This window comes from Colletotrichum abscissum, assembly GCF_030869225.1.
Source record: "Colletotrichum abscissum strain IMI 504890 chromosome Unknown Scaffold_78.1, whole genome shotgun sequence".
Classification (NCBI taxonomy): Eukaryota; Fungi; Ascomycota; class Sordariomycetes; order Glomerellales; family Glomerellaceae; genus Colletotrichum; species Colletotrichum abscissum.
In genome coordinates this window covers 1-112,863 of record NW_026850523.1, presented here as the reverse complement: position 1 = coordinate 112,863, position 112,863 = coordinate 1, and the positions used below count along the sequence as shown (strand labels likewise).

Below are 112,863 nucleotides of genomic sequence, written 5' to 3'. Positions count from 1 at the left end.
CCCCCCTATCCCGACCCCCTATCCAGTGTTTTCTTGAAGTTTTTTTTTTGGGTGGTGAGATATTTCGTATACTGACTTGTGATGTTCTTAGGTGGCGGTATCGTATTCGACTCTGACGAGTAAGTGATTGTCAGATCCATTACCCCAGGAAGCTGTAGACTGACCCGACGCTTAGATACGACGAGTGGTTGGAGACGATGAACAAGCTCGGCGCGAATATGCAATGCATAACAACGGCAGAGGAGCTTTATTACGACCAGCAGCAACAAGCGGCAGGCAAGTCGTAAGCAAGGTAGATGTAGAAAGCATGAAAAAAAAGTACCCCCTATTTGAGCCATGTTTTAGAAGAAGGGAAAAAGATACCGATACCTTTTGAAGCATTCGACCACTCTCTCCATACCTCCCTTTGGAGCCGTGAGATCCTTCTTGGATTGGTACTCCTAGACACGGGATTTAGAAACTGGTGGCGGAATACGCAAGGTGGAATATGCAACGGACCACCCGACCAAGGCACCGGTGATTCAGCGCTTGCCTTCCTTGCCTCTATATCCACTCGAGGTCGCTCTTTCGTCAACCAAGCCCAATCGATCCCCATGGTCGAGCGGTATAACGCCCTGGTCCGTTAGTAACGAACTTGGTATGAAATCTCGAGAAGTCTGTACACCCCAGTGCAGATGGAGGGTTTCGTAAGGTGGTCTAGTTCGAGTCTCGGACTAGGCACCTGAGCTTTTGTCTTTTTGACCTGTTTTTTTGGTTTTTTTCTTCCTGCTGACGACCCCCTCGTTGTTTACTACGGTCGTCGTCATTCTATGATTAAAGTGTAGATAAGAAGGGTCGGCTGGGCAGGGGTTTTGGAGCATAATACATATCTCAACACTTGCGCTCCTGCCTATTCTACTTTGAGTACACATGCGGGACGAATTAGCGGTTATTCATGGCAGTGTAGGTCATAAAGTTCCAGTCATTAAAATCTTGATATTGTATTATACGATGTCGCAGATCCGCATATCTAATGCTTGAATCGCCGGGCACCCACCCGTTGTGCTTCCACACAAAAACTCCAGAAAAGACTGTCATGGAACCCATGGTATAAGTGTAAGTGTACCTCTCAACGTAAATGCCTCCCGCCAATGAATCCATCCATTAAACCTGACTCAAAACAAATGATACGAGGGTATAAAAACCGACCCAACACCAACCCCAATCGTCGCCAACGAAGCCCACAACACCGCCCCCGCGACGACGCCGTCCTGCAGGATCCGGAGGTGCTTGTTCCGGCTCGCCCGGCTGCGCTCAAACACGCGCCGCCAAAGCCACCGGCGCTCGTACGCGGCAACCCACTCTTCACCCTTGAAGGACAGATGATTCTCCGCGCCGAGCGTCGAGAGCGCGGGTTTGCGGAGGGGGTCGACGGCGCCCGCGACGCTCTCGCTCGTCGCGGCGCGGCGGTGGGGGACCCTTTCCTTCTTGTTCTTGTACACGCCTGCACCGTTGCCCCGGCCGGCTTCCAGGTCCGGGACCTCCCACGGCCGAACGTGGCGTCTGCGCGCGAGGTGGAGGGGTAGCGAGACGCCGTCGAGGGCCGCGACGAGGATCGCGAGGCCGAAGAAGAGTAGAGGTGTGGAGAGGAGGCGGTAGTACCGCGAAAATGAGGACAGGATGAGCGTGGCGTCGAGGCCGAGGCCTAGGGTGAGCAGCACGAGTCCGAGGAGGCGGAGGAGGTGCGTTGCGGCGCGGTTCGCGTTGGCCATGCTGTGGCGGATGAAGTCCGGGTGGAGTTTGCCGCGCAGGAGGGCCTCTGCTTTTTCAAAGGCCGGGAGGAGGGCCGAGGGGTGCGTTGTCGAGGATGTTGCTTTGAGGACGGCGGTGCGGTCGTCTTTTGTGAGGTTCAGGCGGCGCGGGGCGTCGGCGTGGATATAGTGTTTTGTTATGGCGTTGATGTCTGCGCGGAAGGGTTGTGATGATGCTGGTGCTGCAGGGAGAGATGTTAGTGAGTTTGAGTTTGGGTTTGGGTTTGTATAAGCGATGAGAACGAGATTCGGTGATATCTGACGGGACTAGCATGTCATGAAGCATTCGACTTTGGTGGTCTTACCTTGCGGAACTGTCCCCTCTTCCACCTCTTCCTTTTCACCGTCTCTGAGACCAGTTGCTCTAGGGTGAGAGAAGTTTGTTGCCGAAGACGTGTTCCGCGTATGGTTCCCTCCCGCTTTTGCTTGGGCGTAGCTGCTGTCCTCGTCGAGCATCTCGAGAATGTTGCTCACTTTACTCGAGTTTTTGGCCCTCCTCTCCTTGGCAGTGAGCTTCCTGCCGCGGTCCGGATCCCAACGCGGCGCAAGAGCACGCTGCTCGGGCGCCAGAGTCGTCCATGAGTGGACGTAGCCGCAGTACCATAGGAAGAATTGCAGCGGTTCCGCGTCCTGCTCGACGTAGACGAGATAGTCCACAAAGTCGTTTAGTGAGCACGGCTGAAGACATCCGACTGTTAGTCAGAGTCATTCTTGAATTCCAGTCGTCCCCTTGGAATACACATGCGCTGGCAGGCAGATATCACTCACCGATTCCGTGTTATTCCTGATCACTTCTTCAAAGGCAAGTTGGGGTGGAATCCACTTGTCGGTCCGCTTTGCTCGGCGGCGGTAGCGCCGGCAGTCCTCGTCCATCACCGGCGGGCGCCATGGCCGCTCCGGACCGGGAGTCTGATAGAATCTGAGCGACATGTCTTTCCACCCTTTTACGCCGCTTGACTGTGTTGCTCACGGTCTTACAACTCGTGCGTATGAATGGAACATGTAGACGTGAGAAATACGAGGTGGATGAGCCACAGGCCCAAGACTCGAGAAAGAAAGAAAACTTGGAGCTACGAAATAGAGTCTCTGTCCAGTCTGACACTCAGACCTCTTGAGGATCCGATATGGGGGTGTGTGGGTGAGTGTGTGCTACGGAAGGGCGGGTGGGCTGGCCACACCTATGTATAATACGAAGGGAAACGAGGAAACCAGGGGATCCAACAGAACAAAACACTAGCTTCGAGATGTTGCGTTTGGTGCGTGCCGTGCGCAAGGCCTGCAGCGGGACGAAGGAGAGGCAGACCGCCTGTTCCTGCATGCCGCATCCGCAGCCCAGCCGCGCTCTGCCTCAGCTTCGTCCGACACGGGAAGAGAACTTGGCCCGGCCCCCCCAGATAATGACATGGAATATAGAGAAACAGCGTGCCTGTGTGTATGTGTGGCAGAGGGGTCTAAATACCGACCCACCGATGCAACAGAACCACGCGGTGTAGATATCTTGCGCAAGTAATGGAGGAGGGGAGGGGGTGCCCGGGTTGAACTTGTCTGCGGCCTGGCATGCTCCCCAGCCGGGAAGTGCTACAGGTGGACAGGCTTGGGTTTCCTCGCGGTCATGTTCCCGCATCACGGCTTATGATGTCTTGTTCGCGGCTTGTACGCTACGAGTACGGCTGGCAGTCGTAACACGAGCTGCAGGAACTGAGAGAAGCTAACGGGGAGACAAGCATCAGGTCCGGCGGATGCCGGCAAGGGCGGGGCATGCCTCTGTCCTGCTTGCTTTCGCTTCTCCCTCATGATCCTCCTCGCGTATCGGGGCTCTAGGGACTCGGGAAGGGGGTCATGTGTCCGCAAGACTTGACATGGGGAGGAGACGGGACGGTGAAGAAAGAGGGCAGGAGGTCGCGAGCGCAATCCAGGCCCAGCCCCGGGAGGTTCGCATGCCGGGAAACGGGCACGAGTGAGACGTGATATAGACAAATATAGGGTACGATTCCCACTTGGAGGGAACGAATGATACAACAACCAAATCAGCGGAGGAGTGTAAAAACAAGAGTTGCAAAATGAACGGTCAGCCAGCGTACTCTGACTCGATCTGAGGTAAACTTGTTGCTATGCTGGAGCGTTCGATTCGTCCCCTCGTGTAAGCTCAGTTCGAGCAACGAAACGAACCAACCTGAATAGGCATAGAAAGGAACGACGGTATTGGCAGCCCTCCCTCCCGCACTGTCACTTGCAGTGGCATGTCCTGCGTTTACTGCGTCAGCTTGGGATGTCCCTGGTCAGAGACCCATGACAGCGGTTCCACGGATTGTCGTGGGGTGTGTTGTATCCAACTTGGCACCTGCATCTGCCCATCTGCTTTTTGGCTGACGTTGGTTGACCTTGGTCAATCTAACTCTTACTACCGGTGAGGGTTGACCTGTTACCTGTGTATTCATACTAAGAGGGCTGGGGCCGGCACAACCCGACGAGGATACGATAGTGCCGTCGAGAAAGTGAGGCCAGAGCGTCGCGGTCCCTTGTCAAAAAGAGCCGGAGCCCACATGACATGAAGGGGGCTGCTGGCCTTGTTTCAAGGGAACGTGCGGGAAAGGTGATGAGGTTGATTCACTAGCACGAAGGAGCCGTGGGCGGGAGACGGGGAGATGGAGTTGGTTTGGAGTCGGGAACAAAATAACGGACGCAGGCAAGGGCAAAAACCATACGCCGATTGGCTCCACGGCGTGGCATCAAGCTATGTTTCAGAAAGTTCATCCTGTCCCGTCTCCCCTTCACCCCACTCCCCGGGGGCGTGAGACGAGAGTCAGATGCCTGTTCAGAGCCTCACAGGTGAGAGCTCCGGTCCAAGACTCCGTCGTCTCCATGGCAGAGCCGGGCACTTGCCGAGAAGAAGCCTGGGCCTGTCTGGTCAATCATTGGATGAGCCGCGGGTCTTTTGCTGGCCGATCCCAGGTCGATTAGTGTTGCGGCTGATGCTGTTATCACAACAGCTGGACGAGCACGGCATATTACTGTCTACAGTATTGTAAGTATGCTCGGCAGACGGCTTGCCTGGTTTCTGCAGATTTATGCTATGATTACTGCGCAAAAGGATTTTTTGGAGGCTACGCACCTTGCGAGTCCAACGCATGGTAGATGGCATCCGTAGGATTGATCGACCGACTGACATGCGCAAAATGCTTTAGAGTTAGAAAAAAAGGTTCTGTTCTATCAGGCCACCACCATACTACGGAGACTGAGGTCACATTATACCCTCCTCCGACGATATATATACGATAGGTATCGCTTACATATCGCCGTCCCTCTTTTTGACCTGGTCCGTCTCGAAAGAGAGTCCCGCATCCTTTCTGATAACCCCATAGATTGCAGACGCATCGATTTCTCGACCAATTCCTTCGGCGTACTCTACGGCTTCCTCTAACTGCTGCAAGACGAGTGACAGCAATCTCGGCTGAGGACCGCTCTTCAAGGCTTGTCTTCCGGCTGCCAGTCCATTGACAGCCGGTGACCACGGTCGCTCGCCTCGAGGAGGCATGTAAGCCCCAGAGGTCAGTCGATTGGATACCATCAATCCGAACGGGCCAATCTGCTCCTCGATCAACGCTTCCGCGGTTTCGACCCCCAATCCAGCTTTCTCAACCAGAGTATGAGCTACACCGACCACCTCAACCATACCTATCGACAGAGAGTTCCTAGATATTCAGTTCCCATCAGGACTTTTATTCTTTCAAGGTAGATGTTCATGTCTGGGTTTTCTTACGCTGCAGCCTTCAAATAGCTCGCTTGACGAACGTCTTCGCCCGTGGGAATGATACTCTTCCCCATGACACCGGTAACATAAGGTCTCACAACATCAATGGAAGTCTCCTTGCCAGCCATTATCCACAACAGCTGTGCACTAGCAGCAAGGGGACTGGCACCGACAACAGGAGAGGCGATATAGTCTGCTCCTCTCTCTTGCAGTCTAGATTTAGCCGTCGCCGAAAAGGAAGGTTGAATCGTCGAGGTATCCACTATGATCTTGCTATCAAGATGATCAACCTCGAGAATCGTGTCAAGCACGGATGCCACTGCTGAATCGTCCGCCAAAGACATGAACACAATGTCCGAGTCAGACACTAAATCGATGATGTTTGATGGCGTTCCACCAAGTTCCTTCAGAGGTGCCCCACGAGACTCGGTACGATTGTAAAAGCGAAGATTTGGCTCTTGCTTCTTGGATAGATACTTTTGCAAGTTGGAGGCCATATTAAGGCCCATGGAACCCAGACCTGATGAGAATTAACAGCTGCAGTTGGAGATGACGTATATGGGCGAAGAGGATATACATGCCTATCCATCCCAGCTTAGGGATGTAGGAAAGCTGCGAGGAGGATTGTAAAGTATGCATGTCGTGTGTAATCAACGAAGCTCTTGCGAATTATGTGAGAGGCGGAAAAGAGGTGCCAATTACCCATTTACATACTTACCTTAGCATCAATGCACTAGGTGAGGTGATGAGCACCAATTCCCGACCTCTCTGAAGGTTTACCGACAACGGCGTCGGAGATTATGCCAGACTTCCGGCGGTAGCTGTAATTTGAATCTAGGCCCGATGGAATCGGGGTAAAGAGGACTTTATCATTGCGGTCACAAAATGAGGGAAGTTTGAGGCTCTTGCGGTACTCAGACCTTTGCTTGCTCTTCTATAAATGCTACATAGAGTTGACCGCGAGCTTGGGATTTAGCGTGAGCCTCATGCAATCAAACTGCCATCACCACCAAGAAGTCATGACCACTCTCACCAAACATAGTGAAATCTCCTTCCACGAACAAGCACATACGACCATACCCATCGGAAAATTCGGGATCCCGTCCGCTCTCCCATAGACAAGCCGATGAGGGCCAGACTAGTAGTTGAGTCGGTGACGATCAGCGAATCCCTGGTGTTGTATGTTTTTTTTTTTCCCCCTTCTCATATTCTCTTTGACCACCAGCAAAGGAAGACAGATAGGTAAAGAAGACACTTCGTACATGAGTAAGTTACGTGGGTTGCAGTCGCAGAGCCGGTGATCAGATCGCCCAACACGCGTGGCCTGTCTGTGTCCAAGCGGGCACGGAGGGGGGAGGGGTGGTAAGGAAAATCATGAGATAAAAAGGAAAGAAGAATTTAAAAAAAGAGTCGCCGATCCGTTTTCCCTTGTGCTCGGACATTGAGCAACGTCCCATAACCCTCGGATCCACGGCTGTCTAGCTGTGCTTCGTATGGATACCTTTGGTAGTCAGAGAAACTCGATAACTCTTACATCCAATTGCCTTTTTAGGCAAGAGTTTGTAAAAAAAAAAATTTGTCTAATCTTTTCCTCTCTCCAAAACCCACAGCCACAATCTCATCATTGCACACCGTCCCGACGAGGGGATGAGGGGGGCGCACAAGCTTCAGTCAAGGACAAGTCAACAAGTCAGTCCAAAAACCATGTGCCTTTCTTGTTCGTCGTGGACCTCTTGGTTCCCCCGGTCTGCCGAAATGGTGCCCCAAAACAGGACGAAAAACCGGGTCGCCTCATCTTCCAAACTCTCCCGTTCCAGCAACATGTCAAGTAAGGTACACACACACGGATTTTACTTGCTTTCCATCTCTTGTCAGGTTTTGGCAGAAACCTCTGGTCCCGACCAAGGCTTCCACCGACCGAACGACCGACAACGATCCCCAGTGTTCCCAAACGTGAAACGTCCCGGCCATCCCATACTCAGCCTGTAATACGATACCGAACCTCACATATCGCTAATAACGTTACGTCCAAGTCTCAATAGCAGAAAGTATCTATACCTCAACACAGCTACAGACTAATCAAGCCCGTGATCAGAGTCTGGTCCAAAAGAAAGAAAGAAAGAAAGAAAGAAAGAAAGAAAAAAAGAAAGAAAAAAAAGAGCCTCGTCCCTGACTGCCGCCGTCTTTGGTGTGAGTGCTCAAAATCTTTCTTTCGGGCCTCACTTCCATCACACCCTGCTCAACTGAGATGAGCAACTGCGCAGTCAAAACCACCCAGCCTATGTATTCGTGTATTTCGATCAAGCCAAGGGCAACGATCGGCCACAGTCTCGCCTAGGACAAGTCAGCATGAAAATAGTTTGACAGGCTCCCTCTCTTCCCCAAGTCTACACCCACCAACCAACCTGTCAACTTCTCTTAACACCAAGCACTAAGCCCAAGATGACACCTCCCATCTTGGATCATCGCAGAACAACAGAGATTCAGACCCATCGACACGTACACGTATACACACGCCTTCAACTATACCGCCAGTATAATCGGATAAGACTGCTCGTCGTGCCCGTCCATAACGAAACCCCTCCTCGATCTACAAGATGGAGTCCGTGCCACAAGATATAAGTGAATGTGACAGCCCGTCTGACGTGAGGCCACCCACCAAACGGAAATGCGAACCAGTAAATCACCAAACCATCATCGATCCTACCTGCCCTCTTTCCCAGATCGAAGATTGCGACTGGCTCCAGAGATCCAGGATCTCAGCCACACTTTGTCCCCCTGGTCTCTCCTGTTTGTTGTCCTGCCGTGATGTTCAAACATCGACGGACGCTCAAACCAGGCATGTCCAAATTGGGTAAGTAGCTCCCCGGTCTATAATTCCTCCTATCGAGCCTCTGCAGCCTATCCCAATCCCTATAGCATCAGCTTCTCAAACACGTGAAGTGAGAAGCTGTCGCCGAGTACGCCACGCGGCTGCCTGGAACGGAAGAAGAAATGAAGCAGCATTGTCGTTGCTGTAAGTCTATTCCATGAAGCCACGCTATTGTGCTATGCATTTTCACGCAAGCGCTTGAAAGCCGTGCTCGGCAGCATGAAATACTTCAATGCCATGATGGAAGAGCGAGCTTCCGAGAAGTTGCTCAGTAAGCCTAACAAAAAGAACCGAGTTATTCAGGTCATCCCGCGTCATCAAGGACCTCTAGTATCCAGCCACCGTTCCCTCCGCGTCGCTCCCCGGCGGTAGTGCTCCTCGCGGTGCTCTAAGGTATACTATGTTGTTTAAGGAGTTCGTCCTCCCAGCGAAGCAGAACTGGGTCAATTTGTCGCGCGGGGGAGCTGGTCTCATCGATCGTAAATCGCCCGACGTCGGCCATGCTGTATTTTCCACTTTCTAGATCTGGCGTACATCTTATGTCCAATCTAGACAGACTCGTAGAGTATTTCCAGAAGGACGAGACTTGTGCCGGCAATAGCAAGCAACATGTTTTGCAGAGTCGCGTGATCGGATCCAGCCATGCTAGTACGTGCATCCATGGCCATCGAGCTTCTCATGAAAGGCCTTCCAGATATTGTGGCTCGATGTGTGTACTTGGACGCAAGACAAACATTAGCACAAGTCCTCTCTACTATTATAACCAAGAATGACAATGAAACCCATACCTTTGGTCGGTAATCACCATCAACCGTAGGATCTGGCGAAGAACCTTGTACAGAATGATCAAAGAGTGCTTGGTACCCTGTCTGGGTTCGTATGTAGTCCGCTATGAAGACAGTGCCAATGATCGTCCAGATTGCGATCACGAGATAGACGAAATTCCTGAAAGTGAACCATCTCGGCAAGTGGACGGCACGGCCGTGTGATTTGGCCGCTTTATGACGATGGTCGGGTTCGTGATGCGTCATTTCTCTGGGAGCGTGCCTGTGAGTAGTCTCGGGAGGAGGGTTGCCATACTGAAAGAAGAAGCAGGGCATGGTGCCGATACCGATGCTGCTGGTTGAAAGTTGGAGTCCGTTGATTTCTTGGGGAATGTTGTTTGTTGAAGGATGTTGATGATTGGGATATGGCGTACTTCGTTAGCTCAAACGGCCCAGATGATTGTGCAATGCCGAGTGGAAGATGCGAAGATTTCCATGACGGAGGTCATTTTCAGAGAGGCTTCCTCAGTCTGAATTTTGAGACCACCAGACTCTCCTTCCTCTTGAGAATGAAAGCTTTATGGTAGTCGCAGGGGCGACAGATTGCAAATTGATTTCCCGCAGCAGATGGTATAGCAGCAGCTCGTCAAGGCAGTTGCAATGGATGTGAGTCCGCCGACACCAGAACGTCAACATGTGTGGAAGGAAACAAGCGTTTACATCGAAAATTGGTGTCTATTGTATTCGGAGAGGCTCTTGCCATCATCGTAACTCAAGGTGTCCTAGGAGGGCCTCTCCATGTTGTTCTCTGACAGGGTATATTAATTAATCCATCTCCATCGTCATCTTCTCCAAGGAAACGACTTTCGAGGAACCCTTGGTGACCACTCCCCCTCCTGGAAGATCACCCTTTTTACTCAGCAAATATGGAACAAAGTTGACCAAACCCTTTGCAAGTCTAGAAACGAGTCTCCGTACGCTCGTCCTCTTGCCACCAACGCCTTGAAAAATGCCCTGCTTCAATACGAAGCTTCCGTGTATTCGCAAAAGGGGTATAATCCATAATCCAATCCGTCGTAATAGTGAATGCACAAAATGTACAGAAGAATAAAAATTTTCGTGACCAATTACATCCACACAGTGAAGAAGATCATGACACCAACCAATCCAACAGCCATACCGGCGATTTGCTTGGTGCCAGATCCCGAAGGTCTCTCGGGTGCCGAGGACTCAGCGGATTGCGTGGGCGCTGCGGAAGCGCTGGTGCTTGAGCCCGAAGTCACTGATCCTGTCGGGCTCGAAGAAAAGCTGCCCTTAAACGTCTCTCCGAGAGTAGGCAGACGGACGTTCCCGTCCACCAACCAACCCCCCGTGGCTTTAGGACAATCGCGGGTAGAGACGCTTGTCGGATTGTAGTTGGATTTTGCGACTCCTGAAGGAGTGATGGTGGCCCATTTGGCTTGCAGATTCTGGAACTCTGGGGCTCTGGGGGTTGGAGTGCCCTTGCGGGTAAAGCCATCGTACACGTCGTCAGCGGTGATGGTCTTCGATACTTCGGGTCCGTATGACACAATGCCATATCGGTTCTCCTCGTAAATCCATTCGTAAACCATGGCTCCACTCCAGTCATTAACCATGGGCTGGCTGAAGATGGCGTTCTGGTCGTCCCATGTACGCGGGCCTTGACCTGTGATGCATCCCGTTTCCGTGAAGAAGATGGGCACAGGAAACTTCTCGGCCATGGCTTGCAGGTTTGTGTATCCCGAGGTCTCGTACGTGTTTGGGTCGCACCACTCGTACGAGTTGAGTCCAAAAAAGTCAATGTTGTCCTCTGGCTTTCCGCCACAGGTCAGGTAGTCCTGGAGCATGGGCCGCAACTCAGCGATGTCTGCCGCGGAGTAGCCGACGGGAATCTTGCGATAACCCTTCTTGTCGCGATAGGCCTTCATGTCTCGTGCGGCAGCCTTCATGAAAGGGGCGACCTGGGACTGAGTGGGAAGTGCAATGATCTCATTACCAATGAAGAAGCCGAGAACGTTGTCGTATTTCGCAAAGTTGTCCATTACTTTGGCGTATGCGTTGAACTGCGTCTCGTTCCAGTAGGGAGTATTCTGTACCTCTTGTAAGCCAAAGCACGCGAGCTGGAGATAGGACAGAACAGGGGGGCACCAACAGGAAGAATGTACGAGTCAAAAGTGTCCAAGTCGATGAGGGTGTATATGCCGGCCTTGTCAAAGGCAGACATGCACCCGTCATGATTTGCACTGGAATCGACGTGGTAAACGCGGATTGCGTTGGTACCCAGCGTCTTCATGAGGTTGGCGTCGCGGGTGCATTGATCAGTATCAACCAGTGGGTCATCTGGACGAGCTTTTGTGTTAGACAGCGGACTTTGTAAGTGTGCATTCAGACAGACTGGGCTAACCTGGTGTCAGTTGGTATGCGATGCCTGTGATTGCGTCAGTCCCAAGGATTCTAGTCAGAAATGCAGTAGATGATTGGCGTACCTTTCATGAACCATTGCTTGCCGCTCTCGTCGAAGAATTTACTGCCTACAATCTCGATTGGTGCAAGGGCTGCGGCAGTGCCAAGCAATAATGCCGAGACGAGCTTGGAGGCTCGCATGATGAAGGAGTAATCGCAAGAAAATCCTTCTGATAAGCTTCAACTAGCAAATACAGCAATGGGTGAGGATGCGACGAATGGTGAGAATGCTGATGCCTTAGTGCTGCGGTTCCCAAGAAAGCCAAGAAGAAGAAAGAAATACGACCAAGAGTCTGTTGATGATGTTGAGGATCGAGAGTTGTTGGCTGTGGCTCGTGTCGACGAAAGATTTCGAACTAATGGCGAGGGACACCTCAGTAGGGCGAATGCTGAACTGAGCAGGTGTTCTTGCCAGGCGGAGAAAGTAACGACTGTTGGCCGTGGTTGCCTCTTTTTTGCAGGTCTTCACAAGTTGTCGTGCTCCTTCCTTCGATCTGGTCGAGTACTCGTCCTGCACCAACCGCAACCAATTCCTTCTCTCGCGATTACAACGTTGTACAAGGCGACACTCTCACTCCGCAAACAACGTCCGTTCTTGGCGAAAACGACAGAAAGATCCAAACAGGGCAGCAACCGTGTTGAAGGCCGTCAGACGAGGTGGAAGGAAAGAGACTTTGCCTGGCGTCGAATATCGTGGATAAGCAACAGCCTCACCTCAAGATGACGGGAACGCCTTGCTTGGGGGATGGGGAGGGAAGCTATCGATTTTATTGTCCCAGCTTTGCTACTGCAGCTCAACACGGCAGACACTCCGAACAACAAGGCCCTGCAGACTGCAGTTTTTTCCCTCTCTTTTCTTTACCCCTGCTGGCGTTCTTACAAGTAACAACGTTCCTCTCTTGCTCTTTTTGGAATCCCATCCCACCTCTCCACACACGTGGAGTACCAAACGGATGAGAAAACTGCCTAGGACGAGAAGCTTGGAGCTCGCTCTGGTGCTAGCAAGGAGCCACGGAGCCCGGTCTAGGGTGGGAAACGACGGCGGCAGGGGTGCGTTAGGTGCGCAACGAGGGAAAAAAAAAACGAACCAGGAGTTCAAGCTTGAAGCAACAAGGCCGACTGCATGGGTCTGGATCAATGGAGGTGCGCCATGTTGTGCCATTGGCGGCGGGCCAGGGGTGAAGACGGCCTATCTTGATTGTCGCCCGGCCCAAGAGTGGTCCAGAGGCTCCAGAGTCACAAAAGTCTTGACTCTGACTGGCCTCAACACCCTGGCCTTTCTCACTCGACACACAACCGACTCGACATGGACTGCCTGCTGCAGAGAGACCGGCGGCGTTGGTCGGCCTCATTGGGGGCAACGCGGGTGGGTGATGCAAGACGCAACACCAGAGGAGGAGTCACCCAGTAAGCAGGCTGAGTTTACAAGACGCCGACGCGTCTTTTCTTGGTCTTGGTTGACAGCTATGACATCTCTCCTCCAGGGCTGATGATTCTCATCGGAATCCTTCGATCCCTCCCGCTCTCCGCCTCCAGAGTCCACAACAATTACAGATACACAAGCATATCCCCTCACTCAATCGATCAGGGAAATAACCTCACAAGGTCGGCACGGAGTTGCGGGTACTACTCCTAGACTCTCTGCCCTTGTTTCAATCTCCAGACTACAGACAATGAAGACACAAAAGCAAACTTGGCCGTCGTTTCTTTCTTTTGCCCCCACGGCTACAAACAACATGGCGCCATCCACCCGAAGCCACGCCGTCTTTGACGCCTGCCCAACCAGACCAGCTTCTTTGCTGTCCCAATCCGATAAAATAGCCCGCCACTTTTCGTCGCCTCTCACTAGCCTCGCGTAGCCACACGTCCACTCGGACACGAGTCGGGCACCCGGGAAACGGACCGAGCTATTCTGGCTGATGGGTGGCTGCTAATACTAGGCTGTCAGCCAGAGATTTAGTGCTCCGGCAGAACGCAGCCAACGACGAACGAGGACGGCGACAGCGAGGCATTCAACTCGCCACAATGCCTGGCCTCGCCTCTGCCATTCTCAAGTTGGATGCCTCTTCCCAATTGCGACGACCTGTGCCAGGGATTAAGCTGGTCCTTGCCCATCGAGCTTTCGACGTAACGGCGAAGACTCCGTCCTCTCCCCCAGCTCACCATGGCTAGCCTCGACGCGATTTACTTGCTTAATATCCTCTGCTTCTTCACCGGCTCGCCTAGACCACCTTGCGGGGATGCCTCTCCAGATTAGCGATGGTCATCCAACAGGGTGCGGCTGGAAATTGGCTCTTGTCCCGTCTTCATTTCCTGTTCGTGGTGTATTCAACAGCCCCCAAAGTCGAGGGCGGCTACACGGCAGGAAAAGGTGGTCTAGTAATAATGGCTTCCGGATAATGAGTATGACGCAACACTCTGATCGCAGCGTCTCATTGAAAATCCCTCTTGGCCCTGCAGTCAGGCAATCGTTGACACGAACCAGGGTAAGCTTAACCCCCGGTCCCGTTCACTGCCTGTGGACCTTATCCGGCGAGGGTTGCAACGGCCACTGCAAAAAAAGATGTGAAAACTCGGGCTTCCGTTTCGTTCGAGGAACACCTTGACTCCCTCCGACCGCGAGCCCACTGATCTGAAGAGCAGGGAATCAGGGAGAGAGTTCGCAGCAAACAGAGAGCGAATTGATGTCACCTGTGGACCCAGGTGTCAGCTTCGTTGCATTGCGGCACCTTGACATCCTGGGAGAATCCGTCGTTGGATCCCTCCGAGGAGCCTCTTGGCCGCATCTTCTCTGCCATTGCCCGTCGCAAGTGGTGCGTCGTAGCATTGAAGAAGGTGGCATGCCGCAGAGAGTTGATGCAATGGGCTGTCAGCTGCATCAAGTGTAAACGTTTGCATTCACTTGCGGCGCACCCCGCCGCGTGTTGCTCATCCAACAGGAGCAATGACAGCACGACGAAATAAAGCAATGCGAAGCCCATAGGAGCTTTCTTGTTTGTATCGCGGCGATAAAATGGTTTTGTCGATGCAGGAATCTGCCATGGCGACGAGGCTCCAGCAACTGACCGTCTCAGTGAGACATGCATTTGATACCACTGTCGATAATCTCACCATGGCCTTTCCATCTCGTTTGGCAAGTTGTCAGAACATTTATTTGCAAGCAGCACAAAAGCTCCCTTCTGGCCGGCACCCTGCATGGGCTGAAACATGAAAGGAAACCCCCTCGTCGCTCCATCAACAAGCTCGACCTGAGTTTCCCCCGCCTGCCTCCGCGGTATCCGTGAAAGTTATTGGCAGCTCAAGTACCCATACGGAGTTTCCGTACAGATTGACGAAGGCGGGGTGTTGCTGCTCGACACTTGAGAGCCATCAGCATCTGATGGGCAGACAACGAGGCCAGCGGGGAATGGTAAGGGTCTAAGGCGCAAACCAGTTGCCAAGAAAACGCCGCGCGCCCATCAAAAAAACGACGGGCGATCTGCTCTCTCGGTCTGGGCGAAGATAAGGGCAGTAACACCTCACTTCCAGAATAAGGCTAGGTTAGCCTCTCAGAATCCCATCCCATCGCTCGGCACTCGAATCGCTTGGCTTTTGTCCTCGCACCTCGTCCAGACAGACGACAAGAGAAGCCAATGGTGCGGGGAGCTAAGCCACCGTAGTCGGCCAGTTCTACACCGACGAGTCCAATTTTGAGACGGCTTCGGCGCGTTGACCCGAAGACGTCGCGGCCACGCTTTTCCCCGGCCACCTTTCAAGGTGAAGCCAAATGCAGCCAACAAGCACACTATGCGAAGCAAAAACCTCGGGTGTGTCTCTCTCGCCGTGTCGCTCGCCTAAATGCAACATGGAAGCCTGCGCATTCGGCATGTTCCAGAGAGGTACGGAGTAGATCCTCAACCCACCTCCACCTCCGGTCCCCGCATGCCATGCCATGCCCACCAACAAGCGACGAATCCCAGCTGCAACTCTGAGGTTGCAACTTGCGAGTCTGCCTACCCACCTAGGTAGTCGAGCATCGAACGGCCCCTCCCCTGGTTCAGCGGCAACGCGAAACGGGGGTTGACGTCTGCTTCCCGCAAAGCCACCAAGTGGTCGCAGCAGAGTTATTTGGGGTGGTTCCCGGCTGTGGCCTTGAACTTTTTTTTCTTCGTTCGTCTTGAGTAGGTCGCCAGGGAGAAGATGTGACGCCTGTGCAACGTGGTTCTGGTTCGTAGTTGACGGAAAAGCACTGGTCGTTATCCCTTCTCTGTCGCTGTCGGCCCTTGCCGTAAGGTCTCTTATTTTCATGTATTGGACCTCGGAAGGGCACTTTAGAACAGTTCTAGAGACATTGAATAAGGTAAGGGCAGATGTCTAAAGTGTACCGATCTTTGGTTTCTCCTAGTCCGCAGGGAGGGCGGGTACAGATTCATCGCAGACTTGGCGATTGTGCATCAACCGCCCGTACTGTATGGTGTAGGTCCGTCGAGGTTCTCAGTCATGACACGGTGTGAACTTTACCTGGCGCTTTCTCTTTTCAGATCGTACATCGAGTACAGATGTGACAGACATTGAGATGAGCCCAGTTGCAGAGGGAGGCTACTGATCAGCTCGTGTGACTATGAACCTTGAACAACCAGCATTGAACGGTCTGCTTTTGCGATGGAATTTGTCGATGACTGTCCTAGGCGTTCTTACATAGATACCAACGACGACATATCCCCTTTTACCTCAATTCTAGAAGGCAATGAACCTGCTTATTGGGTGTTCCGTCACCTTTTCTCGCTTCGACGCTGTCCGAAATATGCGCTGCTCCGTCAACTCGACCTACAAGCGTTCCCTCATGGATTCTTTATGGAAAGTTGAAGATTCCTGAACATCCGCCGCCTCAAGAACCTCACGATGGAGGGATTCCTTCAGCAGCCTTGCGGTGTCTTCATTATTTTCATCCTCTCTATGAGACTCCGCGGCAACGATTGACCAAGGAGAACAGTAGAGCTCTCTGAACAAGCCAGGAGTCGTAGGCATGCTCCTCCTGTACCACTAAAGACTCATTGGGTAGCAATGAATTGTGAACTGAGGAGACCAGAGCAACCGCCTGCCCCAGCAGGTCAGATTTGGACAAGTCTCACCTCAAACGGGCTAGTTTCGGAGAAGACTCTTTGAGCTAACCGCTCATTCTCTCTACCTTTCGTGCAACTCCGCTATTTTGACATTGAAGAAGATGGTAAAGTAAGATGTTACCACTTTCTCGAGGGCCCTTACGTTGTTCGCATGAGTATCCATCAACGGCAGTGGGCCGGAATTTCCAAAGAAGTTTATAGCATGATCTAGATGATGAGGTAGCTAGACGGGGCTAAGAGTATGTCCTCCACGGAGCAACCTTCACCGATTTTCTCTTGTAGATCATCATACTGTCTATCGGGGCGAATGTCTACTTTTCGTTCATCAACAAGCAATGCTTGCCAGAGAACCACTCAAAGGGGTCTGTCGAGGATGTTGACGTCGTCGAAGACCCGCCATCGTACGTCCGAAAACAACGTTGGGCAGAACCAAGCCAAGAAGGGTTCACTTGCTATAACTGTCGAATGCTTCGCCGCGTGAGAGACTGGAATTTGAAGAGAAAATCTTCTCACGGCTTCATATAGCAAGCTGAGCTCATGATCGGGAACTGAAACCCTCTCATGGGTGTATTACTTACGCTGTCGTGAGGAGCAACAGACGGTTCACTTCTTGATACATCAACAGATATAACAGCCGCATGATGAGATCTTTGTGAATTTTGATATCGGAAGATGACGAGCCCCACGCTGGCGTGAAACAGATTGGTTCAAGTAGTCACCATGTTTCGATCTTGCCGGTCGTGTCGAAGACGGAGTTCGGGGTCGAATACAGACATGTCGTCTTTGGGTAGGCGGACTTAGTTGGGTCTCTAGCAGCATTCCCTTCCCATGCCGTCCGTTCTAAGAATCCCCTCTTACGATTGTAACGAATAGTCATTTGATCTGGCAGGCGGGATTGTATTCGGTCCTCCTGGAAAGGTTATAGAACGCGTATCTCACAAGTGTAACTAGATACCCGAGAAGTACAAGTCCACAAGAGACTGGACTAACAACAGGAATTTGCTGTATGTAAAGACCTGTAAAGACTCTTCGGTAATATAAAAACTCCATATTCAAGGAACCTGGCGTTATTCTCATGCGATAGATGGACGACCTTCTAAGTTATATACAAGCCACTGTGTGTCAACCTTGAACGACTGGAGCATGAATAAGTTCATTCTGCACCTCTCAGCCACTATAATTAACCATTAGAGTGACTGGTCCGGGAGAACAGATCGACTTCCGAGCACCTAGAACATCAGAATCACCACCCGCATGTGCACGACCATGATAGAGCCGGACTTGAGGCAAACGCGTTTCCCTTCTTCTCCAGACAGTTGTGCTGAACTTGTCGCAATTTAGCGCTGCTACCTAAAGTCTATGTAAGAACATGGAGATCCTCCTAAATCTAGTGGCACTCGAGGCCAAAACGGACTTGCCTAGCATTTCCAAACTTCTCTCATGACATCGAATCCCTTCAGCCAACCGTGAGAGATGGTCACCATACGGGACGCTACTCTTCGTTGAACAGAAAACAGGGCAGGAAGAATCAGCTCAGATAGACTCAATGCAGGTAGGTACATGATTTCATTGCCGTCAAGAAACAATTGCATCAAGCGCGCTTCCCCCTTCCCCGTGATTCATCTCTCTCGGCAGCTCGCCGCAGCTATGTAAATCGGGACCATTGAGTTCCCTAGCCAGTCTCCACCAAGAAGTAAATGTATCCCCAACGTCTACCCAAATCTCGCAAGCAGCGCGAGTGGTCAAGAGCTCTCGGCCTAGTTCATCCCGGAGAACTTGTCAACGACACCAGGCTTCAACTTGTATCAAAAACTCGGAAACGACCTTTCTGTGGAGGTTAACACAAAATCAACACGACCAGACAAGCTTCGAAGCAAACAACAGAAAGAAGGAGGCACAAACGTAAACATGTTCATACAAACCGAGTCACGCACAAGATATCCGTAGGTCGACCTGTGAACCCAAACTCGGCGAGCAGCACACGAGCATCATTCCCAAGCTCATGAACAACTCCAAACCTCAATACCAGGTTCAGGAGAAACCATGTGGCATTCCACCCGAACACAACCGAATCCTAATCTGTACGAATAACTAGGCACCTGGCCGTCCCATAAAGAACCGGTCGTCGTGTCATTTCAACCGTCAAAAAGCATTCACTCAATGTCCCCCGCATGTGTTTGTCTTTTGAGTTTCCCTCTTTCAAAACGCGGGGTTCATCCGCCTCGCAGGGATGAGCTGCGTCAGCAGCAGGAGCAGGAGCAGGAGCAGCAGTGCACCTCGTGGTACCCGGAATACCTTGGACAGAGCAGCTTGGAAATTCCCATCAACCCATTGCGTAGATTTCTCGTCCTTCAGGTGGTCCACAGACGAATCAACAAGCGTGCCAGACTGCTACCTACATGAGCCACCTCATTGCAATTTGCTGTTAAAGCCAGTACCGTACCTTGTAGTGTTGCAGCAGCAGCTCGTGCGGCACGCCGCCGCCGCCATCGCCCCCAACACCCCCAAAAGGAACAAGGTGGGAGAAAGCCTCACTTCAAAACCTAGTACCTTACCACGCCTGCGCGCTTACCTACCTTACTCCTCGCGCTCCTCCTCACAGCCCGTGAGACCCCCCCTGCTGGAAAAAAAGCCTCTTTGGAATTCCGTTTGTCATGTAAACTGCCCATTCGACGAATTCACGGCCATCACGTAACCAGTGGCACGAATAATGCCATTTCTCGCCCATTCAATCAGCGGAATTTACCCTATTGATGGGCAAAGCTATTGCTAGCAAGCTCCTTACGTACAAAAAGGGACCACTTCGTCCCCTCCCTCGCTCGCGGTCGTCTCCCATCCCCGCGCTATTCATTCTTTTCTCCATCTTTTGCCCCCGCCCTCCCTATAGCACCTTGGCTCTCGCTGTTCATGGCTCGGCTCGGAACCCGCACAGTCGAAAGAAACCATTGGACCATTCGACAATTACAAAGATGTACGGGTATATGATTTCAATATCGAATCTTCATTCCTATTTCGGCTTCTCTTTTTTTCGACTATGATTGGGCTTGCTTTGTATGCAGACCCATTTGCGATGGGCAATTGCGGCAGAGGTATCGCTGAGCAACAAAGACGAGAGTAAAAAAAAATCACCATCAAAACATCTCGTGTCATGACCATTCGAGCGCGCATTCCCCGCACTTCTCTATCTCATATTGAGATTCTGATGCAAAACCCCAGGCGGTATGGTGTGTGGTATCGATATCGGGACCGCGCCAACACAATGGGGAAAAAAAGTTTGAATATCGCTCATGAGCTGTTGTACCTCGCCCACACATTCGGGCTTCGCGTCGAGGCGCCGTGTCTCAATACACCGGAGCTTGGTCGCTACGTCCGCCCTGGACACCGGGGCTCGAGTCCCACGGCCCGGGCGATCGTACCGGCGGTACCCGGATGTTCCGAATAGCAGTGAACCCGGGCCCGAGGTCTCGGTCTTGATCGCTGCTTGCCGCACTACTCATCCCGCTGTTATTCGACATACCGCCGCTGCTGTTCGTTCTCGAATGGGATAACCCTCTCGGACTGATGCTTCCAATGCTCTCACTGCCACGTCGCGGCAGTTGCGGTATTGAGTTCTGTCGGATAGGCTGCGGCATGAGTTCGGCATTGGGGCTGATGGGCTGTATGCGCAAGTGCGACATGCCAAAGTCCCAGCCGCCGTATTGATGAACACAGTGAGGCTCCTTAATGTCGCAGTATTTGGTCAACAACTGGTACACTTGTGTTTGCACCTCGGCAGCTGAGGGTCGGTCCATCGGATTCGCCGACAGCATACGGGCAACAATGTGCATTAACGGTACGATGCCTCGGAACACGAGGCCTCCATCGGATTCGGAGACCTTCTTTGACGCCTCCTTTGCTAGTGTCGACATCCAGGACTCGACCTGTCCGAGGTTCTTGTGAAATGACGAATCCAACACAGCACCACCACGACCGGGGGTCTTGTGCTTGGCAGCACGGTGTGCGGCAAAACTTTTTGTTGTCTTTTTGACGAGGAAGCTCATCAGGTCCAAGATGACACAGCCAAGCGAGAAGATGTCGGCGGCTTGCGGGTTCAGATGTGGGTTGGGCGTGTTCAGCATCGCATTTGGGCTACCCGGGTTATCACTCCTTGGGATGGAGAAGTTGGTGTGCGTCTCCGGAGACGTCGATATAGCCATCGTCGCCATACGACCCAAAGGACTCGTTGGACCGCCTGTCGGGCGAAACCATTGTTCCGGGGCTGCGTAGTCGTATGACTCCCGGTCAAACGAATTCTTGTCCGTGTAACCGGCTAAAACCTCGGCGTTTAGTCTCGTGAAATCCGAGTAAAAGATGTGGAGCTGACTGGTGAAGAGTATAGATGAAGGTTTGATGTTCCCGTGGCATAGCCTTCTACTATGAAGGTAGGCGAGGGTGTCAGCGAGACAAAGGATCCAGTTCATAATCGTCCGTCTCCGCTCCTTCTTTGACAGATTCTTAAAGGTGGATGGCGTATTGCCAAAGAAAGACTTCAGGTTGGAATCGGTAGCAGGTGTGAAGAGGACGTATGCCGCTCCGACCTGCGTGTATGAAGCGTAATACGATACCAAGTGGTCATTCTGGATCCCCCTGATGCTATTGATGATCTCGACGAACTCGCCTTTGGAGAGCTGGCCGAACCCGTTCCCCAGTGGGATGCGGCGTCGGTAAAAGACTGTACCGGGACAGTTGGGGAGGACGACCTTGTCTACTGAGGTATTCCCCGCCGGTCTGCGCTCGATGATCTCGAGAGGAACAATTTCGTACTCGTTAAAGACGACGTGGTCGCCTCGTTGGAAGGGCTTCAGCAGATAGGTGAACTGGCGAGAAAAAAACTTGCGCTCAATCTTGTCGTCCCTTTGAGCCGTCAACCTAAGCCGCTCGACATGCTCGGAAGATATGGGCAGGTCATGGTCGTCCCATGAGTCGTCGACGATACCGAAGATCTGATCTGGGATCTTGAGGTCGACGAGAATCAAGAAGATGCGCTTGGCCTTGTTGTTGATCCAGTCCCAATACGTCTCATCCGTCAAACCATCACCAAAAGCTAGTGGCTGGCTTAGGCGCTCAATCTCCTCTGGTAAGAGGTACTGACAGACGAACTGTCTCGTGACAGTAGCGTCAATCTTTGATGCATCCCACCACTGACCCATGGTGCCCGTTGTCCAAAAATCCAGAGGTTGGTCTCGTGAGGGCTGTTCAGCCTTGCGGAGACGTCGGGTCAGCCGCGTATAGCTGGCTCACGGGCTCGATGTTCCACTTGGAGGGTTTTTTTGGCGTGTCCTGGGTTGCTTCGCGCAGTTGCTGGCCCCCTGAAATGCGGTGACGTGCCTGCCGTCTAGGACGCTGGCGATACAGGCTGCATTACCGCGTGCCTCAAAGCCCGTTTCTGGGGGGGGAGAAGCAGCCGGAGGTCGGGATGTGGGAGCTGAAAGCTGAGAGCTGAGAGCTGCGAGCTGCAAAAATAGGTCCAGCAAAAAGAGATTATTGGGAGTGTGTGAGGTTTATGTTTGAGACGAAGCAGATCAGATTGGTACTGGACGGGAACGGAATTATTTTCATGGGGTCAGAGGAAGTGTCGGGTTGGTGGTCAGTTCCATGTCGAGTCCGTCCGTCCACGTCTGCTTCCATGTTTGGGCACCCTCAGTTAAAGAGAGAAGGCAGCTTACCCTTACCTTTGGCTTTCGCGGCAGCCCTTGTACCGCGTCTCGCAAAGCCGTAAGCAGAGGTACTTTGGTCCCCGTTCTCAATGGGCAAATGGGGCCCCAACACTCGTCTACAATTGCCCAGTATCAGCAAGTCCACACACCCAGGATGGGGCGTTTTTGGCTTTTGCCTTTGGGGACGCAGCGGGCGGCATAGCGGGGGCAAGGTTGGCAACACACTAGTAACAGAAGGCGAAGAAGGCCCCGGCGTACGGCTTGCGGGCGCAAGCGCGGTTGCATGAGCCATCAGTCTCATTCTCGCGTGCCCTCGCCCCGTCTGCGTCTTCCAGTTGGAGAAGGGGGGGAACGAGGTCTACGGGACGGCTTGTACCTGTACCTGTACCTGTACTTGTACGAAGCACCCGAACCCTGTCCCCTACTCATAAGCCTGCCGCTGCCGTGGCCATTGTAGACGGTGATGGTACATTCGAGGTGCCCGTCGAGGTGCCCGGTGAGATATCTCCCCTGGCCCTGACTCTCCTAAAGTTGCGTTTACTTTGCCGGCACTCTCGTGATGGGGAACTCTGAGCTTGTGGCTCGCATGACGTGGTAAGCTCATTGGCCGGCCTGGCGGCGAGATAAGAAAACCTTCGAGTCCGAGAGTGATGGTTGTCCCATATGATACGGATCAGTAGCCATCTCTTCTGTATTAGTTAGTTAACCTTGGCCCGTCGTCTATTCGGTAAAAAGCGCCAAATTCGCTCTGGCAGCCTGACAGGCACGCTTTTCAAGTTCGCTGGCGGGATGCCGCACGCACCCGGGGTGCATGGCATCGTACATTGCAAGTCAGCACTTGCTGGACGGGGGCTTGCCTTTTCTTGCTGTTACACTGCTTCGTCCACAGCGCATCGTGGCCGATCCCCCATGCCGTGCGGGTGAACAATGAAGGCATTCTTGGCGTGCGTTGGCGTCGACTGAATGTAGAATGCACGCGACATCAACGATGCTCGTCGCATCAGGTCATCGCGCAGCCAGCTCGCTCCCTGACTCTCGCACCTCGCACCTCGCAGGCTCGCATATCGTAGGCTCGTACTCAAGACCCTGAGGGGGACCCCTCTATCAGGGGTTACTGGCCAACGTCATGGCTCGCAGCGTACAGCGTGGGCGAAGGTGGGGTATCCCCAAGGACGTACTGCAGTTGGTAGGGGTCGACGAGAAAGACCCCCACTCTGAGAGCATATCTTTTTTCCAACGTTGAGCTTCAGACGTGTTCGTGGCTTGGATGCGGTCGCTGCGTCCGCCTTGAAAGATGGGCAGTATCATACATCGTTGCGCGACAAGAAGCGAGGATGGCAGAAATTCGATAGGGCGTACGGTATGCTCCGTACGTGACCTGATCTCACCTGTCTTGGAGGGGAAATATGCTCGCAGACTCCGTGAACAGGCTTCGGGGAGCCAACAGACAAATAGGAGCACTGCACTGCGCAGACGAGCGGGCGTTTTCAAAGTCTGGCCGCCGGGAGGGCGGCGGTACAACCGGTGGGCACCGGCAGGCTGGCTCATTGCCAGGCAAGAAGCAGGCCGCGAGCCAGGATTTCCCAACTGATTCCTTCAACCCACACACTCTCCTGCGCGAGCCCCCGGTTCAATTGGGCTCCCCGGCACCAACAGGAGGTTCCATCGATCGGCGACTGTCGAATAATAATGGACGGGTTGGGACACAGAGATCAATGGTTAGTGTCGAGGGAGGCACGGGAGGGTCGTAGTGTGCCGTTTTGGGTATGCTTTTTTGGGCATTTTGGTCGTAGAAGCTCGAGAGCACCAGGCGCTTGGATACTCGCTGTCTTGGCTAAACCCTGCATCGTGCCATGCCATGTCTGATCACAGCAGATTCCGGGGCAGCACACGAGCTGTTGAAGGAGTCGTTCTGCGGTGTTGTTATCGAGAAAGTGCCCGTATATCCGCAAGGTAGTGTACGGATATTCTGCTGCACCAGGAGGGACGTTGCGGGCAACAAGGCAGGCGAAGTGCAGATTCTCTATTGGAGTATCAGCATGAGCATGAGCATGAGCATGCCCCCGGCCTCTGCTCATCACGATTCACCCGGCGGTACCATGTTCGTTTGATAACCATCGAGTGTCTCTAGGCTTGCTTGATTGGATGCTGAAGCGGGAGAGATGACATGACTGGTGTCCAAGTTGCGGTCGGTAGCGAAGGATTGTGATGCAGAAGTGAATTGCCAGGATGAGAGTCGGAGTGCCAGGCTCTTGACGTCCGCCGGCCGGTGTCAGTGGAGAGAGTGGAGGTCGGCTCGCGAGACGGGAAGAGGAATGGAAGGAAGGGTGGGAGCGGCGGGGGGAGGTCCAGACGGAAGCTGCTGCTGCTGCTGCTGCTGCTGCTCTTGCTGCAAGGTCACAATGGAAGGTGCGAGCTGGAATGCAGTGGTGGGGTGGGACTTGCTCCGCGTGCGTTCCTCAACTGAGCGGGAGGGGGACGAAAGTACCGGTACTTCGCTTACCTCCAGCGAGCCATACTGGCTTAGGGCATCTTGGACCTTATGTAAAGGAAGCCGGAATTGCTGGATATCTCCTCCAGAAGACAAGAGCACTCACTCATATCGCGACAGCGGCCTGACATGGATGAGACTGAGCCGAGTTGGCGCTTGACAGTTATTGGTAATCACGATCGCCAGATCTGTCCCAGGCTCTCGGAGTGGCCCTGGGCCCGCTTTTGAGCCCTCTCAACTTCTCCTCTCACTCGATATAAGAGATGTTTAACTCAGGAAACGGAATTGGACAACAGCCTGGAATACCAAGATCGACGCACTCATTGCCCTCCCACACTCACTTCACTTACTACGACCCTTTCACTGGCGACTGGAGACTACATGTATGCTCTTCCACATGCTCGTCGACGCTCACCCTAGTGGCGATCCCCCGGATTACTCGACATTTGCCGTATGTCTACGCTTGCTTTACAGGCTGTCATTTCTCTCTTCACGATGATTGAATCAGTCCACGAACTCTTGCTCGTGTTCACCTTTCATTGCCCAGCAAACCGTTGCCTTGGCGGGACGCACAAAAGCACTCTCTGTGTACCTTAAAAATAGGTTACCGGCGTTCCTACGAATAGATTGTGTCCACTCAAGGATCCGGGCGAGACTCTTTCGCGCCCGCAGAGCTAGGCCCGCAAACGTCTCTCCCTGCACCATCCTCATCTGACATCTGACAAACTAATGAGTTGCAACGAGTATCCGTACATGTAGCCCGAGAGTTTAATGTACCCTGCGGTGACTGCCTGTGGCCGACCCAAGCTTCCTTATTACCTCGCATGCTGCAAGGTGCCCATTTGTTGCACTAGCAGTCCAGCAATCAGCCTCGGAGTCTGTTGCTCTCAAGGCCAAGGGCTAGGCCGGGCCTGAAAGTTTTACCGGGGCTCAGTGTCGATACAGCCATGCCTCGCAAACTCAACACAGATTCCAAAGGGACTAGGATCTAATAAGAAGAGAGCATATCTTCTTGACATTTCGGCGAGATGCTTCATTCATGTACGAGCAACTCAGAGGTGCGCCGTGCTACCTCTGGCCAAGCAAAGACTTGGTCGCTCGCTTGGCGGGGCTCCAACGAAAGCCACCAAAAAAAAAGTCGACTCTCTCGATCACACCTCTATTGGCCCGCCGCAAGTCTTGGAAAACGAAAGAAACGGGCGCTGGTGATGGTGAGTGTGTCACCGGCAAGCCATTCGGTCCATACCACAAAGGTCGCAAAACCCACTCGACATGACGTGCCTTATCGCGCTACACAATCGATTAGATGTTTATATTATGAGATTGAGTGAGAAATACTCTATCATGGACCAAAGACGGTTGTCGAGATCTGTGAAGCTCAAAGCTACTTCCGAAGCCAAGGTCTCACGATCAAGGACTCAATGTACAACACCCTCGTGTACTCGAGCCCACTATCTATTGGCTGCGGTGGGTACTTATCCAGCAATAGCAACAGCAACTCTTCGGTCACCCGAAATGGCCAAGCGTGCAGAAGAAGTCCGGAGAACCGTGTTGATCTGAAGTTGAAACTTCGGATCACACCTCAATGATTAATGATTGCAAAGCAGCATACTCCGTACTAAGGTTGACATTGCGACGGAGTTACGGAGGTTTGCTCGGCTTCCTTGAAGCGAACACCTGAACATTTGAAGCGGCGCGTAAAGGATTGAGATACCTATCCATCTACCTAAGAGCCAAAGGTGACCTCCACTTGATTTTGCGCCATCTGAGTACATCAAAGGTACGTAAAGCACGTTTCCGAAAGACCTTACTTGCCTACATCTCGACTCGTCCCAGGTTGCGGATGTGTCTGCCGAGCAAAGGGCATGGCGACAAACCAACGTTGAAACTTTGCAATTCTGTGTTTAATCCAAAATCTAGAGTTATGGGCCCTGGTCTGGTCATGAGTCCTGTCCAAGGTCCCTTTCGCAGTCCCAGCTCCGCCGTCCTACACCAGCTTCATTTTCTGAATTGAAATTGTCGCAATTTCCCCTTTACAGAACCTGGTGTCTATAACAACCCCCACACAAAGCCACAGCACTCCAAGAGACTCACTCGGTTGTCCCAAAGATGACGACGTCTGAGCGGCTCCTCATTCCGCTGCGCAAATGATCAGTGCTTCGCGGTGGAGGGCGGTGAACAGCTGCCGAGTTTCGGATTCGCGGAGTGTTGAAGCTGACTGGTTCGGGCGATAGATGCGGCCCTCCCCGCCTGGCCCGTGAGATAAGATGATACTTTGTCTCGGTGCCCGCATCACATACACCACCAAAGTATCCCCGAAACAGTTGGCGGGTGCATGGGGCCCGAGTGACAAAGTGCCCCGCAAAGCCCCAAGCTTCCGGACCCAGGGAGGACTTGAGGCTACGACATCTCAACTCTAAACACGTAACGTGGCTGGCATCCCGCTGTTAGGGAATCTCGGAGCATCGCCATCACCTACCCTCTTACGCCTCCCATCCTCCATTCGCCCCCGACCGACGGTGCCGAGACGCACTCCGCAGCATGGCCTCTTGAAAGGCATTTTCAGATTCTCCTTTGCATTCTCTTCGACACTTTGCGACAGGTTTAATGATAAAATAAAGACCCGACAGACAGGACACGCACGCACACCCCCAAACACTAACCTCTTTGGCGTGGATCTACCGCCAAAATGCCCGACTCAATCGATGCTCCGCTGATGGCCGGCCGACAGGACCGAGACGACGAGCTTGACTACCGGGACGCGGAAGAGGAGGCCGACGTGCTACCAGCGTCCATGAAGCATGCACGCCAATCGGGCCCGAGTCTTTTCGTATGGCTTCTCACATTTGCTGCCGGCATCAGTGGATTGCTCTTTGGATGTGAGTCTCGGCCCCCCCCCCCCCCCCCCCCCCCCCCCCCCCCCCCCCCCCACCCCCCCCACACGCCACCACCAAAACCCACACATCGCGATCCAACACGAAGCCAATACAAAAACACCACCCCCCCCACCCACACACCCACCCCCCCCACAACCTCCCCTCCCAACACCCCCACCCACCCGTCAACCCCCCCCCCCCCCCCCAATTCTACCGTTCATGAGACAAGAAGAATAGGCAAATGCTAAACCCCTTTGCGCAGATGACACGGGCGTAATATCAGCAACGCTCGTCAAGATCGACACCTCCCTATCGAACCGAGTCCTAACGACATTCGACAAGTCCATCATCACTTCCAGCACCGCCCTCTTCGCCCTCCTCGTCTCCCCCTTTTCCTCCATCGTCGCCGACGCGCTGGGCCGCAAGCGCGTCATCTTCGTCGCCGACATCCTCTTCATCCTCGGCGCCCTGATGCAGGCCTGGGCCGGCACCGTCACCTCCATGGTCATTGGGCGATCCATCGTCGGCCTGGCTGTCGGCGCCGCCAGCTTCGTCGTGCCCCTGTACATCGCCGAGCTGGCGCCCGCTAGCCACCGCGGCCGGCTCGTGACGATGAACGTCCTTTTCATCACGCTGGGTCAGGTAGTCGCCTACATCATCGGCTGGGCGTTCGCCGAGTACGGTGACCAGTCGACGGGGTGGCGCTGGATGGTCGGTCTCGGGGCGCTCCCCGCGGCGCTGCAGTGCTCGATCCTCGCCCTCATGCCCGAGTCCCCGCGCTGGCTCGTCATGGTGGGCCAGTCGCTCAAGGCCAAGAAGGTCGTCGAGAGGGTGCTGGGAAACACGGTCGGCGGCATGAGGAACGCCGAGGCGGTCATCAAGGAGATTGAGATTGAGATCAGGGAGGAGAGGGAGGTCATGAGGCGTGAGGGTTCGCCGCGCATGGAGTGGTGGGGAGGCTGGCAGGAGCTGTTCTCCGTTGGGAGAAACAAGCGCGCGCTGGTCATCACCTGCCTGCTCCAGGGCCTCCAGCAACTGTGCGGTTTCAACTCGCTCATGTATTTCTCGGCGACCATTTTCAAGATGGTCGGGTTCGGCACGCCCACCCTCACCGCCATGAGCGTCGCCGTCACAAACTTCATCTTCACGGTCGCGGCGCTGTGCCTCATCGACCGCATCGGCCGACGCAAGATTCTGCTCTACTCCCTGCCGTTTATGATTGCGGGCCTAATGCTCTCGGCATACGGCTTCTCCTTTGTCGACCTGCGGCCCGAAACGGCGGCAGCCTCGGAGGGCGGTACCGGCGAGGGAGCGGGCACGGACAGGGGCGCGGCGGTGCTGATCCTCGTCAGCATCATGGGCTACGTCGCGGCGTACGCGCTGGGTCTGGGTAACGTCCCCTGGATGCAGAGCGAGCTGTTCCCGCTCGCGGTACGGTCGATCGGCAGCGGCGTCTCGACGGCGACCAACTGGGGCGCCAATTTCGTCGTCGGCCTGACGTTCCTCCCACTCATGGACGCTCTGAGCCCGTCGTGGACATTCGTGCTCTACGCGCTTGTGTGTCTGGTTGGGTACGGGCTCATCTGGCGCATCTACCCCGAGACGTCGGGGTTGAGTCTCGAGGAGGCGACGAATCTGCTAGAGAACGGATGGGGCGTCCGACGATAGCCTCGAATTGCCGGCGACCCTCTGGCATGCCGTATGGTGCCCATGGTGTGCAATTGTGCATATGGGGATCCTTGATTTTTTCTACCTAAAGGGGTGGGATATCCCCTGGTATTTTACATATCTTAGATGACAATAGCGAATCAAAACAGCCAATTACACTATAATGATCTTTGCTGCACGGATACTAATTAGATCGGTATGGCTAGGAGGAAAATTCAGATGTACTCCGTAGATTACCTACAGTAAAGTAGGTACGGATAGAAAGGGAGGGGCGATGAAGCATTCTAGACCTTTCTGGAACGCTTTGGTCGTTGCGTCGACTGCCAAGTGTGAGCGGAGAAACCAGCTCGTTCGGGCTATTTTTTACCCTCTTATTTCTTCCTGCCCTGGACTGTCACTGAAGGAGCCTCGGAGGGCGGAAACCTAGGAGGCGGCAAGAAGCGGCATTGGGCTGTCGCTCTGGGTTGGGCATTCGGCGAGAGGGTCTACAATAGCGGCCGAAGACCGCGGCCCGTGGGAAATTGTGGATGAGCTTGTCAGCTTGTGTTGAAAACGAGATAGAGCGGGTGGATGTAGGGAGTCAGGACCCACGATCATCATCCTGAAGCCTGAAGGGGACATGTAATCTCCCCGTAAATCCGTTATTCCCCTTCCTTTTTGTGGTTGGCTAGTGTTTTCTTTTTATTATGATTATTTCATGTGTGTGGTTGCTGCTCATTCTATGATTTTTATCCTGTGACCGTCTTGCAGCGTTTTCTCGTGGAATTTCCAAGTATCCCACGCGCGACGTCGACAACGTCGATGAAGGTAGCCATACGGCGTTCTAGACACGGACAGACGCCGAACAGTTGGATGCACACGGCCGGGGATGCCGTGGCGTTTGTGCACGTTTTGTCTAGTCAGTGCTGCAGGGAAAAAGTGGCAGACGCAAGGTGACGTTTAAGGCTGATGACTAAAGCAGTGCATAGGATGGTTCCGAGAAGGCGCGGGGCCGAAGGGGGGGAGAATAGCGAGAGAATATGTCAATGGATGACGGGAATCTGAACTCTTGACAATTGGTAACGAATTGACACTACCTTAGGTGGAGCCAATCATTACCGTGATAGACAATTTTTCTTTCTTACCGTACGGATACAACCGTCGCCATTTCTTCTCTCTCTCGGAGGCACCGCGCCTTTGGATGGGCTTAAGTCCAGACTGTCCAGCCCCAGTGACATCATACCCGGTGTTAACCTTTCTCCTACTGCGTATGTCCCATGCTTTTTTTTCGTCGGATCCGACCGGTTAGCAAAAACTCTAGTTAATTGGCTTGATGGTTTAGGGCGCGGTTCAGGAAGATCATGGCAAACTCTGATTTGCTGTGTACTCTACGGAGTAAGGTCGGTAGTGCTCTGCTCGAGCCATCCGGAGGACTGTGGGTGTGCAGAAACTCTGCGAAAAGTTCGATTGAGTGTTCCTTCCCGGATGGATTGAAGTTGGTAGCCTTATTGGATGACGGAAGTCTAATCCATGGTCTCCTCTCGCTCTCTGTTTTGCTGCTTGCATGTATGCGTCTGTCTACAGGTACAATAAACTTTGGTAAGTGACTAAGAACGAACCGCATTTGTAAGAAAGATCGTGCAACATGTCGAATTTGTAACAACACTGCCTCCCTGGGCCCTATCGATCGTGCAGGATCGGGCCAGGGAAGGGTGAGGTACGAACGGCTGCATAGAAGGAGAGAAGAAAAAAAGCTGCGACACTGACAAACCAAAAAGGCCAAGATGGGAACCCCACCTTGCCCATCCCTCGGCTGGGTTCCATCACCACCAAGAAGTCGAGAATTCCCAGGTTGCAGTGCCGGCTACCGCCTCCGGCCCCGTCCGGGCCCACATTCCAGGTTGTCTTTCCTCCTTTCTGCAGTGTGCGGCGTGTGTGCCACACCCTTCTTCCCACTCGGGCTCGTGTCGTTCGCGCTTTTCTTTTTGTGATGCCGAACTCCTAGCCGAAGTTTTTGTATGGGCAATGGGCGCGCAAGCAAAAATTGCACAGCAAAGAAGGAAATCTCAGCAGGCATGTTGCGACCGTGGATTTTCCATGGATCTCTCTCCTGTTAGGCCTCCCCAAGTGGGACTTTGCCGACCCCATTTGCTACCTTACCATACCGACCCGGGTATTGTGGTATTCAAGTACTCGCACCCGACATTCTTTCCCCCTTGGCTTGGTCACCCGGGAGATGTACCGGCTCCCATCCATCAGCTGAGAACAGAGTCATTCATACCTGACTTGACAAATCTGATTTTTCTTCTTCTCCATCCTCGTTTTGCTCCGTCTTCCTATGTGACTATCTCCATACATAGTACTTCGCCCTCGGCCTTTGCGCATCTATAGTCCGCTTCCTAACCCACTCTCTCTCAACCTCGAACCCACTTCCTCACTAATACACTGCTTCTTCATCTGAACCGATCTTTCGCCTTCCCCCCATCCCTCTCATATATCTCTGGATCTTCAGACAACGCCCAGACAAATTCATTGTTCATAAGACGAAGGGACCACCCAACTTGTCCGATCGCGTATCTAGCATCTCCAGTCATACCCCTCCTGCGGATACATCCACGAGCACTTCCTGCAATTGTCTCCGATCTAGAGCTCCCCCGAATCTGACTGGCGCTTACATTGCATCGGGAGACGGCCCTACATCATATCACCGACCCTTTATTCCACATTACACTAGATTGACGTAGCTAGCTCGGCGCGCCGCCTTCACAATAGCTCCAAGCTACCTGTCAGCACAACGCACCGTTGCATGAGCTCTTTGCTCCCATTCTCCGCGCCCAAGAAAAGTCTCTAGCCATTGGCGTTATATACATACTGCCCAATCTGTCGCGAGACACCCTGATCCGTTCTTCACTTTGTTGAACCATCTACAGCCAGCATCAGCATCTCAAAACAAAACCCAAATCAACACCCAGCCCGCACATAGCGACCTCGTCCAACAATGGCAATGGACGAAGTCGACCGCGAAATCGCGGACGCCGAGCGCGCCGCCTCTCCAAACCGCTACCACGGCCGCGAAAGCCACGAGATCGAACGGGTCCTCTCCGCCTCCTCTTCCTCAACCTCCTCATCCACGGCCTCGCACACGGGCGACCGCACCGCCGCGTATCGCACCGGCACCGGCATCAGCCGCGTCTCGACCCAAAATGACCTCGAGCGTCACCCGACGGCCCTGAGCCGCATTGCCACTGCCCGCAGCCAGCACTCCAACACTGTCGGCCGCAGCATCAAGAGCAGGGAGTCGAGGAGGCCTCTGCCGGCCATGGGCGCAGGCAAGCCGTACCCGCCACCTTTGCCGGAGCAGGAGGACTACGTTGTGGAATTTGATGGCCCTGAAGATCCTCTGCACGCGCAGAACTGGCCGATTAAGAAGAAGTAAGTTCGCCAATGCCAATTGTCGAGTTTCGGTGAAATATGGCTAGGGGGCGCTGGTGACTGACATGTCTTGGCTCGCAGGTTGCTTACAGCCGCAATGCTTGGCTACACCACGATGACGTCGGCTTTCACCTCGAGTATCTTTTCAGCAGCGACGCAAGTCATCGCGACAGAATACAACGTCTCCGCGACTGTCGGCACCCTCGGCGTCTCCTTTTACGTCCTTGGCTTCGCCTTCGGCCCAACACTCTGGGCGCCCCTTTCCGAGCTGAGGGGCCGCCGACTACCCCTCGTCCTCTCCATGTTTGGCTTCTCCATCTTCACAATCAGCTGCGCCGTCGCCAAGGACCTCCAGACCATCTTGATATGCCGCTTCTTCGCCGGCTTTTTCGGCGCGTGCCCCCTGGCCGTCGTCGCCGCTGTCTTCTCCGACATGTTTGACAACCGCACCCGCGGCACCGCCATCACCGTCTTCTCCATGGCCGTCTTCACCGGCCCACTTCTGGCGCCCTTTATCGGCGGCTTCATCGTCGAGTCGCACCTCGGCTGGCGCTGGACCGAGTACATCCCCTCCTTCATGGGCTTCCTCGCCTTCTTCCTCGACCTCTTCTTCCTCGAGGAGACGTACCCGCCCGTCATCCTCGTCAGCAAGGCCTCGGAGCTGCGCCGCCGCACCCGCAACTGGGGCATCCACGCCAAGCAGGAGGAAATCGAAATCGACTTTAAGGAACTCGTCAACAAGAACTTTTCCCGCCCGATGCGCCTCCTCTTTGGCGAGCCCATCGTCACCGCCTTGTCCGTCTACATGGCCTTCATCTACGGCCTGCTCTACCTCTTCCTCACCGCCTACCCCTTCGTCTTCCGCGGCGTTCACGGCTTCGGCGCGGGCCAGTCGGGTCTCACCTTCTTCGGCATGATCACTGGCCAGCTCATCGCCGGCGTCACCGTTCTCCTCCAGCAGCCGTGGTACCTCCGCAAGCTCAAGGCCAACAACGGCGTGCCCATCCCCGAGTGGCGTCTCCCCAGCGTCATCGCCGGCGGCGTCTTCTTCGCCATCGGCATCTTCTGGTTCGGCTGGTCCGGCTACCGCGCCGACGTCCACTGGATCGTGCCCACCCTCAGCGGCCTCTTCACCGGCTTCGGCCTCATGTCCATCTTCCTCCAGGCCCTCAACTACCTCGTCGACGCCTACCTCATGTTTGCCGCCTCCGCCATCGCCGGCAACACCTTCCTCCGCTCCCTCTGCGGCGCCGGCTTCCCGCTGTTCGCGAGCTACATGTTCAACGGCATGGGCATCCAGTGGGCCTCGACCTTGCTGGGCTGCGTCGCCATCGCCCTCGTGCCAATCCCCGTCATCTTCTACATTTGGGGCCACAAGATCCGCGCCAAGTCCGCGTACGCCCCGACTTTCGCCGCGCCCGCCGACGAGCCTGATGAGGAGGACCTGGCGCCTGCGCCGCTGAGCAATGGACACACCAGCCACCACCAGGACAACGAGAAGCCGCCGTCCATTGCCGCGATGGAAGCGAGCAGAGCTAGGACGAGCGGCGACAAGGCTGAAAATGCTGTGTGAAAAGTCATCTCAGACGCTTACCATCCGAATCTACCCCAGCATATTGCGATTCTACCACGCACTTTTATCCTCGTATATATAAAGACACGAATCTGTCTTGTTTCATGTGGTCTTTGAAATTTGATGATACCATGGAGGCGGGGAAAAATTTGAGCCGGGGTTTTTCATCTCTTGTTTAAAGATGTTTATGACGAGCATCGTTCATCTGATACCACAAAATCTTTTTTGCCTTACGCAAACCTTACCGTAGCCTTTTACGATTAATCACACCCCCCAATCAACAACTTAATACAACAAAAATTGAACAACCTCAGTATTCTCAAGTTATGCGGCCCCCACAAGGTGCTCTGTGCTGCTCTTCTCTGTGATACAAACATACTTGCAAAAAAACCTCACTAATCCTCACCATTCTTCTCGCCAATTAAAAGCACGTCAATGATATTTCAGACTTTATGGTGACCACATTATGCCAAGACCCCGCAAATCGGCATCTCAGCCCAGGTCCCATGTGGTGGCGTCCGTACCTTAGTGTCGGGACCCTTGCCCGCATCTTTTGGATCCCCCATTCGCAAGGCGCACGTCGCGGTGACATGGCCCGATGCGGCAGGTCGAACGATGCCGGACGATGGATCCCGTTGCCCGTCTATTTCTGTACCCGTCCACCTATCCATACCAATCTATATTGACAACTCGACGTACAGAAGAGCTGAAGTTTGGTGCAATTAGATACTGCCTGTACATGGTGAAGTTCACGGGGTGCGGCCCCAGTTCGCTCCGTGTGAAGTGGCTACCTCTCCCTCAGCCAAGCCTGTGATCTTACAGGCTGGGTCTAACGCTACGGGAGAGTAATGCTTACACTCAAACGGAATGGGAAATGAAAAGAGTGAGGGGAAATATGTGGCTGTGTTTTTGATAAGCTGGGTTCAGGTAGCTCTTACACTTGTTGTTAACGGATCCTTCTACGACCCCTCCTCTCCGTGTCTTATGGCTCGAGTTTATTAGTAATTTCACGTCTATATAGACCTCTCTCCTTCATTGAGCCTTTAGGGTAGTTTCATTCTATCTCTAGGAACCTCCCAATCTTGCCCCTGTAAGCCACTTTCTGAAGTTCCCTCTTCAGAGCCCACTGTCGACATACTCAAGTCAGGTAAGCGAGTCCTGAACCACTTGTGAGCTGGTTAAGTAAGCAGCGTCATGTCACCATCACCACCACCACCACCACTCACACCTCACTCTTCACTCACACTCAATGTCGCACCACGTCTAACACAATAGCAAAGGCCAAATCTAACCAAAGATCCTAAACTCATTCCAACTCTCATTCAGACTCATCGGCCCCAAAACTCGAAATCATAACAGTCAGAGCCATCTCGGGAATAAGAACAATGTCGTCAGAAGAAGCCCCCAAGCCGTCAAAGACGTACGACGCAAGCTGCCACTGCGGTGCCATCAAGTTCTCTCTCACGCTCTCGCCGCCGCTGGAGGACGGGTACAAGGTCCTCAACTGCAACTGCTCCATCTGCCGGCGTAGCGGGTACCTCCTCATCTGTGAGTTATCCTTCACTCTCACACCCACTCCATCTCAAGATTAGAGTCCAGGATATCATTACCTCAAACACCCTCCCTACGACGCCTCATACCCAATCATGGAGGTATCTTTGGGGTCATAATACATGAACGCATAAGGCTATGACTGACACTCTGTGACTTTGAAAAAAACAAGACCCAAATAAGAAGGACGTCACATGGCACAACGGCTCGCGCGAAAAGTGCACGAATTACCGGTTCAACACCAAGACCAAGGACCAGATGTTTTGTGGTGCCTGCGGATCGAGTTTGGGGATTGACTTTCTGGAGGAGGACTATTATGGCATCAGTGTACGAGATTTCCCCTCTTTGTCCTACTCCGCCTCCCTCCTTCCCTCTTACACTGTTCCCTGTGGTAGGAAAGCTAATCGGAAGAGGTAGGCGCGTGCCCTCGACGGAGTCGACCTCGATGCTCTGACGTATAAGAAACTCGACGGGCTGAACAGGGTATCGCCCGCCCAGGACCTGTCCGGCTCGGGAGACAAGGAGGCAAGCACTTGAGTGACTCGAGGTTGATCAAATTCAAGATATGCTCTTTTGAAATTATAGTATTGTTTTATTCATAATTGTCCTGAGACTTTAAACGTGTTTATATGTCCCGCCTCTTGTTGGCATTACAGAGAAAACCACACTCGGTGCCGGCACCGCAGGAATTTCCATGGATATTTGTGCAGGAAAACATAAAAATCAACAAACATAGATCTAGATCAGACTCCCGTTCTTCTCGCTCATCCCCCGCTCTTGCCTGCCGATAAACGTCTGCATGGAAGTATCCACACGCGCAACCTTTCTCGCAATCTGCTGGACGGCGACGGGGAGTACGTTGTACCAGTGAATCCACCTCGCGTACAGCGGCATCGCGACGTGCGCGCTCTTGCCGGCGTCGATGGCGGCAATGACCTCCTTGCAGACGTCGACGGGCTCGACGACGGGCGCGACAAAGGCGTGCGGGGTCTGCACGCCGTAGAAGAGGGGGGTCGACAGCTGGCCCGGCTCGACGAGGATGGTGCGGATCTCCGGGTGGGAGGCGGCGAGCTCGGCGGTCAGTGACTTGTGCAGGGCCGTGACGCCGGCCTTGGCGGCGGCGTAGTCTGTCAGGGAGGCGGCGCCGAGGTGGCCGAGGACCGAGGACATTGTGACGATGGTGCCGCCGTTGCCGCCGCGGATCATGGGCGGGAGGAAGGTCTTTAGGGTGTAGAAGTGTGCGGTCAGGTTCGTGGTGATGGACTTTTCAATCTCCTCGAACTCGAGGTCGAGGAGGGACTTGCCCTTAACGATGGCGGCGTTGTTGATAAGGACGGTTGGGGTGCCGAGCTGGAGGAGGGTTAGTCTTTCTGTGTCTGTAATGGCGCATTTCGGCCTTGTACGCGGTTGGTAAACTCACATCTCTCTCAATCTGCGCCGCAACCCTCGCAACTTGCGCCTTGTCTGTCACATCGCACTTGTAGAAGGTCACGCCCCGCGCTTCGCCGTTCTCCATGTCATTTACGTCCAACACCGCCACGGTCGCGCCGCGCATGCCGTACACCTCGGCAATGAGGAGACCCAGGCCGCTGGCGCCACCCGTGATGACGATTACCTCCTCGGTGAGATCGACCTCGCGCGGCAGGCCGTAGGCGATGCGCAGGTTGACCGCTTGCGCGATCCAGCAGACGGTGATGAAGCATGCCCAGGCGATGGACACGAGCATGGGCGGGGCATCCCAGCGGAGGGCTTGGGCGCGGAAGCAGAGGGGGATGATCCACGAGACGAAGGGGTGAAAGAAGGTGATTTTGAAGACCTTGACGAGGAGGTCGAGGGAGAGCGGCGCGAACCACGAGTCGCTTTGGGGTGGGCGTGGGTATTCCATCGCGGACGTCTGGGGGAGGATGGCTGGTGGTAACGGTCGTGGTGGTGGTGGTGCGAGGGGTCGAGCAGTGTAGGAGCTCTATGTCGTTTCGAGAGTTCGATTATTAAGAGAGATTGTATAGGGGTCGCACTCTGTACAGATTCGGAAAATTAGGATGAGAGTATGAAAAGAAGAGATTCGGAAAAAAGCGAAGATGTGTCGTCCAGCGTTGGAAGTGGAAAAAACGCACAAAGATGAGACGAAGAAGCGCACAGCCAAACCTCAATTGGGCCACCAAGGGAGCTTGACGCTCTGGCGGGAACTCGTCACATGTGGATGGATCTGAGGCGTTGAAACGGTGGCCAAGCGTCCTAGGGGCCCCTCCCTGGTGGCAGCTTCCCCTGGAAACCCTTGGTGGGACGACCACTAAAACACCCCGGAGCCCCTGGCAGCCGCCCATCTTCCACGGCCAGACGAGCCGAGACCCCGCTCCCGTCAGCGCCGCCGTCAAGCTGTCTTAAGCTTATCCGAGCCCGGCGGACATGTCGGTCAACCGAGAGGGCGCGGAGGGGAGGCCAGGGACGCAAGTTTGCATGCTTCAGCACGTACCTAATCATGATCAAATGAACGGAATTAATAAGTCTACTTCATGATTATATTTCATGATCATTGCTACATTCTTTTGACCAAACGAGTTGATCCGTGGTATAACCCTATCTAAGTTGCACTTTTCACACGACTATTCCCCCTTTTCCTTTTTACATGGACATAACAAGCCGCCCCAACGCCGAACAATGCAAAGAAATAACGCCAAAAGTGGCAAGCCCAGAATGCGCCTACTTCTCCCGGGCCAAGATCTGCTTTTCTCTCTCGCCCTTCCGCCTCTCGAACTGCTTCTTGGTGTGCCTGCGCTCGTTCTCCTCGCGCCTCTTGATTGACGAGAGCTCAATGTTCTTGATCTCGCCCGCCTTCTTGATAACCTTGGGCAGGTGACGGTGCTTCTTGATACGTCTGACCTCCGGCATGTGGCTATATCGCTCAACCAGGGCCTCATTGTACTCGAGCGCCTGTCTCTGCTTGGCGGATCGGATGCCTGATCTGTCCGTGGCGTTGCTTCTCCAGACACGGACGTTACCGTCGTCGGAACCACTGAGAACATACTTCGAATCGGGGGAGAACATGGTGCTGAACACCCTCTGCATGCGCTTGGTGTGGTACATGTCGCGGGAGTGTCCTTGATCGCGGTTCCAGATGCGCACTGTTCGGTCGTAAGATCCGGAAACCAATTCTTCACCTGTCGGGCTAAACTCGACGCTCATGACGGCGGCAACGTGGCCCTTGAAGACGTTGAGCGCTCTGTCCATCTTGCGCATGTCGAACATCTGATTCTCGTTAACTGTATGTTCAGGGGTAGACTAGCTTTGAGATGACTTACGTAGCAGTTATGGTCTTCGCTACCAACGACAAAGTTGAAGGCTTCCATCGGGTTCCAGGCGAGAGAGTTGCAGGTAAACGTCATCGTCGTCTTGGTCAAGGGCATCGCAGTACGGACGTCCCAGAGGACGATACTCCTGTCGTCGCCTGTACTTCCTAGAACGGATTGCTCGACCTGGTTAAAGGAAACACAGTTGATAGAGTCGGTCGCGTTCGGCCAGCGCAGCACCTCGGGCGCCGCACTCTGTCGCTCGAGGTCGTAAATAGCGATCTCACTGGAGGAAGACGAGGCTGCAAAGGCGTTTCGCGTTCGGTGGTGGGACAAGCTGAGGAAACCATTCGTACCCAGCCATGAGGAGATCGGCGGAGAATCGCCAGGCGTGTTGTAGGGATCCCAGAGTTTGATGGTCTTGTCCGCCGCAGCACTCAGAAGCTTTCCGTCCTTCGTCCAGCAGAGACTTCGTACGATGTTGGAATGGGCGCTCTTCGTCTGCCAAATCTCGGCTCGGCTCGTCAGGTCGAAAGCTTTGATCACACCGTCGGCACTGGCCGATGCCATGTGCTTGAGAGAGTTCGGATCTTTGGCCATCGAGTAAACCTGGTTCAGTTGTTAGAAATCGGGGACAATAGGCGTTCTGCTTTTCGTTTTGGACGTACTCCTTCGACATGGCCGCTGCCCATCTGTCCGATGAAAGGTGCGGCATGCATGCGCTCGAGCTTGACAGCGTTCAGGGCTTTGGTGTACCTGTATTCCTTCGTCAGCTTGGATCGCAGCATGTGGCGAAGCCTACTTACTCTCTGGCGCGCTCCATAGGGTGCTGGGCGGGATCGAGGTTGCTGCATTGCGATTAGCCAAGGTCTGCGGATGCCACTGGCCTATAATTACCGAGGAAGCTTTTGCGCGTTTGCGCCTGGAGGCTGGTAGGCCTCCACGCTCCGAGAAATGGCCTTGATCTTCATGTTGGCGGGCGCGATGCTATGTCTTGCTTGACCATAGAATCCTCGATGGCTCTGAAAGTCTCACAGAACTTCTCTCCCAAAAATTTAAGTGGGGGTGGGGACTTATCGGAGGATAATTGCCAATCAGATAAGGTAGCGGATCAATCTCGGTCCGTGTGGCCCCTGCCCTTCAGCCCACCGAAGGTGCTGGCCGGCCGGGCTTGCTTGCGTCGGTCATGGCAACCTGGACCTGTCTGAAGGCGGCGGCTGGAGCTCTTGACACTGCACCAAGCTACCTGCAACCCACCACGAATCCGGCGATCTTTCTGCAAACCACCACTCAACAACACCGACGACACACGAGCTCAATTCAGCAATCCAATTCGAACCCACCATATCCGATTCGACGTCAAATCAATCAGTCAGGATGGCTCAGGGCGAATCGGCGAGAGTGCAGGAGGCACAGAAGGTGGCCAAGACAGATCCCAGAAAGGCAGAGCAGCTCTACAAGGAAATCATCTCTCAGCCCCCTTCCTCCGCAACCTCCGATGCTGCGGTAAAGGAGTACGAGACGGCGTTGCTTGGTTTGGGAGAGTTGTATCGGGATGAGAAGTGAGCCCCTCCTTGGTCCGGTGATGACATCGTGGGGGCCCCATGTTTGCTAACAACCCGCTTAGGAAGACGCAGGAGCTCGTCGACCTGATCACAAAAAGCCGGACAACCCTGTCTTCATTCGCCAAGGCAAAGACAGCAAAGCTCGGTATGGATTCAATTTGATGTTCTTCCCAGCTGTGAAAGAACGGCGTGACTAACTAGGACCCCTCCAGTCCGCTCCCTGCTTGACCTCTTCGAGAAGATTGAGGGCAGTACCGATATCCAGATCGCAGTTACCAAGTCATGTATAGAATGGGCAACTTCGGAGCGCCGCAGCTTCCTGCGCCAGAACCTCGAGACCCGCCTGGTCGCTCTCCTCATGCAGAAGCAATCCTACTACGACGCACTCACACTCATCAACGGTCTCCTCCGCGAGCTCAAGCGCCTGGACGACAAGCTTGTCCTCGTCGAAGTCCAGCTCCTCGAGTCGCGCGTCTACCACGCCCTCGGCAACATCCCCAAAGCCCGCGCCGCCCTCACCAGCGCCCGCACGAGCGCCGCCTCCGTCTACACCCCGCCTCTTCTTCAAGCCCACCTCGATATGCAGAGCGGTATGCTCCACGCCGAAGACAAAGACTTCAACACCGCCTTCTCCTACTTCATCGAGGCCCTCGATGGCTACCACACCCAGGACGAGTCAGTCAAGGCCACTGCCGCTCTCCAGTACATGCTTCTGTGCAAGATCATGTTGAACTTGGCCGACGACGTCAACAACCTGATGACGTCCAAGCAGGCACAGAAGTACGCCAGCAAGAACCTCGAAGCTATGAAGGCCGTTGCCCGTGCGCACTCAAACCGGTCCTTGGAGGAGTACGAGCAGGCCCTTCAGTCTTACCGTGAGCAGCTCGGCAGCGACGCCTTCATCCGCAACCACCTGCGACGTCTGTACGACGCCATGTTGGAACAAAACCTTATCAAGGTCATCGAGCCGTTCTCCCGTGTCGAGATCAGCCACATCGCAAAGATGGTTGGCCTCGACACGCAACAGGTGGAGCGCAAGCTCTCTCAGATGATCCTGGACAAGGTCATCATCGGTGTGTTGGACCAGGGCGCGGGATGCCTCATCATCTTCGACGAGACTGAGCGCGACAGCGCATACGACCACGCCCTGGCTACGGTTGAGAAGCTGAGCAGCGTGGTGGATGTTCTCTACACCAACCAGGCCTCTATGCTCGAGTAGATGACAAAGGCTGGCGTCCAGGGTTGGCAAAGCGGAATGGATTTGGGACTGTACTATTACCATAGACACGAATGCCGGCGGTGCATGAGACAGAAATTCATTCTGATGAAGTGGTATCCTAACAGTTTTGCGGGCGAGGTGCCCGAGTGACCAATGAAGACAAGAAACAAAAATCAAACATAACGATGCCCTGTGACGCCCAGCCTCCCAAACCTCCCCCTTATAAACGTGGTGAGAGCTTGTATACACACTCATTAAGCATGAGACTGTCGTGAAAATCATATGCCCTGCAACACTAAGCAGGACACTTTCCCAAATTGAAAACGCCCAATATGCACACGCGCACTTCCCCAATCACCGTCATGAATACGCATGCACACCATTTACGAAAACCGAACCGAAGGAGCCTTGGGAGCCTTCCCCTGCCTCCTAAGCTCCTCCCCAACAATGAGCGAAAACACCCTCTTGGCGAGCGCCTCCTCGCTCCACACGCCCACCTCGGCCTGGAACGCGTCCACGACGTCGAGGTGCCACTGCTCCAGCTTCAAGCTGGCGCCGTGCGAGTTGACGGACCGGCCGAGTAGCCAGGCCGACTTGCTGGTGAAGTCGTCGGGGAACTCAAAGTCAAAGGCGCCCTCGCGGCGTAGCTGGATGATGTCGTCTAGGAGCAGCCAGTGGTCGCGCGACCACATTGTCTGCGACAGACGCTGGGGTTCTTGCTCTTCGACGAGTGCTGATTTTTGGACATCGTTCATTAATTGTGGTGCGTCGGTCATGGAGACATCCATGTCCCCGTTCATCTCCTCGTCTTCCTCAACGACGGTGGCTTCAGCACCGGCAACATCACCATTCTCCTTGTCTTCCTCCTCCATAATGGCAGCGATGCGCTGCTGCTGCTGTTGCTGCGCAGCAGCGGCGCTACCGCTAGAACTAGCAGACAACCGCCGCTCCGCGCGGACCTGGGCTTGCGCGAGGGGCGAGAGGACGCTGCTTGTGAACTCGACGACGCGGCCCGGCGTGCGGGGCTTCAGCGGGGATCGCAGGCACGACTTTGTCGGCGACATGTTCCTGTCGGGCAACGGCCGGAGGACGCGGGCGCGCTGCTCCGACTCGGACTCTGACACCGACTTGGACTCGGCTGCAGTGGGCGAGCTTTCTGCAATGGCGGAGGCACTACTCTCCTGCCACTTCTGGATGTCGGCGCGCGTGAGCTGCATCCGCACCGGTGTCAACGAAGGCACCGGCGCCGCCGAGGGGGCCTTGCTGAAGAGGTTGTTATGGGTGTTCTTTTGGGCCCCCACGTTGGGCGTAAAGTTCTTCTTCTGCGGTACAGAGGGGAACGATACCTCGTCGGACATGTTGGGCTGAGAGTCTGGGATCTCGGACCGGTGTCTGGTGCTACTGCGGAGGTTCGTTGACGCGAACAGCTCGCGACGGGTATCCATGACCGACTTCCCGAGTACTGACGGCTTGATAGCCGATACGGGATCCGAGTAGTCGTACGTGTCAGCGATAGACTTGGTCGCCGAAGGCTTGGCGGGCGAGAACAAATCCGAACGCCCGCTGGCGGAAGGGGCAAAAGCCTTCTGCGGGACAGATGGGAACATGGAGTTTGTCTCGAGGCCGGCATCAAGCCGCTCAGGGCGCTGAGCAGCACCTTGGAGATTCAGTCGCTTCTTGTCCAAGACGTCCTTGACGCCCTCTGCTCCAGGTAGGAGATTGGGAGAAGAGAAGAAGGCAGCCAGATCCTTCTTGGCGGACGACCTCTGAGCAACCTCAAACGCCTTTTGAGGGATCTGCTTCTGACGGCTCTGTTGTTGAGAAAGCATCGAGAAGTCCTCGACTTCGCCGTCTACAAACTCTAACTTGCGGTTTCGTGACACCGCCGGCGTGAACAGCGTCTGCTTGGGGGTAGGCTCGGCGGGTTTCTGCCAGGGGCTAGGAAGAGCTGTGCGCCTGGGAGGGATAGACGGTGCTGATCGCTTCGCAAAAGACTGTTGACGGCCTCCGTTCGAAGCCGGACGCGATGCTTCTACCGCCCAAATATCATCATCCTCCTCCTCATCTTCTGCTCCGGGCTGCTCTTCCTCAACTTCAGTGTCCTCGGCACGATCTGGACTAACGAGACTAATCTCAAAACTCTGTCGCCGACTGTGCATTGACCTAGAAGCTGTGTTCGTACTAGAATGGAAGGAGCGCGACTGGGCGAAGGGCTGTTCGCGTGGGGCAGGAGCCTCTTGCATCCAGCTCATCTCATCGGCTTCATCGCCTGGAGCGACTTGAAGCGATCCCGACATTGAGAACGAGACCTCGGGTTCTTCTCTGGCGGGAGACGTCCGCATACTCTTACTCAAGGCCTCCATAAAGCTGGGCTGGCCAGTGTGGTCGTTCTCGGGGCCGAATGGGTCATCAAACGGCTCTCCTGTTAATTGCGGCGCAAGGGGTTGAGGCTGAGGTTGTGCTGCGGCGCGGGTCGGGGAACCAAAGAATTGAGCTCCGGCCTGAATCAAGTTGGACAATGGCTGAGTCCAGCTGCGAGTCGATTTCGCGGCAGACTGAGGCTGACTGCTGCTTGTCGTAGGCCTGAAAGGGCTACCGAGAGAGTTTTGGCGGGGAGGCGATGAAGCATCAGACGTGACGCTCTGCAGAGCTCGTCCAGCCCTCACAATAGGAGATAGCGTAGGGCGAATTCCGTTGTCTGGCGATGCTGCCCGAGGCGCCAAGAGGTTGACATCGGGCGATGGAATTGGGGACGAGACAGGGGCAACGGGCGTGATATACTCATTGGAGGCCGCAGGAAGACCAACCGTCAGGTCCGGGACCGGAAGATCAGAGTTTGCTTCTTCGGGCAACTGAGAATACGCAGCTGTCGGCGAACTTTGGGCCGCTTCGATGGTCTTGGCGTCTGACTGAGGGACAGGAACTTCGGCGGGAGAGGGCGTATCGTCTGGTGTCGGCATTCTGGCTGAGTCTGATCGAGTGTAAGAAACACTCGCAATAGATGGGGCTGCGGACTTGGGTGAACTCTTACGAGCCTCTTCCTCTGCCTCTTCTGCTTCTTCAGCCTCGGCGTCCTCTTCCCCCTGATCTTCTTCTGGTGCCTCGTTCATAATTGTTTCTTCGTATGCTTCATTCATGACGGTTTCTTCCTGTGCCTCGTTCATAACGGTGTCATCGTGTACTTCGTCCATCAAGGTCTCCTCGCGTGCCTGAGAGACATCGGCCTCTCGCCCAATCTCTTGCTCGATTTCGTGCTGCGTCTCAAGGTCATTGACTCCAGGTAGCTTCGGCCTCCCAGGCGTAGCAGCTTCCAAGTAGGCTTCCGGAATCTCAGAGAAGTCGTCTTCGTACATGACAGACATCTCCTCATTCACCATCGAGCTCCGCCGGATGCTCTTAGCACCGGGTGTCGCTGCAGCCAAAACTCTTGAGGGTACGCTGGAAAACGAGTTGTCAATCTGCGAGGTGTCCATTCTCGATTCCTCCAGCCTCGAGTTCTCCGCATCCATCTGCTTGACCTTGGACTCCATAAGCTGTCTGCTAAGCGGGATAGGCTTGCGTCGAGGACTGCTTCTAGCTCGGCCTGGCGACTGATACCCTCTGCTCGGTGACGTCTCCTTGAATGCGAGAGACGGAGGTGGGAGATCGGGACGAGGCAACGACGGAAGGGCGACTGGAGATTCGATTTCTTCAGCCTCTGTGGCCACGATGGGGTCCACATGCGCTTCATTCTCCTTCTGCAACTGAACCTCCTCCTCTTGAGCTGGAGGATTTTGTACTGGCGAGGATTGCTTGGCGGGGATACTTTCGATCTCATCCTCATCATCGTCAACATGCAGGGCACCGCTTCGCCTTAAAGTCTCGAGGGTCTGGTTGACGATCAAGCCAGTCTCTTCACCGACATCTTCTGAGCGAAGGTCGTGCATGCTCATGTGGCCCCTCATGGAGGGGATAGAGTTGGCGAAAATCATACTGAAATCTTCGCCTTGAGCAACAGTATCCTGGTCGCGGAGTTCGTCATTGCCATCGTTGTCGCCAATGAGTGATGAAATGTCGCTAGGCGCACCCGGTGCGAAATCGTATTCGTTGTATGCGGGTTCGTTCTCAGACTCTGAATGAAGCTGTTCAGATGGTGTCGGGCTCTTATCTTGCATATAAGCTGGTGTCGGACTGAGGGCGATTGGGTTGTCTTGTGTTGATGCGCGCGGTGTTGCTTGGTCTGACATTGTTTGCATCCAGATATCTGGTTCGGATTCCGGCATCGGGTTCGTGGGGAGCTCTCGCCTTGGGGTAGGATCGTCTACAATCATGTCTTCCATGCTCGCTGCGAGACCGTCGTCAGAAGGCGCCACGCCATCAAGGTCGATATCGTCCTCGACCGTTTCCACAGGTTGATCGGAAAACTCGACGCGCTTTGGGCGGCCGCGACGCCGGGTTGTGCTGGGGGGTATCGTAGAGGGCGCCGGGTCTTGGGAAACTTCGCGCGGTTGACGACTGGTGGCCCGTCTGGGACGGGTTGTTGATCTCGGTGTGCCTTGAATGGTGATATCGGTTTCTAAGCCATCTGAATCGGTAATGGTCTTGACTCTGCGGACTTGTCTTGGTGTCTTTCGTGGAGAAGCTGTGGCCCTCCTCTTCGTCGCCGTACCGGTCTTAGGCGTTCCGGCGGATTTGGGAGGTCGACCTCTCCGCGCGGGTGTCTTGACGGCCGTGTTCTTCCTATCACCAGCCAGAGGAACTGTTGTTGTGTATGCGCCGCGGCTAAGGGTGGGTGTGTCTGCGTTGAACAATCTGCGCCCAACATTCCCGACACCGACATTCTCGTAATCGCCCTCGGCTTCAACGGTCACTAGCAGCCGTTTCGGCTGACGGTCGTCGCCAACCTCGAGCTCAAACATTTGCTTTCTAGGCGAAGTGCTACTGCCGCCGAGGGAGAATAGACGTTGTGATCTCTGACTTCGAGTTACGCGACGTGATGAAGGGTAGAGGGCGGAGGAGACGGTGTCGTTGAGCGGGTCTGGCGACGAAAGCAGCTCGTCGCTACCGCCTCTAGGCCGTGGCGTCGCCATTTTGAGAAATGCGCGAATGGCAAAAAGGACCAAAAAAAAAAAAAAGGCCGCGCGCTATGTTTGTCGCATAGACTTTTCTACGAAAGAAAGAAGAAACGACGACGAAAAACTAGGCTCAATGGCCTTCGTGTGAAACCAGCAATAGAAATATGTCAAATTCTATGCATTGGATAAGTGTCGTCGCGAAGTGGTGTGGCCGTGTACATGCGAGCTGCAGTCTGCACAGAGGGACGGTCGGGCCTGGCCACTTGGGTTGTCAAATCTGTTTTGTTTACTTAGTCCCAGATTGGGCTTAGCTCAGCCCCTCGGTTGCGGGGGTCCCGTCCCGTCAGCCAACGCCATTGAGGTTGCGATGACAGGGGAACAACTTTTCCCCGCTGTTCCGATCTGTCCCGCTCTTTGAGGTGGCCCACCCAGATTCCCAGTCCGTGAAAAGATCCCTCGTCAGCTTCGTCGAGAAGAGTTAGCTGATGCGCCCTTGAATAAGTACGGACGCTGATGGTGGGTGCCTTTGATGCCCTTGCCTTATCTCAAGGAAAGAGGGTCGCGAAGCTGTCATGATCGGATTTTTTACCCTGGTCTATCAGGCAAATGCGATAGGCATTCTCTCCCTTGATGCTCGGCAGTACTTCCGTTTCTTCAAATGGACCTTGGCTGGCTTACATCCCAACGGAACCGGTGCCGAGGCATTGCCGGGTAGAAATCACTAGGTACAATGTCTCCCGCCTTATACAACATTCCTGTTCATGATCATACTGCTACATGGCTCCGACTCTTCTGATGCTTTCCTTCTGTTCAGATGTTATATCAACTGTGTGCTTGATCATTAGAAAGAAACACAAGTAAGAAAAGAAGATGGGAAGCGTATTTTCTTCCCAAATGAAGCATATCTTCCCGGGCCCCGAAATAGCTCCGACCCCACGAGCTCCCGAAGGGACCCGGATTCCCAGGCCGTGCCAGGCGTGCCACGGTGCCAGGCTTCTGGGGAGGAGCCCCATCACATGCGACCCCTTTGTCATCCCCCTTGTCCTGTGATCGCGCGCATGAAATATATAGCACGGCAGGTAATGACATAACTGGGGTTAAGGTTCTTAGCGGCAGACGACGACGCCCATCACTGCCCTCCCTCAATCCCTCCGACCCCCCCCCCCCCTTCGGCATTGAAAACGTGCTTGACCTCGGCTCCCCAGAACCCAAAAGGGACCGAACGTTCTTGTTTGAGATGGTATAGGGCCAGTCAGCAGCAACCTTTCCTACCACTGCCATTATTATTATTACTACAACCGTCGCAACGATACCATCTACACCCCATCGTCACCCGCGTTTGGATGCAGCATCAGTTTTGAATCGATAATATCATCGTCTCATCTATCGAACCTTTTTGCCCACGAACTTATACCACGACACCACACCCACCATCCACTCAACCTCAACCCCAATTCGCAAGCAACCATGTCGAAGCCAGTCCTCCCCCAAAACGACAATGTCGCCCACGCCCTCGCCGGTGCCGGCGGCGGTCTCCTCTCCATGGCCTTGACGTAAGGCCACCACAACCCTCCCCCCTCCTGTCTTATACCCCAAGAGACACTCTTCTAATCCGCGCGCACCCGCGCCAACAGCTACCCTCTCATCACCCTCTCCACCCGAGCCCAAGTCGAATCGAAGCGCGCCGACTCGGCCTTCCTCACGGCCGTCCAGAAGATCGTGGCCCGCGAGGGCGTCTCGGGCCTCTACTCGGGCCTCGAATCCGCTCTCTTCGGCATCAGCGTCACCAACTTCGTCTACTACTACTGGTACGAGTGGACCCGCGCCTTCTTCGAGGCCGCCGCCGAGAAGGCCGGTCGCGCCAGCAAGAAGCTCACGACCGTCGAGTCCATGATCGCCGGCGCCATCGCCGGCTCCGCGACCGTCATCATCACGAACCCCATCTGGGTCGTCAACACCCGCATGACCACCCGCGGCGGCAAGGGCAAGGATGTCAGCACCACCGGCGACGAGGAGGCCCAGGCCGCGAAGCCCAAGAAGGCGCCCTCGACCATCGGCACCCTCCTGGCGCTCCTCAAGAATGAGGGACCACAGGCGCTCTTCAACGGCGTCATCCCGGCGCTGGTGCTCGTCATCAACCCCATCCTGCAGTACACCCTCTTTGAGCAGATGAAGAACACGGTTGAGAAGAAGAGGCGGGTCACGCCGACCATTGCCTTCTTCCTAGGCGCCGCGGGCAAGCTGTTTGCGACCTCGGTCACCTACCCGTACATCACGGTCAAGAGCCAGATGCACGTCGCCGGCAACGGCGAGAAGAAGGAGGGCATGTCCCAGGCCATTAGCAGGGTCATCCGCGAGGAGGGATACGCCGGTCTCTACAAGGGTGAGTGATTACCTCGGATGTCGTTCCGAGATGGTGTCCCCCCCCTTTTTTCGGTTCTGCAATGCTGACTTTTTTCTTTTTTTTCACAGGTATCGGCCCCAAGGTCACCCAGAGTGTGTTGACCGCCGCATTGCTCTTTGCCTTCAAGGATGTTCTCTACGAGCAGACCGTGAAGCTCAGGTCGATTGCCGCCAAGAAGCGCGCGTAAAATTCACGTCCAAAGAAGATCCCGACTTACCCCTCCCCCGCTCCGAGTCAAACAACATGACATCGGGGTAGGTGGAGGGATGGGACATACCAGCATATATATGTAGACACAAGTAAGCTAGAGGCAACAAGTGCGCATATCAGCGTGAGCCGCTCAGCGTATATGCAAGCAAGCAGTCATTTTTTATGACGAGACAAGAACCTGTATTGATTTTTATGTGGGAATATCAACACGGGGGTCAAAAAACGGGTTGGATAAAGCGTTGAACGGACACATGGGATTACTTTGGATTTAGGTCTCACATGAATCCCGGCATCTTTGGAAAGGGGGTGGGTGGGTGTATTCTATGAATTTGTTTTTTTTTTCTCTTGGAAAGTAGGATATCAATAATCCACCACATATCTACTTCTCATGTGCCACATATCTTCTCTAACAAAAGTCATATAAATCTCATGCGACGGGTATGATTCGCGGAACGATCCACCACTCGTGATATGACTTGTCAGGAGTCGGCACCTCGGCCTTGACCTTCAGTTCTCCGCCCTCGCCGCCCGACTTGTCCAGCGCCTTTCGCACAACCGACACGGCCAACCCCGTGGCGATGCACGCCTTGAGCCCGTTCTTCACCGACGGCACCCACCGATCATGCGACCCGACGGAAAACGCCTCGGCCTCGGAAAACTTGCTCATCACCTCCAGCGCCCTTTTCGCGCCCGCCACAGCCCGGTCGGCAAGCTCCAGCAGGTCGCGCGTCGGGCAGTCTGACTGCGAGGTGCCGACGGTGTATTCCTCAAACGTCGGGAGCGAGGGCAGGCCGATGGCGGCGAAGGGCTTCATGCGCAGCTCGTAGCGGAGCTCGTCGGTGCTGTAGGGTCGCGGGGGCGGGGTGATGAGGTGGTGGCGGTGGAGGACGGTGTAGAGGCAGCAGAGGGCGTCGGCGAGGCTTTCTGTCGCGGCGGCGTCGAGGAGGGTTTGGCGGAGGAAGGAGAGGGATTTGGTGTATTGGGCTTCTGCGACGGGTGTGAGGCCCCCAGAGGACGATGATGATGTTGTTGATTTGTTGCTGGCCCCTGAGCGGGCTTGGTTCAGACTCCGGACGACGAACGATTTTATGCGCTCGACGTGTGTAAGGCGGTTCTTTGCGAGGAAGTTGAGGTACCAGTACATGCCGGCCAGCTCGTCCGGCTGGTAGACCTCAAGCTCGAAGCCGAGCTGGACGATCCACTCCATCTGTTTGATCTTGTACAGGTACGCCCACGACGAGAGCGGAAGGGACCACTGCTCGACGGGCTGGCCGGCGGCCGACTGATACACGAGGGGCCGCTCGCCGGTGTGCTCCTGAAGGACCTGGTCGATGTCCTCAGCGTCGAACTGGAGGCTCTCCCAGTCGCGGACAATGTGGCACAGGGTGCGGCGGACGCGGCACCGGTTCTGGCAAAAGGTGCGGAGGATGTCGAGGTAAGGCTGGGCGGCGCGCCTGCGGAAGGATTCCATGGTGTCGGCGATGGCTACACGCGGGTCCTGCGGGGCCTCGACGTCGTCGTTGGCGCGGTCGAGAAGGGGGCTGTTGGGGAGGGAGACGATGGAGAGGTCGTCGTCGAGGAGCTGGCGGATGGACTTGTGGCCGAGGACTTGCATGTCTTTGAAGAGGAAGCTTTGGAGGAGGGTGCGGACGAAGATGAGGGGCTGGGGCTTCTTCGCTTGGAAGGTTGTGACGTAGGTCTAGACGTTTTTGTATGAGTAGTTGATCAAAAGAATGGGGATGTGTTTGTGAGATAAGTACCTGGAGGCAGATGGCGTCGGTGTAGTCGAGCACTCCCACAACTTCCAGTCCGTCGCTAATCATCTTCGTGAGGTGCCCAAAGGCGTCGTCAAAACTTATCTCGACAATCGGTCGCGGCGGCATCGTGCTGGCGAGCTTGCGTTGCAGTTTCGCACTACAAGCCTCAGGCACGGGCTTTCCGAGCGCATGAGTGCTCTTAATACCAGAAAGCAAATCCAGAGCCTCTTTCCAAGGGCTTCTGATGAGGGCCGGGTCTGTCCGGTACTGCGTGTGGTCTATGGCTGCGAGGAACGTGTATCGGAGGAGTAGCCTATTGTTGAGGGCCTCTATGGTTTCCTTTGGTATTGAATCCGATAGTTGCCGCAGAATGAAGCTTGCGTCCTTGAGGACATCGCGTACAGACTCTACGCTGAAATCATCGAGGAGGATCCTGTTATACGTATTTGTGACAAAGTCCTCTTCCTATACCAGTTGGTTAGCTGAGGAGATGGATGTGTGTGGAGGTGAGGCAAGTCGCTGTGCGAAAAGACTCACTTCATAGTAATGCTCATTCTTGATCCTCTCGTTGACATTGCCGCACGTCTTTAAGAGTCCCAAGCAATATGCTCGAAGAACGGCATGCATCGGCGCCGGCGGCGTGCCGCTGGCATCCCTGATGAAGTGCGCGTCGTCGATGGTGGCAGGATTCGGCATGAGAATCGACTCGACGTATACGCTTGTGAGGACGGTCTGAGAGAGAGGATATCCAACATGCCAGGCCATCTGCAAACCAAGTCAGCAGAGAGAAAATGACTCTACCGGCGCGATACTAACTTCATGGCAGAGCAGCTGGTCGATTATGCCAAGAACCTCCTCAGGGAGAAGAGGGCGTGTCACATCATAGTCCACGTCTAGCGAATCCTCGGCTTCCAAGCAACCGCTGTCCATCTTCGGGTCCATGATCTGGGTGGCCGTCAGTAGGGAGCCCCTCATAGTCTCCGTCAAACCCCTCATCGGCCCACGTACCTCGAGAGCCCCAACGGACTCAAACAACGTGAAGAAGCCATCCTTGACCAGTTCGCCAGGGGCAAGCGCTGCGTAAGACGGTCAGTCCAACATCCTGTTTTCGTTATGGTAGGATTTCTGCAGCTTACTTTCCGCGGCTGTCTTGAATTTTGACGTGATATCAAAAGCGACGATGCCGTTGTTTGACGCCTTGGGCGGAGGCGGCGGAGGGTGGGGTTGGCGGTCCAGCTCAAGCGAGAGCCTTGAAATGTCTTGAGAATTGGTGAGTGGAACGTGATGCCAAAAAAGGGTCTTGATCGGGCTGGGATATTTCCTTACCATCAGACATTCCAAAGCCGGACGGGATGGCCATATCAGCAACTGCACCTCATGAGACTCTTGGGTTGAGTGAGTGCGTTGAGTGCAGGTTTTAGTGAGGTCACAGTTGCATTGGCCTGGGCATGGATATGCCCATCAAGGAGAAAAAAAGGCCGGTAAATTCGGGAACACGATGATTGCCCTAAGTCCCTTATGGAATGATTTTCAACAAGCAGTTGAGAATAAAAGTGCAACGGTAACGTTTTTTGTCTCTACATGAAAACTGCGAATTTGGTGTTGTTGCAAATTACGGGTATATGGAACGGGAAACATGGAGTGATTGACTGATCACAACCGAATTTGTCCGGCAGGCGGGCAAATTTGGGTGGAGGGAACCTGGAAAGCACGCCCAACATTCTGGCCGACGTCGAGCGAAAGCGCGCGCTGGTCACCCGCAACCCGCCCCCGACATCGCAACATTTCATCACCGGCCCCTCGCAGTGCACGTATTCAATTTAGATCGATCAACAAAGTCTTAGCATGGCATTTCGATTGATAGATTTTATGCCCAGTTTTTCATATGATACAGCAGCTCAACTGTCAAGCTGAAGCCGGCGGGTACCCGGGGAGGGTGTCTTCACTCCCCATCATTCCCCATCTATCCCTCGACAACCCTCGGATGCAACTCCCTCTTTGTCTCTCTCACACGTGTGTCGGTTCGGAAATTTACGAAGAAGGGGGAGGAGCGTTGACGGTGGCCTCAGCAAGGTTCTTGACCTCGCCCTGCTTGCCGTTCTGCGATTGCGGTACATTGGAGTCAGCCATTCTGTTCGATGCCCATCGCCATATGTTCGGATCGCTTTCTCACCTCCCACTTGGCGAAACGGAGATCCATCTCTCCACGACGCTCAGCAATGAGTCTCTTGTCCTCCTTCAAGCTGCGGCGCACGACGCGCGAGGCGACGGCGAGGTAGCGGTTGTAGCTGGAAATCGGGGGTTGCCGGGTCAGCTTTTTCCTTCCTTTTCTCTCTCGGCTTTGGTCGCGGGTGCTGCCCAATTGCAACGGGTGCAAAGAAGGCTCGGGAGAAGGGCGTTCGTCAATTGAACTCACGTGATACCGGCGGCTTTCCAGGCGAAGACCATTTTGGCGGTTTGTTTGGTTTTGTTGATGGACGAGGTTATATGGGGGGGCAGTCAGCTCGGGCGGATGTGATCAATTGAAGGTTTCTGGATTCCCCGAAGTGCAAGCTCCGAGTTCGATGCCTTTGTGGCCTGAGGCAGACTGAGCCTCAAGCGACGAGGACGGCACTGGACGGCTGAGCGGGTCTCCACTCTTCTCAGGTGCTCTGTGCCTCACAGGCCTCGAAGCCAGGTACTTTGGTACTTGACCACTCAGAACTCGGAAAGATGAGATGGCAGCATCCCTTTCTGATATTCAAACTTCACTGCAGCAACACAACACGAAATCTTTATCGCTTGTCACCACGAGTAGCCTCGTTGGAGCCGGATCTTGCGGCTGTGAGGTCACGGCTATTCGGCGTTAAGCTTTGCACCATTTTGAGGCTGTAATGCTCAGCTGCGTCATCGCCTTTTACATGTCTAGTGCGACTTACAACGTGGAACGGGTTTCGCAGGAAAGTTGTTAGTCTAAGAGTTCGTGTAAAACGGGATTCCGGAGCAATTATCTTGGGACTCTACGCAACCACTCAAGAAGCCACCGTCCTCCCTAGCCACATACGACATGTTCCTGGACACTTTCTCTGATGTTTTTCGAGTGATGACAACGACTATTGCGTTTGTGCTTGAGTACTAGCGAATGCAGGTGCGAGAGAGCCGCGTCTAGGTATCCTCCTTCTTCGATGCTTGCCAAACGGGCAGACTAACGTCGTTGATTCAATTCCGGCACCACTAATCCGGTGGCATGTACTTAACACGCTTCTGTCCACGCGAACTTCCTTCCGTTTGTCTTGCCTTGGGAGATACATCTAATGTACCACGCTATCCTCGCCAAACAAGACCTTCAATACACGAGTTATAAGTACTTCGAGCCTGTCAAATTAAGCAGAGCACTTGCGTTGTCTACCCCAGTATCTTTAATTGGACCCACCCGTTAAGAGCGTCAACTACGTGAGGTTGAACTGTCATCACTCACCCGATAGCCCTTGTCAGCCATGTCAAATCCCAAGATAGCAATCATAGGAGCAGGACCTGCAGGTAAGCTGCTTATTTTTAAAACATCCGTACTACACCACGACCACGCTCATACGGATCTGCCCAGTCAGCGTGCAAACTGACAAATCTCCCGCCAGGATGTCTACTAGCACGCCTCTTACACCTCGCCAAGATCGAAGCCACCGTCTTCGAGAGCGAGGCCTCGCCAAACTTTCGATCGCAGGGCGGGAGTCTGGATCTACACACAGACACCGGGCTGGCCGCGCTTAAGGAGGCAGGCCTCTTTGACGAGTTCCTCAAGCACGCGCGGTACGACGGCCAGTACATGGCCATCGTCGATAAGGACAACAAGCCGTGGTTCGTCAATTCCGCGACGGGGCTCGGCAGCTCGCTGCAGGAGCGTCCGGAGATTGACCGGCCCAAGTTGCGTGAGATTCTTGCCGAGTCTCTTCCGCCGGATATGATTAAATGGGGTCACCGACTCAAGGAAGTCAGAGAGGACGGCAGTCTTGTGTTTGGACATACTAGTATTGGTGGTTTCGATCTGGTTGTAGGCGCAGACGGGGCGTGGAGCAAGGTTCGCAAGCTTCTGGCGCCGGATATCAAGCCTCTGTGGACGGGAATCAAGTTATTCGGCATGAGCATCCCGAACGCGGCCGAGACGGCTCCTCAAGTGTACAAGCTCGCCAACAGGGGTAGCGTCTTTGCCAACAGCGATGGCAAGCGTCTCTCGATTCAACAGATGGGCGACGGCAGCCTGAGCATATATGCGTCGAGCACTGGCGGCGGCGGGGAGGACTGGGCGTCTCCCGAGGTCTGCGGGTATGATCCGCACGACCTCGAGGCAGTCAAGAAGGCGCTTCTGGTCTTATATCAGGACTGGGCTCCGGAGCTCACCGAGGCGATCATCAATGCTGCGGGGGAGTGCACTCCTAGGTCGCTTTATATGCTCCCCGTGGGCTTCACCTGGCCGCACCGGCGCGGCGTGACAGTCATTGGAGATGCGGCGCACTTGATGACGCCATTTGCTGGCGAGGGAGTCAATGTTGCGCTTGAGGATGCGATGAAGCTGGCCAAAGCCATCATCAGCGCCGTCGCCGAGAGCAGTGATGCAAGTGCAGATGCCCCCAGATATCTAGATAAGAGGATCGAGGCGTTTGAGAAGGACATGTTCCCCCGGATGGAAAAGGTGCAGCGGCTGACGGACGAGCTCATGCACGACTTCATGTTCACTGAAGGTTCGCCGCGGACGACCATCGCGAGGTCGATAGCGAGGCATGTCAAGTTCGAGACGCCGTGGGTGTTGCATCCGTTGGCGAGTGCCATGGTACACTCGTTCTTTTTCATGCGAAGGATGCTGGCGTCTTAGTAGGAAGCAGGTGTGGCTGAGCTCCTTTTTGTAGAATGCGGTGAGGTATGGAACGAAGCACGATAGGTTTTGGAGTCGGGTTAAGGTCCCTGTAGCCCATGTTCATGCTTTATTTTCCGCACTTGGTGCCAATGGAACCCATGACTCTGGGAAGGGGGGGGGGGGGGGGGGGGGAAGGGGCAAGGTTGTCTTTTTTTTGGTGGTGGGGGGGGTGTGGTGTAGAGACGATCGGTCGGTTGGTTTCGGTGTTGTTCTTGCGTTTGTGTTCGTTTTTTTGTTTTTTTTTTCCGCTGGCGGGGGGATCGCACGCGGGGGGGGGGGGGGGGGGGGGGGGGGGGGGGGGGAGAAAGGACAAGGTGATCTTCTAGTTTGGCGAGTGGCGCAGTGCCCTGTCACGACCTGTCAACCGCAAGAAACGTGGCCAGGATTCCAGTAATGACAAGCTCTGGATGCAACTGCTAGCACAAGATTTCGAAAGAGCTCAATGGTTCGTGGCGTAGATCATGGAGAATAAAGTACAACGAACCACTCGAGGATTGGCCCTATGGTTGCAGTCTGGTGATGTAAGGATGCGACTGAGCCATGGACAGCCCAGCCAGGAGGGAAAAGGTTGAAACACCAGACTCGTTTTCCTCTGACAACGGCTCGCAGGGTTTAGACGTCGAGCAAACACACCGTTACTCTCTGGTAGACTCGAATGACAGGAGGATAAATGGAAAGCTTGAATGCACTGACCGTGGCTTCGTTGGCTTTTACCTCATCAGGGCGTCTGAAGAAAGAGCATCTATCCGTACAGTTCTGGAGCTAGCCGGAGTAACGCCCGGACGCTTCTCTCCATCCTGTATCTTGCACATGCGAGGTAGTGCATATCAGGTGGGCGTCCATCGCGATGAAGTTGAGATGTTCCCTTCCGATATGAGGACTAGCTTTGAGATGTTCGTAGTGCACCCCGCTCTGCAGAGCAAACATCACAGACTATCAATGTTTTGAAACATTCGTTAGTGTTTCATCCATGATGTTGTATGCAATTTCAGGCTCAAGGGGTGTGATAGTCCTGGTTCTGGTTGACATAGTGGTTGAGTGGTGGTGATGAACGATGAGTGGTGAGTGGTGAGTGCCCTGGTGAGTGGTACCGAGTTGCATGTCGGGTGGCTGGTAAACGGGGCACGTGCACCCTGGATTCATCCTTGACCGGGGTGTCAAGCCACCGAGGAGCCAGTGGAAGGAGTCCAGTCAGCGCTCCACTGTCAGGATGAGGTGACGGGCAGCGGACTTGGACTGGGGGGGCCGCTTTGCAGTACACCCGACGAGTACCGTGCCACGCGTGCCACGAGGTACTCCGTACCTTATGCTTTACCTTTGTTACTCCGTTCTCTGACTGGGGGGAGGGGGATGACGGCGAACCAGGGCATAGGAACAGCCAAAGGGGCAAGGTTAAAGAAAGAGGAGAACACTGAAGAAGAAAAAAGGCAGAGCATGGAAAGTGTGCGGTCCCGTCCCCCTGGCCTTGGGGGCCTTTCCAATCTTTGGGCTGTAGAAGTTCTGGGTCTTTGGGCCGAAAAAAAGCTACGGATACGGCCAGAGACCTCTCCGCTTTCCGAACACGGTTCGACATTGCATATACGTGCTGCCACTTGTACCTCGTACATACATACTTCACCTGAAATTCCACATCCTAATTGCTGTGCTGTGCTTCCTGCTCTGCATTCTGCAATGCCTTTTTGCGCTCTGCCATCTGCAACCGATCCTGGGCTTGTCGACTTTTCCTCCCTGAGGTTTCGCTACTAATAACACAATCTGCGACATTCTGCGCGCCTCACATCTTGTTACGGACGACAACGCCATCGACGGCGTCCCCGATAACGTCTCACCCACCACCTATATCGCAGAACTTCCGCTCGCTTCTTCGGGACGCGTTTTAGCCCTTGCTTCTACAGCTTCCATCTCGCCCACAGAACATCCACCCACCCTTCGTACCGAACCGGACGGCTTCCCTACCGCCGACCACCGTTCGCCGTATCGATCTCTCCGCCCTCGGACTAGGCATCGGATGAGACGAAGCTCACCATATTGCCCCGACGTACGCACATACACCTCGGCAGCAGCTTCGCAGAGTCCGTCCTTTGCTGTCTTTGCTTCCCGTGGCATGAACTTCAATTTTCTGCTTCAATAAACGTTTGCGAGCCGATCCAGCCATTTCCACACGCTTCTCCCGACTCACTCGGCTTAACTTTTTGGGTACCTTATCTCGGAGAATCTGTTTGGGGAAGCGCAAGGAAGAGGTGGACCAGATCATCGCAAAGACAGAAAACCCGCCGACTTGAGTTACGATGCAGGCGCCGACCCCTTCTCAGCGCATGCAACGGCGCTCCCCAGGTGCCGAACCTGGGCCGCCACCAAATGTGCCCGTCCGGTCAATATCACCGGGTACCGGTATGCAGCCGAGAGCTTCCAACGCCTCGAACCGATCCGCTCCGCCAAATGGGATGCGGAGGTCAAATGTGAGTCTGAATACGCATTTCGACATCCGGAAAGCCACCCTCGAGCTTCCACCAGATACGATGACTGCGCAACGAGTCCTTGAGCCTCTGCCACCACTGTTCTTGTATGTCAGCAGCTGACCGAGTTTCGATCCACAGAATTCTACCAGTAGCAGCTCAGCCATGCCCTTATCGCAAATTGAGAAGAGCGTTACTCACTTGCTAGTCGCAACCAAACAACTCCTGGAAACCCTCACACAATGGTCGCGCGGCCAAGCTACCGACGGTCAGGTTTCCGATGTGTACGTTAGACTAGGGTACGAGTTCAACATGGCATGCCGAGCTTTCACTGCCATCAACGTGGACACCTCCGACCTGGGCAACGTTCCCGAACTGCTACGAAGCATACTAGAGTCTACCTTGAGCCAAGAAGCGAGCACCGAAAGCTTGGAGAAATACCTTCCACGAATTCGAGATATCATTATCAACCTGCTACATGGCCTGAAGCGCAAACAGCAAAAGTTGCGGCAAAAACAACCACGAGACAGGGAAAGCGGGGGTTCAGCTAATGCGCCGGAGAGGACGACGAGCACGAGCACGATTGGCAGTGGGAACACGGGGTTGACGAATCTGTTGGAGGAGGGCATTCAGAATGGCTATCGACCAGACGCTCAGAGGGAATCCTCCCAATCTGCCGGTGCCGCTCCGACAAGCACCTCTCCAAGCCGTCGACACCTGCCCCCGAGAGACCAGTCGCGAGGTTCCGTCAACTCGGAGCAGTCCTCCATGTCTAGCACGACGATGCAAAACATACCCGTCATGCCTCCTTACCCCGGCGATGAGGCGACGATGCCCTCTGCGCCGTCTGGAGAAGTCAACGTTGACTCGTTCCCGCCGCCACCGCCTCCTCCAAAGCAGCAATCAAGCGCATTTGCGGCTTTGCAGAAGGGAGGTGATCTGGAGAGAAGAGCTTCCCGGCGTTACTCGCAGTATCAAATATCTAAGCACCTAGGCAGCGCCATGAATGGCGTGCCCATGCTGCCATCACAAAACTCCCCGATACCGAACCGTGGCCGGGGCGAAGTCCGGGAGTCTCTGCGTGCTGTTCAGACCCGAGAGACGCTCCGCCAAAACCGGGCCTCGAAACAACCGCAACTAGATACCTCTCCTGCACCGAGTCGTGCCGAGGCCGCAGCGGAGCTGTCGGCAGGCAGGCCCGAAAGCCCAACGATACAAACGCCGGAAGACAAGTACCCTAAACCCAGCGCTACACTGAAAGGCCCTATGAGCGATGATCTCCCTATAATGTCACCCGACGACGATGATGGCAAGCCCGATCCACCGCGTAAAGATGAACCCAAAGTCTCATCAGGGATCAAGACCCCGGAGAAGAAGCGCGATGCCAGTTTTCTTCACGAGCAGTCTCCGCCCTTGACCACAGAACTCACTTTGTTCCTGCAATACAAATCCAAAGTCAAGAAGTTTGTGCTACCTGAGGGATACAGCGAGCTCTCGATTGGACGCCTTCAACTGGCGTTTATCGAAAAGTTCTCTTGGAACACACACTCCAATGGTGCTGATCTTCCAGAGATATACATTCAAGACCCCGTATCAGGGGTTAGGCACGAGCTCGAAGATCTGTCAGATATCAAGGATCGAACAGTGTTGGTGTTGAATGTCGAGCCACTCGATGAAGTAAAGCGCCATATCGATGAGGGCATTGGACAACTGAAGAAGATAGTACAGGATGTGAAGCAGAACCAAGACGACCAAGGTCTGGCCCTCCAGCGAGTTTCGGAACGTCAGCAAGAGGCGGTTGCGGAGATGGCCCGGCTTGCTGCCGCTCCTCCGGCGGTGTCTGCGCCTGCTGATGGATCCAAGTCAGTAAGCCTTGCTGGCGGCCGTAAGCTCGCTTCTGGACACATCACCGAGATCCAGACTCTGCGCCGTGACCTTGCTGTTATGCGCCAGGCCTACTCCAGCTTCCAGTCGGAGATCCAAGGCTCAATGTCAGCCATCCGCAGCAAGGCAAGCAATGTCAAGGCGGCGGTGGTCAAGGCCTCGATACCGACCATTGATGGCGAAACCGGTCATGCGTACGTCACCAAGGGTCGCGAGCAGCTCAACACAGATTCCGATCGGCTCGTCACAAAGGTCGACGATCTGCAAGATCTGGTTGAGGACCTCCGCAAAGATGTGGTTCTCCGTGGTGTGCGGCCTCTGCCTAGGCAACTAGAGACTGTCGCCATGGATATCACGAAGCTTTCCAAGGAGCTCAAGAAGGTGGAGGACTACATGAAGGAAGAGAAGCCTATATGGACCAAGATCTGGGAGAAGGAGCTTGAGGACGTGTGCAAGGGCCGTGATGAGCTGCGCCTTATGGAGGATCTCATGATCGATTTGCAGGATGACCTGGAGAAGGCGTCCGAGACCTTTGCGCTCGTCGAGCAGGCTACCAAGGAGCAGCTGAAAGATAACGGGACGGGCGCCAGCGCCGGCAGCGCCCGCAACTTCTCCAAGGGCCTGAACGGCATCGGCAACAGTCTCGACCCGAACGCGGCCAAGGATGGTGTCCTCGGCGAGGTGAGGGCGCTCCAGCCGAATCACGAGAACCGTCTCGAAGCCATCGAACGCGCGGAGAAGCTGAGGCAGAAGGAGCTCGAGGGCCGCAAGGGGAACGAGCTGCAGAGGGAGCTGTCCAACTTCGTCGAGGAGGGGAAGCTAAAGAAGTCCGGCGGCTTTGAGGAGGTGGAGCGGGCGAGGAAGGCCAAGGACGACATGATTCGGAGGCAGGTCTGGGAGAGGCAGAATGGCATCGTTGCGGAGGAGGGCGAGGGGGGGGGGGAAGAGGAGGTTGAATACGAAGAAGTCGAAGAAGAGGAAGAGGAAGAGGAAGAGGAAGGAGAGGCGGGAGCGGAGGCTGAGGCGGCTGAGGCGGAGAAGGCTGCTGCTGCTGCTGCGCCGCCGGCGCCATGAAGATGAAGAAGCAGTGGGCAGTTGGGTTTTTTGTTATAAATGAATGGTCATACACATGTGTTATGGTGTCAATGACCCCGTATGGAGGATATGTCAAACACACTTTTGTTTCTTCTCTTCATTCCCCTTTGGTGTCCCCCTTTTTTGGCGATCTCATTACTCACTCTGGCCGTATCTTCGCATAGGCGGAGTTTGGGTAGTTCTGTTGTTACCTTGTTTTCCATATCTTTTTTTGCATTATGGGGGGTTCGAGTTGTATACCTAGCCCTGTATTGGCTGTGTAGGTGTGCCTCGCAGATTTTTGCCATGGTAGCTTAGACCGAAGGCGAATTATGAAACTTCATTCTTCATATTTTTGCCTAAGTACTAATGTCTTTTCTACTGATGTTGTGTGGATTGGTGCTTGATGTGATGAGATAGGTAGGGAACCTATATTACGTTTAAGTTAAGTTGAACGGAGAGTTTTGTATGGCTGGTCCGATCTGCCAGAAAGCTGAAAGCGGTTTGTATTCATTATGATTTGAAGACACATTGCTTTCGCACCCAGCGCGTCTTCTCGCGCTTTCATGGGGGCCTTTTTTCTCCCTAGAAGCTGTGTTCCGATGTCTTCCCTTGTTACCTGGAATCAGATGGGGCACGAAGTTACAAAGTTTCGAGAGAAAGCCTCGCTTTCCTTGCCATGGAGACCAACCGCTTTGGGCGCCAAGTTCCAACATCATTGACGAAAGTCTCCTCTTGGAGAATGATATTATAGAGACTCTAGGGGAACCTCTTAGAGGCATCGTGATCAGAGCGACACGGACGAACACAGGAGACTCGCAAGTACCAAGGCCACGGTCTGGCCTCTCCACATCCTCACGCCTCCCACGGCTTGAACATGGCTTGAAACACCACACCATTGCTTGGTAGGATACAACAGTTACACTCAGCCGGTTGGGCAAGGGTTAGATGAAGCAAGCCTTTCTTTTCATTTAAACATTGTGTGCCGTCAGGACAGTCTTGAACCGTTTTGACGTACGGGTATCATAGCATTTCAGGGAATTCTTCCCTCACATCCATCCTTTCTCCCACCCACGAAGCCATCCACGAAACCTCCCTTCCTCATAGCCCCTCACGACCTCCAACGGATCATCCCCATTCTCACCCAGCAAGCGGATTCGCATGGACAGTAACCCTCTCAATCACGACCGGCTCCTTGGGCCGGTTCTTCCGATCCACCTCGACCGCCTCAATCTTGCCCAGCGTGACGGTGCTATCGTCCCCGATGATGCGCCCAAAGACGGTGTTGAGCCCGTCCAGGTGCGGCGCCTTGTCAAACAGGACAAAAAACTGCGAGCCGTTCGTGCCGGGCCCCTTGTTGGCCATGGACACGACGCCGCGCGCGCCGTGCTTGAGGGCCGGCCGGATCTCGTCCTCGAAGACGCCGCCCCAGATGGAGCGGCCGCCCTTTGGGTTGTCCGGGGGCGACGGGTGCGCCGGCCCGCCGGTCTGGGCCATGAATTTTGGGATGAGGCGGTGGAAGGGGGAGGCGTCGTAGTAGTGTGATGCGCAGAGGGCGAGGAAGTTCTGCGAGAGGGGGTTGGTTAGTCGTCCGTTGGGTAGAGTGTCGCGCGATACGATTGAGGGTGGTGGGTGAACGGCCGCGGGTGGGATTCGAAGGGAAAGTCTTGGGATGATTGGGAAGGGGTCCTTTTTACCTCTGCTGTTTTTGGTACGCTCTCGCAGAAGACTTCGATCTTCAGGTCGCCGAGATTCGTATGTAATGTGACGGACATGTTGGAGATTTGTCTGGTGGTCTCGATCGCGAACTCGAATTGTTGTGTGGTCGTCTGGTGTTGTTGACGGCGCAAAGCTAGCTCCCAGCTGGATACATGCTGGATGTATGCGACTGCATGTTTAAAGTTATGTGGTGGACCACTTCATTGGGCCCCCCGGCATCGGTGCATTGAGCTCCGGGTGCCGACTCAAACTGCTGCCGCCGACCAAGGCACTTACCAGTAGGTGCGCGCATGAAAGCCGCCCCCCACTTAACGAGTGACAGTCAACTTATAACTCTGTTGCGAACGCTTTGATTTCAACTTCAGTTGATACAAGGTTGTTTGCCTCGACGAGACTTTCCTGTCTTGTACCAACCTTGAGAACACGAAATCAAGTACAGCATTTGAGATAATGGCGAAATATATCCAAGAATGTCGAGTTCAGCTTGACAGTGAGCAACATGATTGCTAGATAGTTTCGAGAGCTTCTGGTATACCTACTTACTTGATATGTTGAACACCTATACACTGCTCAGCGACAGTCACCCCGCCAATGTCTTCCTCGCTCTAACTGTACAATGATTAGATCAATTTGTTTCAATGACGTCAAATGCATAGAAACAATCCCGGCCCAGGCCAAGTACTGGCCATGGTCGCCGGGGGGAGGGATGCACACGGCCCCATACGGGTAGGTGGGCCAGTCCGCGGGACCGGACGGGACGAAAAATGAGTGGGAACTCGAGCCGGGAACGCGCCGCCCGGAAGTCTGGGAGGATGCTCGAACCAATTGACCGCTATAGGAAGTGCATTGTTCATTACCTTGGGTCCAGCCCCTACCGCTCAGCCATGCCACACCTCTCCGACTTACCACATTTGCGCAACTCAGTTTGCAAAGTTTCACGCTGAACGTATCCGGGCAAGTAGAGGGGGGACCGTGTGCCTCCCCCCGGAGGACAGCGAAACGAGTTCCCAACGGCTCCCACAACTTCACTTCTTCTCGACAAGGAGGCGAAAATCAGTGCGTTTGTGTCGGCAGCCCGCGGCCATCTACAATCTTTGGACTATCAAGAAAGAAGAAATCTTGCATTATTCGTTGCTTAGGACGATGACGGTCATCTCGACAATTCAGAAAGTTGAAACTTGACGGACCACCGACTCGAATTCGTTACTGTTCACTCTCATTATTTTCATATAGAGGATCGACCTGTCGTTGAATTCCTAGAAAACGAGTCTTGTTCCAGGTTCACACCAATCGAACCCTGGATCCGAACTCCACAACATGACCTTCAACGAGATCGTTCGAGACACCTGGGCATGGCACGTCATACGAGCCGTCACCAGGGCCAGGCATCCGGCGTTCCAATACTTTGACGAGAGACACCCCTTGATTCGTCAGAGATACACGGAAAATGGCTATGATCGGTCAGGCTCAGGGTGAGTTACAAGTTCACATGTAAGAGCAAAGGTGGTATGCTAACACGCGGCCTATCTTCAACTGAAGCCTCTCACACGCTTCAAGACACACCGAAGTTCGAGCATTTTCACTAGACTCTGAGAAGTCAGATAGCGAGATTCTGGGCAATCAGACAATCAGCCGTACGACGTGGGAAAAGTATGGCATCGAGAATAGAAGAGGTCTCCATCTCGTCGAGTTCTTGCCAAACGACCCAGAGGTAACAAAGATCGCAACCCCCTTTTTTCACTCTCACCTTTTGGACATCGTAGCTAAGGGTCCAATGCCACAGAACCCGAGAAACTGGTCCGTCATGAAGAAAGCCATCGTCAGCTTCCACATCTGCCTCCTCGTCATCGCCGTCTACGCAGGCGCATCAATCTACACCGTCGGCACCCACGGCGTCCGCCAGCAATTCGGCGTTTCGGAGGTCGTCGCCCTCCTAGGACTTACAGTCTTTGTCCTGGGCTACGGTCTTGGACCGGTGAGTCTACACTCGATTACCCCTTATTCTCATCTACCTTACCTATACTGACAAGAACGCAAAGATGGTCTGGAGCCCCCTCTCCGAGATTCCCCAGATCGGCCGCAACCAAATCTACATACCCGCCCTCACAATCTTCGGCCTCGCCCAAATCCCCATCGCCCTCGCCACCTCCATCGGCATGCTCCTCGGCTTCCGCTTCCTCGCGGGCTTCTTCGGCTCCCCCGTCCTCGGCTCCGCCGCCGGCATCCTGGACGACATGTTCGTCTCCCGCAAACACACCTACGCCATGGCTTCTTTTTGTCTCATTGGCATCTCCGGTCCCACTCTCGGGCCCATCGTCGGCGGCTTCGCCGTCGAGCTCAAGGGCTGGACCTGGTCCGCTTGGATCGTGTCTTGGTTAGCCGCCTGGATTCTCGTCGTGCTCATCTTCTTCTTGCCAGAGACGAGCGCCGATAACATCTTGTATCGACGGGCCATGCGTTTGCGGAAAGTGACGGGCGACCCGGGTTTCGTCTGCGAGGCGCAGCTGCGCGCGGATTACACCGCCGGCACGGAAGTCTTTAAAGCACACCTTGTCCGGCCCTTCACCTTGGTCCTCACCGAGCCGGCCGTCTTCTTTCTGAACCTGTATAGTGCCTTCGCCTACGGGCTGATGTACATCTGGTTCGAGGCCCTGCCGTCAGCCTACGGGGAAGTATATCACTTTGGCACCGGCAAACAGGGCATCGCGCTGCTAGGTCTCATCGTCGGCGTCCTGCTCACCATCCCGCCGTTCTTCCTGTACTACCGCAAACGCATCGAGCCGCAGTTTGATCGCGACGGCAACATCGAGCCGGAGAAGCACCTCCACCCGGCCATGGTCGGCTGCCTCTTCATCCCGGCCAGCTTGGTCTGGTTTGGGTGGACGGCGCGGCCCGAGATCAGTTACCTCGTCCCCATTGTCGGGTCGTCGCTTTTCACGGCGGGTGGGTTGCTGCTCTACATCTCGATTCTGAATTACCTTGCCGAGTCGTACCCGGATCACGTCAGTTCCGTCTTGGCTGGGAATGAGCTGTTCAATGCCATGTGCGGGGCTACGTTCCCGCTGTTCATCCCGCCCATGTATTACCGGTTCGACGTGCTTGGGTCGAGTATGATTCTGGCCATTTTCGCTGTTGCGTTTGTGCCTTTGCCGTATATCTTGTACATGGTAAGGATGAACCCCTTTTCTCTACAATGCCTTCCCTGTCGTGTATACTATGAACGCGTTTGACTAATAGCTATTGCAGAGGGGAGCCAAGCTTAGAAAACAGAGCAGTTACGCAAGAAAAGGAATGTGAGATACTGGTCAGATAGGCATAAGGGTGTTTGCTTGGGTTTACTGATGTATGTACCTACTTGGAGCACATAAAGCGTGGATTAGATGTCAGTTGTTCATTTCGTCTTGAACTGGCTTACACCTGCTTCCCTTTCGGACCTCAAATTCCTTTCTGTAAAAAATCTCTTTAACGTTTCATGGGCGTATTCACTTTGAGTTAAAACGCCGGCCAACTGCTTGCAACTTGTTCCAGATCCCAGTAATGGCTGCTAGTTGGAGGTAGAATCTTGCTTTGGGAACCATTTTGCTTCACCCATTGCTCGTGATCCAGAATCAATTCACTGGTGAACCAGGTCAGCACCAGTCCAGGTCACTAGAAACATTCAGTCAGGAGCAACTTACGTATACAAATACAGCATGCTGTATTCTATTTTGGACTTGAGTTCCGTCTCGAAGTCAATGGAGACGGACGATGGTCTCAATTGAGGCAAAACGGATGTTAAGCTGACGGGATGTTCTTTGCCTTTCATTCGGAAGATTGCGGAGCTAGCTGATCGGCGCAGGATAGCAACTGAGCTGAAATGATGGAACCCAGCCTCCCAGCTCTGCTTCTCGGTCGAGTTGTGAATCAAAGCCTTCACTATCTCGGGCTTCGAAGCGAGACTTCGCAGAGTCCGGTGAGTGTTCTCATCTTGACAGAAGGACTTGACGGTATTTGCGAACTGTCCATAACCCTTCTTCTCCAACTCGAGAAGGAAGTCTCGCTCCTCTTGGTCGAGGATTTGGTGCCGGCAAGTCCAAATGATTTCGGCAAGTGCCAGATAATCCTAAATGAATTACTGATTAGACAGTGTGCTGGAGTGAAACATGGCGGAGATTGGAGACATACACCTTGGGGTCATTTAGACAAGGCGTGGTGGTGAGTAGAACTCTGCTCGCTGCGATCAGAGACACGGCCTTGAACGATACCGTTGATCGCTCCTTGAGACGATGAGCCTCATCGCAGATCAAGACCTCAAAGTCACGGCTTTGCGAGGCGAAGGACGAAGAGTATGTTACTTTGTCATTCTCTTCTTTGGTCACCAGAGTCTTTCTCGCCCACGACCTGTAGGGCATGATCAAGATGACTCTGCGGGGGTCGTTGCCTTCGTCATCTATCCGCTTGGACCACACCCATTGAAGCATTGACAGCCAATTGCCAACCCAATCATCCTTTTTTTTCTTCAGGACTTTGATGTTGTCTGAAGTGTCGCCACGATCGGTGATGATAATCCATCCAGGATGCATTCTGGCAATGTCATCTACCCATTGTCTCGTGATGGCATGGGCCGATGTCAAGATGACGCTCGGCTTCCTGTCCATGTCGGGAAAGCCGTCGAGGACCTTGTGCGCGATCCGTGTCGCGTAACGCCACTTCTGTCGTGCCGGTCTCACAGATCGCCCCCGTGATCTTCAGGATGCTCTTGTCAATGTCTCTGTCCATCGATTCGACTCTGACACCGGCAAGCAAGCCTCGAACGTCGGTGAAGTCCGCGAAGTTTGGGTAACGCTCCCCTATAGGGAAAGTCTTCGATGTGAAGAAGACAGTATGACTCAAGTCATTGTCCGGAGAGGCCTCAGCAGCACCAAGAGCCTTCGACCATGCCGTCTCTGAATTTGGATTTGACGAGTAGATGGGATAGATTCCATTCTCGGTTCCATCGAGACTGGCAAGATTGTTTCCCGCAAGCTTGACCATGTGTGAAGGCTTCGCGCAAAACCATATGTCGGCAATGACCAGATGCCATTTCAATCACAGACTTCTCTCGACACTGCTTACTCGCTCGCACGTGTTCGAGGGACAATGAGCGACCGACACCGAAGCCCGGTTCAAAGGGACTATCCAAGCTCCTTCCAGGCATCAAAAAGGTTGTACCAAGGAATGGGTAAAGCCCCCGATGGTAGCTCCGAGGTATCCGGAGCAGACAAGATCAACCACATGTTCTTCAATACCACTTTGCCCGCAATGCCAAGACCAATACTGGATGGGATCTGACAGGTCTAATAAGATCTGTGGTAAGTATGAACGCGGTAGACACTCTGTGAATGCGACGAGAACCCCAAGTGCCGCTGGTGCAAATCGGAAGGACATCATGAGAACCGCTTCCCTTGCCCCCTACGGCGGTAAAGAGCCAACCCTCACCATAACATCTGTAAATCGACCCTGCCACCGTCATACGTCAAGGTAATTATTTACTTGTTCATCAAGAGTAGCATTGAGATCACCACCACACCCGTAAGCGGCGAAGTTTCTATTCTACCTTACAAAAAAGAAGAACCATCCCATCTCATCCCATCCATCCTAGGAATTTTGCTCAATCGTAGCTTTCAAATTCCTAAAATCAAAAGACTTTGCCACCTTTGCGACCTCAAATCATGGGGGGAACCCCCCGAGTCCTTCCCCGAAGCAAAAGAACACACACCCGTCCCATCCCACCCAGTCCCTAATTTCCCAACCCAATTCAAAATAGGGGAAGAGAGAGGGAAAAGAGAGAAGGAAAAGAGAGAGGGAGAGACAGAGAAAGCAATAAGCAATTTTTGGATATCATGCTCTTTTTTGTCCACGCACAAGTTATTTCGAAGAAAACCGCCGCCTTCCATAGAGAAGAAGAAGAACAGAGAGACGCCCTCTGCGGCATTCTTCTCATCCTCGGATAATTTGATGATCAAGACCGTTACACCACCTATGGTGCTGCTAAAAAGAAAGTCGTGAAAAGAGGGTAACCCCCCTTTAAGTCATGCATCCATCATCAACCCACACGTCTGCGTTTGTTACCGCGGTCGGGGCTGTCAGTGATCCCATCGAAGCTATCCCGCGGAACCTCTTCAGTCCCGGTGGAGCTCGGTGTGCCATTGACGTTGCTGTTGCCCCCTCCGTTTTGGGGACCCGAGCCGTCGAGGGTAAAGTTGAAGTCGTTCCCGTCACCGTTGAAGTTGACGCCAGGGTACGCGTTGTCGCCCTGGAACGCGTCCGGGTTCAGGAACTGGTCAATGTCCAGGTCGCCGTCAAAGTAGCCGTTCACGTTGCCGTTCTCGTCGATGCCGGGTATGCGACCCGAAGGGCTGAGCGGTCCGAGCATGCTGGAGAGGTGGTCCAGCTTCGCGGCTTGCTCCTCCTGCATGCGGTGTAGCGCGGCGAGGTCCTCTTGGTTGAAGTTGATTTGCTGTAGTGAAGGTGGCGGCGCGGCGGAGCCCATGATGGGCGAGAGGGAGAGACCGGGGGCGGCGGGCATGGGCGGCGGTGTATCGGGAGTAGCGGTCACGGAGGGAGCTGGCGGATTGGGTGAGGCGGACATTGAAGGCTTGGAGGACTGCGGAGCGTTGGTTGAGGGTGTTGCGGACGATCGACCGGCCATGGCGTTCAGCATCTTGTTCCGTTGGTCGTTGCTCATTGTGGCGGGGGTATTGTTGACGACATGGGGGAGATCGATGCCGGATGAGTTGTTGGCATTTGTGTCGTGGATGATCTTCATCATGCTCTCATGGGGATTCGACTCGAGCTCTTGGGCTAGATAGTTGGTTGGTGATGTGTGGTCGCCGGGCGATGTGTCAAACAGTTCTGTGACGGTGCCCATCTCGCGGTTGTACGGCTGAGGCGTCGCGGAGCCGCTAGCTGGTGACGGCGATACCGTATTCGCGCGACCGTTGGGAATGGGCGGCAGCAACGCTTGCCGGCGCTTTGGGATATTGATGTTGTTTCCTGCCGAGGTTTGTGCTTGCACGTAGTCGCCCAGATCCACGACGCTTCCCTGAGGTACCGAGCTGGAGCTGTTGCCGTTCGGGATGATGCTCGCGAGAAGGTCGTTTACGCTCTGAGGGCCCGCTTGGTCCTCGAGCGTCTTTCTAAACACGTTGGCCAAGAAGTTCAGGATGGCGTTGATGGAGTTTTGATGACGGTCGTGCTGGCTCTGGAAGACGACAGCCTGCTGATATAACGCCGTGTTGTCTTGCTGGATCCGCTGGATCGCCGTCATGATCATCCTCTGCTGCTCGCGCACCTTGGCCAACTCTTCCCGAATCAACGTCATCTCCTTCTTCTGTATCGGCATGTCGCCCGATGGCGGCAGGGCTTTGCTGGCGGGTGCACTGGCGGTACTAAAGCCCTGCGTCACGCCGTCGTCAATGTTGACGGCATCCTCCTCGCTATCACCCTCGACTTCTGCATTCTTGGCGCCCTTTTTGCCCTTGTTACCGCTCTTTGGTTTGTTAATGAGCCAGAGCAGGTTCGGGTGCCCTCGTCGGAAGAAGGGATTCGAGTACTCGCTTGGGCTCTTATTCTTCCGTTCGCTTGCACGCATCGAGTTATCCGACAAGCCGACCCGCTTGTGGAAGCCGTACATGTTGAGCTGTCGTACAAAGGAAGCATAGTTGTTGTGCTTGAACAGGTCGGGAATTAGCTTCTTCGCGAATTCATCCTCGTCGAGGACGATAAATGAGTCGCCCTTCTCCGACCACCGAATGAGCTCAGAATTCTTATCGTCGTCGAGGAAACTGTGTATCATTAGTATGGGTACAAAAAAAACCTACCGCCAACAAAATACGCCTTCTCGTCACTTTGGAGGTACGGGAACCTAGCTTACCTGCTCAGCTTCTGCACAAACGGTGGAATCTGCTTCCGCTTCTGCTGCGCCTCCCTCATGGCTTTGCGAGCCATCTCCTCCAGGATTTCGACGTTGTCGGTCTCGGCCATGTTTCCGTTTGCTTGTTGCTGCTGCAGGAGCGCAGAGTCTTCGCCGACAAAGGACCAAGGGTCGCTAGACGAGTCGAAGTTTTGCCTCGCACCTGTCGGGACGAGCGCTCTGTTCATCTGCCTCCGCGCGACGGCATTGTTGGGGCTTGGTGTGGGCTGCACGAATTGCTGCGGCGTCTGCTGCTGCTGTTGCTGCTGCTGACCGGGGACGAGGCCGTACGAGTTGACGGCCTGGGCCCCTGTTCCGTCCACAAGGCCCGTAGCAGCGTCCGCTGCCCCTCCCCATCGCAAGAACTGATCGCCGGGCGGACTGGGAAATGACTGTCCGACCTGTGGCATCGGCATGGTGGGTATCGTTCCTGGCGCTGGTCGCTTTCGAGGGTTCGAAGACATGGGAATGTGCATGCGCCTTCGTTGGGGGGTTTGTTGGTTCGGGTGAAGACGAGTTGTGTGGCCCGTTGGGAGAACTCAATCGGCCAGGTCGCCGGCTGATGCGGCGCCTTTGAGGCGGACGTGATAGGCTGACGCGGGGGTCGGCTGCTTCGGTGAGGGTCGTTTGAATCTTTTCGCGGCGGCCGCGTTTGGTGGGTTGCGGGTTGAAAGCTGTGGGCAGCCTGTGTACCAGTAGTCGCCGAGAGCAAGCCAGGAGAAAACCACCTCCTCGTTTTGCTTTTCCACAGCGGTGTCGAGAAGCGAAGAGCAGCGGCAGCGGTGGCGGATGGACCGGTCGGGATAGTACAGACTAATCGGATAATCGCCTGTCGCATGCGCAAAAAACTCCCACGGTCTGCGAGAAGCCGGAAAGTCGTCGGGCGTGGAAAAGCGCGGTGACTGAAAGAAGGATGGTGAAATGAGGATACGGATCTCGTGGTTCTATATACGTTCGGGGTCGGTCGTTGGGTCGTGATGCCTGGGGGGACCTCTCTCTCTATGTCCAAAGTGCTGAAAGGGCAGGCTGGAGGAGGGGGAAGCCTGAGTCAATCGCCAAAAGCTGTTGGAGAAGCTTTCGCAAAGGAAGTCTATTGTGTGAGAGAGGAAAGAAGAAAAAAGCCGACAACAACAATTCCAACTATGGGCCGGCAAAGAAGCCCTTGTCGCGATAGGTCGGGCTTGGGTTTCGGCGCAAGGGTGCGATTGTCTCGGTCGCGGAGGATGCTGCGAAAGCTCTAAATGACAGCAGAGGTTACCGCTTCTTTTTTTCTGGTAAGGAAAAAAAAAGGTGAGTGTTCGCTGTGTTAGGTAAGGCACATTCAGATGACGGTACCTTACGGTGAGGCGTCAGGCGTCAGCGGGTTTGGTGCTTGGCTCGACTTGACGGTTCAAGGTTGTGTGCTTTTGGTCGTTGCACGTTGATGGCGGCGGTGTTGCTGCTGACTGCAGTTTGCTGGCTGGCTGCTGCAGACGTAGCGCGTCTCTCACTTTTTTTTTTTTCCTTCGTCCTCTTCCAAGGTGCGTGGTGGGGGGGATGATGTCGCTACCACGTCGTGTACTGTGGGTTAATGTGAATGTTTTAAAAGAGGCTAATTGGATGAGAAGGGGTTGTCTCTCCAAGTTAGGTATGTGCGTGTGCTTAGGTAGCAATTGAGACCAGTTCGTGACATGCACCTCACAAGAAAGAGAAACAAAAAGAGGGTTGAAGGAAATATAACAAGGCCGTTTCTTGTCCGAGTAAGAAGGGACCGCAGGCTCAAAGAGTCTAGAAGAATTAAGGTCAGATCTGAAGCTGCCTGGTGTCTGGACCGGGGGAACAATATCGTTGTTGTATTATCATTATCAGCCATGCGGGACTGAGACCACGAGAAACTGAGGATCCAGAGGCTCAGAGTTTACGCAGAAGACCCCGTCACCCGAGTGGAGCCCCCTGAAGGAAGAAGAACTGCATGCACCAGCCCACCACCGGCCACCGGCCACCGGGGCCTGGGACCGTCAAGGAGCCCCATCCAAACACCAATTCATAACGGGAACCGTGGTCGTTCGGGGGTCCTCGACTGGGACGGACGGGTCAGGATGAGGTCCCTTGAACACGGGACAGATCGTCCGGCCCAATCAACAATCACCTTCATCTCGATCCTCACCGACACTGTCACGATGTCACCTGTGAAAGGAAATGTGTTGGAGCCCATTGGCAGCGGTACCTACGGAGTACATATCATCATACTCAAAACTGAGGTGAACAATAAAACACCCCGCCATCCTGGCACCAGCTGTCAAAGCATCAATTCTCATAGCATCTTCCGAATGCAATGTTTGCACTTCCCACCCATATTTACCAAATACAGTATAACAAGGGTTCTGGGCTCGGCCGAACTGCCGCTTTCCTCCTCGGCGTTTCCCGCCGTCTCCCTCGAGGTCATCTCGATGACGCGTGTGGGGACCAGGCGGGGAGCTGGCCCCTTATCCGTACACTCTTCAAGGTAAGGTACCTTACCAACGTCATTTTACTCCGATTCCTAGCTTATTCTTCGATCTCAGCTCTTCAAGCACGGCCCATTCCCCAACTGCCAATTTTTCGTCGTCTGAATAGCATCGTGGGAACAAATAATCACCAACGGCTCTCCAAAACTTTGATTCTCGCATCTTTGCTTCGAATTTCAGGGGTATCATTGGTTTTAACTGGCCCATCATTGTCCCGCCCTACAGAGTCGCATTCAGAACCCTTGTTCCTGTCGAGGGTACCTACAGATACCCTGATATTTTCTCAGAAAAACTACCTTGCACCTCTGCCCGCAAGTGCCGAAGCTCTGGCCATCTTTGCATTCCGTGCCTGATCCCATTCCCGTCCGGAGTTTCCGCTCCGGGCCTCTCGCGATGCCTTCTTCTCCTCTTGCAATGTCCTGGCCTTTTCCCTGGGATCAATCACCACCAGCTCCTCCTCAGCCTTTTTGCGATAGCTGAGATCCTTACCCAGCTTATCCGCTTTAAAGCTGAGCGCCCGTGACATCCACCCTTCGTCGTCGCTGTCTTCCTTGGCGGCCTGATCCCACGCCTTGCAACTCTGGCAATCGGCAATAAAGTGAAGATCACAAAGTTCCGCTTCCTCGTCGGCCACCTTGTCCTCCTTGCGCTCCCCCTCCTCGGCTGCAGAGGTGGGTCCGTCTCCCTTCTCCGGAGCCTCCTCCGGCGGCGCCTGATCCAACTTCGACTTGAAAGCTTTCAAGAAATCGAGAGCTTGTTGGTCTTCACGGCTAGTCGTGTTACCGCCGGGCCTTCTCCTCCTCCCCCGGATTGACGTCTCGGGAATCATGCTTTCCAGTGCAGATTTCTTGGTCTCCTTGACCGGTTCGGAATGAAAGCTCCGCTTCATCGAGGCCTTAAGAGCGGCAATCTCCTCATTTGTCTTCTCGAGAGCCGTCTTGGTGTCGCGAACCTCAGGCTCTGGCGACGGAGAATCCTGAAGTCGGATAGGAATGGCGCTCTTCTTCTCTGATGACATTTCCTTTGGCGGTGCCGTCCGCTTCTCCTCAGCGGGTTCGGGCTCGGGCTCGTCTCGTGGCGGAGGTTCCGGCGCTTCCACCTTTGCCTTGCCTTTCGATTTAGACTTGGTCGACTTCTTCACGGCCGGTTCCTCTTCTTCATCCACATCCATTACTATTCTCGTGTCGAACTTGGTCTTCTTCAAAACCGGAACCTCCTCGGCATCGCCCTCGTCGTCCCCGAAGCTCAAGAGCTGTTTCCCGCCTTTCCTCTTCTTTTTCTTTTCAATGACCACAGTCTTGGGTGCCTGGGTCGCAACCCTTGACCTCTTGACCATATCATCGAAGGGGTTGACGAGAATCTCCACGTTTGTAATCTTGACAGGGTACGTCGGCCGGTCCGTGCCCGGAGTGACTTCCCCCTCGCCCATCTTCGCTAAATTGTATATCGTGTCGCCAGCTACCCGCCCGAACAGCGTGTTCTTGTTATTGAGTTCGTCTGCCTGATCGAGTGTGAAGAAGAACTGGCTGCCGTTCGTATCAGGACGACTTTCGTTCGCCATGCCCAGCTGCCCGCGCCGGTTCCATTTCAGCCGTGAGTGAAACTCGTCCTTGAACCCGATGCCCGTCGGACCGGCGTTGAGACCGCGTCGCTCATCCATTGGCCAGGGGTCCAGCTCGCCGCTGAATGCGCCGCCATCGTAGATGGACTCGCCGCCATTGCCGGTCCCCGTTGGGTCACCGCCCTGGAGAATGAAGCCCGGCACGAGCCTGTGGAAGATTGTGTTGTCGTAGTAGCCATCGAGGGCAAGCTGGAGGAAGTTTCGGCAGGTGAGTGGTGTTTGCTTGGCAAAGAGCTCGACAGAGATGTCGCCTAGGGTGGTGTGGAGGATGACGGACGCAGTCGGCTGCGGTTCAAGGTTGTAGATGGCCGACATCTTGGCCGGCCGTGGCGACGCTCTGTCGAGTTAATTGTTGTAATTATGGGTAGGATCGGGGTGAAAGAGAGAGGTTGACATGGGAGAGGGAGAGGTGCGTGGGACAAGTGGGTGGATGCAGCTGCAACCTTCGAAAGTTTCTAGATCGTCGTCGGCGAGGTAGCGTTGGATGGTTTATCGATAAGGTCACGTGCAGCTTCGTCGGGACGTCATCTGATTCGGTACCATTCTGTCGGTTCTACCTGCCGCACCCTTCACATCGTGTAAGTGCCTCCCGCTAGGCTGCATCATATCTCAAAATTATCCCATCTGAATACTCCCTAATAATGTGCAAGGTACTTAGGCCTGGCTGTCTCCTTTCTCACCATAAGAGGTCGGGGGAACATGGCCGAGAGGTATGAGGGGGCTGTCATAGTATTAACCCGAAAGTCCTTGAGCCTCACTCAACCTGACCTTTTGTTCAATTCCCCATTGATGACCTCTTTTTCTCCCGCTTTATCTACCTCTATATATGTTTGATCTATGTCCTGTAATATCTATAAGAATAAATTGAAGAAGCTGAGAGAGTCAATGAAGTGTATTTGCATCAAACAATTCGCCTAGTCTTTACACATCGACCTCCTCCACAACGTATATCCCACACGCACGGCACAATGCGTAGACTCCCCGAAGAAATCACCTACCTAGCAAGGTCAATAGGATTTATCTCGCCCACGTTACAGTAGAACCTAAATCAGAGAAGCCATAGTGGATAGTCTGAGTTGTATATCGGCTGCCGGTCTCCAAGAATTTGTGACGAGTTGAATTTGCTTGCACCTCGTCTCCGATACACCACCACACTATGAGAAAAAGCCGACTTCTTCCCTCTACACTATCTGGCAGACCTCTGGTATTCGCCTCTGTATATGCGAGTCAGAAGTAGCAGCACTCCCACTTCATTGCGACTTCATACAATAAACAACTTCAAGCAGCATGTCACATAGAGAAATGCCTTTCCAGACGCGTTCATCCATACGGCGGGCAGAGTCATTGAATTGCGCAGACACACTTGCTCACATGCCTGAAATCGCCCTCTCAAAGACGAGGGCTGCCGACAACCTCTCTTCGCCTCCCGAGCACATATATCAAAGGACGCATTCACAGCAAGGCCTTGGATACTTCCCCGAGAGCAACTGCAGGGAAGAAGGAAGCCATACGCCGCCTAGCAGCAGCATCGCGGCGGCTACAGTATTTACCTCGGGGCCCTCGGAGAGTAGCGACCCTGTCTCGTCACCGCCGCCGACAGGTCAGAGTCAGAGTGATGATCACCCTAGTGGCGTGGCCGATGAGGATCCACACGACTCGCAGGCGACGGAGAGCGCCCCGGAAGACGATACTTCGGGTCCTGAAGAGGTAGGGGAAGAGTAAGTTTCGCCCTTCCTGCGAGGTATAACATAAAAAGAAGGACGTTAACCGTCAGTCTACCAACAGAAAGCCTTGTTGTATCTGCCCTCGGTGCCCACGGCACTCAAAGTCCTGGGTGTGCCAGGAATGCGGCGACTCACTAGCTCCGGATGAGCTTGATGCCCCGTGCTGCTGCCCCGGGCCTGATGCTGAATCCTGTGGATCAGATTGCGAGGAGACGGAAGTTCAGGAGCATGTTAGATCAGAGTCACCTGGATGGGAGTCAGTATTGTAAGAAGCCCAGTCCCAGGAACAACATGTGGCGGCTCTTGGGTGTGCAATGTAATTTTCGTTTCTTTTCTTTTCCCACTTGTTGTGTCTATGATGATTTGTCTTTGGCAAAAGTATTTGCGACAATGAATGGGAATACCAAAGTGGCGTCCGCATAGACCTAGACGCATTATATGTGTTAGCAATGGAAATACACAACCTTCTCCAAACCAAGTGCTCGTGGTGACATACCTTGACGGCATCGGCGCCAATCTTGATCTTTCCCCAGGAAACGGCCTCATCCGGCCTGGCGCCCGCATCACTTCCGTCAAACTCCTGGCCAGTGTTGATGTACACGGCCGACTCGGCGCCGTTGCGCATTAGGCAAGCGTTCGCAATGTGATGCTTAATGACGCCGCCACCTAGGATAATCATACCTGCCCTCTTGGCGCGCACCGAGATAGTGTTGATCTTTCGGATATCCTCGACGATGTCGCACTTGAGCTGGCCAGGCGAGGTCTTGAAGGTGTGGAAGTACAGCATATCGCCCAAGCTCCCGTCCGTGAGCGCGGGGCAGAAGACGGGGATGTCGTTCTTCCACGCCCAGTAGTAGACGGAGCGCTCGTCGTTGATCTCCTTGCCGAGGCGGTGGATCATCTTGGAGGGCGTCCAGTTGATCTCGTCGTCGGTGCCCTTGCTGGCTTCCTGCTCCTCGTACATCTTGTCGAAGATGGGCACGACCCAGTCCTCGAAGGCGCGGTAGTTCGAGTTCGGGACGACGAGATTGCCAATTCTGTTCTGGCCCTTTTTGCGTAGGCCTTCGCCGTCGGCGCTAAAGGACGACATGTAGGTGTCGCCCAGGCACTTGATAAAGTCCTCCTCGATGCCGCCGGCGGTGGTGACGATGGCGGAGACGTGCTTGTGTTTGACCAGCCACCGGAAGACGCCTCGCATGCCGGAGGAGATCATGTTGGAGGTGTAGCCTAGGAAGATGGTGGTCTTGTCGCCGGTTTCTGGGTCTCTCCAGGCCCTCTTGAAGTCGCAACCCGCCTGTCAGCAGGGTGTCGTCTCACACGTGGGAGCAATAGAGGTGGCGGCTCACCATGTCATTGATGATCCGGATGGACTCGGTCAGAGACGAGGCTTGGAAACCCATGAATCTCATGCCATTGTAGAGACTCTCGGCGGTGATTGGCCCCTTGATATCGTCAAAGTCCAACTCCTCGACTTTCTGTGCGCCTTCGGGCATTTCTTCCGAGACGACAAGGACCGCATCGGTTGCTGCCGCCGGCGGGGCGTTGGGGTTCTCTTGAGATGCCATGATATAATTTCTGTAAATGAACGAATGAGGGAGGCACACCGAAATCAGGTTGCAATTGAGTTGCAAATGTGAGGGATCTCAAAAGTGAGATTGTCTCAAGCCCACCGAACAAAGGTACATACCAGTGAGGGGAGTGGCGATCTATAGCAAATAGTGGGAACACGAACCGCGGAGAATTGTGGATGGCTATCAGACAAGAACCCTGTGACTGTTTCAACCCAAAAAATAAAATAAAACAAGGTGTCTCTATCCGTACTCTTTTTCGTTCTTAGCAATCAGGGAACGAGGAACTCTGACGGGATATTGGAGCTGGCGTGGAAAAAAAGTGACCATCCACACACACAGGTACACACTTCAGAATGGCTCCATCCGGGCGGGTATGGGATGACTCCACGGCCGTGATGTTTAGAAAAGACGGACCCCACTCTGCAAAGAATTTTGACGGAAAGGTGGAGTACCAGGCGGCAGGGTCTGCCACGGCGCGCGCGCACAGGGACCCACCTCGAATTGTGAGTGCCCACCCATGCAGGTCGGGTCGTCTAATGGTAAAGCGACACGGCGACGGACGGACCTGGAGTGTGTGTGGTCGATGACTTTTGGTGCGTGGGAAGTGATGCTGGTTGGGTATTCATTCAATGCTTGCCTGGACAGAGACGTGGAAGAAGACACGATGGTTTCGAATTGCACAAAAGACGGGAGGCTCATCGGTGGATGTGGTACAAAGTGCAAGGTACCTTCCTCGAGATGATGTGGATTTGGTGACTACCTCAGTGGACTCTTGAGGTTTGTCTGTGGACACTTCCAGCTGGGCCGTGGACGGGACGGGAGAGGTTTCCATGAGGTACCAAGGTTCCATGACAAACATTTGAAGGGTACCGCATCTCTTGGAAACTGACCGGGAAATTGAGATTTCGGAGACAAGCAGCAGGCAGGATGACAAGCACAAGGCACCTCAAATTCGGGCAGGCATTGGATGGAAGGCAGGGCCAAAGACAACACCCTCAGGCTCGAACTGCCGTGGGTCCCGCTAGAAACCTGAAAGAGTCTAGCGCGTGTTGGCGGTAAAAGGCTGGCGCTGCCCCCAGCGAATTTGAGATCCAATTCAGCCCAGTGCCAAACCTGGAACTAAGCGCCACTGCACGCGAACCGTATTTTGCAGGCTGCCCCGAACGTGGCCGTGGCCGTGGCCGTCCAGTACCGTCCGTACCTACTGCCCGCTGGGGTCCCGTCTTCAATCCTTCAACATCACACGATTGCTCGCCAAAGTGCCCAAGTGTCGCATCTCCGCGCTTCATCACGACGACACACCAACCTTCGCCTACGAGCATCGCTGCCAACGGGACACCGTCCACACACAATCAACGTGCCGTCATCCACCCGTACATCATTACCCAGTGCAAAGCCATACGCAAACACACACAATAACGACCCGCTGTCGGATGCACCCACTCCCCGCCGTGCCCGCTACGCTACCTCTCTCACCTCCTGACCAGCGCCCGTCCTGACGCTTATCCGAGGTTGGGACCCGACCACTCCAAGGACCAAAAGTCTTCCATCGACCCACGACAACCAAGGTTCTCTGGTTCCACGTCCCAATCCAGACACATATGGTATTGGACCTTTATCATAGGCAACTTTAAGGGCTGTCGCCCGGCCTAGTGCGATGTGAGTAGACGATGCAACAAACCTAAATCTCCGACTTCTTCGAGTCTTCCATCAAAATTCCCACAACCCGCATGCCCGACCTAGACAAGCCATCGCGCTCGACGCAAATCGAGTCAAACACCTAGACCCTCCCGACCACCAGATGCGACCGCCCTTTGACCACAACAGGCGTCCTGTGGATGCGAGGCGGCCTCTCGAGCGACCCCTTCATGCTAATCACGATCTTTACAGGGCTTCGAGATATTCCTCGAGGTATGACGGGGGAGATCGCGGCGACCGTCGCTCCAGATCGCCTCGCGACCGCTCACCCGATCGTTACGAACGCGCATCCCAGTACAGTGATGGCGACCGCCGCCGATCATCCGCCGAGGCGCGCTCCAACACTTCAGCATTTACCAACAACAGAGATTCATTTCGCGACAACCTACCCCGTGACCCGCCACGGGGGCCCAAGGCGCTTTTAGATCCTCCCAGTGGACCCAGAGGCGGCGGCTATGCTGGTGACTTCAGAGGACGTGGCAGAGGTGGCCGTGGCCGCGGATGGGTTCGCGATGACAGCAGAGATCGCGGACGGGACCGCGATATCGATTTCAGAGACCGACGCGATGGGCCTTATCGAGACGAGAGAAGCCGTGAACGTGAACGGGACTGGGATCGACGGGATAGAGAGAGCTATCGAGGACGCCCACGCTCGCCTGGTAGAGGGCGCTCACCACCACAGCGAGATTTCCGCGATAGAGATCCTCCATTAGGCGTCGATGCCGAACGATCTAGGCGCGGCTCAAGGGACGGCGGCCCACCTTCCGCTGGCTCGTCCAACTCTGACCCCCCCTTCGGCATGGGTCGAGGTGGTTTTAGAGGAGGCAGAGATCGAGGACGCGGAGGATGGGAGAGAGGAAGGGGAGGAAGAGCTGGTTTCTACGACGACCGCGATCGCTTCGGACCTCGCAGTCGCTCTCAGGAAGGGCGATGGGGCCGCGATAGGGACGACCGCGACCGTGGCGACCGATGGGTTGATCCTGAAATTCGCAGAGACCCTCGAGACGAACCCCGTGATCCCCGAGACCGCGAGTTGCTTAGACCAAAGGTCGACCGAGAACGAGACAGAGGCATGTCTTCCCAAGCACAGTCGCCAAACACCAAGGACGTATCTCCGCCCCCGCTCGCCCCTTCAGCACCCGCTTTCGGCACTGTCCCTAGTCGAAACGGCCCGGCAGACGGATCGCCCATCATTGGCGGCACCGGCAAACTGCCACCCACAGCCCCCAGAGCCTTCAACTCCGAACGACCTGTTTCTGCCGGACACGGCGGCGGAGGTAGCGGCGGAGATTTCCCGGCACCCCCTACCGGTCCAGCAAAGATGAACCTTGTAGAGGGCAGCCCGCCTATCCCCTCTGGCCCTCGTGCCCAACAACAGAAACAGCAACGGCCCTCGAGTAAGCAATGGATAAATCCAGCACTGGGGAAGAAGGGCCCCCCCGAGTCGCCCAAGATTATGAGGTCTCAGAGCTTTGCGCAACAGCAACGCCCAGTACCTTTCCGTCATGAAAGCGTACCAGCAGAACAAGGTGACAACGACCGGCGTCCACGCAGTAGTGATGCGAAGGCCGACTCTCACAATTCCGCCAATGAAGGTTCGGTCAAGTCACTTAACCTTCCGGAACCTGGCGAAATTGTCATCAAATCCGAAAGAGACAGCTATTCTGCCAGAGGCTCCATGGACCGAGATATGGAACATCCGGATGATTCAAGGGACATTGTCATGGGAGGAACCGATAATCATGGATATCAGGAGCGTCGGAACCCTCCACGGCGGGAAGAGAAGTTCGACACAGCCGACAAAGACGACAGCGATGAGGGCTTAGTGGACGAGGACGAGGAAGAGACGAAGGAGCCGCCCAAGCCTGTAAAGCCTACAAAGGTGAGCCGTATGTCTGTGCCGCGAGTTCGATTTCTTCTCCCGCCCCAGGAACCCTCGGCGCCTGTCTCCGAACAGACGTCCGAATCCGATGACGACGAAGATTACGGAGAGTATTTCGCCATGGAAATCGCAAAGGAAGAGGCCGAATTGCAGAGATTACAGGACGCAGCCGACAGTACTCCGGACAGAATCATCGCTCGCTACGCTGCAGTCTCGCACGAAGCATTGGTAGCGCTTGTCACCGAGCCAGAGAGTCTTGTGGATATGCTTGGGCCGATCCCCGACGTCATCGAACCTCCGAAAGAAGCTACCCCGATTAAGTCACCGGTTGTGGAGCAGCGCGAAAAGACGCCCAAGATCTCGAGCCCAGTTCAGCAAGCCAAATCATCACCAAAGGAGCCTGCTGTGGTACCCGAGCCAATCTCCGTTGCTGTGTTCGCACCGAAGTCGGAGGAGCCCGAGGTTGAGAAGAAGCCCGAAGAGCCTCTCATCGAAAAGGAGGCAGACAAGGAACTAGAGAAGGAAGTGGAGAAAGAAGTCGTGGTGACAGCGCCTAAGGTGACTGAGCAAGAACCCGAGAAGGAGCCAGAGCCAGAGCCAACAACAGTCGTTGAGAAGCCCGCCGAAAAGCCCGTTGATAACCCCCTGGAGCCAATCGCCGAGAAAGTTGTCAATGATGCCGAGGAAGCCACAGACGGTTCCGCCGAGGAGAACTCTGAGAAGCCTGCTGCGAAACTAGCTGAACCTGTTGTCGAAATGGCTCAAGAAGCGCCCATGGTCCCTGCCTCGAATGAGCCGCAGCCAAAGACAGAGGAAATGGATATCGACGAGCCTGCCTCGGTTCTACTGGCACCCTCTCTCCCTCAACCATCCGAGCCGGCAAAGGATGTGGATGTTGCCATGGAAGACGCATTTGAGCCCGAGAAAGCCCCATTGGAGCCGGTGGTCGAACGCGAGGAACCCAGGGAGCCGGTCATGAACGGCCAGCACCTTCTGCTCCAACCGTCGAGTGTGCCGATGGAAACGATTGAAGGCGACAAGGGTCTGCCCAGCACGCCCTCGCAAATGGACGATGACGACGACAACTCTACCGAATCTGAGGACCCCGACGTGATGCTCATCGATAAGATCCGACAGTTCTCCACGACGCCCCCTCTCGACAGTTTACCCGATTACAGCTGCCGCCCTTGGAGCCGGGACCGGGATTTCTTACAGTCTCTCGAGTCAGATTCGATGGTCGACGATTTCATTCTGCAGCAGCTTGACAAGATCTCCCTGGAGAAGATGGCTGGACAAGGGGAGGTTCGCAAGGATTACGCCGAGAACTACATCAAGTACCTCGATTTTACAGTCTCGAGCGACCCAATCGCGGTCAAAAGCCGAGAAACCTTTATCAGCTGTCTGCCGACACCCGAGAAACATATTCCTATCCCTCCTCCCCCGGAACTTAAACCCGAAGGTAGGGGAGCTGGCAGAAGGTATGCGAGCGAACGAGACCTAGAGAGAGTTTTGCAAGCATCCATGAGGGAAGACGAAGAACGGAAAGAGAGGGAACAACGCGCCATGCAAGAGAAGTATCGCAGTGAGAAAGAAGCCGTCATTCCCGAGATGTACTGGAGACAGGAGGACCGGGACAACGAATTCTTCAAGGACACCACCGGTTTCACGCCTGTGGAGAAGCTTGTACCTGCCTGGCAGATTATGCCGCCAATCAACAACTTCACCCCCGAAGAAGCAGACCTCTTCGAGAAGAGATATCTCACGAACCCGAAGCAATGGGGAGTCGTCGCTGAAAACGTACCTAAGCGCAACTTCGGTACCTGTATTCAGTACTACTATCTGATGAAGAAGGATCTCAACCTCAAGGAGAAGCTTAGAAAGCAACCCAAGCGTAGAAAGAAGGGTAGAGGTAAGACCCGCTCAAGCGCGCTTGTCTCGGAGCTGGGCAACGCCGAAAATGAGGGAGAGGAGAACCAAGAGAACGGCGAAAACGGAGAAAGGAGACGTCCACGTCGTGCTGCTGCCCCGACATGGGGCTTCGAGCAACCGCCCACGGATTCCGACAACGCCACACCAGCCGGTACACCCGGCCGGCGCGGAGCCAAGGCTGATCCCGAAAAGGTCGACGGTAGGAAGCGCGGACGGAGGGCAGCCAAAGACAAGGAGCCGAAGGCGCCTAAATCTCAGCAGACTCTTGCAGCAGCACCCACGCCCGCTACAGGCAAAGGAAGGTCTCGCTCGAACTCTAGAGTTCAGAACACTGAGTTTCAGCCGCCTCCGCCTGTGCCTATGGAGAATCGTCTGCCCTCGCAATTCGAGGCCCCGGTTACCGGCGTTCAGCCTCCTCTGATTCCAACTCAACAACAACAGGCCCCTCTGGTTGTCCAGGAGCGCCCTGTTCCCATCACCCCTTCACCGATATCCGAAGTCATGGCGCCTCCATCACTACGGCCCGAGCCACCACCACCTCCCGCGCAACCGACCGTTGCGACTTTCGATATTGCTCAGCCGCAACCCGAACGTCGTGCCCCCAGTCAGGCGTCCAGCTACTGGAGTGTGTCTGAAGCAAATGATTTCCCTGGGCTACTCAAGTCTTTCGGTACTGACTGGGTAGCTATTGCGGGCCATATGGGTTCGAAGACAGCTGTCATGGTCAAGAACTACTTCGTCAGACAGAGAGACCAGGGCAAGACTGAGTGGGAGCAATTCGCTGCCGAGGCTGACGCGAAACGAAGCAGAGGTGAGAAGCTACCAGATCCACCACCGCCCACTGTCGGTGGACGCAAGAAATACGATTCAACGCCTGGGGCTTCGTCACATCGACCCCTTGCTTCCGCGCCTGCCACTCCCGCCCCGACGACTGCATCCGAACCGCCGAGCGAGCCTCCTGTGACAAAGGTCGAGCCTCCCGTCCAACAACCTGGAGCACCACCCTTTGGTCGCTTTGCGATGCCGATTACGCCGGCACCACCGACGCCGGCAGCGCAACAGCAACAGCAAACGCAACCGCCACAGCCCCTTGCTCAAGCTCCTCCGCCTGCCGTGGTTGCCACCCAGGCCCCTCCTCAAGCTCCTCAACAGGCGCCAGTCCCTGCTCAGCAACAACCAGCTGCCCAGCCAGTATCACAGTCAGGGTCGCCGGTTGCTCGTCCACCCCGAGCACCTCCTCAGCAGGCCTTTGGCTTCCAGGAGAGAGAACGAGAGTCGACCCAACCCCCTCAACCAGTCAGGATCTCGCAAAAGCCACCTGCGGCCCCAGTCACCGAGCCCGCTCAGCAGCGGCCTTTGGCTGCCGCACAACCTGTGCAGTCTGTGCAGCCTGACCCGCTGGTTGACCGACAACAGGCCGAGAGGCGACGTGAGATGGAGAGACAAGCCATTGAGCAGCAGCAGCAAGTTGAGAGACAGCAGTTGGAGAGACAACAGCTTGAGCGGCAGCGTATAGAGCAACAGCAGGTCGAGCGACAGCAACTGGAAAGGCAGCAAATTGAGAGGCAACAAATCGAGAGGCAACAGATGGAGCGTCAACAGCTTGAGAGGCAGCAGATTGAGCGCCAGCAGATTGAGCGCCAGCGCATCGAGCAACAGCAATTCGAACGCCAACAGCTCGAGAGAGAAGCTATCGAAAGGCAGCAGATCGAGCGACAGCAGATGGAGAGGCAGCAGATCGAGCGCCAGCAAGCTGAGCGACAGCAAATGGAGAGGCAACAGATGGAGAGGCAGAAGATCGAGGCACAAGCCAAGGAACACCTACGCCCGGCCGAACGTTCCCGCCTCAAGCAGGAGCCTGAGATGACACCGCCGCAGCATCATTACGAGCCATTCTCTTATGGTCAGCAACCGGTGCGCAACGTGCCGCCTCCTCGATCTGAACCACCTGTGGCAAGACAGCCTGCCGAGCCGCCGCGGGCAACGGCTACCCCAGTCCCGCAAGGCTACGGCCAGCCTATGCCTCAGCCAGGTGGACGACTCTTGGGTGACCCTCAGCCGTCTGTCTCAACACCCCCTGGCCAAAGGCCCATTGCAGCTCAACGACCTATGCCCACCCATATGGACTCTTATGGCACTCCTCCCCAGCAGCAACAGCCGCCGCCAGCAGCGGCCGCGCCCCCGCCTCGCTCGTCAGCTTCGGAGAACAGGAGATCCAACATCATGTCGTTGCTCAACGACGACCCACCAGCGGCTGCCGCTGCTGCCGCTCCTACACCCCCGCCTCAGCCCAAGCGTGTTAATGACATGGCCCAAATCAAGCCATCCCCGACGCCGCCACCACAAAGCATGTCTAGAGTACCTGTTGCCGCGCCGGTGCCGACTCCCCTACGGCCAGAGCGGGAGCCTCCTCAGGCAGCTTATCCCTATGGCCGGAACGCTCCCTCAGCTTCTGCGATGCCTCCTCTGAAGCCGACTTACACTGCCTCGCCCCAATCGCAGCACATGAGCGCCCCGAGATCAGCCATTGCATCTCCTCATGATGCGGCGCAAGCCGTCGAGAGGGACTACTACCGCCATCAGTACCACCAGCCTCCAGCGACGAACTCTCCTCAGGTAGCGCAGCCTTATCCGCCGCAGCCCCAGTCTCGTGATCCGCGTGACCCCAGGGACCCCAGAGATCCTTATCAACCTCAGACTACGTACCCTGCGTACGGTGCACCTGCTTCCCATGCTGGCTCGCCACCGCCTCAGTACGCCGTACATCAGTCGGCTTCCAGACGCGAAACGCTCCCCCCGCAAGGCAGGGAATCGGCATGGGCTCCTGGACCTCAGGGACACGTCATGGGCCAGCCGCAACCGCCGCAGCAGCAGTCTTCTTGGCCACCGGCGTCACACGCGCAGCCCGCTAAGCAACCTCAGCAGGCACCTCCTCCTCAAAACTGGGCCTCTCCGCATATGTCGGCGCAAAAGGCACCTCCGACGGGCTCGGCCATGCCGCAACAATCCTGGGCTTCCGGACCACCTCAACAGCAACAGCAACAACCGCCGCCGGGGCACCACATGTCGATGCGAGACGAGAGAGGTTCGGCCATGTACGGTCAGATCCCGCCTCAGCACCAACACCCAATGCAAGGTCGCTACCCGCCCGTCTCCCGCGCACCAGAGCCAATGCCGCCTCAAGGTCAACAGGCGTACCCGCCGCGGTATGCATCGACGCCCGCGCCTAGAGATCCCCGGGACCAGATGCCACCCCGGAGCTACACGCCCGTAGGATACGATTCACGTGGCCCGCCTCCGGGACCTTACCCTCCGGATCCTAGAGAGATGCAGATGCGCGAAATGAGCCGCGACCCCCGAGATCCTCGGGATCCTCGGGAGATACAACACCAGGAGATGCTCCAGCGCGGTCAACTGCGTCCACAAGATGGCTATGGGAGACAACCTGATCGATATGGCCGATAGAGGCATGTATCCGACTCCACTTCTTATCAAGCATGTATCAAAGAACCAAGAAAAAAAGAGAAGACTTTAACTACGGGGGGATGATTGGTGTATGGTGTGTTTTATGGTCTGGGTTAGAGACCGCAAGCCATAAGGAAACGCAGATGCAGGAATGTTTGGGGGCAAGGGGCGGACGTGTATTCATAGTGTTTCAACGCATAAAGCAGGAGACTTTTTTTTTTTTTTTTTTAACTTCAATGGCAATTTCATTCATTCAGAATGCGTCTTACCTTGGCTGTTTGATATCGCCGCTTTTCGTCCCTGGCAAGGGTGAGTGAAGTCTACGCTCACTTGGAGTGCATGTTGCAAATGGGAGTACTCCTCGATTCATCATCCAACCTCCCGAGTTGCTTGTCTCTTTACGTCTCTTATTCGTGAGTAATATGTACAACGTCGAATAAAAAGTCTCCCTCTCCTTGGCAACTCAACTCAAGACACACACATCGCCTCCTCGTCCAAGTTTCGTCATCTCATGATAATCACATCCATCCAAACGTGCGTCGCCAAAATGCACAAGGAGCCTGAATATACCGGCTCTTTCGAGTGTTTCTTCACCCGGAAGACCCCCGCCAACGCCTTTGCCTTGCCGTGCCGTGCCGTGATGATGATGCCATGTCCTGTCGAATTACCGCAGGGCCGTCCGTGTAAACGCCGACAGCAGGCCCCTTGGTTGTGACACGAGAATACCCAACCATTGAGGGGTATTCGTTGCCTCCCAAAACTCGTGTCCCCCCGTCCAGGTACGTATGCATGGCGCAGAATCGGTCGCCACCACATCAATCCCGTCTCCCTTTTTGGCCTCCTCCCATCCATTGAGCAGGTTTCTTCAATTCCGACAGTTGCGCCGGCTCAGTCGACCTTGTCACGGGGCCACAGCTTTGCAAAATCTGTGACTGGAAAGCAGAAGCAAGTATGCAACTAACCAGCCCTATCAGATATAAGCTTGCTGTTACGGGGTAGATCGCCAGCCCTCTCGACTGGCTGGTCTCGTACCCCGCAGCCCGGCGCCAAGATTTCCGCCACGCAATTCATACAATTACTCCGTACGGTTTCGGCCAGTCGTTCATTCAATCAGCGGTTTCTTCTGCCCTCCCACCAGACATAATCCCAACGTTTTGAGAGACTCTCGGTCGTTCGCTAAAACAATCGCCCGGGCAGGGAGCATAGGGTTGTTCGGGTCGACATGCGAGGCGTCCTTTGCAGCCTGTTCGATGGCGTCCATTTCCTCTTTACACGCTTGCTGGTCCATTGGACAAATAACCAGCGGCTGCCTGACGGTCAAATCTCTGGTCGATCCTAGCTGCGCCTGGTGAAGTCTGTGAGCATGGGTAAATTATTGCAAAGTCTGATAGACGTACCTTGACCGTCAAATAAAACTCAATCTTGTACAAGGTTGAGCTCGTCGTGAACGAAGTAACTTCATAGAGCGGAAACGCCGGTTTTCCTCTGCGAATGATGCCGTCCGGATCGCGCAAGTCCTTGGAGGGAAACACTAAGCCCAAATTTGTTGCATATCCAGCCTCGGGCATTTTCGTATTGACCAACTGCGTGTTCTTGGCAACTTTGTTGACCTTTTTCGTAGGCTCGTCGCCTTCTGGGTTGTACGTGATCTCCTCCTCGATGGTGACGGTGATCTTCTGAATCGTAACCTTCAACGCTTTCTTCATCCAGTCGGGATTGGGTACTAGTTTTATATAGACTGTTATCGGGTCTAGCGGGCCGTAGCTCCATTTGGGGACCGAGATGCCCAGTGTGACAACGCTTGCGTCGCTGACTTGCCTCGACTCTGGCTTGTTGTACATGCCGAAGGTTGACAAAGTGTCGTATCGCTGGAGTGGTATAGGAAAGGAGTATTTGTTCTGTAGGGTGTGTCCTTGTTGCACGGTAACAACAAGCTCGTAGTACGTCTCGGCCGTTCGGCTGGGGAGTTGCAATGATGCCGGGGGTATTCGTCGGTTCGTTTCTTCGCCACCTCTTCCAAACGGGATGAACAGGACGAACGGCAGATCCATCGCAATGACGCTCTCAGCATCCTTTCCTGATTGACATCTGAACAGCAGAAGCTCTTTGCCGACTACGTCCGTCGTTTCCCTTCTCGGGGTTCCCAGGTGCCTCTTCGCAACATTCTCGGCGGCGGGGTGTATTGTTTCTCTCCGCTGTAGACAAATGCGCACCAGCGAAACGGAAACGGGCATGGAATAGCCCTGTGATGGACGGATCTCGACTTTGCCTTCGATTCGGGGCTATATTGCGAGCAAAGAAACGTGTCAGCAAACAGCGCGCAAAGGGTAATTTGACCACATCAGCCTCCCCGACGTCATCACAGAGGGTCCAACGTACTAGCGTCGCAGAAATGCCCGGGTAGCCGACCAGAAAGCTGCTGTTGGGCGGACCAGAAACCCTCACGAAGGCGGCCATACTGGCTGGATCGCCAGAGTATCCAGAATGCGTCTCTCGTCGGCGTGAAAGTGGTAATGGCGTTGGGCGGATGATAGAGGTGAGGTTCTCATGTGTGTCGGTGGGCGGCAGTCGTGCTTCCTAGGCGCTGCGCGCGTTGCCGCCTGGTGGGTGTGGGGTCCAGACAGTTGAGTCCAAGCTATCGGGGACGTGCAACAGCAAGAGCAGAGCGCAAGGCCAAGCGGCGGCATTACATGAACGGATCGCAGTTGGCCGGTAGCCTGGGGTTTGGCTTCGTCGGGTCGGGCGCTGTGGGGAGTACTGCTAGCAGTGCGCGTTCCAGCGTCGAGATGGGCGTTGATGGGAGTTGGCGCAAAGTCAGGTCGGAGGGGTTGTAGAAAGCGGCGCCCTGTTCCGGAGTCTGGAGATGTGACCGGCGGGCGGTTGTTGGAGAGAGTGCGAAAATGGGGGGCGGAAAAGAAGAAGAATCGAGAGCAGTGACCAGCAGAAACAAGACCTCTCAGCCCAGGCCACAAGGTCGCACGACTTGTGTACCTCAGCAAGGTGAAGCAGCTAAATAGGGCACCTAGGTTCTGAGTGGGTGCAGCTGGGCTGATGCAGCTTATTCTCGCTTCTGCATCGATTTTCCCAAGACAAGCATAAGCAGCAGCAGTGGTCGCAACGGAAGCAGCAACACGCGAGGCTCGCTCGGTCAAATCGGGCCAGGGATGCTCTGGGATGAGTGGTGGGTTGCGAATGGAGTCGTGCAAGTGGCACACTGAGCTTGGCGATTTGAGGGTGGACGGAGTAGACACCACAGCTTTCTCGAGGTAAGGTATCTGTACGGAGTACTCAGACGTATTGGATCCGTACAGACGTAGTAGACTGGGAGGCTGGTTGTTGGTGGAGGGGCCCGATGTGGCGGGGGGCTGTGCGGGTAGAGATGGGCACTGCACACGGCCCTTGGTCTGTCTATGCCAACTTTGTTTTGCTGATCCGCCGTTGTTTCCGCTGTCTCGTTGTCTTGTGCCCTTTCTTCCTTTCTTCCCTTCGTTGTTCGTCTCTTCCTCGGAGTGTAAGAGGTGTTTGGGGAGTACACTCAGCTTCCCATGTGCACCAATGCGCGTCGATATGGGTGTAAGATGGCAAGTCCCCTGTTGGTATTCGTGCAGTACTGACTGGCTGCTATGCTGGGCTTTGCACTGCAATGGATCAGGCTCCGAAGGCGGCAGTTTGCGCTCTGTGTGGGATTCGCTTCACTCTCCCCTGGTGTGTCGATGTTTGTAGTGATTGGGCAGTATGCTGCTCAGCCGCTGAGCTGTGGGTTGTCTACCAGGGGGGTGAGCAGCAGAGAGATGAGAGGATCGGTACAAGGAGTATACTTGGGGGCTTCGTGGTGGTACTGCCTCTTCCTTTGAGCCACACTTGAGATGAGTGCGTCTGTGGCAGTATGGGACTTGGAAAGCAGAGCCCGGTGTCCAAGTTGGAGGGCCAGTCGTCGTGATGGCTTGCGTGTCGGATAACGGTGTCTGAGCGGGAATCTGGGGGGATGTTTTGGTTTGGATCGGTTCCTTGACCAACAGGTGTCCAACGGCGGAGGGAACGGGAGCCAACATTGCGTCTTCCAACGAAGCTTTCTGGATCATCTGTTTTGATTCGACTCAAATTAGCGGCTGGGACCAGGAAGAGGTACTCACAAGGAAGTAGACTTAGGGAGAGATACTTACCTACCTAGAAGCCTAGAAGGGGTAGGGGGTTAAGGACTAGGGAATGATTGCTGGGACGATTGGCGCACTGGAAAGATGCGGGGAATGCCTCCAACACGATTGCAGTGTGTCGTGTAAGTTCTAGCTCTACCTTACCCTGACAGCCTGAGAGCAGAGCCTTGGCACCTATCTGGGTAGGAGCGATAACAGAATGTGGAAAGTGGGAAGCAGATGGCTATTTCCTGTATTCGCATACCCGGTGTTTGGGATTGAGGCCGTGGTTATTGCAAGTGCACTGGGCATCGATTTTTGTATTTTCCCATGTTTGGTAATAGAGGATTTCTAGGCGAACACCTTCAACATGAGCAGCCCAACTCAAAGCCGTACCTATACCATCCTCCCTGGTACCTTATTCATCGATATGTAGTTTCGTATCTGAACACACGCGTTCAATGTACTAAATTATTCACCAAGACCAGGACATTTCTCTTGTCAACTTCCAAGGTGCTTCCTGGCTGGTAACGTCATGAACCGAGTAAGCACTTGTAATAACGTGGAGATTAACAGCCGCGGTGGTGTTTCAATCTTTTCATGACGCGACTCGCATGTCATGAACAGCGACAAAATCTAGTCGACATGTCTTGCTCATCGTGCTCTATTTTCGGATTACCAGTATTCGTCTTCCTCAGCTTCATCTCACTACCGGTCTCTTCCGGTCTAGGCGAGAAAATTTCGCTTTGTACATAAGCACGTATAAGCTGTTCACCTGCTTCGTGTATCCGTATCATCCGTATAGCTCCTCAGCTCACCCACCCTGGAAGGCTACCTTGGGAATGGCTCCATGGTCCCTGAAAATTTGGGGGCACTGAAGCTTCGCCATGCCCTGCACAGCCCTGGGCACCCCGGACTTACGAACAACCTCAAAAGGTGTAGGGTCCATAAGAGCGGGGAGCAGGGGTGAGCTTCCCAAAAGCTGCCCGCCCGCCCCCGAGTTCCAATCACAGACGACACCGGCCCTCGGGATCGATCCGAGTTTCGAACTTCAGGACCTGACTTGCTGACTCTGTCCCGGACCTCAGGCTCGGGTTGTCAGCACACCTTGTTAATCATCAGACTGAATCTGCGGCACGGGCTCTCGGTGCGTCATCTTGGGTCTGGACATGGGATGGACGATGTTATTTTGCTCGTGATGAGGTGCTTGATGCCTCTCAGGCGGGCGTGGGTCGAGATGCACGTGCCGTCTGCCCCGAGACCTTAATTCCGCCATCACGTGCTTCCATTGCTCTCCTTGAGACTCCCTCTAATGTGCCTTACGTAAGGCAGGTTGTCATCGCCATCTTATCACCTAATTCCGGCCTGATTACGTATTCGTACCTTACCTTAGTCAACTTCAATCCCGCGTCGGTCTTAATTCTGTCCGCATCCTGCAATGATGCCCACATTTGCGGACTCGCGGGGTGTTATGTAATGCGGACCTTTGTCCGCACGACTGTCCGTCAGGAGCTTGCAGCCAAGTCGACAGAGCCTAGCTGTTGAAATGTTTGGTCGTTACCTAACGACGGACCGTGGAGTACGGGTATCAGGCTCAGAAAACAAGGTGCTAGGAAGTATCGACTACATAGAACCGTATAGGAAGTGCTCAACAATGCTCTTATTCTCAAGTTGTGAGCAAAGAGCCACGATGAATTTCTGGCTCTCCAGAAGACAAAATCTACAACTACTTCTGGTGCATCAATAGCAATCCCACCGGGAACTTGAAAGAAGGTGGGATGGCATCGATGCCACTAAACTTTAATTCTAAAATCCAGAAATTCCCCTAGCAAATGCGGCTTTAAGGTCATTAGCTCCAGGCATTCCGCATCCCATGCGGTCAGTGCGGCCGCGTCGGCCGCACCCCCATGAGACATCGTCATGTAACTAACTTCAAGACATGGGGTTGACGAAGTAAATAAATACTGGACGAAACCTCCCATCACCTCGAATTATAATCATCATCACCATCAATCAGATTAACAAGAACGCACAGAAGAACCATAAACTCCAACAAACAACCTACTCCACAATCACGAAGAAGACGTATAAGTCCACAGCTACAAATCACAAAAATACACCCTTCTCTCGAAAAAAGCAACCATGTCCATCCTCGCACCCTACGCCGAACAACACAAGCACACCTCCGGTCCCAACGACAGCCGCCCCACGGGAGTCCAAATTGTTGAAGACCAAGGCCTCGTCGGAAAGTGGACCGATAAAGTCGTCATCGTCACCGGCTGCTCCCCCGGCGGCCTCGGCCCCGAAACCGCTAGGGCCTTTCACGTCGCCGGCGCCGATGTCTACATCACCGTCCGCGACGTTGCCAAGGGCGACGAGGTCGCCAAGGATATTCTCTCGGATGGCAAGCCCGGCAAGGTCGAGGTCATCAAGTTGGACCTCGGATCTCTCGAGAGCGTGAGGGAGGGCGCCAAGGCGTTCCTGGCAAAGTCGGACAAGCTGAATGTCATTGTGAACAATGCTGGTATGTGATATTTGAGGAGGGGACGGGTGAAAAGGGGTCTCAACATGAGCTAATGTAACGAGCAGGAGTCATGGCCTGCCCCAAGGGAAAGACCGTAGACGGATTCGAAACCCAATTCGGCACAAACCACCTCGGTAGGCACTTCAACTCACGATGCCAACAGAGGGGGCTCCAATTCCACTAACACCCAAAATCCAGGCCACTTCCTCCTCTTCCAGCTCCTCAAGTCAACCCTCCTCGCCTCCTCCACACCAACCTTCAACTCCCGCGTCATCTCCGTCTCCTCCTCGGGCCACCGCGGCGGCCGCATCCAATTCGAAGACTTCAACTTTGACCACACTGTAGAGTACCACCCCTGGGCGGGCTACGGCCAGGCCAAGCTCGCCAACATCCTCTTCGCCAACGAGCTCGACCGCCGCTACGGCGCCCGCGGCCTCCACGCCCTCAGCCTCATGCCGGGCGGCATCGAGACGCCCCTCCAGCGCCACCAGCCCGAGATCATCGAGATGATCAAGGACCCGGCCGTCCACAAGATCATGAAGAGCCCCGCGCAGGGGGCCGCCACCTCCGTCTGGGCTGCCGTCGCCAAGGAGTGGGAGGGCAAGGGCGGCAAGTACCTCGAGGATTGTGCCGAGGCGGAGGCGGTGAAGCCCGATGCTGGGATGCTTGCTCCGGGGTACGCGCCGGCGGCGTTTGACCCCGAGGCGGAGAAGAGGTTGTGGGTTGAGAGTTTGAAGATGGTTGGGCTCGAGGACGATCAGTGATTCTTGGCCTGGGGGTGGAAAGGGGGAAGAAGTTCTTTGGGATGATGCTCATGACGATGGTTTGAAAAAGAAGTAGCATGCACATATCGTTTATAGAATTTGAAGTTTTCACTCTGTACTTCGCGCTGCCATTGAGAACTTTGGATATTCCAGGTTAAAATCGCGTGAACGATACGCTTGAGAGAGTTGGGTTCACTCCGACGATCGAAGCTAGAGTTTCAGTCCTACAACATGGGCTTACAACATGGGCATGACTTTTGCGGAACAATGAGAGGGTAGGTTGACCCCCTGGGTAGCTTCATCAGTGCTCCATGGAGTTGTAGAAGGGCTTCCGCGAAAGTGTCGTGATAGTCACAGCAACAGTGACCGAACAGATTGATGGCCTCTTTCGAACGCCAACTGACCAGCTTATCGTCGCCGCGTCCGGCAGACCGGCTCCGCTAATCACAACAACAGCCTCATATGACAAAGTGCCTCCCAGTCTAGGCATTTCCCTTGGATCTTCGTCGTGGTATTTGATATCCTTCTCGTCCCCCCCTCCCTAGCCATCTACCTCCATGGCATCACCATTTTCCTCCTCCATCAAGTCTATCCTCCTCAGGATACTCTCCTTCCATATTCTGTAATCCCTGCGCTTCTTCTCGCTCAAGAAATCATACCGCTCCAGAAACATTGTGTCCGCCCCGCGTACAGGCGCCTTGTACGCACCCGCATTATCCCCTCCCCGACCATGGCTATCAGCAATCACATGGCCCGCCTCAATCACATCCCCCAAACTACGATACCAATCCGCGTCCAACCATCCCCGCTCCGAGACCTCCTTCACCGCAGCATCAAAGTCCTTGCTCTTGACCGGCGCCCACCCCTCCCACGCCTCATCCTCGTCCAACCCGCGCGCATCAACTTCCTCCCTCGCCTTGGCCAAAAGCTCCAGCACCTGCTTCCGTGCAGGGACGTAGTTCTCCCGATCCACATCCTCCCCCGTCGCCAGCTTCCGGACCTGCTGCGCCACAAAGAAATACACGGCGCCGCACAGCGCGGCCAGGTTCTCCCGCACCCAGGCGTCACGCGTCCGCAGCCCGCCGGGGACGACGACGTACTCCATGCCAGCCAGCATCGTCGGTGCCAGGTGCTTCTGGTTAGTTTCCCTGCACATGAGGCGGATCGTCGGCTGGATCCAAAAGTGGAGGCCCGACTTGTCGGACGGGTAGGCGACTTTGCCTGTGGATTTCGTCGGGGTGTTGGGGACGCTGCCGTTTGCCGCCGAGTTGCCGCCGGTTCGGAACTGCGCGAGGGATCTGTCCTTTGTCGGGGTCGGGCGGTGCGGTGTCCTGACGGGGGAGTCGACGCCGTGGCGTTGCCTGTTGCGCGGGGTGCCGTTCTTGCCTGGGGTGCGGTTGAGGGCTGTGTTGGGGAGGATGTTGTCGAGGTGGCTGTAGAGGCGCTTGTAGATTCGAGGGGGGATTGGCGGTCGGGGTTCGATTGGGGGGAGGTCTAGGCTGATTTTGAGTCTGGCAGAGTGCGTGTGTTAGTATCTCCCTCGAGCAGAAGGGGGTTGTGCTTGGGTGTGAGCTTACCTATCGCAGGCGATGTGAGCGCATGCGTATAGCCGCCCGATTTCCTCGTCTGCTTTTAATGTGCTTGCTCGGTGTCTTGACTGTGCTAGTAAGGACCCCGCGAGTTCTACCAGGGAAGGCGGCAGAGCTGAGCCGTGAGTTGGCATCAGCGAGAGGAGCGTTTGTTCTATGGATCGATTCATTGTGAGGAGTGAGATTGTATAGGTTGAAGAACTTTTGGCGCAAGACGCGTCGAGGCGCGTAGGAGCTGGATATCAGCCCTGAGACTCTTGGCACGCTGCTTTATGCGCGGCTGCCTCAATTGGTGTTCGCTGCGTTTCTCTTTTCTTCCTATGCTGGCGGGCAAGGTCGGAGTTGGTTCTTGGCGTCAAGTGTCAAGCTGGAGAAGAAAAGGGTTCGGGAGCTGAGGTGGTGTTGAGAATGGGTTTGTTGCGTCACCGAGGCACCCAAGCTTAATTGGCACGCCGCGACCCCGGGTCTAGAATGTTTAAGCCCCGTGGCCCCCCCGCGGGCCCCTGTCAATCGCCGATCTGTGCGTCTGCCGCTCCCTAAAGGCTAAGGGACGGAAGTGTGGGAGTGTATGAGGCTCCGAAGGCAATCCCCTGAATTGGCCATGGCGGAACGCCACCTGTTCCTGTGAATATTCCCATTCCCCCGTTCCTGGTTCTCCATTCCCCATTCCAGTCCACCGTGTTCTCCTTAGCAATCCGACACCGCAAAGTTCCCGCCTTGGCCTAGCTATTTTTCAGCCTTTTTTTTTTTCTTAATTGAACCTTGATTTGAGTTAGGTACTTAGATACCGTACCCATCGATCTGCCCCCCAAAAACCTTCCATTGGTGGCTCTTTGTTCAACTTCAGCGGCGCCTAGCTCCCATTGTGTACCTCATTCAAGAGTGTCTGACCTTTTGTCTGCAATTGTTACACGTGTCGTCAACGATCAGCAAACTTGCGTCTCCATCTCGTTAACACGGAAAGCAAACTCCCAATCCGACAAGTACCTCCAGCGATCATACCCGCGATGCACACCGTATACCTCGCCGCTCTGGCACTCGCCAGCCGCGCTCTCGCCCACGGCGGCGGCGACCACAGCCAGAAACCCATAGTCGATGAAAACGCCGATTGGATGACGAAGCACATGGCTGGTATGCAAGAGTTACAGAATCCTAGAGATATCCGAAAAAGTATATGCGCGACTGGGTTTGCTGACTGCTAATTCTTCCGTCCATCTACAGAGGAGCACCACATGGAAGGCTGGGACTCGGCCTCCTTCTTCACCCTGCACGACTACAATAGCGACGGCGTCTGGCAAGGCGACGAGATCCTCCGCACATACGGCCTCTTTGACGAGACGAATCACCACGTCTCCGAGGAGAAGCGCTTCGACATCCTCCACGACCTCATGGAGCTGCTTGATACGAACCACGACGGCAATGTCAACCGCTCCGAGTGGGACGCCTTCATCGCCAGCGGCAAGACGCTTCCCGACGTCGGCATGGGTCCGGGACACCACGGTGACGACGAGTACGAGTACGAGATTCACCACTGGGAGAAGTAAGTCATTCGCTGCGGTTCCAATCAACATGGAGGAAGAATAAGGAGCTGACGGGAACTCGCCTCATCTAGGTACCATGACGAAAACACCAAGCTCGAAGACCTGACGCACCCCGAAGATATCGAACATTTCAAGAAGCATGAGGCGATGGAGGACGCGCAGGATAGGCAAGAGCAGCTCGACCACATGGCCGTCGTGGAGGAGAACATTCCGCAAAAGTTCCGTCGGTCATAGCCGCTTCGGATCCTTCTGGGCCGGGGCCGGGGTTGATGAATACATAAGGCAGGACAGGATATGACGACGTCGACGAGAAAGAGAGATTCATGAAACGATCATGTAACACTACTAGATCTTGTAATATGTACATCAAAGACGCAGTGCCATACATCGGGCGCGTACGTCTTGACTAATTCGACATGCTCGACCGTCGCGGCTCGCCCGCCGCCGTTTGCCGTTTCCGCCCAACCGTCGTAAAGGCGTTGGATCTGTGCGCTCCGCGATTCAATCTCGTGGACGCCGACGTTCTCGTGGAGATGGAGCCAGCAGTCGTTCTCGCACCCCGCGGTGATGTCCCAGGCCAGTCGCCACGTAGGCTCGCTGGTGGGGAGAAGGCCGCCGTTGATATGTAGGATGTCGACTGCCGTGCCCGACGCCCGCATATCGCCTATCCTGGGCCTGGCTTGCTGGTTGTCCTGGAGGAAGATTGTGATTTGCTCGTCGCCCGTGAAGAGTTGTGCAGCTGGTAGGTTCCGGTCTTTTCCTTGGACGACTTTGACTCGCCAGCCATTGGCAACGGCACCGCGGCGGAGCGCTTCGACGCTCCATGGGTTGAGTTCCCAGCAGAGGACCTTCAGTCCCAGCTTTGCGTAGGAGAAGGTGAAGTAGCCGATGCCTGCGTACATGTCCACCGCCCAACAGTTCTTGAGAGCAGGTGCTAGTACTTGACGGCGAGGAAACGTGGTGTCTGGACTGGCTTGGCTATGAAAGTCGAGGAGGCGCGTCTTCTCTTTGATGTTACCCCGGCTGAACATGGTCCATCGAGGAGCCCATGTTTGATGTATGCCGTTTTGCTTAGTCGACACCCAGAAAGCTCCCTCAAAATCTTGGGGCGAGGGGTTGGCGGGGTTATTGGAGGGGCCAAAGTCGCCATGGAGGATCTTGAGCCCGCTTGGTGTTCGCAGGATGTTCTCGTTCTTTTCCAAAGCCGAACCATCCGAATCTGTGTCTGTTTGTAGAGGGATGCCTTCATTGACGGCGAGATGCGTCAGAGTTGTTGAGCCGGTCTTGGAGACGTCTCGAAGGATTGTTTCCCACAGGTGATGGATTTCATCTTCGCTGACGTCTGGGTGGTTGAGGATGATTGGCCATGAGCCCTTGCTGAAACTTCCATTAGGGAGTAACAGCATGGGCTCATAGACTGTGAAGCGTTTGGGTGTGTGCTGGTTGAGAAGAGTCTCAAGCTCGTCTTGGCTTTGCCATGGTTGAGTTTGTGTCGGTAATGAGATGAGCCAAGCTCTAGTGGCTGCGGATATTGGGTTTTCAGGCTTGGGTTTTTTATCTCGCGATTTTCCCTTCCCATCGGCCATCATGACTTTGATTTGTGGTTGGAAGTTGTCTAAAGCGAAGTAAGAATACCCTTGGACATTGAAGATCGTGTAATCCTTCACTGAGTGCAGAATGCGACCAAAATCTTTGGTGTTGCGACTCTGTTGGGGCATCAGACTACTTTACAGGGGTCACCACGGCTGCCACCTTGAGGACTGCGCAGAGTACCTAAGTGCTTTGGGAGTGGGGTACCGTCAACCAAACAACCCAAAATCAGCGTACCATACGTTAGGACTCACTTACTCTGTTTTCTCATCGTCACCTTCATTTCTCTTCCAAACCAAGTTCTTCAGGATCTCAGTAAGAGGATGGACGCCTCGACTTTGCCAGCGCATTTGAGCTATCTTAATGATGCTGCTTATCTCCTCAGGGCGTCCGCCCCCGAGACCTCAGCGTACCTGATGAGCCACCACAACAAGCTCATGTTCATCAACGACGTAGAGCAGAACGACGTTCAACGACAACACGTCTGCGGCGCCTGCGGTAACATCATGGTTCCCGGTCAGGGCACTACGCTCAAGCTCGAGACCGAAAAGGCATTGAAGAGGAAGAGACGTAGTGTCACGACTCAAGCATCAAAGACGAAGCTCGAACCTCAGCAGCGGTCTGGCACGCGAAAGCTTTTCAGCTGTGGGAAGTGCAGCCGCATCACCAAGATTTCGTTCCCTACGCCGCCACCGGCCGTGAGACGCCGGGCCACAATTGAGCACCGGTCCGCGGCGAAGACGCAACAAGCCACTGTGGCCGAGGCAGCTAAACCGGCCACGTCCAATTCTAGCAGCAAGAAGCGTGCGAAGAACCGCAAGGCAGGGCTGCAGGCTCTTCTTAGCCAAGCCAAGACGTCTTCTTTGGGGGCCAGAAATCTGAGTCTTGCTGATTTTGGTCGACTGGGTTGAAAAAGGCCTTGTCTATACAGCATTCGCTTCATGAGGCTCACGACATCTGGCCTCTTAGCTAAGATATGGCATCCAGCTCCGTGGTCCTCTATCGGTGGCGGCCATGACAAACCAGCCAGCGGGCGGGCTATTCTCGGGAATATTCTCGAAGGTTTCCTGCCTTGGGAGGAACCCAGGGACCCGCTCAATGACACACATCGGTGCCCGGCCTGCAGGGCCTGCAGCTGCGATTGCCCCTCCAAAAATTTCAAGACCCCGCCATCGCCATCCCACCGAGTCAATCTTGGATCCCCCGCGACCCCGATAACAAAAACCCGACAACGAGACCCCGTCGTTGCGCAATGAAGAGAAAGTACGACAGTTCACAAGAAACACCTACCAACAACAAATCGTTCGCCATGGCCGCCCCCGATTCCAAGACGACCCCCAACGAGTTCTTCGAGGCCATCGGCTCCAAGGTCGATGGCGGCGACGACCAGAAGGTTGTCGAGGAGATTGAGTCTCTCTGCATGAACTGCGGAAAGAACGTGAGCATGCGCTGCCTCCCAACTGTTTGATTGTCTTACTAACTTGGCGTTCAGGGAAACACCAGACTGCTCCTGACCTCGATCCCCTACTTCCGCGAAATCATCATCATGTCATTTGCCTGCGAAGAGTGCGGCTTCGCCAACAGCGAAGTCCAGCCTGCAGGCTCCATCCAGCCCAAGGGCACACACTACGAGCTCCGCCTGACCGCGATGGACGACTTTGCGCGCCAGGTTGTCAAGTCCGACACGGCGACCGTCAAGTTCATCGAGCTCGACCTCGAGGTGCCCGCCGGCAAGGGCCAGCTTACAAATGTGGAGGGTCTCCTCAGCACAATCATCAACGATCTCGACTTTGGACAGGAAGCGCGCAAGGAGCAGATGCCCGAAGTCTACCCCAAGATTGCCGAGATTATCGAAAAGGGTCGCGCCATGCTCGACGGCAGCTCTTTCCCATTCCGCGTCACCGTCGACGACCCCGCCGGCAACTCCTTCATCACACCCGACTTGAAGGACGGTGTTGGCAAGTGGGAGAAGCACGAGTACCTTCGCAGCGCCGAGCAGAACGAGGCTCTGGGCATCTCTGCCGCACAGGCCGACGAGCTGGCTGCCGCCGCCAACCCGGGCTTGACCGCCGAGGGCGACATCATTCCCAACGAAGTTTACAGTTTCCCCGCCAGCTGTCCGGGTTGCATGCACTCATGCACAACACACATGAAGATGGTTGACATCCCCCACTTCAAGCAGGTCGTCCTCATGTCGACCGTCTGCGATGAGTGCGGCTACCGCTCCAACGACGTCAAGACCGGTGGTGAGATCCCCGAAAAGGGAGAAAAGATCATCATCAAGGTCAATGGCCAAATCGATCTCGCCCGCGATATCCTCAAGTCTGAGACCTGCGCTCTCGAGTGCCCCGAGCTCAACCTGTCAGTCAACCCAGGCACCCTTGGCGGTCGCTTCACCACCATCGAGGGTCTCCTGACCCAGGTCCGCGACGACCTGAAGAGCCAGATCTTCCAAGCCGACGGTGGATCCGGCGGTGACTCTCTCGATCCTGCTGAGAAGTCAAAGTGGACCGCCTTCTTTGACGGTCTCGACGAGGCCATCAGCGGTAACCGCGAGTTCACCGTCATCCTCACCGATCCCCTCGCCAGCAGCTTCGTTCAGCCGCTTGTCGACCCTCCCGCGCCTGACCCATCCATCCAGCGCGAGTACTACGACCGCACACACGAGGAGGAAGAGGAGCTTGGACTGAACGACATGAAGGTGGAGGGCTACGAGGAGGAGGCTGCCAAGGAGGCTGAGGAGAGGGAAGCGGCCAAGAAGATGGCTGACCTTGACAAACTTTTGGACGCCAACATGGGTAAGAGCTCATAGGACGTGGTGCACGAGGAGAGAGGGATGGGATGAGTGGTATGACCTATTTGGATTCTAGTCAAGGGAATGTGGGTGCGCAGGGGTTGATAAAAAGAAGTACATGATGATGATGATACCTATGCATAGACGGGTTACTGAAAAGTTTTTGAAGCCTTGAATTTTCTTGACGCGTTTTGTGATTCTCTCTCGTGTCAACTGTCTTTGGTGGGTGTCCACAAGGTGCGCTGGCGAAATCGTACGGCCGTCGATACCCGATGTCGTCCGATGACGCTTGTTGTCTCTTTGACACGTGTATACCTCACCGTGACGATGAGCAACAGAGTCTCGGTAGGGACAAAAGGCCTCTAGGTCATTGTTGCCAGCAAGAGATCGCAGCCTTCAAGGCGTCTAAATACTAACCCGCCGTGTCTGCGCGGATGGACTCGACGCCATCGATTATGCCACTGTTGCCGCAAATCCTGCCGCGCGAATCTTTGATAGTAGGGAGTATCAGGTGCGGAATTTCGGTACCACAGTTTCGGTGCGTGGCAAGTAGGGTCAGGTGATCACGAACTCATGGGAGAGATGGAGAAGGGGGGGGGGGGGGGGGGGGGGGGGGGGGGGGGGGGGGTTTTTAGAACCCGGGGCCCGGGGGGAAAAAAAAAAAAAAACCACGGGGGTTTTGGGAGGAGGGGGGCAAAAAAAAAAAAAAAACATCCCCCCCCGCCACCAATAAAGAGGGGGGGGGGGGGGGGGGGGGGGGGGGGGGGGGGGGGGGGGGGGGGGGGGGGGGGGGGGGAAGCGAGGCGATGGAGTTCGATTCGAACCCGTAGCCTCTGTAGGAAAAAAACAAGCAATCCATGGCATTATGTAGGACCGTGAGCCAACATACGATAGAATCGTACCGCTCGGCCATCGACTATAACGGACGGTGCTTGTTAAGAGCTGTTGCGTCTTTGGTGCCTATAGAGGATTGGGTGAGAGCCGTTTAGGGGCGTGTCGGCCTGAGGAACATACGATGCAGGGTAATGCGTATACTGCAGTGTCAGTATTGGAACACTCGGTGGGTTTGATGTGAAGACTCCATGGACAGTGAAGATGCATCCACCCTTCGGACTGAGGTGTGCTATACTGCCCGAGTTCAACCTTCAGCACAAGCATGTTTCGGGTGGTTCACTCCCATAAGCCCAAGGTTGAGCTTGGCCTATGCTGGTAAAGCTCGTCGGAGTGAGTCTCCCATGAATTCTGGCAGACAAGGAATTTGGATTAGAATGGAGATACCGGTGTCAGTATGCCCTCCTGGCCTCACTGGCCATCGTGATTGACCTACATAGGGTCCAGCTTTGCAAAATGTGGTCGTTGCAATGGGCAGACCTCATACCATGAGCTCGGAGGAATCGCCTCTGATCATGAAGTTGGCTGGAGAAGTGTGATCTGTCGCCAGAGATAATAACCATTGTCAGAGTGCTCTATTAGCCTCAAAGGTTTTGTAAATGAAGGTATCAGGTATCAGGTATCGAGGTCCACTACTTTGCAGATCCTCGAAGGGCAGGTTCTTCTCTCTTTATACCTCACTGTGATTATGCCACGCCAGCCGCCTTGTCACATGTTCGCAACATCGAGCTTGTGAAGCTGAGGCTTGCTTTTCAAAGTCCGTGGCTATGACTTACAGACGTATCCCAGTCTGCTTAATCTTTGAGCTGGCGTTCAGTCTATTTCTTAGCATACTGTTTGTTTCCTTTGGAGTATGCAATAGGATTGCCCATATGTCAACACATCTCGAGCCTCTATTTCAATAACTACTACTACAGCTTCCTCTAGCACTACCTTTGCCACTGCTCCTGTCACTATCACTGTCATCATAAGTAGTCTTTCTGATCGGTTCTTTAAGTGTATTCTCTATATAATATACCTGAAGAGGCTCAGTATGAAGAGGTCCAGTAACATGGAGCCTCTTGCAGAGGCACCCTTTGTTTGTGGTGGGATGTTGATGTGGAATCGGGCACACACCATAGGCGAGCGTCCCCAGATACACCCAGGGACTCGAAGAAGAGCAAGAGAATTGCCTGGAGGCACTGTTGTCTGAGAAGGCTACAAGCTAAGGTAAGCCATCGAGCCGAAAGAGGCTATTGAGGATCATCAAGGTATGCCGAGTAATATTTTCTGTTCTGAGACTGGATTGGCTCTATGGGTAACTCCATTGTTGCAATTACGTGCAACTTCACTGTCGGTAGCACTTCCTCGTTGGGGACAAACATGCCGTACCAGCATGCCTACCACGGTAGAGACGAAAGTGTTGCCTCTTTAGCTAACACCAATGCGACCAAAGCCGCGAAGCAGCGACGAGACGCGTTTACGAGAAGTCGAGTCTTTCGTCTTCTTGGGAAACTCCAGCTTGCGAACACCTGAATTAGAGTTGCTGGCACTTACTGCAAAGTAGATACCTTGATGCATTATAGTAGCCAAGCGTGACATACACTCATCTGCTGAGATCTGCGCGGGCAACAATATGACAGTGACCACTGAGACGAAAGACAATTTCACGTCTCATCCTACCCGATTCGCAGCTGTTGGAATGGCCGCATGGCTTTGCTGTCGGGAATAATGAATGGGTGGGCGGCTAGCCGCATCTCAGGTCTAGGTTCGACGATACGTAAAGTAACCCGGCACCCCCGAGAAACAGGCTATGCCAAGCAAACACATACTGCTCTAGGCAAGGAAAGAGAATGTAAACGAAGAATGGAAAGGCCTAGCCACCAAAAGTTCATACACAATCTCCCCATTAGCTGAGATGTCAAAAAAGCAAAAGGATATCATGATAGAGACGAGATTCGAACTCGCGCGGTTTCCCACTGGTGAAGGTAACTATTACGTAAGCCTAAAACCAGCGCCATAACCACTCGGCCACTCTACCTGATCTTATTTGATGATCCTTGCGTTCAGGAACGTATCTATGTTGGCTGGGGGCCAGTTTTTGATGCGGATGGCTGAGTTCGGACGGTGAGGCGGGGAGTGGTGGGGTTTGCTGACCTTGGTGGCATGGGACGGATGCGCTAGTCCCAATGCGGGTCCGTGTTTATGGGGCCAGTAAGAGGTGCTGGTTGTTTTGCTTTTGAGATGCATTGTTTATGCAAATGGTTGTTCAACTGGTGTGACAGCGAGTGCGCGTTACCACCCACCAAGCAAGTCACTACTTTCGACTAAATAAGTGGCTTATGTCTAGCATGGAGGAAGACGTATCAACAGTGAGAAGAGTCATTCTAGTTTCCTAGAAATTGGAGAGATGTGATCTTGTTGTGGTGGATGTGTTATGCATGCATGGATTATGCCAGCCACGTTCAGCCACATCCTACCAAGAGTATTTCCCTCCTGATAACATCTTTAGCTGCACCAACAGCTCACAGCACAACTCATACCTGCCGTAGTTGACCAGCTGCCCTGGCCATATTCGCGATTCCATGACATCAGGAAGCTTTCCAGTACCTTGAGAAGTTGGAGTTTTCCAGACATCCTTTAGGTTTCACATAAGGTTATCGGAACCTTCTTCAGCTTGTTACTTCTCCGCAACGATGAGGTGTTGTCACTCGACGTGATCGTATAGCTGAAGAAACCCTCAGATCTGAGTGTTGGCGGCCGAGCCCGAGATCCGGCGCTCCCCCGGGGTAGCCCGCCTATCATCGCACACACAACTGAAGCGAGACTTATGTCCATGTCGTGAGCATTCTTCAAGTCCAAAACATCCATGGCATTTCATGACAGCATCACATTGCGATTACACCTTGCTAGCATGGCAAACTCCGGACCGGTCGTTCCCAATGTGGCGCGAAGCCATGGTACTCGGCCCCGAGTGGGGCCAATCCAGATTGGCCAATCATACCGGAGTATGTCGGTAAAAGCGGGATAGCGGCCGATAGCCGACCGGTCTCGTCCACTTCACGGATGCGCAAGTCAACTGTTCTCAAGGCAATGTTTCTGGAGTCATCGAGGACATTCAGATTCCCTTCGACCTAATGGCTCAACCACAGAAGTATTTGATCGCTTGTGTACACGTCAAGCTGACGTGCCTTAACAAGCGGCGCTTGTTTACACGGGATACACATTTGACTGACTTTCATTAGATTGGTTTGACACTGTTTGCCTTTACCCAAGGGCGTCGTGATCGCTCCAGTTAAAGGCGCATTGTCTCTCTCCGCAAAAAGTAGCCAAGCAACAAGACTGCGCCTTGTCATCGGCCTCGTCCATTCAATATGCCTTACTGAAAGTAGTATCTTAATGATCCCCTCGCATCATAGACACTATCTTCTATAAGAAACTGCTCGAACTAATTTTATCAACTTTATTATTACTCGATCCTCTATTCTTATCTATGGCCCGTCGCGTGTATTATTTCTCTAATACTTAATTACGTATAAGTAGGGTATTTTAATTATTTTTATTATATTTATTATTTCTCTTATACTTATTATCTTTACCTTCTTTTCTACCCCTCTTATCCCTCCCGCCACTCTTGTCCCTCCCGCCCCTTTTATCCTTTTTATACCTACTATCCCTGCTGTCCCTACTATCCTTATTATTTTAATTATCCCTGGCTTTTGTTTATATATACGGGGAGGCATAATATATTAGTAATGGGTAGTTTTAATAATAAGGCTAATGGTATAAATGATAAGTTTATTAGAAGTTATAATTATAGATATATAGAGACTAAACGCGGAGCACAGCATTAATAGAATGCTGGCGAAAGTAGTGCTACTATAGGTTTATGACTGATAGGATTTCCGAAGGCTGGCCTCGGCGACCCAAGTTGAGTTTTTGATTCCCAAGAATGTGTATGGCATTGAGTTCGTTACCACTGTCACTTGGTCAAAGGACCTCTCGGCGCCAGGAGATGGAATCGGCCTGATTTAACAATTTCAGCCTGGCCTCATCTCATGGGGCGCATTCCCTTTCACCCTCGCTCGCAGACCCAGCATGGTGTCGAGGGCGAGTTCGCCAAGGTTTGTACTGCGACTACGATGTAAATCTTCCTGTTTCCCGTCCGCGAACGACCCAGGGAAGTAGACCCTGACGAGAACAGAGAGACTCTGAGAAACGCATGGAAAAGCTCGAAGTGTCGACAGCTATGCGCTAGCATGAACGTTTGAGAGACTGGAGGCATCAACACATCTTTGGCCACTGACATTATATGCATACTGGAGGATGCTCATGAACCAACATTGAAGGCCTTCTTTACTACGCAACGTATCATCAAGCCGACATCCCTTCACCCTCACCCCCCCTCCCATCCTTTCAAGAAGGAAGGGAAATTTGTGTCACCTTGCCTGGCGAAAGCCTCCCCTCTTCACCGAAAGATATCATTTGCTGTCCACGTCTATGTCGCTACCAGGGTTCTGCTATGATCCACAAGAGAAGCGATGCCCAGAACGGGCGTCGTTATTCCTGAAGTTGTAGGGATAACGGACCAGGACTTGACTGCTGATGCACTGGCCGCGCCACCAAGTCCGCCTCGTGATGTGGTCTCTCATTATTTTTCGAGGAACTTCTTCCATATCCGCGTTCTTCCGATCTGCCCATCAAACCACCCGGCTTGCCATCAAAGAGCTTGCCATTTTGATCTTGTATACCTGCATCAGATGACGTGGTGAGCACTGGTCATCATGACACTTTGACCGACGGCCCTGGAAGTGACCAACATGTCGCTGGGGCTTTGAAAAGAGAGTGACTTCCTTCCAGCTTCCTTCCTTCTGTCGGTGGCGATAATCCAAATGAACTGGAACATGGTCTGTCGTGTTTGAACATTTCCGACACCTAACATGAAAGCCACAACCCGGCAATACAGGGCCTCGAGCACCTCTGAAATAACCAGAATATTCGCGCCTGGAGTTCTGTCGAGAATGACCCGGACGACCTGAAGGGTCGTTTGAATACTAGACTCCTCGAGGAGTTGCTCGGGCTTGAGATTGCCTAACTTCTGCTTCTTGCCACTTGCTGTAGACGCTCGGAGACCATTGTACTCCCTCGATTCAAGATGAACGACAGCATCTTCGTCGTCATTCATATCGCCAACGTTGTGACCGTAATCTCTGTCATCGTTATCTGAGGCGTTTTGGTCCCGATGACATCATCGCGGCAGTTGCTCCCAAGCAACGTAAAAATCGGCGGGAAGGATAAGACGCAGGCTTGAGGAGGAGCGGTTCCCAGCACGACTTTGTGGCGGACTTGCGCGACGCCCGTCGACCTGTTTTTGAACATGGAGATTCCCTGAAATTTATACGTCAGTACGGCGATTTCAATTGTGCAACCCCAAGACGCGGCGCATAGAGGACGGTGGCTGCTCGCTTGAAGACGAACACATCATTGAATGCCCAAAGACGGTATCCCACAAGCTGACTCGAAGGGTTCATGCTGTTCGATGCGCCAAAGACCCCAAAGAAATACCCGTGAGCAGGACTCTTGCGCTGGAAGAGCAAAACCAGTCCCTTATATTGAAGGGCTTTGCTGGCGGCGACGTTCTACTCCGGGACTGTGCAGACTTGACGTCGAGCATTCACATGACCTTATGGACAAGTTCTCCTGTGAGGTTATTCATATAGTGAATGAGCTTCATCTCCTAAAACAACAAGAAATTCCAGACCTCAGAGTTTCCATGATGCTGTGAACAGGAGGTAGTCTCCTTTTCACGCCTCATCGAGATCCGAATCGAATCCTGGACAGGAACGAGTTAGGGGAGCGTGACTTCCAATTTTGTGGCGACCCAACTTCCTTCATATCTCCCTAAGACGTATTGATAAGTGACTAGAAAGTAATGACATTGCTCCTGAATGAACTCTGCCGAAGTCATGTTCTTGACTGCTAGGACGAGCGTCCGAGGCTTGTGTCCCTCCTCAAGTTGAGCAGAGGTTCTGCTGGGGTAGACGGTCGTAGACCATCCCCTTCCGAAATGACTATTCAACTCGAAATTCAACACGTCAATGGCACGTTTTGGTGCTACTATCATTACGGCTCCTTCGTGAGACGCACCTGTGGCTCCGGTGGTCGTTATGATGGCCGTCCTGCTAAGGCACATTTCGTCTGCAAGAATAGCCGCAGTCAGCGAGCCCTTCACAATTGCTCCGATGCTAGGAATGGCTGCCTTCACATGATCCTTGAGACTAATACACGGCTTGAGAAGCTGGCTGAGATTGACACATGGGTGGCATTCATTGACCTTGGCTTTCGAGACTTGTGTTAGCTGAGTTGCAATCAGTTGATTGTTCAGCAGTCAGTCCATACAGCGATGTCGATCAGCTCTGGTTCCCATTGCCACCTGTTCATCTCCCCTTCGGTGACCCAGTCTGTGAGGGAATAGTCGGCGGTGACGGACAGGGAAAACTCCACCTGGCGATTGCCCTTCGATGATGCTTGTACGGGAGCTTCTCCTCGAACGAGTCGATTTCACGAACGGATGAGACAGTCCGACAGCTCCATCAGTGGCTCTCCCGTTCCTCCCCGGCTGTTCAAATACAGTGTTCTTCTCCCTCTGGGAATAGTCTCGAGGGATACAATCTGACTGAGTTAATAGCGAGGAAAGTCGTTTCAACGACTGGCGGCTCTCAACACTCCGCCATGCTTCCTTAACAGAGCGAGGTTCTCCTCAGTGGCCTTCTGAAACGCGAACGATTGAGTCGCTCAAGACTTAGTCCATACTGCTCTATATTTCATTTGTTCGAAAGCTCTTTTGTCGGTAGCCTTTCTCTTCTGAGATTCTCGGCACAAGCAACCGCTCTTTGTGCGCACTACGTCTGGCCACCCTTCTGGAGGCCAAATATCGTTGAGGTTAAAGGTGAAATGATCGCTAGTTTTTTGAGATGGCTGATTTTGAGGGCAAGAGATTTAAGTTAGGGAGATAAGCATCTGTGTACAGGATCTACAGGATAGGCAAAGAGAGTAAGAGAGAGGGTGGGAGACGACGAGGCAGGTAGTCACTTACTTGGATACTCAATCTACTCAGGTTCCCTTAGAAGTCAAGACAATTGACGTTATCGTTTTTAACTTTGTTCTAGAGTTGCTCGTGCGCTCATAATGGCTGTCGCTGACGTGAAGCTCTTTCCTCACATGGAGGATGCCTGGTCGAGGGCGGCTTTTGCTACAAGAGCTTACCAATTTCGAAGACATGGTTCCTCCTATTTGTTATCGAACGATTAGTGTATGGTATTTTTTGGTCTGGATGGCAGCCGCATTCATTCATTTCCACTCCGATACTCGGACAATGGAGAGCAGTCGCCTCACACCAAGCGAGCGACCGACATTCTGACAGCCCAGTTGCCAGTTGAGATAAGGAGACAAAATCAAGACTACCTTCACTTGCAACACATACCTTACCCATTTGCCTATGAGCCAGTCACATTCCCTACTGAATTTAATTGTGGTTTAACATCTTCTCGAGCCAAGATAATTGTATATCTCTACATGAGTGTGAGAAAAATGTTACGTCTCCACGGTCAAATATCTCAGCGCAATGGACATCTTTGGCCCGCTACCAACTGTTCTAGCCCGCAACTGACTTTTTCCCCTCGTATATTGCATGGGAATGCTTTAAATGCCCTTTGTTAACATCTTGTCTATTTACTGCGCCAAGTTTGAGCGCTTCAGGAGTAGCCACAGCTCTACTCGAAGCATCATACTCCACTTACACACCACGTTCTTCCACATACGACCATACCCATTGGAAAATTCGGGATCCCGTCCGCTCTCCCATAGACAAGCCAATGAGGGCCGGATTAGTAGTTGGGTCGGTGACGACCAGCGAATACCTGGTGTTGTATGTCTTTTTGGTGTTTTGGGTAGTTCGTTTCTCACGATGTGAGGCCCCATGGTGTGGAGCGGATGGTGGGCGACGATGTTAGCGGAGGAATCCCGTCGCAACGCCAAACGAAAGAGAACGCCTTCCCAGCTTTGATATCTGTTCTCGCTGATAGAGCCAGCTGTATCCACCTCCTCCAGCAGCCTTGCCGTAATCTTCTCCTGGATTATTTTGCCCCCTCCGATGGCAGCCTCGCTCCAAGAACCAACTAACCAATCCAGATGACTACATAAGTCAATAATCATCACTGATCATGTCTCATGATATGCTTGTAAAGCAGTCTGGAGCCCCTCTTCAGTCGAGGCCTTGCCCACAGTCGGCTGATGAAATACCTTCCGGTAGGGGTGGAACCATGGGTTGTTGGCCACTGTCGTTATTCCCTTGCCATCATCCCTGAGCTTCTCGGAAGGCCAGCTAGTAGTGAGTGTATTCCTCTCCAACTTTCTAGACGAGAGCCTGAGCTATCGTCGAATGTTTCGAGGTCGATTGTGAAAGCTAGGTGATGCTTGGACATTGCCTTAATGTCGACCTTCTCTCCAGAAGATGACGCTTCCATGTGATGAGAACATGCAGGCGGCAGAATAATCTTGACCTTCACTTCGATCTCGTTCTTTATCTTTGTTGAGAAGGCTGAAGTATCTCAATGGCCCAGGGAGAGATAAATTCCGGCGATGATGGCAGGAGCTGTCGGTGGTTGTCTTTGGTACCCATGGCTTGCCTCAATGAGAAATGACACGTAAACCAGAAGGATTGATACCCTTTCAGTTGCGGCTACAGAAGCGTCTCGATTCCGGTTAAGCTACAATGTTCCGCTTTGATGGACTGGGAGTACGCAATCGTTTCGAGATTTAGAAAGGCGAGTGGAAGCGGCGAGAGCTAGGCGGGCAGAGACCGAAACAGTCGCTAAACGGTATTTGGTAAGAGACGAAGGTCTCCAGGTAGTAACAGTTGGTTTTCGTCACATTATATTGACTTTTTCGTTGGCGGTTTTCTTGGTTTGGTTCTATGACTATCAGGAAGCGCGTATATTGACACTGCCCACCTTGATGCCAATAGCGCGCTCGCCTCAAAAGGGGTACGTAGAACTGAACCTACTTACTACAAGTGACAGCCTGGTCGTAGCCCGAGGTATGCGAAGGAGGGGTAGGGGCGTTGTATTCTCGGGAACGATCAACTGTAGAAAACTCTGCTTGGTAGGGTTGTGCCAGCTCGATGTTGGCATTGGATGGCTGGG

At 54.3% G+C, this 112,863-nt stretch overlaps 36 protein-coding genes across 36 annotated transcripts; 15 read left to right on the top strand and 21 right to left on the bottom strand.

Annotated features, from left to right (window-relative positions):
- Positions 1 to 1,154: 1,154 nt before the first annotated feature.
- Positions 1,155 to 2,720, bottom strand: CABS01_15997 (uncharacterized protein; the record flags this gene model as incomplete). Its single annotated transcript, XM_060549329.1, has 3 exons — positions 1,155 to 1,972; positions 2,096 to 2,468; positions 2,559 to 2,720. The coding sequence occupies 3 exons, from the start codon at positions 2,718 to 2,720 to the stop codon at positions 1,155 to 1,157; spliced, it is 1,353 nt and encodes a 450-aa protein (XP_060390787.1).
- A 2,356-nt stretch (positions 2,721 to 5,076) lies between these two features.
- Positions 5,077 to 6,038, bottom strand: CABS01_15996 (uncharacterized protein; the record flags this gene model as incomplete). Its single annotated transcript, XM_060549328.1, has 2 exons — positions 5,077 to 5,482; positions 5,551 to 6,038. 2 exons carry the CDS (start codon positions 6,036 to 6,038, stop codon positions 5,077 to 5,079), a joined length of 894 nt encoding a protein of 297 aa, XP_060390786.1.
- Positions 6,039 to 8,961: 2,923 nt separating this feature from the next.
- Positions 8,962 to 9,513, bottom strand: CABS01_15995 (uncharacterized protein; the record flags this gene model as incomplete). The annotated part of the gene is made up of 2 exons (XM_060549327.1): positions 8,962 to 9,129; positions 9,202 to 9,513. 2 exons carry the CDS (start codon positions 9,511 to 9,513, stop codon positions 8,962 to 8,964), a joined length of 480 nt encoding a protein of 159 aa, XP_060390785.1.
- Positions 9,514 to 10,304: 791 nt separating this feature from the next.
- CABS01_15994 (glycolipid anchored surface protein) lies at positions 10,305 to 11,802 on the bottom strand (the record flags this gene model as incomplete). Its single annotated transcript, XM_060549326.1, has 4 exons — positions 10,305 to 11,288; positions 11,351 to 11,538; positions 11,603 to 11,626; positions 11,685 to 11,802. The coding sequence occupies 4 exons, from the start codon at positions 11,800 to 11,802 to the stop codon at positions 10,305 to 10,307; spliced, it is 1,314 nt and encodes a 437-aa protein (XP_060390784.1).
- A 2,565-nt stretch (positions 11,803 to 14,367) lies between these two features.
- CABS01_15993 (uncharacterized protein) lies at positions 14,368 to 14,703 on the bottom strand (the record flags this gene model as incomplete). Its single annotated transcript, XM_060549325.1, has 2 exons — positions 14,368 to 14,487; positions 14,599 to 14,703. 2 exons carry the CDS (start codon positions 14,701 to 14,703, stop codon positions 14,368 to 14,370), a joined length of 225 nt encoding a protein of 74 aa, XP_060390783.1.
- A 5,401-nt stretch (positions 14,704 to 20,104) lies between these two features.
- Positions 20,105 to 21,952, bottom strand: CABS01_15992 (protein kinase; the record flags this gene model as incomplete). Its single annotated transcript, XM_060549324.1, has 1 exon — positions 20,105 to 21,952. The coding sequence occupies one exon, from the start codon at positions 21,950 to 21,952 to the stop codon at positions 20,105 to 20,107; it is 1,848 nt and encodes a 615-aa protein (XP_060390782.1).
- Positions 21,953 to 24,312: 2,360 nt separating this feature from the next.
- CABS01_15991 (uncharacterized protein) lies at positions 24,313 to 24,570 on the top strand (the record flags this gene model as incomplete). Its single annotated transcript, XM_060549323.1, has 1 exon — positions 24,313 to 24,570. The coding sequence occupies one exon, from the start codon at positions 24,313 to 24,315 to the stop codon at positions 24,568 to 24,570; it is 258 nt and encodes an 85-aa protein (XP_060390781.1).
- A 161-nt stretch (positions 24,571 to 24,731) lies between these two features.
- Positions 24,732 to 25,081, bottom strand: CABS01_15990 (uncharacterized protein; the record flags this gene model as incomplete). Its single annotated transcript, XM_060549322.1, has 2 exons — positions 24,732 to 24,922; positions 25,057 to 25,081. The coding sequence occupies 2 exons, from the start codon at positions 25,079 to 25,081 to the stop codon at positions 24,732 to 24,734; spliced, it is 216 nt and encodes a 71-aa protein (XP_060390780.1).
- Positions 25,082 to 27,639: 2,558 nt separating this feature from the next.
- CABS01_15989 (uncharacterized protein) lies at positions 27,640 to 29,494 on the top strand (the record flags this gene model as incomplete). The annotated part of the gene is made up of 2 exons (XM_060549321.1): positions 27,640 to 27,829; positions 28,089 to 29,494. 2 exons carry the CDS (start codon positions 27,640 to 27,642, stop codon positions 29,492 to 29,494), a joined length of 1,596 nt encoding a protein of 531 aa, XP_060390779.1.
- Positions 29,495 to 32,471: 2,977 nt separating this feature from the next.
- On the top strand, positions 32,472 to 34,478 carry CABS01_15988 (major facilitator superfamily transporter; the record flags this gene model as incomplete). Its single annotated transcript, XM_060549320.1, has 2 exons — positions 32,472 to 32,905; positions 32,987 to 34,478. The coding sequence occupies 2 exons, from the start codon at positions 32,472 to 32,474 to the stop codon at positions 34,476 to 34,478; spliced, it is 1,926 nt and encodes a 641-aa protein (XP_060390778.1).
- Positions 34,479 to 35,863: 1,385 nt separating this feature from the next.
- CABS01_15987 (glutathione-dependent formaldehyde-activating enzyme) lies at positions 35,864 to 36,566 on the top strand (the record flags this gene model as incomplete). Its single annotated transcript, XM_060549319.1, has 3 exons — positions 35,864 to 36,026; positions 36,202 to 36,356; positions 36,447 to 36,566. The coding sequence occupies 3 exons, from the start codon at positions 35,864 to 35,866 to the stop codon at positions 36,564 to 36,566; spliced, it is 438 nt and encodes a 145-aa protein (XP_060390777.1).
- Positions 36,567 to 36,767: 201 nt separating this feature from the next.
- Positions 36,768 to 37,914, bottom strand: CABS01_15986 (short chain dehydrogenase; the record flags this gene model as incomplete). Its single annotated transcript, XM_060549318.1, has 2 exons — positions 36,768 to 37,379; positions 37,450 to 37,914. 2 exons carry the CDS (start codon positions 37,912 to 37,914, stop codon positions 36,768 to 36,770), a joined length of 1,077 nt encoding a protein of 358 aa, XP_060390776.1.
- An 815-nt stretch (positions 37,915 to 38,729) lies between these two features.
- Positions 38,730 to 40,287, bottom strand: CABS01_15985 (WD domain-containing protein; the record flags this gene model as incomplete). Its single annotated transcript, XM_060549317.1, has 5 exons — positions 38,730 to 39,275; positions 39,329 to 39,925; positions 39,985 to 40,072; positions 40,123 to 40,164; positions 40,214 to 40,287. The coding sequence occupies 5 exons, from the start codon at positions 40,285 to 40,287 to the stop codon at positions 38,730 to 38,732; spliced, it is 1,347 nt and encodes a 448-aa protein (XP_060390775.1).
- A 406-nt stretch (positions 40,288 to 40,693) lies between these two features.
- CABS01_15984 (PCI domain-containing protein) lies at positions 40,694 to 42,100 on the top strand (the record flags this gene model as incomplete). The annotated part of the gene is made up of 3 exons (XM_060549316.1): positions 40,694 to 40,878; positions 40,944 to 41,026; positions 41,094 to 42,100. 3 exons carry the CDS (start codon positions 40,694 to 40,696, stop codon positions 42,098 to 42,100), a joined length of 1,275 nt encoding a protein of 424 aa, XP_060390774.1.
- A 383-nt stretch (positions 42,101 to 42,483) lies between these two features.
- Positions 42,484 to 47,169, bottom strand: CABS01_15983 (uncharacterized protein; the record flags this gene model as incomplete). The annotated part of the gene is made up of 1 exon (XM_060549315.1): positions 42,484 to 47,169. The coding sequence occupies one exon, from the start codon at positions 47,167 to 47,169 to the stop codon at positions 42,484 to 42,486; it is 4,686 nt and encodes a 1,561-aa protein (XP_060390773.1).
- A 1,452-nt stretch (positions 47,170 to 48,621) lies between these two features.
- CABS01_15982 (uncharacterized protein) lies at positions 48,622 to 49,745 on the top strand (the record flags this gene model as incomplete). Its single annotated transcript, XM_060549314.1, has 3 exons — positions 48,622 to 48,707; positions 48,789 to 49,537; positions 49,627 to 49,745. The coding sequence occupies 3 exons, from the start codon at positions 48,622 to 48,624 to the stop codon at positions 49,743 to 49,745; spliced, it is 954 nt and encodes a 317-aa protein (XP_060390772.1).
- A 450-nt stretch (positions 49,746 to 50,195) lies between these two features.
- Positions 50,196 to 52,885, bottom strand: CABS01_15981 (Mak10 subunit; the record flags this gene model as incomplete). The annotated part of the gene is made up of 7 exons (XM_060549313.1): positions 50,196 to 51,467; positions 51,529 to 51,990; positions 52,063 to 52,290; positions 52,342 to 52,470; positions 52,534 to 52,601; positions 52,662 to 52,784; positions 52,852 to 52,885. 7 exons carry the CDS (start codon positions 52,883 to 52,885, stop codon positions 50,196 to 50,198), a joined length of 2,316 nt encoding a protein of 771 aa, XP_060390771.1.
- A 671-nt stretch (positions 52,886 to 53,556) lies between these two features.
- On the bottom strand, positions 53,557 to 53,973 carry CABS01_15980 (uncharacterized protein; the record flags this gene model as incomplete). Its single annotated transcript, XM_060549312.1, has 3 exons — positions 53,557 to 53,625; positions 53,699 to 53,813; positions 53,942 to 53,973. 3 exons carry the CDS (start codon positions 53,971 to 53,973, stop codon positions 53,557 to 53,559), a joined length of 216 nt encoding a protein of 71 aa, XP_060390770.1.
- Positions 53,974 to 55,001: 1,028 nt separating this feature from the next.
- Positions 55,002 to 56,371, top strand: CABS01_15979 (tetracycline resistance protein from transposon; the record flags this gene model as incomplete). The annotated part of the gene is made up of 2 exons (XM_060549311.1): positions 55,002 to 55,044; positions 55,140 to 56,371. The coding sequence occupies 2 exons, from the start codon at positions 55,002 to 55,004 to the stop codon at positions 56,369 to 56,371; spliced, it is 1,275 nt and encodes a 424-aa protein (XP_060390769.1).
- A 2,330-nt stretch (positions 56,372 to 58,701) lies between these two features.
- On the top strand, positions 58,702 to 61,827 carry CABS01_15978 (actin interacting protein 3; the record flags this gene model as incomplete). Its single annotated transcript, XM_060549310.1, has 2 exons — positions 58,702 to 58,976; positions 59,025 to 61,827. The coding sequence occupies 2 exons, from the start codon at positions 58,702 to 58,704 to the stop codon at positions 61,825 to 61,827; spliced, it is 3,078 nt and encodes a 1,025-aa protein (XP_060390768.1).
- Positions 61,828 to 62,967: 1,140 nt separating this feature from the next.
- CABS01_15977 (cyclophilin type peptidyl-prolyl cis-trans isomerase/CLD) lies at positions 62,968 to 63,602 on the bottom strand (the record flags this gene model as incomplete). The annotated part of the gene is made up of 2 exons (XM_060549309.1): positions 62,968 to 63,393; positions 63,525 to 63,602. The coding sequence occupies 2 exons, from the start codon at positions 63,600 to 63,602 to the stop codon at positions 62,968 to 62,970; spliced, it is 504 nt and encodes a 167-aa protein (XP_060390767.1).
- Positions 63,603 to 64,863: 1,261 nt separating this feature from the next.
- On the top strand, positions 64,864 to 66,843 carry CABS01_15976 (major facilitator superfamily transporter; the record flags this gene model as incomplete). Its single annotated transcript, XM_060549308.1, has 4 exons — positions 64,864 to 65,018; positions 65,086 to 65,521; positions 65,586 to 66,713; positions 66,793 to 66,843. 4 exons carry the CDS (start codon positions 64,864 to 64,866, stop codon positions 66,841 to 66,843), a joined length of 1,770 nt encoding a protein of 589 aa, XP_060390766.1.
- Positions 66,844 to 67,219: 376 nt separating this feature from the next.
- On the bottom strand, positions 67,220 to 68,559 carry CABS01_15975 (uncharacterized protein; the record flags this gene model as incomplete). The annotated part of the gene is made up of 3 exons (XM_060549307.1): positions 67,220 to 67,648; positions 67,713 to 68,062; positions 68,127 to 68,559. The coding sequence occupies 3 exons, from the start codon at positions 68,557 to 68,559 to the stop codon at positions 67,220 to 67,222; spliced, it is 1,212 nt and encodes a 403-aa protein (XP_060390765.1).
- Positions 68,560 to 69,610: 1,051 nt separating this feature from the next.
- Positions 69,611 to 71,955, bottom strand: CABS01_15974 (HSF-type DNA-binding protein; the record flags this gene model as incomplete). Its single annotated transcript, XM_060549306.1, has 2 exons — positions 69,611 to 71,351; positions 71,441 to 71,955. 2 exons carry the CDS (start codon positions 71,953 to 71,955, stop codon positions 69,611 to 69,613), a joined length of 2,256 nt encoding a protein of 751 aa, XP_060390764.1.
- Positions 71,956 to 74,257: 2,302 nt separating this feature from the next.
- On the bottom strand, positions 74,258 to 75,901 carry CABS01_15973 (cyclophilin type peptidyl-prolyl cis-trans isomerase/CLD; the record flags this gene model as incomplete). Its single annotated transcript, XM_060549305.1, has 1 exon — positions 74,258 to 75,901. The coding sequence occupies one exon, from the start codon at positions 75,899 to 75,901 to the stop codon at positions 74,258 to 74,260; it is 1,644 nt and encodes a 547-aa protein (XP_060390763.1).
- A 1,056-nt stretch (positions 75,902 to 76,957) lies between these two features.
- Positions 76,958 to 77,308, top strand: CABS01_15972 (uncharacterized protein; the record flags this gene model as incomplete). Its single annotated transcript, XM_060549304.1, has 1 exon — positions 76,958 to 77,308. The coding sequence occupies one exon, from the start codon at positions 76,958 to 76,960 to the stop codon at positions 77,306 to 77,308; it is 351 nt and encodes a 116-aa protein (XP_060390762.1).
- Positions 77,309 to 77,663: 355 nt separating this feature from the next.
- CABS01_15971 (deoxyhypusine synthase) lies at positions 77,664 to 78,875 on the bottom strand (the record flags this gene model as incomplete). The annotated part of the gene is made up of 3 exons (XM_060549303.1): positions 77,664 to 77,735; positions 77,807 to 78,604; positions 78,657 to 78,875. 3 exons carry the CDS (start codon positions 78,873 to 78,875, stop codon positions 77,664 to 77,666), a joined length of 1,089 nt encoding a protein of 362 aa, XP_060390761.1.
- A 1,807-nt stretch (positions 78,876 to 80,682) lies between these two features.
- CABS01_15970 (myb-like DNA-binding domain-containing protein) lies at positions 80,683 to 87,855 on the top strand (the record flags this gene model as incomplete). The annotated part of the gene is made up of 1 exon (XM_060549302.1): positions 80,683 to 87,855. One exon carries the CDS (start codon positions 80,683 to 80,685, stop codon positions 87,853 to 87,855), a length of 7,173 nt encoding a protein of 2,390 aa, XP_060390760.1.
- A 1,102-nt stretch (positions 87,856 to 88,957) lies between these two features.
- Positions 88,958 to 91,220, bottom strand: CABS01_15969 (arrestin; the record flags this gene model as incomplete). The annotated part of the gene is made up of 4 exons (XM_060549301.1): positions 88,958 to 89,200; positions 89,253 to 90,137; positions 90,235 to 90,432; positions 90,546 to 91,220. Coding segments are annotated over 4 exons (2,001 nt in total), but the record flags the coding sequence as incomplete, so codon positions are not given.
- Positions 91,221 to 94,130: 2,910 nt separating this feature from the next.
- CABS01_15968 (short-chain dehydrogenase) lies at positions 94,131 to 95,276 on the top strand (the record flags this gene model as incomplete). The annotated part of the gene is made up of 3 exons (XM_060549300.1): positions 94,131 to 94,512; positions 94,578 to 94,646; positions 94,711 to 95,276. 3 exons carry the CDS (start codon positions 94,131 to 94,133, stop codon positions 95,274 to 95,276), a joined length of 1,017 nt encoding a protein of 338 aa, XP_060390758.1.
- A 541-nt stretch (positions 95,277 to 95,817) lies between these two features.
- On the bottom strand, positions 95,818 to 97,035 carry CABS01_15967 (origin recognition complex subunit 6; the record flags this gene model as incomplete). Its single annotated transcript, XM_060549299.1, has 2 exons — positions 95,818 to 96,787; positions 96,854 to 97,035. The coding sequence occupies 2 exons, from the start codon at positions 97,033 to 97,035 to the stop codon at positions 95,818 to 95,820; spliced, it is 1,152 nt and encodes a 383-aa protein (XP_060390757.1).
- Positions 97,036 to 97,872: 837 nt separating this feature from the next.
- On the top strand, positions 97,873 to 98,640 carry CABS01_15966 (uncharacterized protein; the record flags this gene model as incomplete). Its single annotated transcript, XM_060549298.1, has 3 exons — positions 97,873 to 97,996; positions 98,087 to 98,405; positions 98,478 to 98,640. The coding sequence occupies 3 exons, from the start codon at positions 97,873 to 97,875 to the stop codon at positions 98,638 to 98,640; spliced, it is 606 nt and encodes a 201-aa protein (XP_060390756.1).
- A 98-nt stretch (positions 98,641 to 98,738) lies between these two features.
- Positions 98,739 to 99,992, bottom strand: CABS01_15965 (tRNA wybutosine-synthesizing protein; the record flags this gene model as incomplete). Its single annotated transcript, XM_060549297.1, has 1 exon — positions 98,739 to 99,992. The coding sequence occupies one exon, from the start codon at positions 99,990 to 99,992 to the stop codon at positions 98,739 to 98,741; it is 1,254 nt and encodes a 417-aa protein (XP_060390755.1).
- A 327-nt stretch (positions 99,993 to 100,319) lies between these two features.
- CABS01_15964 (RNAse P Rpr2/Rpp21/SNM1 subunit domain-containing protein) lies at positions 100,320 to 100,907 on the top strand (the record flags this gene model as incomplete). The annotated part of the gene is made up of 1 exon (XM_060549296.1): positions 100,320 to 100,907. The coding sequence occupies one exon, from the start codon at positions 100,320 to 100,322 to the stop codon at positions 100,905 to 100,907; it is 588 nt and encodes a 195-aa protein (XP_060390754.1).
- A 398-nt stretch (positions 100,908 to 101,305) lies between these two features.
- CABS01_15963 (ZPR1 zinc-finger domain-containing protein) lies at positions 101,306 to 102,808 on the top strand (the record flags this gene model as incomplete). Its single annotated transcript, XM_060549295.1, has 2 exons — positions 101,306 to 101,434; positions 101,489 to 102,808. 2 exons carry the CDS (start codon positions 101,306 to 101,308, stop codon positions 102,806 to 102,808), a joined length of 1,449 nt encoding a protein of 482 aa, XP_060390753.1.
- Positions 102,809 to 108,416: 5,608 nt separating this feature from the next.
- Positions 108,417 to 108,845, bottom strand: CABS01_15962 (uncharacterized protein; the record flags this gene model as incomplete). The annotated part of the gene is made up of 1 exon (XM_060549294.1): positions 108,417 to 108,845. One exon carries the CDS (start codon positions 108,843 to 108,845, stop codon positions 108,417 to 108,419), a length of 429 nt encoding a protein of 142 aa, XP_060390752.1.
- Positions 108,846 to 112,863: the final 4,018 nt, after the last annotated feature.